This window comes from Eubalaena glacialis, chromosome 19 (genome assembly GCF_028564815.1).
Source record: "Eubalaena glacialis isolate mEubGla1 chromosome 19, mEubGla1.1.hap2.+ XY, whole genome shotgun sequence".
NCBI lineage: Eukaryota > Metazoa > Chordata > Mammalia > Artiodactyla > Balaenidae > Eubalaena > Eubalaena glacialis.
In genome coordinates this window covers 14,335,019-14,445,859 of record NC_083734.1, presented here as the reverse complement: position 1 = coordinate 14,445,859, position 110,841 = coordinate 14,335,019, and the positions used below count along the sequence as shown (strand labels likewise).

Below are 110,841 nucleotides of genomic sequence, written 5' to 3'. Positions count from 1 at the left end.
TAAGGTGTCTGCACAAGCCCCATTTGTTTGGGGGTGGGGCGGGGGAGGAAGGTCTCTTCCTGGCCCACTGCCCCTCCCGAGACAGCAATCACACCCAGAGAGATGGTGAGCCGCTGGGTACGACTGGGGCAGAAAATCTTGTCTTGCCTTTTCTTCTCAAGCTCAAAACAGGCACATGTAGTCATTAACTGATATGCTAGAAGGGGCATCCCTTACCAGGAGGAAAATGGATTTATTGCTTTATAAAAAGGAGTCTGATAAAACTTAAAAGGAAAAAAAAAAAAACAACAACCACCAAAACAATTAACCTAAAAATCAACCCACCCCTCTCAGAGCTCCCAGGAAGCCTCAGACACATTTCTGAGGGCAGTCAAGGTGGGTGGGTTGGTAAGCCAGGCCCGCCTGGCAGAGGAAAGGGGGCCTCGCCCACATAAACAGCTCCAGGGCCCTTGGAAAGTCTGCCAGCAGGGGGCGCTGTGGCCCTGCAGCCTGGGACAAGCTCCCAACCCTGACCGGGGCTGGCTCCTGGGCGCTGGGCTTGCTGTGGGCCTGGCTGCCTCGGGGGTGGCTCTGGGAGGATAAGGGCAGACACCCAGCGCCCACATCCCACCACCATCCCACACACATCTCTCATGCACAAGACACGTACACACAACCCACACGCACACACACCCCTAGGTCTCTCACAAATCCACCTTCCCACCCGGGCCTGGACCTCCACGTCTGTCAGCCACATCTTCACTTCCACCCCCACGAAAACAGCGGTGTGTGTGTGTGTGCATGTGTGTGAGCGCACGCGTGTGTCTGTGTGTGGTGCCCCTTTAATTCCCTTCAGGTCACAGACTGGACAGAGGGTGGCAGTGGAAACGTGCCCCCGGCTCAGGCCCTCAGGGAGAAGGGAAGGGACTGCTGCTTGGCCTTGACCACAGCTACTGAGCCACATGTGACCATCCAGCCCTCCATCCCCTCCCCAGGCTTTAAGCCAGGGGGCCTTCTCCACCGGCCTCGAACAGGAGGACAGGCCACGGACAGGCCACAGGGGGCTGGAATCACAAAGGAGTTAGCACCAACAACAGGAAGCGGGTCCTTCCTTCCTCAGGCAGCTCAGACTGGCCGGGGGAGGAGGTGAGGGGCCAGGCGAGGCGGGTACAGACAGTGCAAGCCTTTGTCCTCAGCAGGCGTGGTTGGTGGACATGCAGCCGAGGGGCAGGTGGTGGGCAGTAGACGGCAGACTCCTCTGCTTTGGCAAGAGGCGGAATCTCGACACACTGGGGGGAGAGGGCCTGCCTGCCTGGGGTCCTCCTGGCTGCTCCTGCAGGCACCACGGAGCCCCGAGGCTCCAGGGCCCCTCGAGGGTGGCTGAGCGAAGTCCAGAGCGCCTCTGCTTCCAGCAGGAGAAGCGCCTGACCAGGCCCTCTCCCATCCTTCCACCGCAGAGCTCCGAGGCAGGACCAGGGCCCTGGGAGGGAGTGAGGACTCCAACATGGTGAAGGACAGGACCCTAGGGGTGCGTGGAGGTCCTCTGGGGTGGGGAGGACACCGCTGAGTCACTGAAGCAAGGGCGGGACGCCACAGTTCCAAGGTGGTGGGCACTACACAAAAGCCTCCCGGTTGGACGAGCCGTTGAGCTTGAGGAAAAGCTTGTCGTTCTCCCTCTTCTGCTGCAGCTGCCTCTCCAGCTGGCGCCGGTAGCAGATGAGGTAGAGGGGAAGGCAGAAGCCCAGCATGCTCAGGACAAGCAGCCCCACATTCACCTGCGGAGGCAGGGACGAGAGTTGCCATCAAGGGCGGGGGGTTGGGGGGGGAGGGAGGGAGCAGGCAGGGGCTGTGGTCTTTGCAGAGCCCAGTTCCAGCCCTTTCCTCGCTCTCAGGTTTGGGAATGGGGAGAAGGTCACAGGAGAGGAGAGGAAAAACAAACAACGAGTTTCAAGAGGTCGGAGGGCCCGTCGTTCCACATTCCAGCAACAGAATTCCCCAGCTGTCCACGGGCTGGCCGCACTGCCACCGTACTGATCTGAATCTCTAGGGGCGGGGCCGGGATTGGGACAAGCTCACAGCACCTGGTTAAGGATCCGGGCCTTTGGCAGGAGCAGGGACAGCAACTTGGTTCGATTTACCCCAAAATCAGGTCCAGAAAGGACACTCTTCTCCTCCTGTCCCTCCTGCCCATTCACAAGGGGTCCCTGAATTGATCCTAACCAAAGTTCCAAACTGCCTGTCCCGGGGTTCTAGAAGCCCCCGAGTGATGCCTCCCAGCTCCCAATCAGCAGAGTGGGGCGGATGCCCGTAACCCTCTGCCCCCCAATCCTTCTTACCCACAGAGGGTCTCCTTGGAGGGGACCCATCATAGCCAGAAACAGGGGCTGCTGCAGGAGAGCGAAGAGTGCACTGACCAGGGACTGCAGGCCCGTGAGGCTGCCAAACTGTGTGGAGGGGTACCTGCCAGGGCAGTAGAGAACCTGTCACCACAGGGGCCATGCTCCGGCTTCCCACATGCTCGTCCTCAGCCTGGCCCCAGGTGCTGGTGCCCCCAGGCTGCACCTCCGGTGGCAGAGAAGAGGTGGGAATAGCCTCAGAGAATGGTGGGGTGTCCATCCTTGGATTGCTTTCTGCTGAGCAGTTCTGCAAAGCGAATTTGTCTTTTGGACCAGCATAAGGCCCCGGGGCCCATGGGTGTCTGGCCAAGCCGAGTGGAAAATGTGGTGCCAGCAGGAGTCTGCAGCTTGTGAACCAGGCCCAGGGAGCAGGTTGGAGGCTGGGCCTGGCTTGGCTGCACCCTCTTCCAGAGGAGCGTTGTGTAATCACGGAAACATAGCATCACGGCCCTCGGACGACTCCCTCAGACTCTGCCAGGGCAGCCACAACTTCCTCCAGGCCTGGGGGGTAGGTGGGGGTGGAACATGCAGACCTGGAATGACCCCCATGGGATACTGTTGAGAGGGGGAGAGAGTTCTGGCAAAATCTTAGCCAGATTTTGCCAGAACTCTGGGGCCACGTCAGGCATCGTGGTCCCAGAGGTGAGAAGGGACTCCTAGCAAGGAACGGCTGGAGGAATGGGCTAATCTTTGGTCAGAGGGAGACAGTGGATGGTGTTTGGGTTCCAGTGTTTGAGCCAAGGCCCGGCCCAAGGAGAAGGAACAACTATGGATCCTTAGGCATGTGTGGCCTCTTGGAAAAGGAGACAGGTTTCATTTTAGCCAAGGCCTGAGAAGGCTGTGGACAGAACCAGCCCTTTGAGGCCCTGGGTGGGATCTGTCAGGCACATCCTGGGCTCAGTTATTCATGTCACTGCCGCCGCTGAAGCCCACTTGAAGCTCACCGTTGAGCTGTGGGCAGCTAGCACCCACCCCCCTGCCCTTCCCACGAGCAGCCAGAGGCAGCCTCAGAACCCGGCTGAGCAGCAGTCCCCGAGGCAATAACGAGCGGCGCCTTGGCTGGGGGAACTGACTCCGTGTTAAATGCCAAGGCTTGTGGGCACCCAACTGTCTGCCCACTGACCTGCTCCTGCCAGGTATGGCCTTCCCCTGACACACCCAACAGAAGCCCTGGTACCTAAGGCAAGAGGATGAACCCCAAGTGGGCAAGATGGCCCCCTTCAGGCCCTCAGTCCCACCAGGAACCTCCCTCAGGTCATTCCCTTACCCTCGGCCACCAGGCCGCCCACAGCTCCCAGGACTTACACAGCGGCATACAGGCCCCCGACGGCAGAGTGGATGAATCCTCGCACAATCGTGTGCAGGATGAAGGAGAGGATCTGAGGGAGGGAGAGCAGAGTGTGAGCAGGAGACATGGAGGGTCTCACCTCGTCCCCTTGCCCCAGAGCTCCTGGGGTCCTGAGCGGTGGGAACACTGGCGCCCTGGAGTCAGCTTGTGCCAGCTTTCCAGGGCCAACTCCTGAACTGCCAAGAATTTTGAGAGCCGATTTTAAGTTAAACACAGTCACTACTAACAGTTCAATCGTAATAAACGTACAATTCAACAAATTACAGTTGACCCTTAAACAACACGGGGGGCTAGCGGTGCCGACCCTCCACGCAGCCAACAATCCACATATAACTTATAGTCGGCCCTCTGTATCCACAGTTCTGTATCCTCGGATTCAACCACCCACGGATCACGTGGTACTTAGTATTTACCATTGAAAACCATCTGAGTATGAGTGGACCCGCGCAATTCAAACTTGTGTTGTTCAAGGGTCAACTGTACGTTGAAAACAAAGTTAATGAATACTCAAAACCCAGCACATCCTAATTATTTTATTCTGTTTTACCATTAGCCGTGCTCTTAAGGTGTTTTTTTTTTTTCCAAAAATTTTTTTATATTTTTATTTTTGGCTGCACCACGCAGCTTGTAGGATCTTAGTCCCCCAACCAGGGATTGAACTTGCGCCCTCAGCAGTGAAAGCGCAGAGTCCTAACCACTGGACCACCAGGGAACTCCCGCTCTTAACGTTTTTTAGTCTACTGTAAATATCGTATGATGGTGTGTTACTGTGTCTCTTTCCAACTCCACAGTTGGTGACACCGTATTGGTTGATATCAGCCACGACGAGAGCACTTGCACCGCGGAAACTGGCAAACACTAAAACCCAGGGCTCCGCCCATCCTGCCCCCATCTAGAGTCTGCTCTTAAGTGTACATACGGACATAGCACTAAGCAGGAGGTCACTAATCACAACTCCTGCCTTTGCGGACCTGAGGACTGTGCCCAGGTCTCCCTGCCTGGTCACCCAGGCCCTACTGGTAGATGGCTGTCCCTCTCCCCTCTAGCTCTGCTTTCCTGAGGAAAGGTCACTGCTGGCAAGCTTGGCAAGCTTAGCAAGCACTTGTTAACGATTCCTGAGAGCCACGAGCTGTCTACTTTGCTCCCAGGACCCTTTGTTTGCTCTTTGCACACAGCCCTGCCATCGGGCTCAGCAGCCAAGACCCGTTTCCGGGAATGTGGGCAGTGGAGGCGGCGAGGGCTGCTCTCTGCAGTGCTGCGAGAGGTCTGTGCCTGAATGTGCACCCATCCTTCTGCAGGCTCCGCTTTCCACTCCAAATGCCTTGCTGCCTTTTCACAACTTGTCTTTCAATAAGAACTGGATAAAACACAAAGCAGATGACTGTCCTCACTGAGCATTGCCCCGCGACTGGACAAGGGTGGTCAGGGCAAGGGTCTGCCGGTCTTGCGGAGAGGGCCACCACCAGGAGGCCGGGAGGGCACCAGGGATGCAGCAATACTCCCATCCGGAACTGGTAGAGCCTCCGGTGGTTTACTCTGGCTGCACGCGGTGTCGGCACAAACACATGGTAGCACCTGTGGGTGGTGCACACCTGGATGTCCAATGAACTTCTACGTGCGGCCACTTGTAGAAAGGGACTCTTGCTTTCCTCCTGGACCTGGTCCAAGATACCATCTGGATTTGGGTCACACCCATCTGGAAGCAATACCACCACCTGTGTTCCTTCCAAGTTCATAAACTTGGGGATCAGAACTAGAACACTTCTGGGGACCTAAGGGTGGAGCCAGGCAGGTAACAAAATCTACCTTTCTCAAACCCTCTGCCGAAAGTCAGGTTCCAAAGGTACTGGAAATCTTGTGAGAAGGAATTAAACTTTTGAACCCAGATGCCAAGGGATCGTCGGTCTTTTTCCTGCGGCTCCCCTGTACTGGAGGAGCAGACGTTCCCACCAACGCCACAGACAAGCCAGAATTCTTTGGACATCAGACTTCAGCTGTTTGAGCACATGCAAAACAAGCAGCCACACAACTACACCACATGGTTCCAGAAATGGTAAGATGATGGTATTCATGGTATGCAAGATGCCTAAAGACCAAGAAGAATGGTATACTTTCATAGAGAAGAGTCTTCTGTGAAAGGCAATCTGAGTTTCATTTACAGCTTGCTCCCAGCATCATGCACGTACAGAGCCTGGCAGGTAGGAGGCCCTTGGTAAATCACAGCGGGCTGGTTGATAGGTTGGTTGGTTGAATTAAACACATGAAAAGTCACTGTTCTCTTTGCTGATGGCTCCCCCATGAGACATCACGCACCTTTCAGTCTCATCACCCCATACCCCACCTGGCTTCTCCCTCTCCCCATACCCACCTGTAGAGGCAGGTTGGGAATGAGGCAAGTCACCCCAAAGCCCATGAGCAGCAGGTTTGTGAAGGCGAAGGCCCGCATGGCATTGGTGATCTTCTGGATCTGCCGGTCCCGCTTCTTCTTCTTCTCACCTCTGTGGAAACGCAGAGCACACACTGGAGCTGGGGGCTCCCTGGAGGACAGGCTCTCCCAGGAAGTCAGGTCCCGGGAGTCACAGCTTGTGGACAGTGCAAGACTCAGAGACCACCCGCAAGCATGTGCTAGGGACTGTGGGGGCTAGACCAGCACGAGGGACACTCCCCACTGCACCCACTGGACTGAGCGCGGAGTGTGAACCTCAGTGGAGAGGTTGGACGCGAGAAGACACGAGGAGACGGGCGTCAACGCCCTGCGTTGCTTCAGTGAAGACTGAGGTCCGATGATGGGGAGGGAGGACGAGAGTGCGCCCAGGTCAGGATGTGGCAAAGCCTCCTTCACTACTGGCTCCAACTTCACCTGAATCCTGCAGGGAGCTGACACTAAGCCACATAATAAGCCAAAAAAGGGAGTGAGTGGATTTCTCCTTGGGCGGCAGGAAGGGGTGAAGGAGCAACGGGTATGCGGCAGATGGAACTGGAATGGGCACCAACAGCCTTCTGGCTGTAGGACCTGACCTACATAACAGAGCATTCTCTGTAATTATTTCCCTGTGAATTCACTGTTACTGATTCCAGCCTCAACACCCACAAAGATACCCCACGGACAACTGTATGACATCCAAGGGTTCAGAGATGTGCAGGGAGGCCCAGACCCACCACTTTCTCCCTATGTGACCTCAGGCAAGCCACTCAGATGCCTAGCTTCAGTCCCCTCATCTGTAAAATGGGTCTAACTCATCGAGGTGTTGGGAGGCTTACCTGAGATGTTGTGCATTAAGGGCTTGGCACAGGGCCTGATACAGTAAAGAGGAGCTTATTGTACTACGGGGGAGTCAGAGAAGACAGCATTTAACTCATCCTGTGATCTTAGAACCCAACCCTTCTGTAAGGTAGGGCTCCGTTCCCTTGCTTAATTCTCACAATCATGAACAGATCTATTGACAGATCTATTAAGGTTATAGCCGTTTACTACTCACACCCAGTGAAGCAGACCTTGCAGGCAAACAGGACCACTCTAAGGATGTCTGCTGGTGCACTACTTGTGTTAAGGATCGGAGGGCAGCCCTAAAAGCAGGACGTTTGATAGCTGTCCGCACAGACCTTCCTCTGGTTTCTCTCCTTCTCTCTTCAAGAGCTCCGTGCCTCCCAAACTTTTGCGTACAAAAGACTTTCCTTACAGAAGCAACAGACCAAAATGTGTGCTGAGCTGAGCGAGGGCAAAACCAGCTTTGAGCACAGCCCTCTCTCGCCTCTCCTGCTGACTTTAAAACCTAACCCACCCACGCTGATGCTGCCTAACACCTGACCGGTGGGCTTCTCCCTCTGGGGGTGGGGCCCGGGGCCCGAGCTCCGCCTACGCACTGGTTGGCGTCTTTCTCCTCGGGCTCCTCGGGGGCGTCTTCACACTCCTTCAGCCGCCAGTCCATGATGTAGCCAATGACGGGGGCCGTGAGCAGGCAGAGCAGCTGAAGCACGCCGAAGATGGAGGTGTAGAGGCCCACTGAGGACAAAGACGGGCTGGGTCACGGGGGCTGCCGGCAGAGGCCTGCGGCGGGCGCTGGGCAGAGTCTGGGACCCCACAAGCCCTTCTGGGATCTTCTCCAGAACCGCCCCCTTGTCACTGTGGGTCATGAGGGGAGCCCGGAGACCTTAACCTCTGAAATCAAAGCCAGAGCGAGGGGCAGGCCACCCTTTTCTTTTCTCCGAAGTCCTCGCCTATTTCCAAGAAACAGCTGAATGAAATCCAGTATGTCACAATGACTTCCCCCAGAAGGTCCAGGAAGTCTCTATGACTTTGGGAACCACAAAATTACCAATGCCTGGGACTGAGGCTTTGTGTGTGACTGGTCATCAGTTTTCTGCCTCTAGAAATATACCAGGAAGGCACCACTCACAGGGGCTCTGACGTAAGGGCTTCAATCTTCAAAGGGCCTTAACATTACGATGGGATTTCTCAGACAAACAGAAGCTGAATGTTGACTGCCCCACCCCCAAACACAGTGCTGGCCGAGAGGGATGTCTGGAGTTCAAGGAGAGGTGTTTCTCCGTTGAACAGAGACCGGCTAGGAGAGGATGTCATGTGTTCCCTGACAATCCCCCGTCCCCGGCCCCCACTGGCTTACCGGTAGCCATCACTGCATCAAGAAAGCAAAAGTGAAAAAGCAGAGAGGAGTGAGGTCAGCAGCAGAAATGTCAAAGGTTGTTACAGGGGGATGGGGCACGGAGGCAGGCTAGCTCTGGGCCCGGCTCACACGCCATTTCCCACCAAGCCCCGACTCTCAGAGTGTCCAGCACGGGTGTCTGCGGACGTTTTCCTGCCAGCTGGGGTCTCACTCGTGTGCAGCTGGTGCCTCGTCACAGGCGGGCTGGTGAATCAGGCCTGTGGTGTTTGCGGGGGACCGTGATGGGAAAGCGGTGTGGGTGCAGAAGACCTGGCAGAACCTGGGCCTCGCTGCCCTTGTTCCCTCCGAGGGCAAAGAATCCACCCCACACCCAGCCCCAGTATCTCACTAGCCAGCGCTGGTCTCCCGTCCACCTACTGGCCCCCTGGCCCTCATAGCCAGACGTGTGTGTTTGTGTGTGTGTGTGTGTGTGTGTGCGTGTGTGATGTCAGGCACAACTGCCCACAGGAGGAGGATGGGGAAAACCAATGCCCTGTCAGCTGCAGACCGAATTTCCTGGCCCAACTTCCTCTACTTCTTGAAATTGACCTTTTGAATGCGGGAAACAGATGGAAAAAATGCCTCTTGGGCAGCAAAAGAGTTCTCAGAGAGTAAAAGGCCATGACTCAGCAGCGGGGAGATTTGCCTTCCAAGGGCCAGTGAGGGCCCTTCTCTGTACCCGTCAGAGTCTCCACCTGTCTGGGCCTCAAGGTTTACAATAGAGGGCAAATAGACACGATAGGTCATCTCTCCCCAAAGCATGGCACACAGATTTTCATGAATGTTACATAATAAAAGGGTTCCTGTGGTAGAAATATAGAAATATAGATCATTGGACGAAACAAAGCTACAGGTTATTTTTCTTCCTATCTTTGCGTTTGCTACGAATTTTTGTGAGGGCGCGTGATAGGGTTTTTCCACATTGCTTCACGTCCGAACACCCATTTTTGGAGTAGAACCTGCATTATCTGTGCCTCTTTGTCACCTTCCCCTTTTGTTAAGGCCGGGTTTCTCATCCTCTTTAAAAACTTACAATGCCTAGCAGATCTTCCCGGGGCGGGGGGGAAAACCAACCCAAAAGTTGCACACCAATGAGACAGCCAATAAAAAGGATTTACCAGATGTGTTTGTCCCGCTTAGGGATAACTAAAGCTGACTCAGCTCAGGCCCTGAGGAAGTACTGACTTTCTTTGTAGAATCAAACCTCTAATCAGCTTGTGTGTTCTTTTGGAAAAGTGGCAGGTGGGTTATCAGCTCCGTTTAGCAGAAGTAACAAGCCTGGACTGGATTACCCACGAGGAAGGCGCCACCTGGCTCTGCTTCCCAGTTCAGGGCACAGACCCGGTGCAGGCCCAGGAGCCCCAGTCTCCAGCCGCAGTAGCCCAGCCCCCATCTCGGCCCCCAGCCTCTCCACGCGGCACCCCTGCGGTTTCCCGGAGAATTCTTGGCGTTGGGTTTGACTGATAGTCTTTCAACAAGCTCTCAGGTGGAGTACCGCATTCTGTGCAGTGTTTTCATTTACAAACACACACGTCAACCGTCCCCCTCAGGCAACAAAAAACACATCCCCATACCCCAAACACACGTAGTTATTTTAGTCCTCTCCTCCCTCCTAAACCGGGAAACTCTGACGGGGACATGAAAGGACAGTTGGGCCCGGCTGTGATGAAATGGCTCTGACACACAATCAGGCCCTTGGATTCTGCCATCTCATGGCCCTGCTGGTCCAGCCCAGCCCAACACCCTCCAGCCAGCCGGGCAGTGGGCTTAACCTCAGGCGGGCAGGAGTAACCACCACTCATGGGCTGCGCCCTGGGGCCTGGAGGCCACCTACCTACGTCCTGGTCGCCGCTGACCAGGAACTGGAGGATGTTGTTCATGGCGCCCATGTAGAAGATGAGGCGCAGCTGAGTGACGCACATGGTGACCAGGCTGAGCAGCAGGATGGGGCTGAACACGCTCTGCATGAACGAGGGGGCCGCTGCGGGGAGAAGGGGCTGCTCAGGGAGAACCGGGCGGCGCCGCCGTGGCCACGGCCCACCCGCCACGCAGGGGCTGGGCGCGTGGGGCTGAGAGCCCTGCTCTGCCGACCAAATCACGCTGGATGAGGTGGACGGCTGGGCGCAGGGGTTAGGCCACCCAGCCGTACGAAACAAGCTGCGTGAGTCCCTCACCCTCGCTGACCCTTCATCTGTAAGGCAGGCTGGATGGTGCCACCGGCCCTTTGGGGATGAAATGGGGATTAAGGGAGATGGTACCCACAAAGCCCTCAGCGGGCGCTGGTCCCCCCGAGGGGGCTGCAGCTTCCACATCTGGACCGGCCGCCCCCTCCTTGTCGCTGGGGTGCGGGTGTGGGTTCAGAAGCCCCTGCTGACAGCTCAGGCAGGCTTGGGAGGCGGGGCCCGCACGCAGGTACCTGCGGCATCGGGCTGGCACTTGACCTCCAGGTCGACGGTGGACAGGCACAGCTTGTGGCCCTCCTGCAGTGCCGCCTGCTCCTTGGCGCTCCGCATGGAGCTGCCCACGCTGAGGCGGCGCCCGACCGTGGTCACCTGCTTGTAGAACTGCTTCCCAGTGATCTTGTGGTCAAAGCCCAGCCAGCTGAACTTGATCTTCACCCTGGAGGCCACAGGAGAGTGTCTGTCGCGCTGCCAGGGCCCCTAGCCGGCGTAGGGGTGGGGGCAGACCGCACGCCCACTTACGTGTAGTCCATGTCCTCTGGGCCCGGGAAGGGCTCCAGGGGCCAGTTAAAGAAGCAGTTGAGGAAAACCAGCCCGGAGCAGCCGGCCCAGACCACGAGGATGACGATGAAGGAGGCACCGAAGTCGTAGATGACCTGAGAGGCACAACAGAGTAGCAGTTGGAGTCAGGGCAGGGCGGAGGGCAGAGTTAGCAGAGGGAAGCCAGAGCGGGCAGCGGGTAGGGGCACCCAGCAGTCCTGTTCTCCCTGCACTCAGCTGCGAGGGGAGGCATGGCCCCAGCAGCCTGGGTGTTTGGTCGTCAGGCACCTGCATTCCAACAATCTTAGCTCGCCCTGGACCAAATGGCTCCAGCTTGGACCAAATGTCATCTCCTTGGAGAGGCCCTCCCAGACCACCCATCACTGTCACGTCACTGGCTCACAGTGACCAGCCCTGGCTGAGAGTTTTGACTTCTTGATTCATTTCCTCATCTGTTATTAGGCCAGCTCCCTGAGAGGAACCTCCAGCCTTGTCCACTGATGTTTCTCTAGGACCTTGAAGCATACACACGGTAGGTGCCAAAAAAATACTCAAGGAATGAACAGTTGGAAATCTCGCTTTGCTCCTCTGTGAAATGGGTGTGACACTGGCATGTACCCTCACGGTGTCGAGGTGGGGGTCAAGCGGGTAGAGGGCTCAGGACAGGGCCTGACAGGTGAGAAGCCTGCAAGCCTGTTAATGTCATTATTGTCATTGATTTCGAGCACAAGAGTCCCCAGAGTAGTGGCAGACAGTGGCCCAGCTACCCAGGGAGGGGACCAGCAGTTAGACATGGAGAAGAGGAGGAGGGGGAACCTGTAGGCTCCTCTGCACTCCAGAAACTCGAGGATCCCTAAAATCCACAGACGTCTGGCCCCAGCCCCTCCAAGCACCTCGATGCCCAGGTGGCCGGCCCATGTCTTTTTGTTTTGTTTTGTTTTGTTTTTTGGCCGCGCTGTGTGGCATGCAGGATCTTAGTTCCCCGACCAGGGATCGAACCCGTGCCCCCTGCAGTGGAAGCGTGGAGTCTTCACCACTGGACCCCCAGGGAAGTCCCTGGCCCACGTCTCCTGTGACTCCTCCTCCTCCTGCCCTATGGCCTCTGCCCCTTGGACCTCTCAGGAAAGGGGATTTATTTGGTGCTGGTGCCACAGAAAGGAGAAGCCCCTTCTGAAGCCCTTTCAGGAGCAACAGGATTTGGAGCAGGAACTGGGACTGATGAACAGTGAGGTGTTTGCTCCATCCTGACCCTGTGTGACTTCCATGGGCTCAGAATCCTGCCTGGGAGGGAAACAGCTGAACCAACTTGGCTGAGAGCAGCGCTCTGGCAGTGGGGAGCAATACAGCCCAACAACAACAGACCTGGGGGTGGGGGGTCTAGAGTTAGACTCAAGACTGGGGACAAACACTCAGCCCCTTTCTGTCCCCAGCCCTGAAACGCAAAGGCAGCCTTCAGTCACACCTTGCAGTGATATGCTTGGATTTCCCAACCCCCCACCCCCCCTCCCCCAACCCCGGCCCAGCAGGTTTCTTTTCTTACCCCCATGGTGCCCAGGTGCTTCCTTCCCCCAGGTGGGGCTTGGGGGAAGGGGGGGCCCCAGCGCCCACAATGACTTCCCTCTTCTGGGAGTGCTGAAGGAGTCTTAAAAGAGGCCTCTGCTCAGACACTAGTACACACCCTCACCTTGACTCCTGGGAAGGTGACTGCCGAGGAGGCATAGGATCCAATCATCAAGGCAATAAACGTGGACCGAAGGTCACCAAACATGTTGGGCAGCTGAAAGATAAGAAGCAAGGGAGACTTCTGCTGAGAGAACAGGCAAGGGAAGGATGAAAGAGGAGGGGAAGAAAGAATCACGGCATCCTCAGGCACCATTTCTTATCTGCTCTCCTCCCTGTGTAATTCACGGGGGCATCAGTCCAGGGGTAATCGCGGCTAACTGAAAGTTTTTTCTTCCCAGACTGAGGTTGATAAAGGAAGGGGAGGAGAGTAATACAGAACTCAGACTCTGCACATGAAGACAGAGCTGGTAGACTTCCTGGCTGGCAAGCATCCCTCCTCTCTTCTCCGGCACAAGCCAGGTCCTTCCGCCTTTGCAGGGTTACAAGGAGATGCCAGCAAGCACAGCTGGGAGCCTGAGGCAACCTTCAAAGGGAGCAAGGCTGTTAGAAGTAAGAATCTATGTGAGGATGAGATCATCATTTTATAAATAAAAATATCAGTGTCCCAAAAGGACCAGATGTCAGCAAAGGCTGCTTTTGGTTCTGAGAAGAGTAGGTCACCAGAAGGTGCCAATCAGAATTCTACAGCCCCCAGGGCGGACGAGGGGGCTGGCCTGGAAGTCCTGCGTCTGAATTTCTAGGTCCAAGGAGGGCTTTCCCCTTTTCCATCTGGAAAGAGCAACGGCAAGAGAGGCTCAGGCTCTCTTCCCTGTGAGGCCACTCTTCCCATCTCACAGCAGCTTGTTCTGGGTCCACTCAACACGACTGCGAAGCTAAAACCCCCAGTGATTCCATACAAATCCAGACATGGTATAATATGGCAACTCGGTCATGGATCCAAACAGACATGGGGCAAAGTGCATCCTCCTCAAACGGCAGTCTTGGCTGCTCTCGCTAACCTCAGGGGAGCTCGTACCGCGTGGTGAGGGTTTCCCAGCCACACCCACAAGGTCCCTGGCATTGAGAATCGCTCCCTGGATCTGCCAGCCTGTTTCACTGAACTCAGGTGTTTATATGGACCTAATATATGTTCCCCTCTCCCTCTGTCTGGAATCATTTTGGGGTTTTATCAAACATGGACCACGTGATGGCTGCCCGCAAGCTAATCTGCTGTTGCTGAATGGAGGCGGTTTGAATGTGTTTATCTACCTGCCCCTCATCATTTCTGCCTGTTTTGACCACAATTAAAAATGAAGAAGGGGCATCATCAAAATTTAAAATGTGCTTCAAAGACACCATCAAGAAAACGAACAGACGCACAGAAGAGAGAAAATTTGTACAAATCATCTATCTGATAGGGCACCTGTATCTGCAGTATATAAAGAACTCCTACAACTCAGTAAAAAAGAACATATATAACCATTTTTAAAATGGGCAAATAGGGCTTCCCTAGTGGCACAGTGGTTAAGAATCCGCCTGCCAATGCAGGGGACACGGGTTCGAGCCCTGGTCCAGGAAGATCCCACATGCCGCGGAGCAACTAAGCCCGTGCGCCACAACTACTGAGCCTGCGCTCTAGAGCCCGCGAGCCACAACTACTGAAGCCCACACGCCACAACTACTGAAACCTGCATGCTACAGCTACTGAAGCCCGCGCGCCTAGAGCCCGTGCTCCACAAGAGAAGCCACCGCAATGAGAAGCCCGCGCACCATAACGAAGAGTACCCCCCACTCGCCGCAACTAGAGAAAGCCTGCGCGCAGCAAAGACCCAACGCAGCCAAAAAAATAATAATGATAATAATAAAATAAATAAATTTATTTTAAAAAATGGGCAAATAGACATTTCTGAATAGACATTTCTCCAAAGAAGACATACAAATGGCCAATAACCGTATGAAAAGATACTCAATATCATTAATCATAGGGAAATGCAAATTAAAACTACAATGAGATACCGCTTCATACCCCCTAGGGTGGTTATAATAATAATAATAAAAAAAAAAAACACATAATAACAAATGTTGGTGCTGATACAGAGGAATCAGAACCCTCCTACACTACTGGTAGGAATGTAAAATGGTACACAGCCACTTTGGAAAACACTCTGGCAGTTCCTCAATTAAACACAGAGCTACCATATGACCCAGAAATTTCACTCCTAGGTATATATATACCCAAGAGGGATGAAAATATATGCCCATGTGTACATGAATGTTTATAGCAGTGTTTTTTGTTTTTCTGGCTGCACCTTGTGGCATGCAGGATCTCAGTTCCCCGACCAGGAATTGAACCCACACCCCCTGCAGTGGAAGCGCAGAGTCTTAACCACTGGCCTGCCAGGGAAGTCCCCATTCTTTATAATATACAAAAAGTGGAAACAACCTCCATGCCCATCAATGACTGGATAAGCAAAATGTAGTATATTCACACAATGGAATATTATTCAGCCACAAAAACAAATGAAGTACCGATACATGCTATCAATACAACATGGATAAACCCTGAAAACATTATGCTACGTGAAAGAAACCAGTCATGAAAGAGCACAAAATTGTATGATTCCATTCATATGAAATGTCCAGAATAGGCAAATCCATAGAGACAGAGAATAGATTAGGGGTTGCCTAGGGTTGGGGTAGAAGAAGCTGGGAGGAATAGGAAGAAATGCTGATGGGTACAGAGATGTGATTTGGGGTGATATGATTGATTCTGGTGATGACTGTGTAGCTCTATAAATAAACTAAAAACCATTGAATTGTATACTTTAGGTAAATTGTATGGTATGTGAATTATGTCTCAATATCACTGTTAAGAAAAAAAAAACATGAATAAGAGACTTGAGATGTTTTGGGATCCCAGGATTTAAAAGGAACATGAATAAATCTATAGTGTATGGCCAACAAATCCATCCTATGGCATGAAGCCAGGGTGGCTCTCCAGCCTACCCGAAGAATCCCCAGCACACAAAGAGCTCTTCTTCCAGCCCCCTGTGTCAACTCAGTCTTCTCAGACAGGGTCAGAGGGAGATAAGGAGCATATGGAAACTCCCCCAGCCAAAGACAGAGGAAATGTGATGTGCTCATGGGTGCCCAGGCACATCCAAGTGAGCACTAAAGGTGCACAATCTTACTCTTTGCACACCTGCCTCCCAGGTATGCTGTGGTTCAGAGGACATGCCTCGGTTTCTGAGCTCACATATTTGGGCTGTGCCACGCTGGCTACTCCAGCAAGGCAGCCTCAGGCATTTCTGGGGCCACATCTGCCCCAGGGAGAATCCAAAGATTAGTTCTGCTTGTATGGAAAGAGGAAACTGTTCCAGCCTGGGATGCCACTCCAGCCAGGGCATGTGGAGGAAGAAAGGGGTCATAGAGCGCTCAGAACCCAACCAGAAGAGCAGATGGAGGACAAGAGCCACTCGGTGCAGTCAAGCCAGGAAACACTTTTGTTGCAGTAGTCACCTTTGGGCAAAAAGAGTGTCCCCAACTTTTTGACAGGGCGAGGGGATACTTCTGAAGAGCAGACTGCTTGCTAGGTAGCCCTTTTCCTTCTACCCTAACCCAAGCTAGAACAGAACAACAGAGGCTTGGGGCTAGTGGGCAACTCTGACCTCATCTTCTGGAGTCTTCTCCCCAGAACTGGATCCAGAACAGGCAAGAACAGGAAGCTGGGGGAGGAGACTGACTTGACATCTGGTCCTGGATGAGACACTTGCCCTCATGCCTGGAAAAGGGCAGTAACCTTCCAGCTGCCCTCCTTGCTTCCCTGCCTCTCCCTGCCTGGAACATTCTTTGCAACACCCTGAAAATTCTCCTCCCTAACATGTTATTTTAGTCAGCAGGGCCATTCCTAGGGTGTACAGAGCCTCAGGGCAAACCACACTATGCAGCCTTCTTACCAACATGTACATCTTGTATTTAAATTATGATTATTTTTCCTGATTAGAAGAGCAATGCGTGTCCATTGTAAAACATCTGGAACAAAGTACACATAAAGAATGAAATAGGGGGCTTCCCTGGTGGCGCAGTGGTTGAGAATCTGCCTGCCAATGCAGGGGACACGGGTTCGAGCCCTGGTCTGGGAAGATCCCACATGCCGCGGAGCGACTGGGCCCGTGAGCCACAACTACTGAGCCTACGCGTCTGGAGCTTGTGCTCCGCAACAGGAGAGGCCACGATAGTGAGAGGCCCGCGCACCGCGATGAAGAGTGGCCCCCGCTTGCCTCAACTAGAGAAAGCCCTCGCACAGAAACGAAGACCTAACACAGCCAAAAATAAATAAATAAATAAATTTTAAAAAAAGAATGAAATAAAAATTCCCCTGATAGAGCCATGTTACCATTTTGATATATTTCCTTTCAATCTTTTTCCCATAAATACCTATAGCTTTGTAACCAAACTGGGATCATATGCTACATATTATTTTATAAACTTTTTCCTTTTTACTTGATATATTACAAATATTTTGTAATTTAGTATTCATCTTCAACATAATTTGTAACAACTATCCGGTATTTCCTTTTCTGGATGGTCTATAATTTATGCAACCATTTCTCTGATGTTCTCAGAGCCTTTTTAATTTTTATCATAAATAACATTTTAATGAACATTCTTGAAGATAAACATACATGCATATAGCTATGATTTCCTTAAGGTAAATTCCCCAAGGTAGAATCATTTGGCAAAAGGGAATACACATTTTTAAGTTTTTGTGATACTCTGTGCCAAACTGCCTTTCAGAAAACTTACACCAATTGAAATTGAAAAAACTTATTTATTGATTGTTAATGACTTTGAACATTTTTTCTACGGTTTTTAAAATCAGTCATTTATATTCCTCATTTATATTCCTATTGTCCTTTCTTCCTATGAGGATGTTAATTTGTTCATATTGATTTGGCATAGGCTCTTTATATATTAAAGACCCTCACAGTTTGTCCATATACTGTAGGTACGTTTTCCTAGTTTGTCCTTTACCTTCTTAGTTCGTGGTGGGTTTTTTTTTTTTTTTACCAATATACGTGCTTAAATAGGTAGTCAAAGTCTCTTTCAGCTTTTAGGGACTACCTAACATTTGTGTCAGATGAAATCTCTCTGAAAACAGTATCAAGGATGACCTTGACCAGCGAAACCCAAAGCATAAACATCCTGGCAGTAGTCAATGTGTGGTCACAAAATATCAAGCACAGGAGATGAGAAGGTTTCCCTGGGGGCGTTGTTAATTATTTTTCATATGTTAATACTAATTGTGTTTTATCCTTTAAGTTACTTCCTTCCCTTCCTCCCAAAGCTGTCATGCCTGCCAGAGGAAATTTCCCCCATTTGCTGTGCCCAGGAGCAGCTCGTTCAGAGGATTTTTCCTTATTATTAAGTTATATAATAATGTAACATAGTTATGTTAATATACTAAATCATATAATAGCATTATTATTATAATAGCAACTATTATTATCCTAAAAGCCCTCAAAACATCCTTACCAGATAGGTGTCACTTTTAAAAAAAAATAAACTTATTTATTTATTTATTTTTGGCTGTGTTGGGTCTTTGTTGCTGCGTGCAGGCTTTCTCTGGTTGCAGCGAGCGGGGGCTACTCTTCATTGCGGTGTGCGGGCTTCTCATTGCGATGGCTTCTCTTGTTGCAGAGCACGGGCTCTAGGTGTGCGGGCTTCAGTAGCTGTGGCACGCAGGCTCAGTAGTTGTGGCTCGCGGGCTCTAGAGCGCAGGCTCAGTAGTTGCGGCACGTGGGCTTAGCTGCTCCACAGCCTGTGGGATCTTTCCAGACCAGGGCTCGAACCCGTGTCCCCCGCATTGGCAGGCAGATTCTTAACCACTGCACCACCAGGGAAGCCCCAGGTGTCACTTATTACCCTCATTTAATGGTACAAAACTTTAGGATTAGAAAAGTCAAGGGACTCCCCCAAGCTGGTAAGGGTCAAATTTGGAATTCAAAGCAGGTCAAGCTTATGTTTATAGCCACTGGGTTACTCTGTGTCTTGGAAAACTCACATGGCCCTTGAAGGGTACACACTTGATTTGGGGGACCAAGGCAATTACCCTTATCTCTCACACCTCTCTGCGTCCCTTATTAAGCATTCTGTTTGCTCTCCCCACTAGAGATTTCTTTCATCCTTTCCGATGCTCCTTTTAGACCTACCTGCCTCCTTCTCTCCCCTTGACCTTCCTTGGCCGACCTCCCCACAGTCCAGGGCCACACTGTCAGGTGGACTTGCATTTGGCTGTAGACTCTCTTGTTTCATCTTCTTGTCTGAGTCTCCTCCCCCATTGGTCTCCACATGACCCTCCCTCCCTCCCTCCTCTCTCCTTCTGCCTCTGCCTGACCTCAGCTGTACACAATGGCCACTCAGAAGCCCTGGTGATAGAGTGAGTGGTGGCTGAGTACTGAGCAGAGTGCCCTAGTACCGGCTTGAGGGTCGGGCGGAGGGGGAAGGACCATGTCTTCTGCCAAGTAGGAAGCTGTAGCTGAGCTGCAATGACAGATGCGGGGAAAACACTCAGCAGGGGTGGCTTCCTGACCCTGGGCTCACAACTGCACTTGCAGGTGGGGGGCGCAGGCCCCCTCCTGGGCTCTGGGTGCTTCCCACCACCACCCCTGCTGCCTCGGGGAGGACTAGGGCTGGAGGGGGTTCGGCCAGGCAGAACCGGCCCTCCGTGCTGGCCTGGCTCACATGGGGAGGCCATCCCTGCGTGAGCCGGTGGTGACTCATTCTCTCAGCTCCTGGGCTGCACTGTAAACAGGCTGTGTGACCTTCCCAGAGGGGAAAACAGCAGCTGCAGATGGCCCCTCCCCTGGAGTGCTGGCCACAGAGCGCTGCTACTGGATGAGAATCACCAGAATCCTAGGCTCCAGCACGGTGAGGGTGGGCTGTCCTCCTTGGAGGACCCTCTTTAAGATGCCTCTCTTCCCAAGGGCCCCCAACTCAGGCCTGGGGCTTGCTGGCAGGCGGGACAGAAGAGCCGCTGTGTAGCCACCTGGCACCGACTTTCCAAATCAGTGATCTCCCCAGCACACCAGCTGGGGGCTCCCCCTGGTCCTCAGGGAGCAGCCGCATGCCACCCCGGGTGGGCGAGGGGCTGGCATTCTGGGCCTCAGGCCCCTTCCAGAGGTGAGCCTTGTCCTCAGGTGGCGGCGGTACACACGCAGAGCTCTGTGCAACCTGAACAGGCCAGGATCCAGGTGCCAGTCGGGACAAGCGGACTCAGCAAAGCCAGGCTCTTTTCTAACCCTTCACAACTAGCAGCTCCAAGCACACACTGCCCGGAGAAGGTCCTTGTGGTCACCTTTCCGCTCCACTGCTGAAGGGGTGGGGAGGAGGGGCTCCACACCCCCAGTCACCTCATCTGCTTTCCCAGCCAGGTCCATCCCCGATGTCCCCACTACACGTTCTGTCCACCCCTGAACGAGTCACGTGCTGGGGCAACTTCGGAATGTGGAGCACTCTGATGGGGGAATTTTTCCCAGGCCAATGGTGATCAGCTGAGTGCTCTGGGTTCTCAAGGCTCAGAACAGAAACCCAGAGGCAGAGCTGGCTCTGGGCACTGGGAGAGTCCTGCTCACCTGGCACCTGGGGCATGTAGGATGCCTTGGGGACCCTCTCCTGGCCTGAGCAGGAATGCTAAACTCCCACACACACCCCCAGGGGGCATTTGCTTCACTGCTGTACCCCGAATCTTTTCCCTCCCCTTCTCTCAGGTGTTTGAAGAGGGATATTTATTTCTCTTCAAACCCAGATCCCAACTCCCGTGGGGTCACTTCTTCCTCAGGTTCAGAGTAAGACTTCAATGAATCAAATAGGGAAAGCCCACAGAAATTTTTCATTAAGGAGCCTGGCAACATTTTGTAATCACTTTTCTGGGAGGGTTTCAGCTCAGAACCCCCCGTCTCACCCACACTGACAGGGGTCAGAGTAATGAAGTGGAAATGACATGTTCACAACATTGGCGGCATCTGTTCCCATCTCTAAGCAACCCCGGCCCCGGATCGTCGGATGGCGGCCCACCGGCTGGTGTTTTCCTCAAGCCAATGAAGCGAGTTAAAGACTTGTGCAAATGCGAGGCCTTGAGCAAACAGACCAGAGTGTGCTGTCCAGATGTCCGGGGGGAGGCTGAGGCTCGGCACCTCAGGGTGTGCCCTGTACCACCAATGACCCGCACCCTCCTCCTCTGAGGGTGTCGCATTGCCCGGGGCCCTCTGCGGCAGGGACCTGGGAAAGCCAGTTCTAGCCATTAAGCAGCCCACCTGGCATGGGATCCAGTGTCTACTCTAGGGGTCAGGATCACCTATGAGTACACACCTCTCCGGCTCTGTAGGGAGGTCTACAGGCCTGTGGGGAAAAGGCATTCTGCCAACTTGGAGCCCCCTTTCCACCAATGGGGGTAGCAGCTCACTGTCTCTGGTCATCTTTATTTATACCACAGCCCATGCAACACAAAACTCCTTGGGACTCAGAAAGTCCCCCAATTAAGGTTTCCCTGGCAACATTCCCCCCAGATTCCCAGGTTATAACGGAGTGATTACCCATGGCCCCAGAGCTGTTGTAGATTTGATTTAGGAAGCTCCTAAAGGCGACCCTGAAGACTCCTTTGTCCCCACAATTAGAACATGGGTGGGAGACCCAAACAGAAAGTACCGTTGTGCTGCAAGCTCGGCGTCTCCGGGAGCCGATCCTTATAGTTCTGCTTTCTTAAAGGCCTGGGCGGTGTCAGAACGAGATTCAGCTCTGCTCAGCAGAAGCCTCGGCCAGCCCAGGAACATTGCCCAAGAGCTCCAGCCCTGCCCTCACTGACCTGCTTCTCGTTCCCCTTTTGGGGTCTGTTCTGGAGAGGCTCCTTATCTGAGGCCTCACGGGACAGAGGAATGCCCAAGGAGGTCCCTCAGGCCAGGGGCAGCGTGGGGAGGAGGAAACAGATGACATAAAAAGTGCTTAGGGGGTTTCCCTGGTGGCACAGTGGTTAAGAATCTGCCTGCCAATGCAGGGAACACGGGTTCGAGCCCTGGTCCAGGAAGATCCCACATGCCGCGGAGCAACTAAGTCCGTGCGCCACAACTACTGAGCCTGCGCTCCAGAGCCCGCGAGCCATAACTCCTGAAGCCTGGGCGCCTAGAGCCCGTGCTCTGCAACAAGAGAAGCCACCGCAATGAGAAGCCCGCGCACCGCAAAGAAGAGTAGCTCCCGCTTACCACAATTAGAGAAAGCCCGCGCAGAGCAACAAAGACCCAACGCAGCCAAAAACAAATAAATTAAAAAAAAAAAACCTTAAAAAAAAAATAGTGCTTAGGGAGTTGGGCCATGAAACTAGAAGGGGAGTGAGCAGGGGCTGGGGGTGGGTGTCAACCCCTGCTTTCCAACAGGGAGTTGTGATTGAGCAGCTTCTTGGTGCCTCTAGACCAAAGGTTGTTGGACCTTTTCTGTAAAGGGACAGAGAGTAACTATTTTAGCTTTTGCAGGCCATGTGGTCTCTGTACAACGACTTCACTCTGCTGCCACAGCACAAAAGAAACAAGTGGGAGTGGCTCTGTGCCAGTAAAACTTTGTTTACAGAAACCTGCAGTGGTCTGGATGTGGCCTGGGGGCAGCAGTTTGCTGACCTCTGCTCTAGGTCCAAGAATGGGGACCTTAGAGGACAAGCCACCAGCCTCCCTTAAACAGATGCCTGCTAACCAAATGCTTCAGGTGATGATCAGATGGTTTTCTTGCCTGGTCACTATCTGGCCTGTGCAGCCTTTACCTCCCTCTGGGAGAGCCAAGAGCTAACAGGAACACTCCTGCTGCAGTGCGTTTGGCTTCACACAGACCTACTAGAGGCTGATGAAAGCAACAGACCCTCCTCTAGAAAAACGCACCTGCACGGCACGTGTGCGCGCGTGCGCATGTGCAGACACACACACACACACACAATTTGCTTGCTTGCTGAGAATCTCAACGGAGTGCCCAGCCCTCCTGAAGCTTATTCATGGACCACCTAGAAGCCTAAAAAACCTAGGGTAAGACCCCTTGCTCACTCAGAAAGAGAACTAATTTTTTTGTATGTGAAAGAGTGCTCAAAAACACACACAAAAAGAGAGAGAAACAACCCTGTAGAAAAAGACAAATGACACAAAGAAGCAATCACAGAAGAAATACAAATGATCACAAAAAAGAGGTGAAAAGATGCTCCATCTCACTAACAAAGAAAAAAATTTTAAATCCTAGTATATCAGTTTTCACCAGATTAGACTGGCTAATGTTTGCAAGATTAATGACAGGGTATCGGAAGGGGTGTGGAGGAAAACCTCTCAGACATTCTGGAAGGCTAGCATCTGTGTATAACCTTTTGGGAAGACCATTTGACAATCTATATTAAAATTTAAAACATGCTGATCCTGGGGCCCAGCAATCCCACTTCCAGGAATTTAGTTTACAGAAATACATGTACAGGGATGTTCACTTCGGCAGCATCATAAATCAGAAAAATTGGAAACCAACCCAAAAGTCCATTAGCAGGAAGCTGGTTATGTAAATTATGGCACATCTATATTATAGAATAACATGGAACTGTTTAATAATGAGGCCCATCTCCATAGTTTAAAATAATAAGGTAGATTTCTAAGGACTGGCAGGAAAAGACATAAAAGATACATTGTTTAAAGCAGAAACTAACACACCACTGTAAAGCAATTATACTCCAAAAAAGATGTTAAAAAAAAGATACATTGTTAAGTGAAAAAGGCAAGTTGTAACAGTATTTCTTTTAAAAAGAGCAACAGTATATCTAGATTTTCTTATTTTTTTCATAATGAAGAGCTACATTCTAAACTGATGAAGTTAGGCTTATAGGATTTTATAGTCCACATTTTATATTTCCAAAATAGTGACTTTTTACTTTTTGTTTTATAATCATAAAAAGAAAAGAAAAAGAATCCTTATGAGCCTACTAGCCTCCCCTAAAGGTTTCTTGGACAAGAACTATGAACTCATTTTAAAGACTTTCTTTTTTTTTTTTTTTTTTTAAACGTCTTTATTGGAGCATAATTGCTTTACAATGGTGTATTAGTTTCTGCTTTATAACAAAGTGAATCAGTTATACATATACATATATCCCCATATCTCCTCCCTCTTGCATCTCCCTCCCTCCTGCATCTCCCTCCATCCCACCCTCCCTATCCCACCCCTCTAGGTGGTCACAAAGCACCGAGCTGATCTCCCTGTGCTATGCGGCTGCTTCCCACTAGCTATCTATTTTACGTTTGGTAGTGTATGTATGTCCATGCCACTCTGTCTCACTTTGTCCCAGCTTACCCTTCCCCCTCCCCGTATCCTCAAGTCCATTCTCTAGTAGGTCTGAGTCTTTATTCCCGTTAAAGACTTTCTTAAAGGGGATTCATGGTGTGGTGGTTCTTATCTATTTGTCTTAGGCTTTATTACAATAAAGCATCTTTCTGTATTTCAGAGCGTAAACTCCTCAAGGACCATCTCTTTCTTTTATCCCGAAATTCAGAACTGCCATCACATAGGCATAGTGTGGCTCAAATAATGGGGGTGATGCCAGATTTTTATTTTTCATTTTGATGAAAGAGGTGGTTGTGTTCACACTGTCAAAAAACAAACAGAACCACGGCTCCTGCTTCACAATTTATACAACTTAGTGGAATCTGTGTACCTTTGACAGTTCTAACATATTTCTTACAGTTTCAACATTTGTTTTCCCCTGGGAATTTGAGAGGGAGGGAGATATATCCATTTTTTATAAATCTACCTGGTTAAAAAAATAAAAATAGGGACTTCCCTGGTGGCGCAGTGGTTAAGAATCCGCCTGCCAACGCAGGGGACACGGGTTTGACCCCTGGTCCAGGAAGATCCCACATGCCACAGAGCAACTAAGCCCATGCACCACAACTACTGAGCCCACATGCCACAACTACTGAAGCCCGCGCGCCTAGAGCCCATGCTCCACAACAAGAGAAGCCACCTCGATGAGAAGCCCGTGCACTGCAACGAAGTGTAGCCCCTGCTCGCCTCAACTAGAGAAAGCCCACGCGCAGCAATGAAGACCCAACTCAGCCAATAAATAAATAAATAAATAAATAAATAAATAAATGTTTCTTTAAAAAAATTAAAAAGAAAAGAAATAGTAGCTTTAAAAAAAATAAATAAATAAAAATGTACAAAAAAGTACAAAGTCAATCTCCTTCACACCACCAGGGGCAAGGCAACCAGAGTTCCCAGATACGTGTGTGTCCCCCACTCCCCAAGCACAGTACATATGTGGTCCTGGGCCGAGCCTCTCTCACCTAACACAGACCCCATCGAGTGTTCCCTTTCCATGGACCCAGACCCAGGCACTTCATCCTTCCCACCGGGACAAAGTTAACAAAGCAAAACGTAGGAAGGGTGAACAGAAGAGGCACTGGGCCAGGCCTGGCCTCTGGCTCACAGCCTGCAGGCAAGGGGTCACAGAGATGTCAGTAGCTCTTCAAGCTCCTTACAAGAAGACCAGCAAGTCCCCAGGGCTCCCTCAAAGCTAAATGAGGGCCCTTCAACAGCATGACTCCTGACTCATTAGTGGAAAGAGAAAGCAGAAGTGAATGCACTGCAAATAAATAGTGATGCGAGGTATTGTTTCATAAATACTTCCTCAAGGGGAAACTGAGACAGTCCAGACCTTCCTGTTGGACAGAGAAATCTCTCTGAAAGCCTAGCATTCTCACTTCTTTCCCAATGGCCAGCTCTGAAAGGCACACCTGCCTGACCAGGTGAGCCTGCAGCCAGCTCCCTTCTTCCTCCTTCTTTGACTTTCTTTTAACCCGGACCTTCCTGCAGCCTCTCCCATTTCCAAAAGAAGCACATTCTGTGGCGTTCTGGTGCTACCATAGAGGGTGCTCAGCATCCTGAGAAAGGATCTCCCTCCCCAGAAGGGCTCCCTGTGCCCTAGCATTTAGAAAACCCAGCAGAGAGGCAGCCTATGTGTTCCCCAGAGTTTTTCATTCAGTTCTGAACAAAGCAACAGTTAGGGGCAGGGTGATTCCAAGAGAGGTTTGTTTTTAGGTTGCACTGTTAGCAAGAGCTGCCACCGAAAATATGAGAAAAGAAAGCAGATGGCAGGTTTTTTCTCCCCGGTCCTGCCTTCTCTAGGCACATGGCGAGTTAGTTGGCTCCCTCGGCACCTCAGTCACGGTCAGGAGGCAGGGGACGGGTCACTCTGCGAGTCCCGCTCTGCTGCCGTCCATTCTGCCTGCAGTACCTCCCCAGCTTGGGAGGCCGAAGCTGGCTTTGCCGCCACAGCTTCACCACCAACGACCCTCTACTGCTTGGGATACCCAGGCAGATGCAGGCAAATGGAAAGCAAGGAAATCAAAGCCAATAAAAGCTGCCTCAGATTCACAAGAAGATGACTGAACTAGAGATCTCCCTAAAAAAATTGGTACTTACTGTTAATGAGGTGAATGTCATGCACATCCCACCAAAGCCATTCAGAGCCAGAGCGACGAAGATGAGCACAGAGAGGGCTGGAATGAAGCAGAAAGCTCATAAGCGGGGAACCACGGCTGAGCTTCAGGAAGGCCGGGGCTTGACCCAGTGCCGGGTAAGGAGCTGGCTCCGAACAAACGCAGCTGAGTGACTGACAAGCCATCAGGCGTTAGTCCGGACACCTGGGGAGCTGGCCCAGCCTCTGCCTCATCCTCCTCTTGCCTATTTTATGGAGCTTGGGCTCTTGCAAAAGGTGCATCCCCGTCCTCCTTTCTCCACTAACCTTAGCAGCAAGGGAGAGGCCTACAGAAGCTGCTTCACTGAAACCAAAAATACAGGTACCCAAAAACCAGGAGATGAGCCTGGATACGATTTTGGTGAAACTCAAATCCTATTTTGGTGTTTGTTCTAAAAGTCCCTGCAGCATCAGCTCCACCTGAACAGGGTTAGGGACCAGGCAGCTTCTAAGTCATTTTTAAAGTGCTGGCCTGGGCTGCCCCAAGGGGCTCAGCTCATGACCTCCACACACACCCCTGCAGCTGGCCTAGTTCTCCAGTTGGCATCAATGAGGCCATCGGGGACTGGCCTGGCTTGGCAATGCGATGGGTGTTTCTCACTCCCTGGGAGCTTCTCTCAGACCTCTGTCTGGGGCCATTATTTGGTTATCCAGCCACCCATCAGAGATAAGTCACTGGGTAAAGGCCTAACAGGTGTCCCTCTAATTTGAGCAGTGAGCACCAGGCCTGGCCCAGCTTTCTAGAGCAGGTGGGCCTACAAGCACCTCTGGGCACTCTCTCCCCAGTCCCTGACAAAAGGGTAGAGGAAAAGCTTACTCACAGTTTGGGTTACTTGCTCCATATGCAATCAGCAAGCAGGAGACAGCAAAGCAGGCACTGAAAAGAAACAGAAATAGTACATTGTTATTATTGTTATTGTTAATATTGCTTATTTGGAGGTATTTGTTATGTGTCAGATGCTTTCAGAAAATTTACATACATTCTTTCATTTAATTTAACAATACATTCTTTCATTTAATTTAACAATTCTACGGAGTATAATTGGCTCCATTTTACTGATGAGAAAAATAAAACTCAAAAAACAAAAACAAAACAACAAGGTCCTACTGTATAGCACAGGGAACTATATTCAATATCCTGTGATAAACCATAATGGAAAAGAATATGAAAAAGAATGTATATATATGTGTAACTGAATCAGTTTGCTGTACAGTAGAAATTAGCACAACATTGTAAATGAACTATACTTCAATAAAATAAATTTTTTAAAAAACAGGTATTCAAATACTTAGAAAAAAACAAACACAAAAACTAAATTCTCCAAGGTCTCCTAGCTAGCAGGTGGCTAAGCTGGAATTCAAGCCCCAAAGCCAGATCTGGTAAACACCCCGCTGCACTGCCCCCTCCATTCCCCAGACTGGAGCAGGCCAAGGCTGTGAAGCGAGAGAGGACACAATCCATTCCCCAGGCTCCCATGCCCGCTCAGCAAAAGGGGATGGACAGAACCCCACCGGGCAAGGGGCGATGAATGGCAGCTTCCAAATCCCCTCTGCTTGGCTCTAACCTGGGGACCAAGTCTACTTAAGCTCCAAAGAATGAATGAAACTGGTCCCCCACTCATTCCCTTCAGGGCTACAGGCCTCGCTCATTGCAAACCACTGCCCTGCACGATGCTCATTTCCAATGGGACTGGCTTGGGGAGTACCTTGGCCAGAGAGGGCCAGCTGCTTGGTGGACTGACCCTGAGGCTGGCAATCTGGAGCTTTATAGCCCAGGAACACATCCCAGGAGGTACATAAGATGACCCACTAAGGTACCAGAGGTAGGGAAATACTATTTTACAATTTTATAATTTTAGAAATTTTATAATTTTCTATTTTATAATTTTAAATCTCAGCCACTTTAATTTTTATTTTTTTGTATATGTATCATAAGGCACATAAAACACCATATGAGATGATGGATGTTCCCTAAACTTACTGTGGTCATCATTTCATGATGCATGTAAGTCTGATCATTATGCTGTACCTCAGTCTTATACAGGGCTGTACATCAATTATTACCTCAATAGAATTGGAAGAAAAAAATAAAGCACATAGAACATTAAGAATGATATATGTGTATACTATTGACAACTCCATGTGCTTATATTAGAGGTATGTATTCAAACTCTTTCTTCTCATGGAGGTTTAAGATCAGAAAGACTGGAAACCAGTGTTCTTAATGACAAGCGATTCCAGGCCCTCCCAGGCAGGCCTGAGCCCTGTGACTTTTTATGCAGATCGGCACAATGCAAGTATCACAGTAGCTGTTGATTTGGTTGCACATGGGGTAGGAAGCCCATCCTGGGCAGGCATTTAGGGAGCTCCACAGTGCACCTGAGAGCAGGTACCAGGATTACCCACAGTGGGGAATCTCAGCCCAGGGGTCCCACCTGCCCACCCCCACCCCTATAACTGACCTGCCCAGCAGCCTGAGCTTCCTTGGGCCGTACTTGTCCATGACGATGCCCAGAGGCAGGGTGATGGCACTGAGCAGGAAGGAGCCCACGGTGAAGGCCAAGTTTAGCATCTCATCCTGGGCCTTGCAGCTGAGCCAGCCATTCATTTGGCTCACCTCCTCGTGCTCCGGCTCTGTTGTGCCTCCCACTGTGCCATTGGTGACATCCTCTGCGTGTAGAGGGAGGGAAACCTGACCACAGGGTCGTGGCAGCGATCTCCAAAGATCAGAGGGGCAGGTGCCCACCCAGAGTCAGCCCACTGGGAATGCCAGGGCTGAATCTGGCTACCCCCCCAGCAGGCTGGGATGTCTATCTGGCCCAAGCTCCCTGGAGCGATAATGCAGAGATTCTTAACTTCTGTGTGGGGGGGTCACAGATGCTTTCGAGAATCCAATAAAGAAAGCTTCGCTCCTGCTCCTTAGAAAATGCACAAAGTCTTGCCCACAGTTTCAGGGCCTTCAGGCATCCCCTGCAGCACCCACGAGCCCCAGGTTGGGACTCCCATTCTAGAGTAACCGACACCTAGAAGAGTAGGCCTCGGGACCCAGCCTGGGCTGTGAGTGGGACCCCAGGCTGGATAGAACCTTCTCTGCAGCTCTGTCCATGGAAACAGTCTGCACCCAGTATACAGGAGGCCGACCCTAGACCACCTGGGAAGGACAAGCTGCTGGTCTCACTGCGCTGCCCTTGGTCAACCGAGGGGAAGGGTGAGTGGGCCTCCTTTACTGCCCAGGACGGCAGATTTCTCAAACACACAGTCCCTGTGCTAAATCCTCCCCGATGTTCTCACAGCACCAACCACCACATACACTGTGTCATGGAACCCCTTGGGAAGGGTTTTTGTTTTGTTAAAAAAAAGAAAAGTCCCAAGTAATTTGCTTTCACTTGTTGAAGTGCACCTTTCTTCTTTTTCTCGCTGGGGTCATGATGTCACTGTCCCCTGTGGCCACGCCTGTGCTGTAATCCCAGTCCTTCATGATACCCTCCAAAGTCCACCTGGCACCAAGACAACGAAAAGATGGAGGAAAAAGTGCTGCAGCAGCAGAGGGTGGGAGGGTAGAGGATAGGCCGCCACGTGGTGGAGGAACCCTCTCGTCTCGGGGACTGCTAGTTAAGAGATGCTGACTAATCCTGCAGAGAGAGGAGCAGCCTCTGATTAGAGGTGAGGTCGTGCTGGGAGACTCAAGGAAATACCTCTCTTCAGATAACTGCATGCCTCCTGAATGCGGCCCTCTGGCGCCGGGGTTATAAATCTGAGGTGTGCAAGGCCTGCCCGGGTCTCTCTCGGGGGTGACCCAAGGTTACGGGAAAAGATGCACCTTGGGTGAATCATGCTATATGCCAGCCTCTGACCAACAGGCCCTGCAGGGGGCACGTTGAGGGGGGCATGCCGGGACCTGGCCTCTGGGTTCCAATTTTGGTTCCTCCACTTCCTATTTGTATAACCTTGGAGAAGTGATTTCATCTCTACCTCAGTTTCTTTATCCGTAAAATGGGCATAATATAAAAAAATCATCTACCTTTCTAGAGTTTTGAGGAAGATAAAAGAGAAATCCAGATAACATTCTAGAGCTCACATAGGCATAGAAAGTGCTCAATAAACAATAGCTAAAAGTTGTTATTACTACTATTACTACTCCTCTCATTGGAGGCTCGGAATGGGGGTAATGGCTGGCAGCAGAGCTGGACACACTAACTGGGAGCAGAGTTCCGCAACTGACCATTCATCCACAGCATGAATTCATGTCTAGTCTCCCACTGGGCTGGGGGCCCTGAAGGACAGGGACTGTGTTCTAGTCACCTGTGTCCCCAGCACCTCCCCTTGGTCCTGGTACACAGCAGTTGTTTACTGAATGAATGAAAACAGTGGCATCAGATCACATTGGCCAAAAGGATCAAGAGAGAAGAAATGAACCAGGACACATGGAACCAACTTGAAGACAGAGGGGATCGAAGGAGATTATAGCCCCAACGTTAACCTCCGGAAGCCAAAGAAACAAAACCTAACAAGCCAGATTCTCGGCGCCCCCCCACCACTTTCTCTCAGCTTTCCAAAAGATGCCCCACCATGCTGGCAGCCAAAACACATGACAAACAGGGTCATCTGAGCCCATTAGGATCCAGCTCAGAACTGTCACACACACTGCCTTAGCCAGCAGGCCTGAGCTGCTTGTCCACAGTGAGGCCGCTTCTGGAAAAGCAGAGCCGCTTCACATGTTGGCACTGGTTTCGGGTGTCAGCTCTGCCAGCAGCAACAGGAACTGGAATGTAAAGCGGGAGGACAGGGTGTCCGCAAAGCAACGGCCACCTCCAGGTTGGTGTGCAGGTGCAAGCAAACCAACAGAGGTGCGACAGAGTGGATGGGGGTGGAGGGGGCACCCCCAGGTCTGGGATCGCTGGCTTGTGAGAGCGCTAGAGGACACGAAATCACTCCGGGCTGGGAGTGCGGTGGGATCTGCTGCTACAAGCAGGGAGCCATGACTGGACGGGGAGCAGAGGGGGCGAGGCAGCACGGGCTCTGAGTAAAGGCACGAGGGTGCTCTGCTCCTAGCTTCCCCAGAGAGGAGCCACAGCTGGACCTAAATCAATGACTGTACTCCCCGAGAGACAGACAGAGAAGATGAAATCCCAAGGCAACATACATATGCAAGGCAGACTCCCTGATTTGCTCTAAGTGAAGATGGGGATGAAAACATCTTGAATTGTTTAGAGATCTGGTCACCCTGTAACTAGACAGGGGGAGAGAAGTCAGAGTGGAGGGAAGGGAATCTGTCCCTCCCATCTTTCATCCTAGAGCCGCTACAACAGGAGCAGGGACTTTACACTTTTGGCCACCAGCCTTCTCTTAAATCCCTGCCAACGGGGCCACCTGGCCCTCTGCCCTCCTAGCTCCAGGCAGTGATGTCCAGCAACAAATGAGCTGGGGGTAGGGGCGACCGGGTGGCCTCTCATCGGCCCAGGGAGCAGTGCGAGAGTGCCCCTCGCCCCCGAGGGAACTAAACCTTCTGTGAGCCCGAAGCTTTGTTGGCAGTAAACAGCCCACACGAATTATCACAGATCCAGCAGATGCCCAAACACAGTCACACCCAGGCTGCTTCTGTCGCTCTGCTACCACCTGGGCCACTGTGGGCCAGAGAGACCCAAACAGATAAGCACCCAGGAAGTGCCAAGCCCCTGGGGTACCCCTCTGCTCCCAGCCTAGACCTCAGCCCTCACCCCGGTCCAGGCTGCTCTGTGCCTCACCTGCACCGGCTTATTACAGATGTGGCCAGAGTGGCCCGTCCCGGCCCAGCCCAGCCAGGGAAGGTGAACCAAGAAGACAGGCAAGGAACTGGCGTGTCCAGAGTGTGCAGAGAACAGGCGTAAGGCTGCTTAGGAGGAGACCCGGGGCAGGGAAGAGAGAACAATGCCTGCCCTGTTCGGCCCCACTCACCGCACTCACACACGGAATCCTTACAGAGAAAGCAGGGGAGAAAAGAGGGTGCTGTGGTCCCCCTGAGGCTCCCCTAACCTCCCTGGATCAAGGAGGGGGCTCCCCTGACCCCAGGATAACAAACCAGAACAGCTGACCATATGATGCTCAAGGGAGCAAGGGGCACCGGGTTGGAGGCCTCTGCAAACCCAAGCTGTGCCCCCAACCCCCAGAGTGCAGGCCTCTGGACCCCCTGCTATGTTCTCTGCCCCAGGATCTCCTGTCTCTCTCAAATCCTTAGTCTATCCGGCAACAGGAAGCAGCATCTCAGTCTGGCAGGGGGTATGTAGGTGAGAGGTCAGCCTCAGACACAGCAAACCGAGGCAGGACACAGTCAGAGGACCATGCCTGGTAGGCCAGGGCCCAGCCCCCGCGTTGTGATCGCAGAGTGCCGGCGTGCGCTGGCCACTGTGCTCCGTGCTAGTGGTTCCTGTGTCACCGAGCGCCATCCCACCCTCACCCCATATTCCACATCCAGATACCAGGAGTGTCAGAGCAGATAAGTCACTTCCCTGAGGTCTCATAGACAGTATATGGGGAAGTTGGACTTGAATCCAGGTGGTCGGACCTCAAAGCTACTGCTTTTAACCTTCAGGCTGTGCTGACGCTGTACCACCTGGGTTAGAGGCATTTCAGAGAGAAAATGCTGAGAGAATAAAGACGCACAAGGCTATCAGTGTCAGGGCAATGCCAGGTGGCCCTTAATGTCACTTAGTGAGAATGGGACTGCCCCCAAGATGCTCCCACAAGGTCCCTGAAAGCCAACCAAGCTGGACAGGACCTTAATGGGACACCAAGAAGCCAGGTAGGGCCAGCCGATGTGGAGGAGGGAAGTTAGGTCATGGGAAGGAGGCAGGCAGGGTGGGTGGGGAGGGCCAAGGGCACCAGCTCCTCTGTGACACGTCCCGAGGCTGGAGGCCCCAACCTTGATCCCCAAGTACCGAGTTAAAAAAAAAAAAAAATCCAAAATAAACTGGGGGGAGAGAGTGAAAACAGTCCTATTCGCAGCAAAAAAGTGAAAGGATTTCCCTGGTGGTCCAGTGGTTAAGACTCCCCGAGCTTCCACTGCAGGGGACATGGGTTTGATCCCCGGTCAGGGAACTAAGATCCTGCATATGCCATGCGGTGTGGCCACACACACACACACACACAAAATGTGAAATGATGGGTTTTCAAAAGCTACCACCAGTGGCCTTTGAGGGTGGGAGGAGACCATAAAAAGGGAGGGCCGTCAAGTGGCACGGACCATCTCCTGTCCACATCTGCAGCCTCGGTCCGGCCTGGTGGGGACCAGGCCTGGCCCTGCTCTCTCAGGGTCCCGGGGGCCAGCTTCCTGCTTTGTTTCAGTGAGAGGTGCCACCCCCCGGCCACCACAAGCAGAGTAACTGTGGTGGTCAAAAGCACAGAACTGGGGTCTGCCTTGGGGTCTATGGCTGGGCTGGACCGTGGCTTCCTTGGGCAGAGGCCATGTCTCCCACCTTCAGGACCCCCACCCCACCCAGCACCCGGCGTGTGGCAAGCCCTCAACAATTCATGAGAGGCTAACAGGTGAATCTGACCATCTCTTCTGCCTCAGGAGCTTCTTCCTGCCTTGAGAATAAAATCCAGTCTCCCCAGGGGCCTGCAGGCCCTGGCCCCTTCCCAGATCTCCAGTAATCTCCTGCCCGCCTGTCCTTTCTCTCCTCTCTTTCAACACACAGCTTACCCCGGAGGCTCACTGCCCCCTCCTCTCCTGACTCACCCCTGTGGCCCTCCACGCTTCTGCTTAAATATCACAGAGCCCCCCCCCCCAACCCAAGTTGAACCAGATCCCCGCGGTGGCTCTCACCCCTGGCACCCTGCTCTCTGTTGGGGTCGGACCACCACTTGGAATCATGTAGGCCTATGTGTGATGACTCTCAGATGCTGGCAGACTACAGACTCCCTGAGGGCCCGGATTGCTCTGCGCACAGCAGAGCCCCTCAGAAAATGTTTACTGAATGTATAGGTCAGATGAAAGAGGAGATTAAACATCCACAGGTAGCACCAGCCCCTGAGCTGACCCTGTCAAAGTGGCCACCGGTTGACAGAGGAAATGAAGAAAGAGTTTGGGTGTGGGTGGTGACAGCGGCCATCCGGCGGCCAAGAGAACACAGTTCTGGAAAAGCCGGGGCTGGGAACCCAGTCGGTCTCCTGTCCATTCCAGGGGGGAGTGGGGAGGCAAAGCCAAGTGCCAGCCCCAGGTCCCCAGCCCCTGTCATCCATCCTGACTGTCCGGGAGACAGGGATAAAGAGCTGAGGGGAAATGGAAAACCCAGCTCTTTCTTTCTTTCTCCCACCTCAACATGCTGGAACCCGACACCGTGTCTGTGGCCGGATTCTGGCTGGAGTCCCGAGAAAGAGTTCTGAGAACCTTTCAACAGGTTCAGGCAAATTTTCTTTCGAGAACAAACCAAAGCATCAGTCCTAAAAGCAACAAAAAGCTGACAAATTTGCATTTCAATCAGCTGTAGACTGGTCAGCTTTTCACAAGCTTAATTCAATAAAGGTAATAAATGGCCTAACTGCTTCTCTGCAATTCAGCTGTCCCCCAAGCATGAAAATATTAGGCCTAAGCAGAAATCTTGATCCTAAATCCTCCGGGCACTCCCAGCCAGGCAAGACACAGGGACTCCTGGCCCCCAAAGGCAACAGGTTACTCAGACTCCAAGAAACAAGGAGCAAGGAGGCCAGAGAGATAAGCTGTGTGGAATCAGCAGGCCTGCCTGCCACGGATGCTGGGTCAGCGGGTTTGCCAGATAGTCAGAAAAACCAAAATCAGAGGCAGGAACAAAGGCACGGGATAAGAAGTTGATGTTCAACCCACAATCCTGACCCTTCACCTTCACTTTGGTTTACAGGAGGGACCAGGCAAGCCTCGCAAGGGTTTAAACACCAACTCAGCACTGCGTCGGCACAATCTCTGGGACTCCTCCCACTTCAACGAAGGAAGAAGCCAAGGCTGAGGCAGGAATGAAGTGACCAGCCCCAGCGCTGCCAAGACCATAAGATAAATTAAATCAGTGGACAATGTGAGGGAAAAAACCCTAGAATCTGACCTTCTGACACCACAGTAGGTCAAAAAAAAAAAAAAAAAATTGACTACAACAGTCCTCCAGTCTGGATGAGAAGCTAAAAGCTTCATCTGGGGATGATGCTTCTTTCTGTTTTTTAACCCCTCTGTGCAGCCTGAAAGAATCCATCAGAGGCAAGCAGGAAGGGTCATGATCTACAAGGAGAGGAGAGAACGAGGGAGAGGAGGCGCCTAACACTCCAACCTGTTCCCTTCCAGAGTCATTAATCTCCTAACATCTCTCGGGCAAAGCAGAAAGCTTGTTCAAGGAACAAGGTCTGAGTGACTCTCCCATCTCCCAAGATTTCTTGCTGATGTGGGGAAAGGTCTGCCAAGAACCCTATGGTTATTAGGAAATATTTCTGAGTGGCTAAAGGCTAAAGGTTATAAATGATATACTCTCCGCCCTCAGGCAGCCTCAGCATCCCCTCCCTTTCTCCTGTCCTTAACCTCTCCCAGCTGAAGCTTCCCTAGTGACTTGGAATGCTCAGGGATCTCCTAGGAAGATCAGAGTAGGAATCTAGGGAGGGTTCTAACACGGGCTGACAGGCAGCATGAGCTGGTCCAAAGCTTTCTCTTCCCTCAAAGTTAGAACTATAGGGAAAAAAAAAATGGCATGCTGGGCTTCCCTAGCGGCGCAGTGGTAAAGAATCCGCCTGCCAATGCAGGGGACACGGGTTCGAGCCCTGGTCCGGGAAGATCCCGCATGCCGCGGAGCAACTAAGCCCTTGCGCCACAACTACTGAGCCTGCGCTCTAGAGCCTGTGAGCCACAACTACTGAGCCCGCGTGCCACAACTACTGAAGCCCACGTGCCTAGAGCCCGTGCTCCACAACAAGAGAAGCCACCGCAGTGAGAAGCCCGCACCGCAAGGAAGAGTAGCCCCCGCTCGCCGCAACTAGAAAAAGCCGCATGCAGCAATGAAGACCCAATGCAGCCAAAAATAAATAATAAATAAATTAAAAAAAAAAAAAAAGGCATGCCAGTGGTGTGATTCAGGGAGTCAGACTTGGGCTATCTCCATCCAAAGGAACTTGGGCAGGGGCTGCTGACAAAAGTACTGGGGAGAGACATTACTGAGTTCAACCATTACGTAGTCACTGCTGGGGACAGAGAGCAGAGGAAAACATTTCCTATCAAGGTTGCCTAGAAAGGCGGGTAGCAGGGTAGTGGGTGAGAGGCACTTGGGTCCCACTGATTGGCTGAACCCCACTGACCTTCAGCAATCAGGATCCTTTCACAAGGTCATCGGGTGTGAACATAGGGGTGGGGGTTAGATTTCTTGTAGACAAGCATCCTCGGCCTTCATTCAGCAACACCAATGTGTGGCAAAGGGAGAGGACAGACCTAGTGTCCTTTCCATAAATATCTTCCTTGCCTCTCTCCTCCCCCCCACCCATGGGGGTAGAAGGCCACTGAGATGTTCTCACAGCCTGTGGGAGGAAATGTCCTTTGGAAAATCATAAAGCAGCAAAAATAGACAAGAAATTGTATCCGAAAAGCCCTTTAGAGACTCCATGATGGCCTGACAGAAAAACATCTAGATTCTAGATGAACCTTCCACCGGCTGGAGGCCAAGCCACTTCCTCTCTCTTGCTGTACCCCAGCCACTGAGTCAGGAGTTCCTCTTTCTTACAGTCAGAGAGCAACATGTTTACTGCAAAGCAAGTGATGTGCCAGGCACTGGGAGGAGAGGAGTCCAGTCATGTTCCCAGGTGCTGGAAAGAACACCCTGGACTTAGGGGTTCTGGATCTATTACAGTCTACAGCTGTGCGGCCTCAGACAAGTCAGAAGATCTGAGACTCAGTTTCTTCAGCCACAAAACAGGGACAGTGATGTGTACCCAGCACACACTGTGGGTGTGTGTGAGCTGGGTGAGGATCAAATGGGCCTTTTGCTAACTAGGCGGTGCTGCGCAGTGAGGTGGTCTTGCTGGCTGGGTCTACACCGCCATCCCCCCTCTCCCAAAGCCCCCACTCCAGGAACCACCCCGAGTCCGAACACCCGGCTCACCTGGCTCAGTACACAGGTAGGAGTAAAAACCCTCCGACTTGAGCATGATGAGCAGCGAGCCCCAGCCCAGGAGGACTGCCGAGAAGAGGAGGTTTTCCAACACGGCCGTGCAGGCCATCCACCAGCGGCGCCGATGGGCAGTGGCCAGGGTGGGCGCCATGGCGAGGCGAGGCGCGGCGCGGCGGCCCGGCTCCGGCTCGGGCTGCGGCTCTGCAGCCACCTGCGCACAGACCTCGGCGTCAGCGCCCGGCACTATGCAGCCGGGTCGGCCAACCCGGGCCGCTGCCGCAGCGCGCGGAGCTTCTCACCCCTCTGCGGCCCGGGAGGCAAGTGCGCGCAGCAAGGAAGCCCCAGCCCTGCCCGTGCCCTGGGCCACCCTCTCCGCCGCTGGCTCGTCCGCCTGCCCGCAGCTTCGGGAGAGCCCCCCCGGCCAGACAGGGAGACTTCTCCCTCGGCTCACTCGGAGGGAAACTGAGGCATGCAAACAAGAAGGGACTAACGCCTGCTCAGGGACGTGGACTTAGTCCTGGTTCCCAGAAGGATTGACACAGCCTGGGGGTTGGCAGGGGAGGCAGCCTGAGGTCCGGATACCTAGGCAGGTGCATACCTGAGGGCTGCCACTCCCTGGGGCCCTCACTGGCGCCCGCCCGCCGGCACTGGAGACCCTCTTCCAGACCGGGCTCCCTGAACCACAAGATCAGCGCACGGAGTTCCACAACGGCCCGCCCACGGCCCGCTCATTGGCCTGACGGCACAGGAACTGCCGCGCCATTGGCCGCTGTCTAGGTCGCTAGGCGCTGCGGCCACGCGAGCTCCGCATGGGCGAGGAGAAGCCGGTTCAAACCGGCGGCGCGAGTCTCTCGCACGACCCCCACCCGGGGCCGTTTCCTCGGTAATTAGCTCGTTTCCATGGAAGTGGACCCCCGTCCCTCCATCCCCCAGCTCCCTCCTCGATTCGTCAACTCTTTCCTGGCGGCTCTTCATCCATTCAATCTCTCTTCTTTCCTATGCACACATCTTCAACCTACGCCCTTACTCGTGCGCTTTCTGTCCCCCAGCACCCAAGCCTGGGGCCCAGGTCCCCCAGATCCAGCTCACCCCGTTCTTACTGGTGTGTATCGGGCCCGGCCGGCGCCTTTTCTGCCCCCCTTTTATTCCAGCCCTTTTATTCCGACCCCTAGATGAAAACACTGCCACACGTTGATTGGCTGAGTGGGGGCTGGAAACAGGCTTTATCCAATCAGCAGCCACCCGCCCGCCCCGCGGCGAGCAGAAGCCGGTTCCGGCCGGACTAGGAGACAAACAAGGGAGCTGGGGGGGGTGCCGGGGGCTGCGTTGGGCGGTGTTTTTGGTCTGGTGCTTTAAACTGGAGTCACAGCCGGGCCGGGAACCCCCAGAGGCATTGCCCCATCGCCTCTTCAGAGCCTCGCCCCGAAGCCCTGTCTCTGGATTGGGTCCCCTGCTCGGCGTTCCGGCTCCCTCGGACTTCCCCGAGCTGCACGCCGGTCCGCCTCGCGCACCTAGCTTAGCTCCCGCACTCCGTTCTCCTCCAGCCCGCTTCGTCGTCCCCAGCTTCTCCTGTGCCTTGGGCACCACGCCCGATGCTCTGGCGCCGCATGGGTCGTCCCGCTCCCGCCACTTCCATTGCCTCCCCACGCAACGCTGACATCCTGTCTTGGGCTTTGTGCCCTGAATCCTCGCTCTCCTGCCCCTAGTAACCCTCATCCAGGCGCTGTCTGCGCATTCTGGATCCCCGGACCTCTCTCTATCCAGGCATGGTGTGCCTCTTCCCTGCTCTCCTGATTCATCGACCCCATTTCTGGGTGCCATCTGCCCGGTCCCTGGAAGGTGTCCCTCGGGGATCCCCAAGTGGGAGTTTGGGGCTTGTCTGCCTCCTAGAACGTTGTTTCCTCGGGTGCCGCATCCAGACTCTGACCCCCCCCGACCGCACCCCGTTCCCTCTCTCCTTGGTCCCCTCGGGGACCTTCACCCAGACCGGTCATCTTGGTGCTCCCTGCTGGAGTTGACCACCCCATTCCCACTGCCCGGCACCACCTCCACCCCCTTACTCCCCATTCCCTGACATCTCCTTCAGGTTAGGGCTCTCTCTGCAGGTTGACGCGGTGGGCAGCGCCAAACTGCAAAGCACAAGTCAGGTCTCCGGGAAAGTGCGCGGGGTCGGGAGGGCTCCAGGCTCCTGCTCTGATCAGCGACCTGGACATGCCCCGAGGAACTGCCAGGGCAGGGGTATGGAACCTAGGCTCTGGAGGTTCAGCTCCATTTGGAGGATCTCCCCCATCGAAGGCACTAGGCCAACAACCTCGGAGGGCCCTCGGTCTCCCGCAGATTCAGCTTGGTCTCTCTGGCACTGCTCTGGGAGCTGGCTTGTCATCCCAGGGCTGTGGGAGACCCAGCAGCCTCCTGCTCCACGTCCCTGAGTCCGAGTGCGCCCCCTGCCGCCGTGAACCCACCGTTGGCAACCTTGCTCAGACCACGCTTGACATTGTGGGCTTGGGGGATCCTGGCTGGTTACCTATCCCGTTAATCTCACGCGCTCACAGGGTTGTAACTGTCTCTTGAGTAACTTCAATCTTTCCCTCCCACCCTCCTAGAGCCACCTGCCTGAGGGCTGTCTCCAGGCAGTTGTTCCATACACATTTCTAAACTGTTTCAAACACATCTCTGAAATAGTTCACTTTCTCCACCCCCACCCCCCAAAACTGTTCCTCCCATACTTTTTCAGATAGTAGCATCACTACCTACTGAAGTCAGATACCGTGAACCATCTTTTCAACAAATATTTGTTGGGTACCTGCCGTTATTCTCCCTCTCCTTCCCACCCCCACCCCACCCAGACAATCCGTATCTCCTAAGTGCTTATCTAATTTGCCCATGTATGTCTATGACTGCAACTGCTGTTCATCCAGGTTCCAATCTCTGCCACTCAAATCCATCTCTCCACCCCACTCCATCCCAGTGAGCTACATAAATCTGACCTCTGCTAAAATGCTTCAGAAACTCTTTACCATTTGTCCTGCAGGATAAAGTTCAAGTTCTCCAACCTGACCTACACAGGCTCCTCCCCCACCCTGGCTGACTTAGATGTTCCAGTCACATGGAATTGCTTGTAGTTCCTGCAGGTGCTGTTCTTTCACCTCTGACCCTTAAACGTAGTCCCTTCTGGAACAGCACCTCCTCCAGGAAGCCTTCCCTAACTACTCGTCACGATATTCTCCATTATCTTTGTCCACTGATTGCTTTGTTTTACAATTATCTGTTCATCTGTTTGTCTCTCCCTTTTCCCATTGACTATGAACTCTTTGGAGGCACGAACTGTGTCTTATTCAGCTTTGTATTGTATAACCAGCCCTTAATACAGAAGAAAGCACAAAGCTGACGCACAATATGAGTTTGTTGAATGAAAACATGAATAAATGAAGAGGAGAAAGGTGTCAGCTTCTAGGGACAAAGGATTCAAAGCTGGGAGAATGACGTAATGCCAATAATAATGAACCTTTATTGAGAGTCAAAAATTCACTAGGTGCTTTACATACTTTTTCATTTAATCCCTACCATAACCTGGGAGATAGCCACATCCGCATTTTTCAGCTGAAAAAACAAGCTTTAAGTAACATTTCCAAAGTCACAAAACAAGTATGTCAGAACTGAGATTTGAATCTAAGTCTAATTTGAACGAAGTTCTGGGTGTTTGTTTGTTTGTTTGTTTGTTCTGGCCGAGCCTTGTGGCTTGTGGGATCTTTCCCCAACCAGGGATTGAACCCGGGCCAGGACAGTGAAAGTGCCAAGTCCTAACTACTGGACCACCAGGGAATTCCCTGGGTTTGGGGTTTTTTTCAGTCTTTTTGTCAGCAGTGTTAAAGGCACCACACCAGCACTGCTGGCAAATCATAAAGAAATAAATTATTATGTATAAAATAACTACAAGGATATGTTGCTCAACACAGGGAATATAGCCAATATTTTATAATAACTATAAATGGAGCATAACCTTTAAAAATTGTGAATCACTATATTGTACATGTGTAACATATAATATTGTACATCAACTATACTTCAATTAAAAATTCATAAAGAAATAAAACCACTAAAGTACTAAAAGAAAATGTAGAAGATTATTTCACTGATTTTAAGGTAGAGAAAGCCTTTCCATCTTTCCATTACACGTGACATTAAACCCAGAAGTCAAAAAGAAAAATACTTGTCTAAATTTAAACTTTTAATTTCCATGGAGAAAAAGAAGAAAGAAACTATAAACAGCATTAAAAGACCAATCACAAACCAGGCGAAGAATTAATATCCTTGAGCAGAAATAGAGACGCAGATGTAGAGAACAAACGTATAGACACCAAGTGGGGAAGTGGGGGTGGGATGAATTGGGAGACTGGGATTGACATATATACACTAATATATATAAAACAGATAACTAATGAGAACCTGCTGTATAGCACAGGGAACTCCACTTCACTGTACAGTAGAAACTAACACAACATTGTAAAACAACTGTATCCCAATAAAAAAATTTTTTAAATAAAAATAAAAAAGAATATCCTTGATATAAAGGCACTTATAAATCAATGAGAAAAAAATGAACACCTCAATTGAAAATTGGGGAAAGGGCTTCCCTGGTGGTGCAGTGGTTAAGAATCCACCTGCAATGCAGGGGACATGGGTTCAAGCCCTGGTCCGGGAAGATCCCACATGCCGTGGAGCAACTAAGCCCGTGCGCCACAACTACTGAGTCTGCGCTCTAGAACCCGCGAGCCACAACTACTGAGCCCGCGTGCCACAACTACTGAAGCCTGCGCGCCTAGAGCCTGTGCTCTGCAACAAGAGAAGCCACCGCAATGAGAAGCCCGCACACCACAACGAAGAGTAGCCCCCGCTCACCGGAACTAGAGAAAGCCCGTGCACAGCAACGAAGACCCAATGCAGCCAAAAATAAATAAATAAATAAATAAATTTAGAAAAAAAAAAGAAAAAGAAAATTGGGGAAAGAATATAACCAAATCATCTATAAGAAAAATACAAATAACTTTAAAGATATGAAAAGAAGCTCAGTCTTAGAATAATCATAGAATTCACATTTTAATGATCTTATTTTTTTCATTTTTTTTAGTGATTCAATTTTATATATATATATATATATATATATATATATATATATTTTTTTTTTTTTTTTTTTTTTTTGGCCGTGCAGCACGGCATGTGGGATCTTAGTTCCCTGACTAGGGATCGAACCTGTGTCCCCGGCAGTAGAAGCGTGGAGCCCTAACCAGTGGACCGTCAGAAAATTCCCAATATATATATGTATTCTTTTTCAGATTCTTTTTCACTACAGTTTATTACAAGATATTGAATATAGTTCCCTGTGTTATTCAGTAGGACCTTGTTGTTTATATTTTATATATAGTAGTGTATATATGTTAATCCCATACTCCTAATTTATCCCTCCCTCCCTCCCCTTTGGTAACCTTAATCTTGTTTTTATGTCTGTGAGTCTATTTCTCTTTTGTAGATAAGTTCCTTTGTATCATTTTTTTAGATTCCACATATAAGTGATCTCATTTGATATTTTTCTTTGTCTGACTTACTTCAATTACTATGATAATCTCTAGGTCCATCCATTTTGCTGCAAATGGAAATATTCATTCTTTCTTATGGCTGAGTAATATTCCATTGTATATAGACCACGTCTTCTTTTTTTTAATTAATTAATTAATTAATTAATTAATTTATGGCTGTGTTGGGTCTTCCTTGCTGTGCGCAAACTTTCTCTAGTTGCTGTGAGAGGGGGCAACTCTTTGTTGCGGTGCGCAGGCTTCTCATTGCGGTGGCTTCTCTTGTTGCAGAGCACGGGCGCTAGGTTCGCGGGCTTCAGTAGTTGTGGCATGCGGGCTCAGTAGTTGTGGCTCACGGGCTCTAGAGCGCTGGCTCAGTAGTTGTGGCACATGGGCTTAGTTGCTCCATGGCATTTGGGATCTTCCCGGACCAGGGCTCGAACCTGAAGTCCTAGACCACACCTTCTTTACCCATTCATCTATTGATGGATACTGATGTTGCTTCCATGTCCTGGCTATTGTAAATAGTGCTGCTGTGAACATTGGGTGCATGAATGATACCATTTTTGATAGTTAAAAAACACAAACAGGACTTCCCTGGTGGCGCAGTGGTTGAGAATCCGCCTGCCAATGCAGGGGACGCACGTTCGATCCCCGGGTTGGGAAGATGCCACATGTCACGGAGCAACTAAGCCCGTGTGCCACAACTACTGAGCCCACGTGTCGCAACTACTGAGCCCACATGCTGCAACTACTGAAGCCCGCGTGCCTAGAGCCCGTGCTCTGCAACAAGAGAAGCCACCGCAATGAGAAGCCTGCACACCGCAAGGAAGAGTAGCCCCAGCTCGCCGCAACTAGAGAAAGCCCGCACACAGCAATGAAGACCCAACACAGCCAAAAATAATTTAAAAAAAAAGAAAAAGGAAAAAAATTAACATTATAAAAAAAAAAAAGAAGATACTTAACAACAACAGAAACCCCACAAACAAAAAACTTTTATCTGGGGAATTCCCTGGCTGTCCAGTGGTTAGGACTCTGTGCTCTCACTGCTGAGGGCCCAGGTTCAACCCCTGGTCGGGGAACTAAGATCCCATAAGCTGCTTGGCACGGCGAAAAAAAAAAAAAAAAAACCCCAAAACTTTTGTCTGTCTGTACAAAGAGTTTAACTTTTTAAGAATTTAAAATGTTATTACTTTAGTTATATTTTGTGCGTGCTAAAATAATGAGATATCTCTTTTAACCTATCAGATTGGGTGTGGGGAAATAGATGCCAACATAATTTATGAGAACACAAAGCCATTCAACTTTTTTTGGAGGGCCAATTGGAGTAAATACTCAAATGTTTAATTTTCTTACCCCATAACCCAGCAATTCCACCTCCAGGAAGCTCTGCTCCAGAAAACCTCGCACTGATGCAAAAGGAAATGTAGACCGAGTTGTCCACTGCATCATTTATTGTATCAAAACGATTAGAAACAACCCACATCCCCATAGGCAGGGGATGGTTTAAATAACCTGTATTATTTCCACATGATGGAATCCCATGCAGCCATTTTTTATAAAAAGAGGTAGCTTTATATTTACTGACATCAAAAGATAGCCAGGTTATATTGTTAAGTAAAAAAGCAAATTGCAGAACAGTATGTTCTTTTGTTTTCATGCGCACAGAAAAACATTTGAAAGGAAGCATCTAAACTGTTCATGAGATTCTCTGCACACTGGGACAGAGGGACTTGCTCTTTATTTCCTGACTGGCTAATACAAGTATGTGAGGAAATTATTCAGAACTAGACCAACAGGCATTCCGTGAAAATTAAGTCTGGCCCCTCCCTCATCCCCCAGAATCCTCTGGGGAGAAGAGAAATCTCATTTTTACTCTAGACATGTCTATAATGTTAGTACTTTTTATTTTTAATGAAGAATATTGCCTATTATAATTTTAAATATTCAACCTAGTGAGAAAAGTAAAAAGAACGTTCACTGTAGAAAATTTGCAAATTATTCAAAAATTTAAGAAGAAAATAAATATCTGCCACAATCTCATCTCCCAGAGAAAAATGCCATTTGATGCCTTTCCCTCAAATCTTTTTTACGCACATACATCTTTTTTTAAAAAGTCTGTAAAACAGTCACAAAAAAAACACAAAATGGAAGAACTCTAAACATGTATTCTGAGGCCAAAAGGAATGAAATTTGTAAAAAGAAAACTTACTTTTTACACGTAGCAGGATAGTGTGAACATGCTCCCATATTAAATATTCTTACACAACCTGATTTATTATGGTTGTTTAGGAACCTTTCATAAGGAATAGCTCTTTAATTAATCTTTTAGCATCAAACATTTAGGTTGTTTCCCATTTCAGAAAAATGTTTTGCAAATGAAGGAAAGAATAGCCTTTGGCGGCAAACAGAGTACAGGACAACAGAGAAAAAGCCCCTGCAGCCATCTCTTTCCTCTTCCTGACCCCATCCTGTGGGGTCTCTGCCCAGGCCTTCCAGACTGACTCCCAGAGCACGGCCAGGGCCAGAGCCAACTGGCCTCCAGCTCTGACACGTCCCGGTGGAAGTGCAGGGGCTCCAGTGTGTCTTTCCTGGCCCTGGGATCTTTTCCCAGCACAAAACACAATCTAATTCGGGGCAGTTCGGATGCCTAAGCACCATCCACAGTCTTCCCACTCAAGAAATTCAAGGTCCTCAGGGCTCTGGTGGCCCAGAGATGAGTACAACATTCTCATACTGGGGCTCCTCCAGCCCTTCCTCATCAGCCAGCTTCTGGGGATCCTGTTCTAGGGGACCACCCTCAGGGACCAGCTCCTGGCCCCTCCCTGAGCTCTTGATGCCATCCCCTAGCCCCCTGGCCACTTTCTCTGGCCCAGTCCCTGCAGACTCCAAGGCCCCAGTCAGCTCCTCACTTGGGGCTGAGCTGGAGCTCTGATTGGCAGAGCCAGAGGCCAGCCCGGGGCTGCCCTTGTTCCGACTCAGGGCCCGGCGTGGTGGCTTGGGGATGGCACTCTTGACCTTGGGCTCTGCCTGGCCTTTCTGGAAGCTACCAAAACGGCGGAGGACAGACCGGACGGGGCCCTCAGATCCCCGGGGTGTCCCTGCCAGCATGTAGATTGTGGTCACAGAGCCTGCACTCTCCTGGACACTGCCCTCGATGGCTTCCACACGTTCAGCCACTGTCCGGCCACTAAGCGGGAGCCGGCGGCGGCCAATGGCTGAATCCCTGGGGCTGGCGGCACCAGGAGGGGCCCCGTTCATTTCTGCTTGCTCTGGGCCTGTGGACTCCTCGGCCTCCTGGCTTTCAGGACCTGGCTGGCCCCCCCGGGAGAGCCTCTTGGGCTTACGGAGAGGGCTGGAGAGCTCCCCCGAGCCTCGGCAACTCTGTGGTGCAAACTTGGTGCCTTCAGCAAAGGAGACCGATGGCCGCTTGGCCCGAGCGAGGCTGGAAGTGCGCGGGATGGCAAACGGCGTGGAGGCATCCTCAGGGGGAGGGAAGGGACCTCCGGCCAGGCTGGCCTCTGGTGACTCTGCTTGGGCAACAGGGACCATCCCTGGCAAAGGAGACAGAAGAGCTTGGCCAAAGCTGGGCTGGCTACCCCAATCTATCCTGCTTACCCAGCTCAGCATCTTCTGGGAGGCCCCCCAAATGGGGCAAGGGAGAGGGTGAGGATGCAGAGAGGCAGGGGAAGGGCCTATTCAGGCAGATGCTGCTGCTTCTACCCTCTTTTCTCACCACCCCCCCCCCTACTTTGCACTAATGTCACACTCTAACCATGCTAAAACTCCTTCAGTGCCACATGGCCATGTCCCTCTTACCTCTGGGCCTTTGGGTATACTGTTCGCTCTTCCTGAAACATCATTCCCAACTCTCCCTAACTTTCCCTGGGCTAATGCCTACTGATTCTGTCAGGCTCAACTCCAATACCACTAACACCGAGACATCTTCCCTGACTCCAGTCATCCCTCACGTGGCTGGATTCCGAGCCCCGACTTGCATGTCCCCCACGAAAGCATGTGTCACTCTGTCCCACATGTGTCTGATTACTGCCCACCAGACTACAGGCTTGGGGAGGACAGGAATCTATCTTGTTCTTTACTGTATCCCACTGCCAGGAACTGTGAAGGGCATGGAACGGGCGCTTGATACACGTTTGCTGAAGGAATAAAGGAGAGGCTGTGATGAGCAGGGTTGCTCAGGGGATGAGTGGGCTGTTTGGGGGCTACCTTCTTGGGGTGGCACGCAGTAGGCAGGACCCTCGTCCTCTTCTCCAGACTCGGGATCAGTAGAGAAGGAGTCGTCTGAGGCCCAGCCAGCCGAGGGCGGCTCGATGAAGCTATGGTTGAAGGGGATCTCCGGATCATGGTGCGAGACTGAGGCGGGAGGGGGAGGCTCTAGGTCAGGCACAGAGCCCCAGGGGAAGCCCTGTCCCCTTGCAGCCCCTGACCCTCAGCACCCACTTACCTGTCACCCAGGGAAGCTTGTGGCTGCTGAGGGAACCGCAGGGCAGCGCAGAGCCCAGGCTGGAGGTCAGTGCCCCCCAGACCTGCAGCTTCATCCTGGACATAGCGGTTCCATCTCTTGCTGGCCTGAGGGCACAGGAGAGTCATCAGTGAGGGAGACCCCAGTTGGGGTGGGGCGGAGGCAGCAGAAAAGGGCCAGGACCATTCTGGCCCCAGGATTCGTGTGACAGAGTGACTGTGTCTACTTCAGTGACTCTCTATGACTACAGAGTAAAGTCCAAACTACTGACCCTGAGATCTGGGCCTGTCGTAGAGGGCAGCGTGGCTCCAGAGTCACGAGGTAGCAACTGTGGCTCAGACTTTGCCTCTCTGGGCCTCAGCTTCCTCATCCGTAAAATGGGGACAACTGCTATCTATCAGAACTTTTTTCAGGACCCAGCACAGCACCAGCTACCTGGTGGGGCTGCCCCAAAATGCAGCAGTGTGTTATTATCATCCCAGCTGAGCCCAGCTCACCTATCTTTCTGGAAGTGGCACCACCTCCAGGAAGCCCACTCTTGTCCCCGCCCCGAAGCTGGAAGTGACAGCTTCACTCATTACCATTCCTCAGACAGTCTGTGCACATGTCCTGGTCTTCCTGTGAGGGGCTTCTCCCCACCTCCAGGCTCTATGCCCCGGGGTTGCGGGGAGGCTACTGGGTCTGCTGGTCTGAGGATGCCCCACAGCACAGAGGGGGACATGATCAAGGGGTAGTGCGTGAACTAATAAGAGCACACAGGACAAAACAAAGAGTCCAGAGAACCGGCCACGGGCTCTGCGCGTGCCAGTGACTAGCTGGGTCACCTTGGGCCTGTGTCCTCCTGGGAACTGAGAACGCTAATCCTCCTGCCCCCACGTGCCCTGCTCCAAACCTCCATGCTGCTGTGAACCTCCAAGGAGCTGAGAGTACGAAGAGACTTTCTAAAGGAACAAAGCTCTGTGCAAGGAATATTCCCCACTTCCCCACAGCAGCCCGCAAGCGCAAATCCCTCCTCGCCTCTCCTTTTCTCAAAAAGCCACATTCTCTGCTAAACCACTGCTCGGGCTTTTATGGCACTCTCCCTTCTGAGGCCTGGTCTCTTCCCCTCCCTGCCCAGAGCTGACCCGTTGCTTCTGCCTTCTGCCATCCTGGTGCCCGGGGCCCCCTGCTCACGCGTGACTCAGAACCTCCCCCACTGAAGGCTTCTGAGGAGGGCAGATGGCTGACCTGGTGTCTCCAGGCCACAGCCACTGCCAGCTACCTCATTACCTCTGACCTACATGTGTGACAAGGCCAGCCCATCCCCACCCCTGAAAGGAAACCAGATGCCACCTTGTTTCCACCCATGTCCTGAGCTGTGGAATCGGGAAGGAAGGGGCCAGGGTTCACCTGTCCTTGGGGTCCAACCGGGCAGCCCAGCAGCAGCAGGCACAGCAGGCGATGGCCAGGAGGAGAAGCAGCAGAGGCACAAGAATGCCCGCAATGAGGGCGGCATCCTGACTATGAGATCCTAGGGAGAGCCAGGGACGGGCAACTATTCAGGGCCATCTTGTCTCCCGTACATCACATCTCATCTCTAGCTCTGAATTGCCTACTCTGGGGAGATTCTGGGAACCTTCCACCTGTGGGTCCCTCCCGCTCTTCTAAGAGATGTAGACTCTGCTCAGCCCGGAGGCCCCCTCCTCCAGGCAGCCTCCCCACTGGTCTGTCCTCTCCCGATGGTCCACGGCCTGTTCCGCAAACTCTTGCCCTCAGTTCTCGGGCCTGATGAGACATCCCAGTGTCCAGCCCTGTCCGTTCATTTCCTGGGTGCTAGCCTGGTTTCCCAGGGGACAGAGGCTCTGTCACATCTTCAGGGGGCCCCAAAGCTCCCATACAGATTTCAAGTAAAGAGAACATCTCTGAAGAGGGCCCAGCCTCTCTGGCAAGAGATGAGGCCCCGGAGCCCATGTAAAGGGCCACTCTTTCCCCAGTTACTTCTCCCTGTATCCTTTTTTCCACCTTACCCAGCTGGCAGGCCCCAGAGACAGGGTGGCAGTTTCCCTCTGGACATTCGCAGGGAACAGAGCAGTTGTTTCCATGGAAGCCAGATGGGCACGAAGTGTTGCAGCTTTGGGGTGACAGGAGAGACAGGCTGAAGGCTGGGTGAGAAGGCATGGAGGTGGGCAGGGGACAGGGGAGGGTAGATTTCCAGGCACTGCTTCCCACCCCCTGCCACACAGACTTCCCTGGATGATGCCCACGCGGATTCCTCTGACCTCTCAGCCACATTCTCAGCACGCCTGGCAGTGTTTGGAAGAATCCCTTAGCCCCTAAGCCCATCTTCCAGAGAGACGACCCACAAACTGCCCCCTGGCTCCCAGGCCCCCCAGGGTGTAAGCCACAGTCAGGGCCCACCTCTCATGATCCTCATCCCTTGCCCACCTGGCACTAATGTGAAATAAGCAAGATGCCAATGGAATCCAGAGACACTTCCTCAGGGTTTGGAGGTCTGAGCCATCCCCAGTCCTGCCCCTAACTCTCTGGGCCTCGGTCCTCTCCTCTATAAAATGAGGTCTCTTCCAGTTGATACTACATTCTATCCTACAGGTGGGAAAAACCTGACATTGGAGATAGTGACACTGATTATGTTTTTACCACCTGAAGACCTTAGGGAAACAACAGTGGGGTTTGGCGCCCTCCTCCTAAGTGACTTCTAGTTCAGGAGCCAGGTCTTTTAGATTAAGCATCACTCTGACCCTCCTTTGGAAGATGCAGACCCCACAACAAGAGGAATAACTTCTTAGTTATGAGGATGCTGGGTGGGAATCTGGGAGATGGAGAAGCCCAGGAAGGGAAGTTTGGGAAGCAGATTGCACAGAGGCCTGACCTAGGCCCCTGCCTCCTTCCACGGCCCCAGTCCTCACCTGGGCCCCCAGTAGCCGGCGTTGCAGACACACTCCCCAGTCACAGCATCGCAGGCCCCCTGGACACAGGTGGGGCAGGTAGAGCCACAACCCTCCCCAAAGGTGCCGATCGGGCAGGGGTCTTCACACCTGAGGTGAGGCAAGACTCAGAATGGGGAGCAGGGCAGGCCTGGCCCCCACAGAGCGGCCTCACCCATCTGCCCACACTTGTAGATTCAGAGACCCAGTTGTCTACTTTTCAGCAGTGAAGCTCAGGTGCAAACAAGGCCTTGAATTTGAGGCCAGACCCAGTAGGTGACAGACTACAGATCCCTGGACGAGAAGAGGGCGGGAAGCCTGAGGGGGGAGGGAGCTGGAGGAAAACTGTACCCAGGGCCCCATTAGCACCCATCTCTCCCACCTCAGTCTTCCCCAGGAGGCGGGCCCCCAGGGCTGTGTGAATGTATGCCTTGCGGGAGGGGCAGCTCTCCCTGAGGGAGCCGCTGGGGTGAGGATCTAGAAGGAAGGTATACCCTCACCCGGAGCAGGCTGGCCCCCTCACCTGGGCCCCAGCCAGCCAGGGTCACAATGTCGACAGTGCCCGGTGTCTGGCTGGCAGGCCTCCCCAAGCCGGCAGTGGGGGCACTGCTGCCTGCAGCTCTCGCCAAAGGTGCCAGGAGGGCAGGGCTCGTGGCACTGAGTCCCATTCCAGCCCGGCTCGCAGGACTCGCAGCTGCCTGTGTCTGCAGAGCATGGCTCATGCTGCTTGCAGTGGCCACAGCTGGGAAGAGAAAGAGTACACGCAGCACTAGGAGGCGGATGGATGAGGCACCCACCCAGGCCGCCAGGGGCCGGAGGGCCTCCCGGTGCCAGCTGGGTCACTCAGGCGGGTTTGAGCCTCAGGTGCCCCATGTTGTACAACAAAGAGGCCGGGCAGACTATCTCTGTGGGCCCTAGTACGATTCCAGCCCTTTCCTAACCCCTGGTTCTGAGCCCCATCCTCCCCTGGGTCCCCAGGGTCACCAGGAGCTCCCAGCCCAGCCAGGGAAGCCAAGTTACGACCTCAACCTCTGCTTCCCTTCTGCCCAGTGTTCCCCTCCTCCCCTTTTCCCCTTCCTCCATTCCACCCATGCCATCTCGGAGGTCTGGCGTGAGCAGTCCTCAGTAGTGTATACTCTATGTCATTTTATGCATTATGAAAACGCATAAAGTGTCTGTTTTCACCACTAGAATTTTATCTTACATTTTTCCCGGTTTTATTGAGTTATAATTGACATACAGCACTGTATAAGTCTCGAGTGTGCAGCATAATGACCTCCTCACATATATACTGTGACACGATCACCACGAAAAGTTTACTTAACACCCATCATCTCATACGGATACCAAAAAATGAAAAAAAAAGTTTTTTTCCTTGTGATGAGAACTCTTAGGATCTACTCTTTTAGCAACTTTTCCAATAAGGTTTATCTTATCTTAATATCTCATTGATCCTTACTTGAAGTTTTTCCCTCCAGAGACTTAATTATGTGGGATCACATGCTTGGATCAGACTCATTAGTAGGGTGAGGAAGGGAGTTCATAAAATCAATTTAGCAGATCCTGACCAGTATTAAAAAAGTGAGAGAGAGAGAATAGAAAAAAACATTTCGGTGTACATATGTGTGTTGTCTGGTTAAGTTTTTACTTCAGTTAATATATATCGCATCATATATTATATATGATGGGAGGTAAAATATTTCTTACTGTGGGTGGAACTAGTCAAAGTTTGAAAGCCATTGAGTTTCAGGGGGACCTTGCAATCCTTTTGCCACAATGTTGATTCTTTATCTGTTTCTACGGCTTGCTAGTAGTAGTATTTTGTTTAACAGTAAGCGGATGAAAGTGGTGGGCGAGGCTGGACTTTAGGGCGTCGAGGGTCTCTTTTCCCCCTTTCACCCCATCCTTGTCTGTTTCTGCGCAACATTCTCCCTGCGCCCCCGGCTCATCCCCTTTCCCTCCCGTTCGTTCTCTCCCCTTCCTTCTCACGCCCTCCTCCCTCCCTTCTCTCCCGCATTCCCCGTTGCCCCGGCTCACCTGTCGCGGCACTGCAGCCCGAAGCGGCCTGCGGGGCAGGGCAGCTCGCAGCGCGCGCCGCGGAAGCCGGGCGGGCATGTGCACAGGCCGGAGGCGGCGCTGCAGCGGCCGCGCACGCACTCGCAAGGCTGCCGGCACTCGGAGCCCCACCAGCCCGGCCGGCAGGCGCAGCGGCCCGACTCCTGCGCGCACGGCGAGCCGTGGCAGGCGCAGCGGAAGCTGCAGCGGCGGCCCCACCAGCCCGGCTCGCACAGGCAGGAGCCGGTGGCCTGATCGCAGCGCGCCGCCGCCGGGTTGCACTGGCACGGGCGACGGCACGTGGGCGACCACCAGCCGGGCTCGCAGCGGCACGCGCCGGTCTCGGGGTTGCAACGCCCGTGGGGGCCGCAGGCGCACGGGAACTCGCAGCGGTCGCCCCAGCGATCGGATTGGCAGTGGCACACGCCCGTGGCCGGCTCGCACTGGCCGTGCGGGTGGCAGGCGCAGTTCTCCCGGCAGTCGGGGCCCCAGTACTGGCCCGGGCAGCCTGCGGGGTGGGGGGAAGGGAAGGGGGTCAACAGGCTCAGGGTCAGGCACCACGGATCCTCGCCCTGCTCCCCCTTCCACGAGGAAGGGGGTGGGGGCCGGGCTCGCCCTCCAAGAGCCGGGTACAGCCTGTCCTCCTGGGGCACAGCTTACTTCCTGCCCCAGACTCTGAACTACACAAATCCTTACCACTGGCCCAGCCTCCCACTTCCACATTCCAGAACACACTTAAAGATCACGAGTGGCAAAGGGCCTTGCCCAGAGTCACACAGAAGTGGGTGTGCCTTCATTCATGCCCCTCCTCCCTCTCATTGGGTTCCCCCACTGTGTCTTCCCCCGCCTGGATGCTGCCCATCCGGGTCGAAGAAGAAACCACATTCCCCCCAGTGTCTCCTCTCAACCCTGACTCCTAGCCAGGCTGCCCTCTGGCTAAACTGCCCACCAACCCCTCTCCCATGCCCCACTTTCTGCCAGAGAGGGAGGACATTCCAGTCACCCTCCACACGTGCACACGGTGTATGCGGGGGACACCGAGAATGCATCCATTCTGCAGTTAACAGGGATCCACAGCATCTTTCCGGAAGTTGAAAGGGAAGATGAATGGCCCAGAACTGAACCTGTGGGAGGGCTCTGTGGATGGGATAAAAACCAGATGACTCAGGACATCCCCTTAGAGTGCGTCACTTCCTGTCTCGACCTCAGTTTCCTCAGCGAAGCTTGGAGGGATTCTGGCCCTGCTGTTCTAAGATTACATTCCTACATGCTTTGCCTCCCCTCTCCCCCAGTCCTGCCCGGCAAACTCATCCTTCAGGAGAGACTCAGGACTCACGGGAGTTGCACCGGGCCCCGAAGAATCCAGGTTTGCATCGACAGAGGCCTGGTTTCACACATACCTCGTCTTCCCGGCAGACGTCCAGCCCCTCGCAGATGGCTGAAAAACACCCCACCCAGGTTGGAAGGCCTGGGGGTGCGGCCAGGGGACACTCTGCCCCTCTCACTGACTCCCGGTGGCCTGCCCCCCTCAAGAGCTGATTCCCCAGGGCTGGGTGGCTGGGTCACAGCACGGACCCTAGCTCTAGGGCTCAGGAGGGCAAACAGACCCCAGGAGGGTAGGAAGGAAGGGTCACTGGGCTCTGTCCTCCCTTCTCCTCCGGTGGGGGGTGCATCCTGGCTACTCACGGGTGGTGCATTCTCGATCTTTCTGCCTCCAGCCTGGGCAGCACTGGAGCTCAGCAGAGGGGCTGTGGGGCAGAGAGGGGTCAGCGGGGGGCAGTCTGGCTCTGCAGGTGGATCACTGTCCCTCTGAGACATGGGGTGCTGCCTCAGCCCCATCGGGCAGGCCTGGCCAAGAGTCACAGCCCCAGTGTCCCCGACCCCTTCCCGCTCTGTCCCTGGCCATCCCACCATCTGCCCCCACTACCCACCACCCTCCAGGCTGTCCCCGAGCCCCTCTCGCTTTAGCCCCTCTTTCCTCGTGTCCTCCTCCCCCCCATCAGACCCCCAGAAGACCCACCTGCTGGCCATGCAGACGTGCCGCCCATTGGGGTCCAGCTCAGACCCCTGGGTCCCCCGAGTCCAGAGCAGCAGCAGAGGGCAGAGGAGCCCCAGCCCCATGGCGGCCAGTGCAGTGGGAGGGCTTGGGTTAGTCTGGCCCCCACAGCTCCCAACCCCCTCCCTGCTTCCTCCCAAGGCTTTTCCTGAGGAAACCAGGCCGGAGGGGCGGGCTGCCATGAGGCACCTCCCTGAGAGGGTGGGCAGGCGCAGAGAGGACCAGACACCAGAGTACTGAAAGGAAAAGGAAGGCCAATGGCAAGGGCTGAGCGGGGACTTCAGGGGCTGGTCTCAGTCTGGAGGGGGCAGGAAGATGAGGCTATAAGTTCCGGGTACTGGGATAGGCGAGGGGGTGAGCCACGGATATCCACTAGGTCACGCTCCCCACTGGAGGTCCACGCTGGGAGAAGCCTCCCCAGCCAGTGACAACCAAGGGGAACTTCCTGGCAGAGCTGGGCAGGGGCAGACCACTGACAGACAGACATGGAGCAGTTTCTGGGTATCACGGGCAGTTGCTTTATTACGTTAGCTTAGGCCATCCGTACAAACACCTGGGAGGGAGGTAGTCAACTCTCCATTTCATGGATGGGGAAACTGAAACTCACAGAAGCAGCACTTTTATCTGGCCCTGGAGGCTTGGCACAGAGATACAGGAAGGAAGGTAGGTTGAGCTCCCCGTCACACCCCGGCTCAGGCCAGGGTTAGAAAAGAGCCCGGGGAGGGCGGGGAAGGAGGGAGCCCTGTCCTCATTTGAGGTCACACATCCACCCCCAGACAGACTCCGAAGTCAGGCCTCTGGGGCAGCTGGGACCCCAGATGAAGATATTCATCGAGAGCAGAGCAGGGCCGGTCAAGAGTTGGGGGCTGTCAGGCTGCCCACAGGCTCCAAGTGCGGTGGCTGTGGAGCCTCCTCTCCTCCCCGTACCTCGCTGGTAGCCGCAATGCTGGCCTCCGCTTCAGGGGCCTCGGTTTCACCCCGATACCACAGGCCCAAGCTGCGGGGAGAGCCAAGAGGTGCTCTGAGCCTGGATGCCAGGGAGGTCAAGGATAGGGGCCGAAGGCAGGGGGTGCTGTAAAAAGGGGCCTCAAGAGGACGAAAGGGCAGCATGAGGCAGGGGGAGGTCAAGGGGCCACCAGAGGAGCGGGAGGGGACGGGCATGCTCAGAGCTCAGGGCGGCTGGGTGAGCAGCAGTGGAGCGGGAAAGGTGGGGTCCCTCCACTCCCACCACATTTGTCCTTCCTCTTCCCCCAACATACAAACTCTGTATTCTGGACTCAGGGGGTGGGGGCTGGAGGTGGTCTCCCTTATCCCTGGAGAGCAGGAGCCATGAGCAATCCTCATCGTCACTGAGGCAGAGGAGAGAGGAGTTGTGAGGGTTATTTGTCAAGGCCCTGAGGGACAGCAGGACTCCAGCTATGTTCAGCCTTCTGTGCAGCCCCCAGGAGCAGGCAGGGGAGGACAAAGTGACTTCAGGGCCCCCAGAGCTGGAGAGAAGGAAAAGCAGGGGAGACGGAGGACAACTAGAGGATTTTTTTTCTTTTTGGCCGTGCCCCACGGCATGCGGGATCTTAGTTCCCCGACCAGGGATCGAACCCGTGCCCCCTGCAGTGGAAGCACGGAGTCTTAACCACTGGACCGCCAGGGAAGTCCCCTCTTGAGGCTTTTATTGTCTAGCCTGACACACAGCAGGCCCCTGACAAGACTGCAGATACAGCCTTACCCATCTGAGAACAAACAGATGCAGCCAAGACAAGAAACCGAAAACTGACTGTGGAGAAGCAGAATTAGCAGGTTTCTTCAGCAGGATGTACGGAGAGCATGGCAGGTGGGAGCAGCGCGATCCAGAGAGAAGGGTGGTGGGCTCAGGACGGCAGGCTCAGGGGGTGACCAGGCCAGGTTAGGTTCTAGAAGTGACTAAGCTAGTGACAGGCTCAAGGTGTGACTAGATTGGGGTGACAGGTACAGTCTGAGGCAACAGGCTCAGAAGGCGACCAGGCTCAGTGGGAATGGAGGCAGGGACTTACCTGCTCTCTGCTTCCTCTGGGGTCCCTAACATCTTGGCCTTGATCTTCTTTCGTTGCTTCCTGATAGCCACCTTCATGGCTTCGAGCAGAAGCCCGGGGACCCGGTGGTCTGTGAGCAGCTCCCTACAGAGGAGGGGGAGGGGCAGAGAAAAAGCAGTGGGGATGCCAAGAGTAGGTCTCGTCCCAAGTACCTGTGCATGTTGTTCCCCCTTTTGGAAACACTCTGCCTTGCTAACCCCCCGACCTTAGTTTAGATGTCACCCCTCCTAGGAATACTTCCTTGATGGCTGCTGTGACCCCTTGCAATGGCCCACCCCATGTGGAAGAAGTTCCAGGAGGGCAGGGGCTTTGTGATTCTCATCCTCCAGTGCCCAGCACAGTGCCCAGCACACGACAGCGTGGATACATCGATGACCCAAAGAATGAGGAGGGTGAACCGAGGACTGGGAACAGGTGCAAGTGGTGCCCCCGAGCCTCCCGACCCCTGTCCTGCGCCCTCACCGCTGGAAGTAGGCCAACTCCTCCTTCAGCAGGAACACGTTGGCTTTGAGCTCATTCCTCTCCTGAAGGATCTGTTCAACCTCCTCTCGACTGAAGCCGCACTGCCCTACCTTGTGGGGGCGTCCTGGCGGCGGCACGGCATCCGCCTGCGAAAGGACAGGCTTGGTCAGGGGGGCGCCTCGGCTGGAGAGGGACGCTAGAGGGTGACTGGCAGGGAGACTTGGGAGGCCAGGGCACTACAACAGATGCCAGACCGGTGCTCTGGCTGAGACTGGGGGCGGGGGCCGGCTGGGGGCGGAGGCCGGCTGGGGGCGCACACTCGTGCCACCTTCCAACTTCCCGGTGGCCCTAACTACGCAGCACAGCAAACCTTTCCTGAGTGCCGGACCGGTCCCTGACCTCATCCGGCACTCACCCGGTCCTCAGGGGTCCCCGGGGCTCCTGTGCCCGCGGCTGCCGTCTCGGGCTCCTGCCTCTGCTCGCACCCGGGCGCCGCGGCCTGGCCCTGCGCCTGCTCTGGCGCGGGCTCCAAGGTCGCTTCGCGCCGCCGCTCTGATTCGCTCTCGCGGTCCCGCGCGGCGCGCAGCTGGGTTTGTACTGCGGCCAGCTTGTGCCGCAACTCCGCATTCACCAGCAGGAGGCGCTGCAGCTGCTCCTGCAACTGTGGCGGAGCAAAGGGGGCTGGTGGGCGGGGCGCCGGAGGGCCGGGAGAGCCCCGCCCCCGCACGTCGCCCCGCCCGGCCCTCACCGCCTCCGTCTCTTGGCTGCGCTGCCGCAGGTCGCGGTTGTGCGCCCGGAGTTCATCCCGCTGGCGGTCGGTCACCTCCTTGAGCTGCCGTAGCAGAACGCGCTCCTCTGAGGAAGGGGCGTTCTCAGCGGCGGCCCGCGGGGAGAGGCCCTGAGCCTCCCGGCCCCCGGGCCCCGGCAGGCCCGCACTCACCCTGTGGCCCAGAGCGCAACTCTTTGCAGAGGCGCTCGTTCTCCTCCCGCAGCCGCCGCAGCTCGAGTTCGGCCTGCTGCGCGGATACCTGCAGCTGGAGAGGCCGCGCCGTCAGGGCCGGGGCCCGCCAGCCCGCGGGCGGCTAAGGGAGGGCGCCGTGACTCACCGAGTCCGGGGCGGGCCCCACGGCCGCCTTTTCCAGGAGCTCCAGCGCCTGCACCACCAGCGGCACGAGCCCGGCCGCCGCCTCCGGCCCGAAGCGGCGCGCCAGCTCCTTCAGCTCAGTGCCCAAGGCCCCCGCTAGGTAGTACACGAGCTCCGCAGCCGTCCCCGACCCCGCGGCCACCCGAGGCCCCCAGCAGTGCGCTCCAGGCCCCACCCTCCTGGGCTCCATGTCCCCCGAAGGCGACTAGGGCTGCGACACCCTCCTCCCCACAACTGGGGAAGGAAAAGGCCAACCAGTCCTGGCCCAGGAAGCAGTTTAGGACGGTAGAGGGCGGGGTAGAAGCGACAAGGGAGGAGCGATTAAGGGAAAAAGGCTGGGGAAGGAGAGTCTCAGTGCCCTGCTCCCTGTCCTGTTCAAGCCCCCAAGGTCACAGGAAGCAGGACAGCCAACTTCCAGCCAGGTGTCCAGGAGCTGAGGCTCAGGGCTGTAAGTGGTCACTTTCGTCAAGCCCTCCCCACAGTGTCCACACCAGGCTCCACCCCTGTGTCTGGAGTCACGGGGCCTGACTTGGCTGCCAACTCTCCAGGCAAGAGGTGAGAGGTAGGAGAGCTGTCACTGGCCTCAACCAGAGGCAGCCGACTGTCCAGCCATGTGCCTGTTTCCAAGACAGATTGAGAGTGACACAAAGCTTAAAGGGCTAGGCTGGCCACCACAGCTGCAGACTGCTCCAAGAGATGCTGAAAAGCGGTGAGTGTTTCCAAATATTTTGGAGGGAAATTGGCAAATGTCATCACGGCAGCAGGAGTATGAAGGCCCAAGTTCCCTTCAGTTCTCTGAGTTTAGAGGATATTTACCCCCATAGCTCCTGAATATCAGGGGGGCGTCAAGGATCAGTCCAGCAGCTTGCTGTGAACAAGTCTGGCCTCTGCCATCCTTACACCCAGAATTCGAGCTGAGGGGAAAAAAAAAAACCTCAAAAACTCCTATTTATACAAAATTTATTATACTTTGTTCAGAATTACAACTCACCACGAGGTCAACAACATAAGCACAAAATAAGAGGAAAAAGGGGCCAAGCTGCTGAATGTCACCAGCTTGTCTGTGAGGGTAAAAGGCTCTAGCCTCTGGGGAGTCTGAAGCAGGAGGTGAGGAGACAACTAGGCATAGAGGTCCTCTCGGTCCGCAGAGTAGACCTCGCCCTCCTGCAGGAGAGCGAAGTTGAGGAAGTGGGAAGGTCTGTGCACCTCGTGGTAGAACTCTTTGGGGTTTGCCAGCTGCAGCTCATACTTCATGTTGGGATCATGCCGAACACCTTGGAGTAGAAGGAAAGGGCCAGTGTTGACAAGGTCCACCTGCCTCACCCTGCTGGGTCCTGGGCCATCTCCAAACCAGAGTCCGGCCCCAAGTGCTAAGGGTGATGGCCGAACCCCAACCCCACCTTCCTGTGTGCCCCGCCACCACCCCACACCCTGCCTCACATACCCATAAAGTTGTAGTTCCACGAGGACTGGGCAGGGACCATAAAGAAGCCAAGGAAGCGGTCTGACAGTAGCATCTGGACCCTCTCGTAGTGCGAGGGTAGGTAGCCCTTGGGGTTGTTGCCCTTGTCTGTGTTCTGGCGGCCCCATTCATAGCCACTGGGGGTCAGCTTGTAGGCTGTCAGGGTGCAGGAGCCTGGTGTGAAGCTGGAAGAGGAATGAGGACAGAGTCAGCGCTCAGGCCACCATTCCTGGGCCCTGGCCTGCAATGCCTGCCCCATCGTACTTCCTCCCAAGGCGGCCCAACCCCACCTGCAGGTGATGATAATGGTCTTCTCGCCATCCCAAGATGGGTTGTCAGCCATGATCTTGGCATGGGTGGTGACATCCTGGGGTGACAGCTGGGGGGATTCGTTGGGCTGAGTGTGGATCCAACCTAAGGGTTCCATCTCCTGTGGGTAGAGCAGTGAAAAGCTATTTAGAGCCCCGTCTGCAGACAGGAATCCCACCCGTGAGAGTAACACCCCTGCCTTCCCTCCACCACCTTGAGAGCAGCAAACCCCGGTTCTCCGACACCCCCACTAACCTTGAGGTACTCATGCTGGGGCAGCTGGCCAGGCAGGTGCACAGTCTGGTGAGTGCCCCACTGTGGTACCATCACGATGCAGCGGATCTCCTTCACCTGGGGGTTATCTGGTGGGCTCACCCCATAGAGGTACCCTGCAATCTGGAGACAAGGGGGTCAAGAACCAAACAGATTCTTAGTACCAGCCCAGATTTGGGGCTGTCAGCCCTGTGGTTAATTCCCTTCTCCAACAACAAGGACAGAGTTTCTCAAAATGTGGTCAGAATCTCCTGCATCAAAAACGCCTGGGGGTGCTTATTCAAAATGCTAAACACGGACCTCATCTCAGACTTATCACATCAGAATCTCTTGGGGTGGGGTCCAGGAATCGGCACTGCTCACACATTCCCTAGTTGATTATTTAAGTATTTAAGTACAGTGTCCATAAACAAATGAGCACACAGGCACAGAGCTCATGCATTTCCACAAACTGAACACATCTATAAAATCAGCACTCGGCAGTACTTTAAATTTTACATTGTCATGAACAAAGTAAGAAAACTTGTGTTCCTATAAACTCGCCCAACACAGGATACTAACAATCTTCAAATTCACCAAACTAAGGCCACAGATTGGTATTTTATAAAATATGGTTCTCCCTGATTACTAGTAAAGTTGACCATCTTTTCATATATTTTCCAACTTCAGTTCCTTTTCTGAACTACCTTCATACTCCTTTGCCCATTCTTCTACAGTTATCTTTTATAAAAATCAACTTCTGAGAATTCCCTATTCTAGATCCAAACCCACTATATCTTCGAGTTATGCAAATATTTTCTTCCTGTTTTTAGTTTGTCTTTTGTGGTACCCTTTGTCACGCAAAAGTTATTAATTTTGATGATGGCTTTGTGTCTTGTTTAAGAAGGTTATCCTAACTTTAAGACGATAAATATTTTCTTCTAATACTCTACTACAGTTTAGTATTTTACGTTCAGATTTGTACTCCACCTGGATTTGACTTCTGTAAGTGCTATGAGGCAGGGATCAAGCCTCCTTTTGCTGACTGTTTCAGTATCATAAGGCACGCTTAATCCCACAGATGAAGTGGGATCCTCAAGTGATACAACACATTTATTATATACACATGAATCTGTTCCTGACTATATATCCTTTTCCAATAACTTCTAGACCAATAATACATCATTTCTCAATTGCCATAGCTTTATAATGTTCTGGTATCTGGTGGGGGCCGAAACCCTCCTCCCTGTTTTGGCTATCCTTGTATATTTACTCATCTATCAATTTCAAAACCAGCACCTCCAGTTCCAGGAAATCTCAGGTGAGTTTTAGGCACATAAAATGCCTGGCACACACTGTGGCCTAGCTGAACAAACATACTCACTTGGGCCCGAAGGTCAGATATGCAGATAAACTTCTTAAGCACATTCTTGGGAAGAATATAGGTATAACCAGTCTCCTTGATGTCATCAGATGAAACATAGATGTGATTAGTCCTTAGGTGCAGGTTGGCGGCAGAAATGGCCCTAAAAACAAGTAGGGAATGTTGGCATTTCTCAACTCAAGCACCTCAGGTAGCACCAGTAGGCCTTTCCATCCCTACCCCTCTTGCCCCTTATACTACCTGACCCTCCATTCAGTCTTAGATGAGAAAGTCTGGGTCTCATAGTTGCTGGTGGTAGACGTGATGATTTCGTCACCATGCTTGTTGACAGTACGAGTCTGGGTTGCAGTCAGCTGTGACTGTTCCTTGGTCTGCTTCTCAATCTCAGCTATCTGCTGCCGCTGCTGTGATGGTGCCGAGATCTCCATACCCAGGATGATGTCTCGAATTTCTGACTGTGTCAGTGATGCCACATTCACACTGTGGGGACAGTGTGGGTCACACCACAAGGATCCCTTCCCCTTGGTCACTTACGGCCCAATGGCAAGGTGTAACTTGGTGGGACAGGAGAGCCCATACTCTGACCCCAGATAATCTTCAAGTGACACTTGAAGTGTGAAGTGGAAATACACTAATACAGATAAGATTTGTCACATCCCAGGCTGGCCCGGTGCCTGTACACCTTTCAGCCATGCTCAAACCTGCTCAGCATCCATACCTCCCACTTTTCCTCAACAAAAAGTCCCCTGGAACTGGAAAAACTCTCAAAAACAGAAATCCTAGAACAAGTTCTCAATCACAGTTGGTGTGTCCACACTCTTACTGGGTGAACATTTTTGGTTGCCACAATGACAGGGAAGGAGAGAGAAGGAAGGTGTGTGTGTGTGTGTTATTAGCTGTGGTCCCTGGGGGTCTGGGATGTTAGAACTTCCTGTAATGTATGGACAGTAAGGAAACGCCCCGTTCAAAATGGCAACAGTGCCTCTGCTGAGGAATAGCGCCCAAGTGTCAGCCCAAGCCCTGAGACATGGACACTTCCTTCACCATCTAAAGACACTGCCTACCTACCTCTCCTCTATAGGCATCTCCAGGACAATTTCTTGAGAAACTTCTGAGCTTAAAATGTTGCAAAAAACCCAGAAGGCATATACTGAGCCACCCATTTTACCCTTTTTGGATCTCTCATCTGTATCCCCACCACTGCTCACTTGTTTTTCTTGCCATAGTCAGCCAAGATAAGGTCCTTGAGCTGCACCTCCACCTTGATCCACTCCTCGTCAGTCAGAGTGGGCCAGATGTGGTGTGGTTCTGTGATCGTAGTCTTGTCTGGCTTCAGGATCACCTTCGCCCGGTCGTTGTTTACATGCAGGGCACGCAGAATCAGGATGAGGCGGGAGAAAGCCTGGGGAGAAATGTGGCAGCACGGGAGGAGGTCAGCTACTTGATGTTCTTCCCCTCTCCTCCATCCTATCCTTTCAGGAGACCCAAGAACCCATTTCAAACCCTACGGTGCTCCCCTCACCACGAGTCAACTTGATATGCAGAATCACTGGCCCATGCACAGGCTGAAGATGTGAAAATGGCCCCATAAGAGGCCTGTGGGAAAAGCTAAGGCACAGGACCTTCTTGTGACCCCAAACCCACTCCTCTTAGAGTGACCCTCCCTCCTCGTGAGGTGGCTTCATACCGTGTAAGATGAGATAGTCTTGAGCCAGTCATCATAGAGGTTAAAGAGAACCATCTGCGGCTCAGTGGCTTTAAGGATGAGATCCCCAAACTTTTCCACCTTGAGACAAGCCTGGAAGGGGAGCTGGAGCTCTGATCCTTTGATCACAATATTGGGGAAGTCCAGCAAGTGCACCTGAGACAAGATCAAGTCCAAGTTTAGAAACAGAACCAGCAGGTCTCAGCCCTCTTTCCTTCTACCTCATTCACCACCTCTCACCTCCAATGGATCGAGCATGCCTTTCCTGGTGACAATGATCTGCTTGGGCTGCTCCTCCACTGGCAGAGATCGGATCAGGGCAGCCACCTCCTCAGCTGTCTTCCACTTAGCCAACTAAAAAGCAAGAGAGAAGAACATGGAAACTGAGTCTCCACCCTCCCAGGTCAACTAGAACAAAAAATCCTAGTCTTAAAACAATTAAATTCAATTAAAACAATTAGATAGTGTTTCTATCGCACACTGCTATTGAATGTTAGGTACTTCAGAGGTATAGAAAAAACGTCCAATGGCCTTGCCCCAAAGGGTGTTTCAACCTAGCTGGCCAGACAAAGCTCACACAATGCCACAAGCTAGTATTTGATTATATACACGCTATGTCAGAGACAAAAGAAGTTAAGGCTAAAGGTCATAAAAAGCTGCACAAAGAAAGAAGTCTTAAGGGATGAGTAAGACAGTGATTAACAGAAGAGAAGAGTTCATTCTAGAAGCAAAGACCTATAAAGCAAAGCCACAGAGGTGGAGATGCTCATCAGGGTTTGGGATACCAGGATCCTGGACTGACTGCCAGAGGAAGCGTGCTACAGAGGAAGAGGAACTGTGGCTGGACAGGTTACAGGCCAACCAGAAATTAAATATCTAGGAAACCAAAAAGTTAATTCAGCAAAAAGAAAGGGGCTACCAAAGGCTTTGAGGAGGAGAAGAGATTTGGTGAAAATGACATTTTAAGAGTGCTTGTTCCCTTTAGAAAGATGATTTTTCATAGCCCTCTTCAAGATAGGTTAGAGACGGGAGATTCAGGAAGCAGAGACGCCAGCTCGTAGGTAATGAAGGACCTCAAATATTCTTGGACCTCTCATAGAAGAACACTTCCCAAGTTAAGTAATTCAGGAAAAAAGTTTAAATGAGATGTCCTCAATCTTATAGAGAGAAACAGGAGATTCTCTCTGTCACATACACACCCCCCACATACCAAAGAGTAAGAGGCAGCAAGGTTCTACAGCCTCTCCACCCTTTAACATGCTCACCTGCCCCAAACGCTTCTGTCCAGCCCACACAGATGTGTGAATTATCTTGAGAAACAGCTGCCCTGTGCGTGGGTTGAAGATGAAGATGGCCCCATTGATGGGCTTGGTGGTCAGGTTGCCTTCAAAGGTCTAAGGAATGATGACATCAGTTAGCACAGTCTAGACACAACCAGCCTGCCTTCCTCCCAATATGCACACACTTGCCCGGCCGCCCTCCCACAGGCATATACAGAGCCCCACACCCGCATGCTGCATCTAACTCTCACCTTATGGATAGTCACTCTGTAGACATTCGTGTCATCCACAAACCAGATAATCTGGTTGGAAAAGAGCTCACCATAGTTCTGAGAGGACAGATAGGGCTCAGTGGGCTCAGATGAATAAAGCTGCAGCCCTTTACGGATCCGTTCACGTAACACATACAAGGCAGGGTTTGCCTTCATGATCTTGGCCATGGCCTGCTGTATGAGGGGCTTGCTGCCAGGGAACCAGTTTCCATAGGCACTGTGAGGGTGGAAGAGGCAAGAAAGGTTAAGACCAGGCTGGCAGTCCCAGGAACAAGGCAAACTGCGACTCTACAGAGGAAGAAAAGGCTGTTGGCCAGGCTGAGAATGAGTGCCTGCTCACGTACGTAGAGGCAGGGAAGAAAGAGTCAGTGACCCCAGTGGAGGAAACAGCCAACCTCACCTCACCTGGGCAAACTAAAAAAATACGTGTATATTAAAGTATGGGGCAGGGGGGAGGGATAAATTAGGAGATTGAGATTAACATATACATACTACTATATATAAAACAGATAATCAACAAGGACCTACTGTATATATAGCACAGGGAACTCTACTCAATACTCTGTAATAACCTATATGGGAAAAATATCCTAAAAACAATATATATATGTATACATATAACTAAATCACTTTGCTGTACACATGAAACTAACACAACATTGTAAATCAACTATACTCTAATGTAAAATAAAAATTAAGGGACTTCCTGGTGGTCCAGTGGTAACGAATCCGCCTTACAATGCAGGGGATGCGGGTTCGATCCCTGGTCCGGGAACTAAGATTCCACATGCCACGGGGCGTCTAAGCCCGTGTGCCACAACTACTGAGCTCTCACTCATTCCTTAGACCTTCGAAGGGAACTTGACCACCAAGCCTCTCAATGGGGCCATCTTCATCATCGAACCTCAACTAGAGAGCCTGCATGCCGCAAACTACAGAGCCCACACGCCACAACTACAGAGCCCACGCACTCTAGATCCTGTGCGCTACAACTAGAGAAAACCCGCACACCACAACTAGAGAGAAGCCCGCGTGCTACAACGAAGAGCCCGTGTGCCGCAACAAAAGATCCTGCATGCCTCAACAAAGATCCCGCGTGCCGTGACTAAGACCCGACGCGCCCAAAAATAAATAAATATAAATAATAAATAAATCTTTAAAAAATAAATAAAAATTAAAATAAATAAATAAATACAATAAAGTGTGGGGCTGATGAAAAATATCAATACATGCTTCTGAGCCTCAACTTACCTATGCAGGTTATAGGCCAGGTCGATGGCAATGAGCACACCTGTGGGTGAAGGGTAGATACTCATGTTGTCTGTGGTGTAGTCCAAGAACTTGGCCCGGGCGTAGCGCTCAATGTCATGGGAATCATAGTCCCCCCAGCGCAACTGGATGTCAATCCAATACTTCTGAGTGGTGGTGCTGTCCATCACATCCCTGAGGGTGGAAAGGGGTCAGGAGTCTAGGCTTCCAGGAAGACACTGGCACAACCAATATCCCCAGAACCACAAGAACTCTCAATCACTATGTCTAAATCTCAAAACCAACCACTCTGCCTGTTCCAGATCAGCAAGACCCACCAGAGAATTAGGAGACCTGGCTGAGGGTGTTGACAGAATCAGGGGTAGAACTTGTTTCAAATTAGAAAGAAAGGCAGCCAGGGACAATTTCTAAAGTAGTGCTGCTAGAATAGTAAAACTAAGCTTCTTAGATGCCTAGGGCTGGGTCGTAAGGCACTTACTTAGAGTCTGCCAGCAATGAGGGCCGGGAGACATTCCACTTATAGGAGGCAAAGAGCAGGATATCTGCACAGGAAGAGTTCATCTTATAGGACTTTCGGGGGTGGATTGTCTCCTTTTGTACTGTCTCAATTTCCAGTGCATCCAGTTCCTGATCAAACACCTGGAGGCAAAGATGGAAAGGTTATGACTGGTTATGGAAGCCCACTTAGAATGAGGGCTTATAGAACTTAAGATAATGTGGCACCTGGGACCACAACAGAAGTCTCATCCTTGGAGCTCTGAGGGTGGCTTTCCCATACCCAAAAGAGAGAGCTGACTTGACTTTTTGTGGCATCCTCTCCCCTCAATTCTAGCCCACCTGACACAAGTCCATAACGATGCTCTCGTGGATCTTCTGCCATAAGTGAGCTCGGAAGATCTGGATGAGAGAGATCTTCAGTGTGGGGATCTTGCCGTGCATGAAGATACCTGTCAGGTCCAGCTGCACCTGAAAGCCTACGTATACCTGACAGGAAAAAGAGAGTGACACTAGAGACCGAGAGGTTCTCAGGACATAATTAAGGAAGTAGAAACCCTTGTTTTTAGCTTCCCATCTCCCATGTCTATCAATCACACTCACATTGGCTCGGTTGATGGTTGGGGACCACCAGAGGGTGAATCTACGATTGGGAATCTGGTTCAATCCTGATCGCTGAGCATTGGTTAGTTTCTTCCACTTCATAGACTCCTCAAAACCACTGGCCTTCTCCCTGGGAAGCAGAAGAGACCAGGTAAAGTGACATCCTGCCATCCCCCAGAGCACTGCTGACCACCTGGGGTGGCTGTGTGGGCAACACCGCAGTAGAACACAAAAGCACATGAGGGATGAGCTCAGAGAGCTGTGACATGTGAGAGGTCACTGTAAGGGGAGAACAGAATCCTCACCAGAAAAGCCCCTCCCAGGTAGGGAAGTAAGTGCCCTTGAAGAGAGTGTGTTCCAGAATGCCTTCCACACCACCCAGGGCCTGGATCATGTCTGTACGGTAGTTGTTCAGGTTCCAGAGCTTTCCATCATGCCGCTGGTGTGTCCACCAAAAAGGGTTCTGCTTCAAAACCTAGATGGCAAGGCAGGTACAGTGAAGCTTCTGGGTGCCCACTGCTCCAGGTTCCCAGCATGGCCACAGACTCTCCTAATTCAGGGAAAATCTCTCCACTATCCCCTCCACGTACCTGGTACTGCTTAAAGTCAGTTCGGACACGCCAACCCTTATCATAAGCCAGTGTGTGCCGGTCCTTCTGGAAGAGGGTGTTGATTCGAGGAATGCCACGATCCCATGAATCCTCTAGATCTTCTAGGGTCAGTCGTCTGCCAAGGAAAAAAGATCAAAGTTAAACAAATACTCATATGAAGAGTTCAGCATTCCTCCCTGGCCAAGGATAAATAGGGTCAGACATACAACTTACTTCCTTGACTCCATAAAAATACAGCATGCTCTACTCCTGATCTCCAGGCAGGACTCAAAGGTCACCCCCCTCAACAGGACTGCTATGCCCTCCCGGATGCCCACCTGTTCTGCGCAATGGCCTCTTGTCTCTTGAGTGCATACTCAGCCCAGACCCGCTGAGAATCAATGAACTCACTCTCCCAGGGCTGTATGTAGCGATACAAGTTGGGAATCAGCTGGTCTTCTTCATGGCTCATTCCTGAACGAAAGTGTGTGATACCTACATCTGTCTGCTTGGACCACCTGTTTGGGGACACAACCGAGATTAGAGAAAAAATAAAAACTGAAAATAAAGAAACATCCCGGAAGAGATTTGGGAACATATGTATATGTATAACTGATTCACTTTGTTATAAAGCAGAAACTAACACACCATTGTAAAGCAATTATACTCCAATAAAGATGTTTAAAAAAAAAAAAAGAAAAAAAAGAAACATCCCCTTCCCTCAGGTTCCCTAGCAAGATTTTCAGCCAAGTCCTACCTGAGGTCAGATTGGGGGATGAGCACATGGCCCATTGAGAGCATGCCAAGTCCACCCAACTCCTTAGGGGTGTAGAACACGACAGGCGGGAAGCGACTCGGCATCTTGGAGTTGAGGCCAATCTTGATTCGTGTCTGGATCTTGTTCTCACACTTCACCAGCAAGTCCAGGAGCTCCTGGGTGTTCACCACAGCCTCCCGAAAGTATGTCATAAGGCCAATAAGAGCTGTGTTCCACTTATTCACAATCTGAAGATAGTGAAAAAGAAGTAAATTATAGATAAGTCATTGCAAGGACAGGGTGTGTGGCTAGGAACCACCAGATACAATTAGTTATATTCTCCCTAGTTCTCAAGAAAGATTTGAGCTCAATGTCATTAGGGAAGTGTGTATAAATCAAAATCACTATGAGATACTACTTAACACCCACTGCAATGGCTATAATATAGTTACAAGGATGTGGAGAAAATGGAACTCTCATATACTGCTGCTAGGAATATGAAATAGTGCAGCCACATTGAAACAGCCTGGCAGTTCCTCAAAAGGTTAAAGAGAGTTACCATATGACCCAACAGTTCTACTCCTAGGTATATACCCAAGAGAAATAAAAACATATGTCCACACAAAAATGCATACACAAATGTTCACAAAAGCATTATTCGTAAGAGCCAAAAAGTAGAAAAAAACCAAATGTCCATCAACTGACAAATAAATAAACAAAATGGTGTACAGCCATATTATGAAATATTATTTATCCATGATAAGGACTGAAATATTGATGTATGCTACAACATGGATAAACCTTGAAAACATTATACTAAGTCAAAGAAACCAGACGAAAAAGGTCACATACATGATCCATTTATATGAAATATCCAGAAGAAACAAATCCATACAGACAGGAGGTAGATTAGGGGTTGTCAGAGGACTGGGGCAGGGAGGGACATGGGGAGTGAGTGACCGCTAATGCGTATAGGGTTTCTTTGTGGGGTGATGAAAATGTTCTGGAATTAGTGGTGATGGCTGCACAATTTTATGCATATAATGAAAACCACTGAATTGTATACTTTAAAAGTGTGAATTTCATTTCAATAAAAACATAAATTTGGGCTTCCCTGGTGGCGCAGGGAAGATCCCACATGCCATGCGGAACAGCCAAAAAATTAAAAAAAAAAAAAAAGCTGAAAGAATTTCCTTTAAGATCAGAAACAAGACAAGGATGCCCACTCTCACCACTTTTATTCAACATATTATTGAAAGTCCTAGCCACAGCAACCAGACAAGAAAAAGACATTAAAGAAATCCAGGGACTTCCCTGGTGGCGCAGTGGTTAAGAATCTGCCTGCCAATGCAGGGGACACGGGTTCGAGCCCTGGTCTGGGAAGATCCCACATGCCGTGGAGCAACTGGGCCCGTGAGCCACAACTACTGGGCCTGTGCGTCTGGAGCCTGTGCTCCACAACAAGAGAGGCCGCGATAGTGATAGGCCCGCGCACCGCTATGAAGAGTGGCCCCCACTTGCCGCAACTAGAGAAAGCCCTCGCACAGAAACGAAGACCCAACACAGCCATAAATAAATAAATAAATAAATAAAAATTAAAAAAAAAAAAAAAAGAATCTGCCTGCCAATGCAGGGGACACAGGTTTGAGCCGTGGTCTGGGAAGATCCCACATGCTGCGGAGCAACTAAGCCCGTGCGCCACAACTACTGGGCCTGTGCTCTACAGCCCACGAGCCACAACTACTGAAGCCCACACGCCTAGAGCCCGTGCTCCTAAACAAAAGAAGCCACTGCAGTGAGAAGCCTGCGCACCTCAACGAAGAGTAGCCCCCGCTGGACGCAACTAGAGAAAGCCCTCGCGCAGCAATGAAGACCCAACACAGCCAAAAATAAATAAATAAATAAAAGCTTTTGCACAGCAAAAGAAATTATCAACAAAATGGAAAGAAAGCCCACTGAACCGGAGGTGATATTTACAAACGATATATCTGATAAGGGGTTAATACGCAAAATACTGGGTCGGCCAAAAAGTTCGTTCAGGTTTTCCCATAACATCTTATGGGAAAACCTGAACGAACTTTTTTGGCCAACCCAATACAAAGAACTCATACAACTCAACATAAAACAAAACAAAAACAAAAACCTGATTTAAAATGTCTATTCAGCAGAGGAGCTGAAGAGACATTTTTCCAAAGAAGATATAAAGATGTCCAATAGACACATGAAAAGATGCTCAACATCACTAATCATAAAGGAAATGCAAATCAAAACCACAATGAGATGTCTCCTCACACTTGTCAGAATGGCTATTATCAAAAAGGCAAGTAACAAGCGTTGACAAGGATGTGGAGAAAAGGGAACCCTCGTGTACTATCGACGGTAATGTAAAGTAGTGTGGACACTACAAAAAACAGTATGGAAGTTCCTCAAAAAATTAAAAATAGAACAACCATACAATCTAGCAATTCTACTCCTGGGTATTTATCTGAAAAAACAAAAACACTAAAGATATGTGCATCCCCATGTTCACTGCAGCATTATTTGCAATAGCCAATATATGGAAGCAACTTAAATGTCTATTGATAGATAAATGGATAAAGGAGATGTGGTATGTATATACACACACACACACACACAGAGAAATATTACTCAGCCATAAAAAAGAATGAAATCTTGCCATTTGCAACAACACGGATACTTGGAAGGGTGGGGGAATGAGTGAAATAGGTGAGGGAGACTAAGAGGTACAAACTTCCAGTTATAAAATAAGGAAGTCATGGGGATGTAATGTACAGTATAGGGAATATTATAATAACTTTGTGTGGTGACAGATAGTAACTAGACTTATCCTGGTGATCATTTTGTAATGTGTAAAAGGAGCAAATCACTATATTGTTTACCTGAAACTAACATAATATTGTAAGTCAGTTATACTTCAAAAAAAAAAGAGATCTGCAAGTTCCCTGGTGGCCCAGTGGTTAGGATTCTGGGCTTTCACTGCTGTGGCGCCAGTTAATCCCTGGTAAGGGAACTGAGATACTGCAAAAGCTGCACAGCGCAACAAAAAAAAAAAAAGAGAGAGAGAGAGATCTTTGAAGACCCATGAAGGGATCCATTTGCAGGCTATAAAACTCCGAGGTCGTGCTTGCTTCGGCAGCACATACACTAAAACTGGAACGATACAGATAAAATTAGCATGGCCCCCGTGCAAGGATGACACGCAAATTCGTGAAGCATTTCATATTTTTTTGTTATACAGCAGCACCTAACACAACAATGTAAAGCAATTATACTCCAATAAAGATGTTAAAAAAAAAAACAAAAAAACTCTGAGGTCAAAGAAAGAACCACCACCAGATCAGTAAGCTGAACAAGTCCCACAACTCACATAAGGTTGACAACAGTTTGTGTGCTCACCAGCCATACAGAGACTTTGTAATAAATGGGAATTAGGTATAGGCCATAGAAAGTTATCAACTTAGTAGTGGAGATAAATTAGCCCCAGAAGAAAGGGTGCTCTGGATTCACTATAACCAAGAAGCTTAAAATTAAAAGCAAGCCTCAAAAGGATCAGACTAAACCACAAGTTACTGAACTGTACACCAGAACACAACCCAACACTCTTTAAAGGAATATAACAAAATCCATAAATCAATATAAATTACACAATTTCTAGCATCCAATCAAAAACTGGATGCATACAAAGAAGTAGGACTAAATTACCCATAAACAGAAGAAAAATCAATCAGTACAAACAGACCTGGAAACAAGAGACGATGGAATTAGTAGACAAAGACCTTAAAACAGCTATTAAACGTTTTATAATTATGCTTGAGTATATAAAGAAAAACATGAACATAATGAGGAAAGAAACAGAAGATGTTAAAGACCCAAATGAAACTTTTAGAGATAAAAATTACAATATCTGAAATTTTAAAATGTACAGATGGGATTAACAACATTGTAAAGCTGCAGAAAAAATAATGAAGGCAAAATAAACACTTTTTCTGACAAACAAAAGCAGAGTGTATTCATTGCCAGTACACCTTTACTACAAGAAATGTTAATGGAAATTCTCTAAGCAGAAAGAAAACAATACCAGATGGAAATCTGGATCTACATAAAGTAATGGAGAACACCAGAAACAGTAAGTATGTGGGTAAAATGTAAAAGACATTTTTTTCTCATTTTGTAATTTCTGTAAAAGATAAAAAGGCTGTTTAAAGCCAAAACAGTAACAAAGTATCACTGTGTTTATAATACAGGTACAGTTAAAACATACGACAAAAACACTACAGGGACTTCCCTGGCCATCCAGTGGTTAAGACTTCTCACTTCCACTGCAGGGGGCACGGGTTTGATCCCTGGTCAGGGAACTAAGATCCTGCATGCCGTGGGGCATGGCCAAAAAAACAAAAAAACAAAACAAACAAAAAAATACAAAGAATGAGGAGAAAAATGAAAGTATATTATTGAAAGATTCTCGTACAATATGTAACGTGATAGTGGACTAGTGGTCACAGTAAGTCAGAGATATATACTGTAAACCCTACAGCAACCAATAAAAAACAAAGAAGTGTAGTTAATAAGCGAAGTGTGGAGATAAATTAAAATCATACCAAAACCCCACTCAATCCAAAAGAGGCACGAAAATGAGTTACTCAGTTTTCCTGGGTCTCTCCCACATATATATGTTATGAAACTTTCGTTTGATTTTCTCCTGTTTAAAAAATAAATAAAAAAGGCAGGAAAAGAGGAAAAAAGCAGAATAAAGAACAGAGAACGAGACGGCAGATTTAAACTCAACAACACTGACAGTCATATTAAACTTAATTGGAGTGTTTAGACCATTTGTAAGGCAAAGATTGTTAAACTGAATTTAAAAAGCAAGAACCAATTAAATGCTATCTATAAGAAGTTAACTTTAATTATAATGACACAGATTAAAAGTATAAGAATGGAAAAAGACATCCATGCACACACAAAACAAAGCTAGAGGGGCACTACTGATATCAGACAAAGTAGACTTCAGAACAGAGAATATTACAAGGAATAAAGAGGAATATTTCATGATGATAAAGGAGTCAATTCATTAAGAAAATATAATAATTCTATATATACTACATACTTAGGGACTTCCCTGGTGGCGCAGTGGATAAGAATCCACCTGCCAATGCAGTGGACACGGGTTCGATCCCTGGTCCGGGAAGATCCCACATGCCATGGAGCAACTAAGCCCGTGCGCCACAACTACTGAGTCCGCACGCCACAACTAAAGCCTGCAGGCCTAGAGCCCGTGCTCCACGACAAGAGAAGCCACTGCGAGGAGAAGCCCATGCACGGCAACGAAGAGCAACCCCACTCACCGCAACCAGAGAAAGCCCGTGCACAGCAACGAAGACCCAACGCAGCAAAAGATAAATAAAATTAAATCTTTAAAAAAATAATAAATATATTACATACCTAATAACAGAGCTTCAAAATATATGAAGCAAAAAATCATGGACCTGTTGAAGCATAAGATTCAAAAAAAAAAATTATATAATTATGCCCAACAGTATGAACAATACATATTCCTTGCTGGAGTGTCAACAGAGTTGCTTCTACCTATTGAAATGCCTATGTGTGCACCAGCTGTAAAGTTCATTTCTAATTCTAGCTGTATCTTCAGGTACATGATACAGCATTCCACCTGGCACACTCCTTGGTCATCACCCATACGCAGGTTCTTGGACAAAAAGTTTGTCAGTTTGCATTTTGGTCTCAATGAGATGGCTCCCTACTCCCCTAAGCCTGTTAATCTCCTGATGACTCCCTTCTTGGTTTTCTACCTGTAAGCCAAGCCAATTATGCTTTGCCCAACTTTGACTAAATATTTAAAAGATACCAGAGCAGTCTGAACTTCAGACATTCTTCTGTGCTCAAAAAAGATATAAATTTCTGGAAAAATGTCATATGTCTTTATGTTATAAGCTTGGATGTCTTAAACAAAGTGAATGGTGTCTCTAAAGCCAAAAATAAAAAGAGGAACCTGAAAAGGGAAATAAATCCACGACTTATGACAATCTTCTCTCAATAATTGATAGAAATAGACAAAAGAAAAAAAAAAGACATAGGACTTGAACAACACAATCACTTGACTAAACCTAAATGACATTTGTAAAACCCAACAAAGCAGAATACAGATTCTTTCTCAAGTGCACACGAAGACAGTCACCATATATGCTAAACCATAAAACAAGTCTAAATACATTTGAGAAAACTAAGATCATAAAGAGTGTTTTCTGACCATAATGGAATTAAACTAGATACTAATAAAAGAAAAATACCTGGAAAACCCCTCAAATAATATTTGAAAATTAAACAACATACTTCTAAGTAACCTATGGGTAAAACAAGAACTCACAAGGGAGGGACTTCCCTGGTGGTCCAGTGGCTAGGACTCCACGCTCCCAGTGCAGGGGGCCCAGGTTTGATTCCTGGTCAGGGAACTAGATCTCACATGCATGCCGCAACTAAGAGTTCACATGCCGCAACTGAAAGATCCTGCATGCCATGACTGAAGACCCTGTGTGCCGCAACTAAGACCCGACGCAGCCAAATAAATAAATAAAATAAATTTTAAAAATACATATGAGTAAAAAAAAAAAAAAGACAAAAGAAGAACTCACAAGGGAAATTAGAAAACATTTTTAACTGAATGAAAATGAAAACCTATCAAAATTTGAGGGATACAGGGCTTCCCTGGTGGTGCAGCGGTTAAGAATCGACCTGCCAATGCAGGGGACATGGGTTCAAGCCCTGGTCCGGGAAGATCCCACATGCCACGGAACAACTAAGCCCATGCGTCGCAACTACTGAGGCCCACGCACCTAGAGCCCGTGGTCCACAACAAGAGAAGCCACTGCAATGAGAAGCCCGAGCACCGCAATGAAGAGTAGCCCCCGATAACTGCAACTGGAGAAAGCCCACGCGCAGCAACAAAGACCCAATGCAGCCAAAAATAAATAAATTAAATTAAAAAAAAAATCAATGAAACCAAAAGATCAATCTTTGAAAAAGAGAGCAACCACAAAATACCAAACGATATAATCAACACTTTAACGTAAGGAATACGTTTGCTAGGCAATTGTTGAAGTGAAAGATCACATTGGCTGGAGTTATCACAGGAATTAGCCTTGAGCAAATAGTATTCAGACAGGCAGGATGAAGTGACTCCTGGATGAGGTAACAGCTTGACCTGAATCAAATCACAAAAGCAAAACTGAGCATCTAGCTTGTGCTCAGGATGAGACAACCAAGGCAACAGACCTATAGCAATGAGAGCGGAGAGCTGGGGACCAGAATGGGCTAGATCTGGGAATAAAGCAAACAGACTTCAGTAAGACAACTCCGAGTCTTAGTAAGTTCTCTGACTGTATTTGGTCCTTAGAATCACAAGATGCATGGTTTGTATCACAGAACACTCCAGTTCTGCTGCAGTTACCAGTGCTTTATTCCCAGAAGGGAGTAAGTATGAATTCCCAAGGAGTATCACATTCCTTTAAGAATAGCAGAAGTTCCTGGGGATGAGGGGAGGCAAGAAAGAGAATAACACTGAGTGATTCCATGTACTAGGTACCATGGTAAGAACTTGACACATATTAAGTCTTCAGAAAAAAAACAAATTCAATTCACATAACCTGCCCATCATGGCACATGACCAACTTGGACGGGAATGTGGAAAATAAAACTGATGTTAGGATGATGGGATTCTGGGTGTTTTCTGGGTTCTGTTAGTATTTAATTTCTTTTTACTGTAAGTGAAAACATAACTGGTAGAAAAATTAATGGGAACTTTTACTGTGTCCTTTTGAACCATGGTACATTAGACAACAAATTTTTTCCATCTAAAACTAAACACATAGCTGGGGCAGGGGCAGGGGAGATGAACAGGCAGAGAACAGAGGATTTTTAGGGCAGTAAAAATACTCTCTATGATATTTTAATGATGGATATGTATTCTTATACATTTGCCCAAACCCACAGAATATATACCACCAAGAGTGAACCCTAAGGTAAACTAAGGACTTTGGGTGGTTATGATGTGTCGCTGTAGGCTCATCCTTGGTAAAAAAAAATGTACCACTCTGGTGAGTAATGTTGATAATGGAGGAGGCTCTGCACATGTGGGGGCAGGGGTTAACGGGAAATCTCTGTGCCTGCTTCTCAATTTTATTATAAATCTAAAGGTGCTCTAAAAAAACAAAGTTTTCAAAAAACAAATAATGTAAAATAAAAGTCAAAACAAAACAAGAACAGAGAAATACATCTACTGCCAGGCAAAGATGTTCTTTTCCTCTTGGCTTTAGACTAAGTCATCTACACATGCTTAAAGGGATTCCCTGGTGAAGGACAGAGAGAATGCTGTTTGTGGGAAGACAGGGAACTCAGCAGGAAGGTGGCCTTACGGTCCTTCATAAGCTAAAGCTGAGTAGGCTGCACCTTGTAAGTCAGATGATCTAATGTGGTGCATTTCTATTTTCCTTCTGTTATTCCTGGCCCATATCAAAGTCTTGTTTAAATGTTCCAGTCTTATTTCATAGCTACTACTAGGACTGAAGGAGTCCTGGCTCCAAGCCTGGGCTATTGCACTGCAGGTACATAAAGCAAGAATGGGGGTAGCACCTAAAGTGCCCCCATCAGTAATAATGACAAGTGAGTCTGGCGGGAAGGACAAGAATAGCGCCATAAGGTCCAGCCACCTATAGCCCTACTGGAGATTTCCCTTCTATTATCAACCTTGGAGGACCAAGAAATTTTATTACAAGAACTGCTTTACCTTAACACACCTCAGGAAACAAATTCCAATACTGTACTATCTGATCATAATCTCTGAGATCCCTCTAATCAATGACAGCAAACATTTATTACAAAATCTGTTGAGTAATATAGCTTATTATAAGCATCATTTGTCACAAAAGCCCTCTGAGCTAGCTAGCATATCAGTACCCCCATTTTATGGATGAGGTAACTAAGGCCCAGAGTGGGTGGGTGACTTAACCCAGATCCCAAGAGTAATGTGGTAGAGCTATGACTAAACCCAGTTTGACTCCAAAACCCATTATTCTAAGGACGATATTAAACTGCCTCCCTGACCTCTGACATTCCTCCTTTACTCAGGCTCTTACCTCTCACACATATATTCCTTTGATCCCTGTACTTTTTCCCAAGGCCACTGGCCTCTTCTGGTCTCTTCCTTCTCTCCCTCCCAATACCCAGGATTCCAATAGGGGCCAGCACCCTTGATTCCCCTGCATCCAACCCCTTACCACTCCACAACAGCCCTCTGGCAAAACCCTAATCCTAAATCAGCACTACAATCTATCCACCTTCTCCAGCCCGTTGCTGAGAGCTTGAGAAGCTGAGTAGTTCTGGGAAGAGCCCACACTCACTCACAGTTGTCGTCACTCTCTTAAAACCCTCAGTGCAGTTTCTTCAACAATCGAATCACACCCTCACCACTGTGCTCAAGTCCAGCACCCCCTGCCCCTCACTCCAGCCCAGGTGAAGCTGAAAAATGCAAGGTTTGTTATAACTTCCCACTAAACTTATCTACGTTCACAACTATGCAGACCTCTTTCTACTAGGTTCAGAGGATGCTTCCCTCTGTTCTCCCTTTACTCTATGCCTGCTGTGCAGACACCGTTCCGTCACCTACCACACTTCTCTGCTGCACTCTGAACAGCTACTGGCTCCTTGCTGTACACATACTCCCATCACTCCCATTTAAAAATACCTGCTTTGACTTCTATCTCCCTCTAGGTGGCGTCTAATGTCCCTCCTCCTCCTCCTCCTGCTCTGGCAAACTGACAGTCCTTGCCGTCTCCACTCCCTCACTTCCCATAAAGCCTCACCCACTGCAATCTGGCATTTATCCCCATGTTTCTGAAACAGCTCTTGCTAAGGTCATGCATGACGTCCTGACTGCCAAATCCAATGGATACTTGTCAGGCCTTATCTGACTGAAACACTCTTAGGCAACTGACACTGTTAAGTGCCCATCCCAATTCCTGACGGGCTTGGCATCCATGGCCCGGCACTCTCCCAGTCTGGCCATGCTGCTCAGTGTTCCCTACAGTTCCAAACTCAACCCTCTGCTCTTCTCGCTCCTTACACTTTCCCCAGATAATCTTGCTCACTCTTGAGTTTTCAACCATCTCCTTTATATTGACAGACTCCTAAATCTATATTTGCAACCCAGACATCTTCCCCAAGCTTCAGATTCCAAAGTTATCTCCACTTGGACATCCTATAGGAACCTCTAAGTTCCCCCTAGTCGCTCTTACTTTCTCACCTCATTTCTCTCCCTGGAGCTTCAAACTCATAATGCTTTTCATCAAATCTAAGAGGTACCACTAAATACACACACACATATATTTATTTTGGAATTGAAGAAATACGATATAAATAAGTGCCTGCTGGAACCTCTATCTGGATGTTCTCAGGATCGTCAAACTTTTAATATCCCAAACTAAATCCATTTATCTTCTCTCCTAAACCTGCTCTTCTTCCTGTAGTCCTCCAGTTGATGGCACCAACATTCACCTAGTCACCCATGCCAAAAACTGAATGTTATTTTGACTACCTTTCCCTCTGGCATGTCACCAAAATGAAGCTCTGCTGACTGTACCTACTATTTATCAAATCTGTTCCCCTCTGCGTACGTTCACAGTTCTCATCATTTCTATCTGGACTTCAGCAGTAGTCCCCAGACCTCATCTTTCCTCCTCCTCTTCTGAATCCATCTTCCCCACAGCTGCACGAGTGAACCACCTAACACAGAACGGAAACCTGAAAAAGTCACTCCCACGCTCAAGACCCTTATGGGATTTTTTTTTTTTTGGCCACGCCATATGGCACGCGGGATCTTAGTTCCCCAACCAGGGATCGAACCTGTGTCCCCTGAATTGGGAGCGCAGAGTCTTAACCACTGGACTGCCAGGGAAGTCCCCCCTTATGGGATTCTTAACAAGGCACGTGATGCCCTCCATGATCTAGCTCTTGCTTACCTATCCAGCCTCCATCTCCTCCACAGTTTTACTGCCGTAAACCCAAACTTTTTATGGCCTCACATGTACCACGCTGGCTACCTCTTCATACCTCTGGCTGAAAGAATGCTCTCCCTCACCTGCCTCTCACATGTTATTTCTTTCAGGAAGTCTTTCTCTCTTCCTCTCCCAGACTGGGCTACAGTCATGAACTTGAGGATTCTCACAGATTCCCAAGTAACACAAGACCTCTATAAACACATTGTACTGTAGTTCTCGACTATGCATTTGTCTCTCCAACTAGGTAGTGAGCTCTTGGAAGGCAGAGACTGTATGTCACAGGTAGTGTGTGTGTAATGCCTTGAACACAGTGGCTATCAACAAACACAAATGGAATGAATGAGTTACACAATTCCTATTATCTGACTCTTGGACGATATAAACCAACCTAAAAAGACAAACACTTTTTCCCTGCACTAAGAAAATGTATCATGAGAGACTTTAGGTAAGGAATATTAAGATAAAAAAAATGTATCCTTAACAGAACTATTACTAAAAAATTGGAAACCTTCTTTATATGCTGCATATTTAAAGGGATATGAAGGTCAGAAGGAAAGAAAATGCTACAGCTAAGAGTTATTCTAAGAGAAACCAGGATGATGTGATTTTTTTTTAATCCACTGAGGCATTTTATTTCTATGTATGCATTACATTCCTAGAAAAAGAATTCCCCATGTGTTTTTTTTGTGTGTGTGTGTTTTTTTTTCCCATGTGTTTTTATGTCTTGCTTCTTTGTGGACCACAATGCCAGCTGAGCTGTCAGTACAATGAAACCAAACTGATGGGGCAAGAGCAGAATATTCTGCCATTTTTCTAGATCTTTGAGTTGCACAGCAAATCTGGGGCTGATCACATCACTACACTTGTTTAACTTGCCTGTGAAATTCAAAGTTTTGCCCGTTCTGTGATCATCAATGATTTCAAATTCACCAGTGTAACCCTGCCTCATTATCAGAGTTAGAAACCGGACAGTGACTTTGGAACACAACCTAGTAACAACCTAGCACTTCCCTCTCTTTTTGGCATTACTGATGCTCTTGAGAGTACCAGCCAGGACATTCACGTGCACCATTAGTGGAATGGGAAGACAGCAGAAAAGAGCAAGGCGACTTTTTAAACCTTGCAGAAACTTAAGAACACACAGTTAACAAATCCTCAGATTACTCTTTTTCAATTCCAGCTGCCTTCGGCTGGGCCTTTGGAAACAACTGAAGGGGAAATAAACACTGAGATATATATAGCTCATTATACTTGCTTTTTAACATGCACATTATGTTACTGGTCAAAAGATAAACTGTATGACCTGGATAACAAGCCTGGGGACAATGCAAAAATGGTGATTTTTGTTCACATTTAAAAATCCAATTTCTACCCTTACCTTAACTTAGAATCATCACAACTACACAAAAGTAGACTGTAGATTTCCTACAGGGAATTCTCAGGAAACAACTGTGAGGTGATTTGACACTCTAAGCTGCTGTACCATGAAGCATGGAGACTAGTACACTGGACACAGTTGGGAAGAAAGGAGAGCAAAGGAGAAAAGAGCTGAAAGGGATGTGAGACGGACAAAGGACACTACTGCTGTATGTACCTTGGTGAAGGTGGTGGAGCCAGAGGCCATCAGAATCTGACGCACACGGTTGTGGAAGCGCTGCATTGACTCATCATCCACACGCAGGAAACACTGAGCTGTTCGCTCCTTAGTAACCTAAACCATAAGGTCAAGGTTAACTATCTCTGGAACTGCCACAGGAACAAGAACCACCACTTAGCCCTACCCTCCCAACAGAGCTCAACTGACTGACAATGAAAAGGTGTGCAGTATACCTCACCCCCACCTACGCAGGATGTACAGGCATGGTAATGCTACTCCTACTACCCCCTGGTCCCGCTCCAGGCTGTACCTCATTCTGTAGGTTCCAGACCCCATCCTTGTGGGTGAACTCCTCATAGCTGGTGCGGCACTTAGGCAGGATGCGGCACTCAAAACCACACATGTTGAACAGCAGGTTGGGGTTGTCCTTACTGTACACGGACACGAAGCTGTTCTCCCACTGAACTGTAGTCACTGAGCGTGGCAGACGGTTCTTGATGTCCCAGAACACTGCCCGACCCCTGCCCACAGAGAACATAGGGTCACATCAGTCTCCTAGAAGGAACTTCCCTTCAAAGGCCAGACTGATGATATCCTGACAGAGTACACCCTCCCACCCAGGACACCACCTTATAAATTCCCTCTAATTGTCCTCTGGGTCCCTCAGGTTGACATCCTTCCAGCTCCCACGGCCCCAACTTAGACTCACAAGTTGACATCATGCTTCATGAGGCGCATGCGGGCGTCTCGGGGCCAGCATTTCTTGTTATTATAGCCAACGATGTTTTCATTGTTGGGGTCAGGGTGCTCTGTCAGGTAACGCTGGATCAGGTCCCGAGCCTCATCTGCTGTGAACCTACACCAGACAAGGTGCGTTGCTGAGGGCCAAGTACACTGGGATCTCATGAGGTCTACAGCTCCAGAGACGGGGGCCACCCCCAACCTGCACCCTACTCACAGGACTTCATCCCATTTTAGAGCCCCAACCCAGCAGCAAGTACAAGAGCTGCTTCCAGAAGCTGGGCATATACCTCAACACCCTGCAAGGATAAGAATCCAGGCAAGCCCTCACCTGAAAAAAATATGGATGCGATCGATATATCTGCAGAAGAGACGGATGGGGTGGGCAGCCTCGGTGGCTATGTCTTGGAAACTGAGAAAATCGTTTGGCATCTGAGGGGGCCCAGCCATCTCACTGGCCCGGTGCAATCCCAACACAAGCAAATCCATAACCAAGCCATAGTACTGTACGATGAATGAGGCAAACTGCAGGCCTCTAATGATCCCATATGAATTCGTATGGTTCATGTCCTAGAAAGAAAGACAACTCTTAACCATGGCCAAGTCCCAGGCTTCTCGGGGCCCATCCTCTTTTGCCCTCCCCCCAGCAAATCCCAACTCAGTGGGCCAGACAACCACCCCTCCCCCAATTCCTTGCCACCCTGCCCCCAAGACACACCTTGTAGTTGATGACAACGTTGTTCTTGGCTGTCATGTAGTCAGCTATGTTGTGGTCTACGATGAGGCGCAGCAGCCGATTAAGCAGGGTCAGATCTATCTTCTCATACATCTTCTCAAATCGTGACTCCAGCATGACGTTGCACTCGCCCTCACTTGTCTCCCACACGTCCTGCAGGTTATTGATGCCTGAGGAGTAGGAAACACAGGTCTCCAGCAGGTTAGAAATTCCCTTTCAGAACTAGTGCCTACAGGAGCTATCACATTCATAACCCGATCACACAACCACTCCATTCATTCATCTGTATTGCTAGGAGAGTCAGCTGTGCTCAATGTAACATCAACACCGTTTCCTTGGTACCATGCATCAACAGAGTAAACTAATTATGCTGACTGGATGAGAATTTTCACACAGAACTTAATTCATCTCCCTTCCTCAAGGGCAATCCCAGAAAAGTTTTACCTTGGCACCACTTGTAAACAAGCAGAGGAGGTGGTTCTGTGTCAGCAGGCTTGATCCAGGGTGGGAAAAGGCGGCGCTTGTCAGCTTCATACCACAGGTACTGGTCCAGGTAGGCATCAGTTATCTTCTCCAGTGGCTCCACATCATACACTGGCACCAGGTGGCTATAGAGGTCCATGAACTCAATGCCCACCTGTGGGACAAGGAAGCTGGCTCACACCAACCCACCAATCATCTGAGGCAACCTGCCACCCTGGGTGCCATGAATGAATCACAAAGCCAAAGGAAAACGTGGCGGGTATCTGACTCACTTCTTTAAAGGCTCTCTGTGTGAGAAGGTGACGCTTGATGCGGGACAATGCCTCGTGGGGGTTGTCATAGGCTTGCTCGATCAGACCTAGCTCCTCCCTCTGCGACTGGTTTAACCGAGACTTCACACTGACAAGGCAAGAGTAAAGGTGAAAGGGAAAACCAAGAGGAAGCCATCCTCAGAAAGGCCTTCTTTCTTTGGACTCTGACGATGATGCCATTCTCCCCCTGTCACCTCCCCACAGGAGCCTGTCTACTCTACTTCTCACCTGTAAGCTTCCTTGAGCCGCTCCAAGGCCAAGATGAGCAACTTGGTGTCATGCTTGTAGGAGAGTGGGGGGAATGGGATGGGTGAGAATCTACGGCTTTCCAGCCAATGCACAGTGGTGGTATACACTGCCACCGCTTCTTCTGCTGTGATGTAAGGCCCGTCCTGCAAGGTGGACATGATAATTAGCTTCCCACCACAGCCCAATCCCACCAGGGCAAGGGACGGTCCCAACTTTGCAGTCCACCCTCCTGCCCGCCCCCGCACACCAAGCCCAGCCGACTCTGCCCAACCTTTAGGTAGTTGTGCTGCCGCTCTTGTTCTGCCTTCAGGTAGAGCCGAGTGAGGCGTCCCAGATTCTTTTTGCAAACAGTCTTGTCTACAGTGGCCCCACGGCGGATACGTTCTCGGTTGTAGTGCGCAGTGTTGGTCCACCAGTCAGCCTTGGCCTTCACGTATCGAAGGATCATATTCTCTATAGGTGTTGGCAAACCAGGGACCTAAAAGTGCAAAAGGCACAATGAGAAGTGATGGGAGCCACGTGGTCCCCTAAGACATTCCAGAAGTGGTCATCCTGAGCCCAGGAAGATGATGTCTATGCCTCCTCGGAGTTGGGGAGACACCCACCTTCCAGGGAATATTGGCCTTCCAGCAGCGCCAGGCTTCACTGAGGTGCTGCAGGATTGTCCGGGCCTTGTTCTGTTTGATCCCCTCAGGCATCATGTCCAGAATGTCATGCATCACAGCTGCCCGAAGCTCAAGGTCAAAATGTGACTCCACTCGCTGCTTTGTTACGGTCTTTGCCACCCCCTTTGAGTGTCGGCCTAGAAGTGAAAGTGAGTAAAAGCAAGATTTGTTGCTCCTGATAAGCGTCTCTACCTTCATGCTGCTGCTTACCATGGTTATAATGAAATCAGTAGTATAAACAAAGCCCAGCACATGCAAGACAAGATACGTCAGATATTCAGAACTACACTTCTGAGGAATTTCCATCCTGTAAATGCTCGATAGCCTCAAGGCCCCAAAGCGAAGCCCAAGACCCAGAATACGAGGTCAGACTCGTTGGAGACTGGGTCTTAGAGGCAATCCAACAGGAAGGGATTCTCAGTCTCGAACAAGGACAAGGGACAGAACAGGAACACACATGATCTACCCTTGAAGTGATAATGTGAGAAGCTGGATACGGAGAAAACCACTTACCTTCAAACTGCCGGGCCAGGAGGTTACCCAGCCATCGCTCCAGCAAAGGGGTGATGCCACGCATGAAAAACAGCCAGACCCGCCAGCCAGCAGCCCAGAAACCGCAGCCAGGGCCCTTCCCTACCGGGCCCTAGGATTCCAAGCAGAAGTCAAGAATACAAGTTAGCAATTCATTCAGACAACAACAGAAAATTGGGCAGAGGTGGGGCAAAGAGCACATATATGGCAATTAAGGGAAAAAATGGGAAAACTCTGAGACCTCCATATCTAAAATGGAGTAAATGAAGAAAGCAGTCACTGAGATTCTCTATTTAGACCTAAAAGTGGGCTTTGAACGGAAGTGTTGAGATTCACAAGATGAGGGCAGTAATGAAACACTCAGAGCCTCTCTCCGAACAGGTGCCTGGAAAGAGTCCTGACTAGATGTAAAAATTAAGATGGATCTGAGAACATGAATATACGAGGGCAGGGTCCTACCGTGTTGAAGCGGTAATAGATGAGATGCTTCAGGTCCTTGCACATGCGAATCTGCCGCATCAGCTTATATTTGTACCGGTACATGCCCGTCAGCTGCCCCACGTGGGCAAAGATATACTGCAACCCATCTGCCAGCTGCAACACAATTGCCCCATCAGGCTTTAAGCTAGAGCCAGATCCACGATCAGCCCAGGCTTCACCCAGCTTCCCCACCTGGAGCCGGGACTGGGAATTCCTAGCCTCACCTGGAAGGCATCCACATTGCCCAACCGATACTGCACATGACTGTCCACCACCAGCTTAGTTAAGCGCAGAACCTCTCGACACAGATGGAAAGCATTCCCAAAACGAGATTTCTTTCGTTCCTGGAAAAGAGGCCAAGGACAGAAACAACGTTAGTCAGCAGTAGTCTGGACTGGATGTATGCCCTCCTTAGAGGCCAGGGCAAAGCCAGTCTATCCCTCAGCCCAGGAGACCCCTAAGGTCCAACGCAGGTACCTTGGTGGTGAGCGTCTTGACGGGCTTGAGGTTGAAGTTGTAGTCCAGGTGCAGATAGTTGAGGTTTTTACGGTGAATGAGAAGGTTGAGCATGTTGTAGCCCTGGCGGCAAACCTGTAGCCCCACCTCCACCCAGTCCAGCTTTGTAGACTGAAAGAATTTGGTGGCTTTGAAGGAACGGAACAGATACCTGGGGTGGGAATAAGGAGTGAGAGTTAGACTCCTGATTATCTCTGGAATGGAAAAAGTCTGAGTAGGGGCCCTAGGGCACCTCACCTCTTCTTTTGCGCTTTAGGGGGCCGGTGCTTCAGGGCATTCAGCACATAGTACTTAAGCAGCTTCTGGTAGGAGACCCTCACTTTCACAGGCTGCCCAGCAGGACAATGCTCCCGATACCTGAAAAAACAAGCCCACCAGAGCTTGGCCCATCTCTCCTTCCAGCTGCTCTGCTAAAGGCTGTACGCCCACCCAGCTGGAGTCTTTCCTCCTGTACATCCACTACCATCCCCCCCCCCGCCCCCCAGGTAGAAGCCTTACCAGTTCTTGACAAGGGGAATGTCTAGGGCCCGGCGGGTGCGACCAGAGCGTAGGTTGAAGGGCCGTGGGGCCCAAAGCAGGGCAATGCCATTGGCTGTATTGTCTGTGTAGAGGGGTGTGTCTTTCAAGAAGGGCTCCACAAACTCTGGGAGCTCAAACTCCTCGTCGTCATCTGGCAATGGTTCCTGACTCTGAAAGAAGAACCCCCGAGGGTTTATTTAGCTCCCACTGAACTGGGCAGACACTTGGGATCAGAGGGAAACTCTCTGGGGCCAAGTACAGTGGCTACATCTGCCATGGAAACTGAGCTGCCTGACAAGAGAAGCCCTGAAGGGCCAGGGCAAAGGGGGCCAAGGGAGCAGAGAACAAGGCAGGGCCAACCAGGAAAGCAAGCAGCACTCCTCACACCCCAACTGGCTCACCAGCAAAAGGTCTCCCAGAGGACCCCCCAGTACCAGGAAGAGGTGAACACTGCAATCACCTCCTGTCCAAGCTCCAAAAACTGGGCTTGGGGAAGGAGATCTGTTCATGTTACGAACATAATGGAACGTGGATCAACATCAAAAACATTATGCTAAGTGTTAAGACACAGCCGCAAAAAACCACATACTGTATGATTCCATTTATATGAAATGTCCAAAATAGGCAAATCCACAGTGACAGAAAGTAGATTAGCAGTTACCTAGGCAAGGAAGATTCAAGGGAAATACAGTGACTACTAATGGGTGCAGGGTTTCTCTTTGAGGAAATGAAAATGTTCTAAAATTAACTGTGGTGATGGTTGCACGAGTCTGTGAATAAACGAAAAACCACCGAATTATCCACTTTAAATGGGTGAATTGTGTGGTAGTGAATTACACCTCAACAGAGGATTAAAAAAAAAACAAAAAACACTGGAAATAGACCAGAATAAGACCACGTAGAGTCCCAGAGGAGAAATGATAAAACCCAAATGGATAATCACAGAAACAAGATAATACCAATAACTTGGTCTGAGCCAAGTGCCAAACTCTCACGTTAGCTTACAGCTAGAGGGGAACACTTAAGGATGGAAAACATGTCTCCCTCTAGCTGAATTTTTATCTAGTAATGCTTCTGCCCGGACAGGAAGTCTCTGTTGAAGAGCTGAGGTCAAACGTCCCTTCCTCTCACCTTGACAGAGTGCCTATGGGAAATTGGGTTGATCAAAGGATCAAAGTAGAAAGCTGGCAAATCAGGATCCTCAGTTTTGATGAACACAACATTAGGAGTGTGGTACCTAAAATGAAAGAAGAGTCAGCCAAGGTACTCCTGCCCTGGCCCAACCTAAATGCCCACCTCTCCTTTCCCCCAGCTAGGTTCTAGCTCTCTCACCAGGTGAGGTGGACATGGTGTGGAAGGTTGTTGTACAAGTAAGGAAAAGCAATCTTGTACTCAGTGCGGATGGGCTGCCGGATGATGATCTTGTTAATATCATTGAATTCATTCCAGTCTTCATCCCTAGGGTGCAACATCAAAGATGAGCAGACTAGTTGGGCAGTTTGGAAACTACAATGGGATCTTAAGGATCAAGATGAGATTTCATGGGACTTCCCTGGTGGCGCAGTGGTTAAGAATCTGCCTGCCAATGCAGGGGGCACGGGTTCGAGCCCTGGTCCGGGAAAATCCCACATGCCGCGGAGCAACTAAGCCAGTGCGCCACAACTACTGAGCCTGTGCTCTAGAGCCCACGAGCCACAACTACTGAGCCTGCGGGCTGCAACTACTGAAGCCCGTGAGCCTAGAGCCCGCACTCTGCAACAAGAGAAGCCACCGCAGTGAGAAGCCCTTGCACTGCAACAAAGAGTAGCCCTTGCTCACCGCAACTAGAAAAAGCCCGGTGCAGCAACAAAGACCCAACGCAGCCAATCAATGAATGAATGAACGAATGAATAAGTAAATTTTTTTAAAAAAGATTAGATTTTATTTAACCCAAGGTACCTAAAATCTCTACTTTCTCTAACTTACTGTAGGTTGATGTCTCGGACAAGAGGCTCAAATTTGGGGCCTCCAGGAATGGCCATATTGAGTGCCTTAGAGGTAAAAAAGGCCTTCAGATCAAACAGATAGAAGTAATTGTCATCTACCAAGTCTGTCAGGAGCTGATTGGCCAGGCGGTAGAGAGTGGACATCATAGGCAGTGTGAACTGCCAGCGTTGGTAAGTGGAACCATTCACATACCTAGGGAAAAAACAGAGGCCCAGGTCAGGTAGATATACTAGCTAGCCAAGCCATACTACCCATTGCTCTCCCAGGACCCCTTCTGGAGTTCCAAAACCCTCAGAGTTCCAAAACCCTCACAGGAGTGGTAACTCCGACCATCACTCACTTCCGGCTGTCCCTCAATGGCTGGTGGTCATAGAACCAGTCCAACACAGGGGCATCTTCCTCAGGGTCCAGCTCTAGCTGAATGGCCTCCAGTGGCTCAACATCTAGGATGTTGTCAGCATAGTCCAAAGGCGGCTCCTCATCATCAAAAGGGGGGAAACGCATCCTCTTGAAATGTCTCCTGTCTCTTTTTTCTCGACGCATCATAATCCACATTGACCTGGAAATCGACAATGTCACATAACGGTTTCTACCCACTGCCTCCGCAACCACCACCACCACACACCATGTTCCAGCCCTTCTCACCCCCACTGGGAGATGTAGACAGGTTCAATGACCCAGGGAATCTCATTGACAAAGGAAATGGCTCCAGTGATGTGGTACAGCACAGGCACATCCCGAATCTGCTCCCAAGGCATTGGCATGTTCTCCAGGAGTTTGAGGACTGCATGGGGCATGTACTTTAGGGCACTGCAACAACAGGAAGACAGATGATTAGAAGTGACAAAGTGTTCTGCTACCTGTGCCATGCAGAGAAGCCACAAAGTAGCACAGTATCACATGCCACAGAAAACCGGTCTTACAGTCCAAACCCCCAAAGTTAGTACACAGGCCCTCCGTGACCAGGATCTCTGCCTCCCCACCTCCAGCTGTGCCACTTTTCTTCTTAAACATCACTGTCCCACAATACTGGGTTTCAGTCCCTCTAAATCAACAGCTGTTCCCTTAACAGACAGCTTTTAGGCTACCTCACAGTCTATTCTCTCTGTAGCTTTCCATAAAAAATAATAAAATATTCACCACACTTTAACCATTGTCTATTATGTCACTAGGCTATAAGCTCCAGAAAGGCCATTACTTCCCGTTCACTGCTATATCCCTGGCATACAGCACAGATCTCAAAAATATTTTTGAAATAAACAAAACTTCCACAGCTGTCTTAAACCAGTTCATTAAGTGGCTAACATTTTTTTAAAAATAAATTTATTTATTTATTTATTTTATTTATTTTATTATTTTATTTTTGGCTGCGTTGGGTCTTCGCTGCCGCATGGGGGCTTTCTCTAGTTGCGGCGAGCGGGGGCTACTCTTCGTTGAGCTGCGCGGGCTTCTCATTGTGGTGGCTTCTCTTGTTGCAGAGCACAGGTTCTAGGCACGCAGGCTTCAGCAGTTGCGGCTCGCAGGCTCTAGAGCACAGGCTCAGTAGTTGTGGTGCACGGGTTTAGCTGCTCCGCGGCATGTGGGATCTTCCCGGACGACGGATCGAACCCTTGTCCCCTGAACTGGCAGGCGGACTCTTAACCACTGCACCACCAGGGAAGCCCAAGTGGCTAACATTTTTGTGTAAAAATGGAAAAGGGATATGCTAAGGTATTTGTAGCTGTACTCACCCACCTTGGGGACACAGAAAAACAAGAGTACAGAGACCTCAAGAGTTAACTACCCCCGAACCTGAAGATTCTGGTCACTTAGGAATTACAGGAAACAGGAATGTACAGGTGTCCTGCTCTGGGCTTTAACCCACTCAAAGATAGAGACATCTTATCAAAGCTTCAACAGGACAAATTAAAAGCTCCAGTCCCAGATCAAGAAAAAAAAATCAGGGCAATAAAGAACACAACTGAGAACTCTCCTACACTGTTTGGTAATGTAAATTGGTACAGCCACTATAGAAAACAGTATGGAGGTTCCTTAAAAAACTAAAAATAGGGCTTCCCTGATGGCGCAGTGGTTAAGAATCCACCTGCCAATGCAGGGGACACGGGTTCGAGCCCTGGTCCGGGACGATCCCACATGCCGCGGAGCAACTAAGCCCGTGCGCCACAACTACTGAGCCTGTGCTCTAGAGCCCACGAGCCATAACTACTGAGCCCGAGCACCAAAACTACTGAAGCCTGCACGCCTAGAGCGCATGCTCCGCAACAAAATAAGCCACCGCAATGAGAAGCCTGCGCACCACAACAAAGAGTAGCCCCCGCTCGCCGCAACTAGAGAAAGCCTGCGCGCAGCAAGGAAGACCCGACGCAGCCAATACATACATACATATATACATAAATAAATAACATTTAAAAAAAAAAAAAAACTAAAAATAGAGCTACCATATAATCCAGCAATCCCACTCCTGGGCATATATCCAGAGAAAAACATCGAAGATACATGCACCCTGATCCTCACTGCTACACTATTTACAATAGCCAGGACATGGAAACAACCTAAATGTCCATCGGCAGATGAATGGATAAAGAAGATGTGATACATCTATACAATGGAATATCACTCAGCCATAAAAAAGAATGAAATAATGCCATTTGCAGCAACATGGATGGACCTAGAAATTGTCATACTGAGTGAAGTAAGTCAGACAAAGACAAATAGCATATGATATCGCTTATATGTAGAATCTTAAAAAATAGTGGTACAAATGAACTCATTTACAAAACAGAAACAGAGTCACAGATGTAGAAAACAAACTTATGCTTACCAAAGAGGAAGTGGGGGAGGGATAAATTGGGAGACTGGGATTGACATACACACACTACTATATATAAAACAGATAACTAATAAGAACCTACTGTTGGGACTTCCCTGGTGGTCCAGTGTGTAAGACACCATGCTCCCAACGCAGGGGCTCAGGTTCGATCCCTGGTCAGGGAAATAGATCCCACAGGCATGCCGCAACTAAGAGTTCGCATGCCGCAACTAAGAAGAAGTCCACATGCTGCAACTAAAGATCCCGCGTGCCGCAACTAAGACCCGGTGCAACCAAAATAAATTTTAAAAAATTAAAAAAAAAAAAAAAAAAAAGAACCTACTGTACAGCACAGGGAACTCTACTTAATACTCTGTAATGACCTATAAGGGAAAAGAATCTAAAAAAGAGTGTATATATATATATATATATGTATAACTGATACACTTTGCTGTACAGGAAGAACTAACACAATGTTGTAAATCAACTACACTCCAATAAAGATTGATTCACAGAAAAGAAAAAAAAAAAAAAGCAAAACTGGAAGATCTGTAAGAAATTATGACAAAATTCTAGTGATTTTCTCCCGTCTTTGATAACCACTCAGATGAGCTGTCACAGAACATTAAAGTCGCAAAATGACAGAGCAGCTATCTAGGACTGAAACGTAAGAGACAGGGAGAAGGGAAAGGGGCCAAACCCCAAATGAAATACTTCCAGCATGTTCCTTACCCCAAGTACACCCTTTTGTCATGGCGAAACTTCCTGTTGGTCATGTCTCCATGGTCTCGAATGATCTTCCTGACATGTTCTGGAGGCATGTCTTCCTTTTGAGCATCCACAAATCCAAACTTCCGCTTTTCCGCATAGCGCTTGGCCTGCAATTGCTGCCATTTTCGGGCTACAAGGACACCTCAGTTTAAAGAACTGCACACCCTTAGCCTAACCACCCCCGCCTCTTGCCCTAGGGTAATCTCCTGTCAGGATGTATGACAGAGGGCAGGCACCCGGCAGAAGCACTCCCTGACAATTCTCTCGTCTACTCGCTCTGCTTTATTTTTTTTCTTCATCATATTTATCATTGCCTAGCATTTCTGTCATAACATAATTAAAGTTTTTTTTTTACTGTCCGTCTCCCTCATTGCAACTTAAACCCTGTAAGGGAAGGGGTTTTGTCTGTATCGCTATTGTATCCTCATCGTCTGAATCAGTGCCTGCAAATAATAGACGCTTTTACTTTTTTTAAATAGGTGGTTTTAGAGACTTGATTAGATGTAAAAAATAAATGGGGGCCAATAAGCGCACTAACACCTAATGTTTTGACACTTGCCAAAACGGGGAAAGGGGCCAAACCCGCTGCGCGCACGCGCACACCCGCCCCCAGGCGCCGCTCCCGCACGCTTTCTTCACCTTTCTCCTGAAGCTTCTCCTCCGACATGTAGTCTGGCAGCGGGGCTAGAGGACCAGGCACCGGGTTACCCGGCCCTCGGTAAGGAAATACTCCGGCCATACCCGGAGAATCTGGGGAGCAGCGGAAGAAAAAAATTAACGACAGGGCCCGGGCCCGCAAGAGGGGCAGCAGGAACACGTCGAAACCCACGTCCTGCAGTCCCGCCTCGCTCAGAGTGCGTCCAGCCCGGCCCGATCCCTCCGGCCGTTCAGCCCGACCCCAACCGCGCCTCCCGCAGCCCGGCCCTTAAAGCCCGCCACGTACCCCTACAGCCCCTCACACAGACAGCCGCTTCCCTGCAGGGCAATGGCGGCAAGCCGACGTCCGCTCCGCGTTGCCAAAGTCAGGAAGTGCGCAACCCGGTTTCAGCAGTTGACCCAATAGGCGCCGGTGTGCTCAGACGGATTAGAGAGCTCACCAATTAGAATTGCAATTCGTGCCGGAGGGGGCGGATCCACGGGCGGAAATATTTGGACGCGAGGGGGTGTGGTCGGAATAGGCGCAAGCCCCGCCTTCCGCGTTTCTGGAGCTGTCTCTGGGGCCTCAGCAGCGACTCGCGTCTGCCCGACGGAAGCCCAAGCTTCCAGAGTTTTACTAAATTTGTCGAAGTTTGCACATTATTCTGTGTCTAGTCTCATATATGTAGACTTGAGGTGCAGTACTACGAGTCAATCAGTCTTTTGTTCATACATTCATTCATTCATTCAACAATCATTTACTGAATGCCTACTATTGTATCAAGCGTTGGGTGGGGTGGTGAAGAGGGGAAGGGGGTGGGGGCGCCGGGAGCGGGGGTGGTGGGAGGGGGAAACCAACCTCAAGGAGCTCCCCAGGAAACTGGGTGGTAGACGAGAACCCAGGCTCTCACAATGCCCTGTGATGGGAATTCGGGGCCAGGGTATATAACCCTGCCTATCATGTCAAGGAGGAGTTAGTCAATGAACCTACAAAAGTAAAAGAGGCCTTGGGGAACAACATTGCTGGGTGTTTTTCCCCCTCCATCTTCATTCCTATTTTCTCTCTCTGGCAACGACTACCCTATGAAGCGCATAATGAATACCCTATAAATGCTTCTTGACTCCCTCAGGCTCTATGTCTTGCTGCTTGAATTGCCCTCCATCTCCTGCCTTCCTTGTTTTAATTTTTATGCCTCTTGCTCTATTTTCTGATAACAACTTTGAATCTGACTTAACAGATAAGTTTCTTTGAACTCACACCAAGTTTATGGTGGAGGATGCAGAGGACTTGTAACCCATACAGGTTCTTCATCTAGTTGGGAATTTGGGACTCAAAAGAGAAAATGAGAAATATGCAAAGGAGAGTCCAGGCAAATACCAGCTGGTGTGGAGGTTCATATAGTTCAAAGAAGAGAGAGGAGCATTATTAAAGATGTGATGGAGGTGGGGGATATGAAGGATTTGAGGAGGTAGAGAAAGAGGAAGGAAAGAGGAATCCCAGGTGGTGGTAACTACTAGGGTTAGAGTTTAGAAAGAGAAACAAGCATGGCATGTTAGGAAAACAGCCAGCCAATCAACCTGGCTGCAATAGAAAGTGCAGCATCATCTTTATGATGTTCATCATTGTCATTGTAGTGAAGTCCTTACCACTTGTATAAGGTCCACTATGTGCCAGGCATTATTCTAAAACCTGGTAAAATTCTAATATTGTCTGTTTTCATTAATAGTATTGTACTAATGTCAATTTCCTAGTTTTGATTGTCCTATTGTTATGTAAGAAGTTCTCAAGTGTGTGAAGAGTACACAGGAACTCTGTACTATTTTCTAAACAGCATTATTGAGAAATAATTTGCATTCCATAAAGTTCACCTGTTTAAAGTATACAATCCAATGTTTTTTAGTATATTTACAGAATTGTGCAATTATCTCTACCTAGTTCCAGAACATTCTCATCATTCCCAAAAGAAACCTTGTACTCCTTAGCACTCACTCCCCACTTCCTCCCTCCTCCTACTCCTCAGCCCTAGGCAACTACTAATCTACTTTGTGTCTCTACAGATTTCCTTGATCTGGATATTTCATATAAAGGGTATCATAGAATAGTGACTCTTGTCACTTTGTGACTGGCTTCTTTTACTTAGCATGTTTTTGAGGTTCATCCCTGTTGTAACACATATATATTTTCTTTGTAGAAATGTCTTTTCAGATCCTTTGCCCATTTAAAAATTGAGTTGTCTTTACATATTTTAGATACAAGTTCCCTGTCATATATATGATATGCAAAATTTTTCTCCTGTTTTTTGAATTATCTTTTCACTTTCTGGATGGTATTCTTTGAAGCAAAAAAGTTTTTAATTTGCATAAAGTCTAACTCATCAAATCTTCTTTTCTATTGCTTATGATTTCAGTGTCAAATCTTAGAAATCATTGCCTAACCCAAGTCACAAAGATGTAATCCTATGTTTTCTTCTAAGAGTTTTATAGTTTTAGTTCTTACCTGTAGGTCTATGATTCCCTTTGAGTTCATTTTTGTGTGTGGTGTGAGATAGGGGTCCAAATTCATTCTTTTGCATGTGGATATTCACTTGTCCCAGCACCATTTGTTAAAAAGGTACTCTTTCCTCTCTGTCAAAAATCAACTGACCATTTGTTTGTTTCTGGACTCTCAATTCTATCCCATCGATCTATGTTTATCTTTATGCGCTCTGTGCTATTTTTGCAACTTCCATGTGAGCCTAAAAGGTATTTCAAAATAAAAAGTTAATAAATAAATCAGCTAATTTAACCCTCAAAACAACCTTACAAAATAGGTATTACTATCCTCATTTTACTTATGAGAAACCCAGACTCAGAAAGTTTGAGTAGGGACTTCCCTGGTGGTCCAGTGGTTAAGAATCCGCCTTCTAATGCAGGGGAAGTGGGTTCGATCCTTGGTTGGGGAACTAAGATCCCGCAAGCGGCGTGGCGAGACAAAAAAAAAAAAAAAAAAAGTGGAAGTCCAACTCTCCCCTTGGCCTCTCATACACATGTACACCCTTCCACTACCCCACCCTCTCAATATGATTACAATATTATTTTGGTGAGACTAATACTCAATATTTACATAATTGCGCATGCAGTAATAATAGCTAGCCCTTATATAGCATTTACTCTGTATTAGGCACTATTTTTTTAAACGCTTTTTATGGGGTTGTTTTGTTTTTGTTTTTTTAATTTTATTTATTTATTTATTTATTTATGGCTGTGTTAGGTCTTCGTTTCTGTGCGAGGGCTTTCTCTAGTTGCGGCAAGTGGGGGCCACTCTTCATCGCGGTGCGCGGGCCTCTCACTATCGCGGCCTCTCTTGTTGCGGAGCACAGGCTCCAGACGCGCAGGCTCAGCAATTGTGGCTCACGGGCCTAGTCGCTCCGCGGCATGTGGGATCTTCCCAGACCAGGGCTCGAACCCGTGTCCCCTGCATTAGCAGGCAGATTCTCAACCACTGCGCCACCAGGGAAGCCCCTATGTTTATTTTTATTTTTATTTTTTTACTGAATTATAGTTGATTTACAGTGTTGTGTTTTTTAAATTAATTAATTAATTAATATATTTATTTTTGGCTGCCTTGGGTCTTCGTTGCTTCACGTGGGCTTTCTCTAGTTGCCGCAAACAGGGGCTACACTTCCTTGCGGAGGTATGCGGGCTGCTCATTGCGGTAGCTTCTCTTGTTGTGGAACACAGGCTCTAGGCATGCGGGCTTTGGTAGTTGTGGCACGCTGGCTCAGTAGTTGTGGTGCATGGACTTAGTTGCTCCACAGCATGTGGGATCTTCCCGGACCAGGGAATGAACATGTGTCCCCTGCACTGGCAGGTGGATTCTTCTTTTTTTTTTTTGGCTGTGTTGGGTCTTCGTTGCTGCGCGCGGGCTTTCTCTAGTTGTGGCGAGTGGGAGCTACTCTTCATTGCGGTGCACATGCTTCTCACTGTGTTGGCTTCTGTTGTTGCAGAGCACGGGCTCTAGGTGCGCAGGCTTCAGTAGTTGTGGCACGCGGGCTCAGTAGTTGTGGCTTACGGGCTCTAGAGCGCAGGCTCAGTAGTTGTGGTGCACGGGCTTAGTTGCTCCGCGGCATGTGGGATCTTCCCAGACCAGGGCTCGAACCCGTGTGCCCTGCATTGGCAGGCAGATTCTTAACCACTGCGCCACCAGGGAAGACCCCCAGGCACTTTTCTAAGCACATTAACATTAATTCATTTACTTCTCATGATAATCCTATTACTATCATTCCATTATACAGGTGAGGGTACTGGGGCACAGAGAAGTCAAGTAACTTGTCTAAGACCACATAGCTAATAAGTGGAAAATCTGCGATTTAAATCCAAGTAGTCTGGCTCTAAAAACCATGACCTAGTGTACCCTCCCCAGCTTTCTGTGAAAGACACAGTATTGGAGTGCATGCCCAGCCCCTGAGATGATCATTTATTTCCCAGGTCTTCAGATACAGCCCTACCCCTTGCTAAGGATCCAGGCTACAGGGAGGAAACCTGCACCTCCCCTCACCCTTCCCCCTAAGTTTTTTTTTTAAATTTTTATTTATTTATTTATATATTTGGCTGCTCCGGGTCTTGGTTGTGGCTTGCAGGATCTTAGTTCCCTGAGCAGGGTTCGAACCTGGGCCCCCTGCACCAGGAGCGCGGAGTCTTAACCACTGGACCCACCAGGGAAGTCCCCACCCCCCCTTAAATTATTATCTCTCCCACCCCTCTGTCGAGCGCACTCACCCCCACTGCCTTCTATCTGTCCTCAGTAATTTACATGAAGTTAAAATGTAAAAAAAAAAAAAATCAATCATGCAAAAAACTTTATTATGCCTGTCTATACAGATGGTACCCACAGATTTGCAGCTTATTCAAGTAGTAAGCTATGATTACATTTATTTTCCTATGCAACTGATTGTTTTGCCCATAGTTAATAGCTGCATTTGCTTAGTTTTCTACGGACTCTGCCAACTTCTCCTCTGGCTCTTCATTAGTTTTTAAATCTCTTTTAAAATGTTCAGACATATAAGGTAGTCTATCAATTTCACCTTCCCCCTCAAAAAAAATCTTTCCCAGAGCTTTGTGACCTGCTGTAGTATATATCAGTTTCCCTCTCTGCTGGTTGTACAGCTCTCTTCCTAGGATCCCCCTTCACCAATCGAACTGTGAAGTTCTTCTCTTCTGTGTTGGATCTCCTGTTTTCTACATCTGGGTCTTCCTTTTTCTTTTTTTTACATCTTTATTGGAGTATAATTGCTTTACAATGTTGTGTTAGTTTCTGCTGTACAACAAAGTGATTCAGCTATATGTATACATATATCCCCATATCCCCTCCCTCTCACCCTCCTTATCCCACCCCTCTAGGTTGTCATAAAACATCAAGCTGATCTCCCTGTGCTATGCAGCTGCTTCCCACTAGATATCTATTTTACATTTGGTAGCGTATATATATCAATACTACTCTCTCACTTCGTCCCAGCTTACCCTTCCCTGTCCCCCCGTGTCCTCAAGTCCATTCTCTACGTCTGCGTCTTTATTCCTGTCCTGCCCCTAGGTTCTTCGGAACCATTTTTTTTTAGATTCCATATATATGTGTTAGCATATGGTATTTGTTTTCCTCTTTCTGACTTACTTCATTCTGTATGACAGACTCTAGGTCCATTCACCTCACTACAAATAACTCATTTTCGTTTCTTTTTATGGCTGAGTAATATTCCATTGTATATATGTGCCACGTCTTCATTATCCATTCGTCTGTCGATGGACACTTAGGTTGCTTCCATGTTCTGGCTATTGTAAATAGTGCTGCAATGAACGTTGTGGTACATGTCTCTTTTTGAATTATGGTTTTCTCAGGGTATATGCCCAGTAGTGGGATTACTGGCTCATATGGTAGTTCTATTTTTAGTTTTTTAAGGAACCTCCATACTGTTCTCCATAGTGACTGTATCAATTTACTTCCCACCAACAGTACAAGAGGGTTCCCTCTTTCTTTTTCTTGATTGTCTCTCTCATTTTGATGGAGTGTATTTTCTAGCAGTTTTCTGAGAAGGGTACATGGAAGATAAAGATATTGGACTTTGCATGTCTGAAAATACCTTTATTCTGCCCTCATACTTGATTGATGGTTTGGCTGGGTACCAAACTCTAGTTTTAAATAATTTTCTTTCCAATTTTTGGTGAAATTGCTCCATTGCCTTTTAGCTTCTGGTGTGATGTTTAGAAGTTTGATGTCATTTTGATTCCTGGTGTTTATATATAACTTTTCCCTCCCCTCTGAAGCATTAATCTCAATGTTCTGAAACTTAATTCTGTTGTTGCTTGATGTGAATCTACTTTCTTTCACTATTCTGGGAATTCCATGGATCCATCAATATGGCAACTCGTGTTCTTTGGTTTTGAACTTTTTCTTTCATGATTTCACTGATGATTTCCTTTTTATCTTTATTTTATTTTATTTTTAAGACGGAATTTCCATCTTCAGGAAACAACTTTATTTATTTATTTATAAATTTATTTATTTATTCATTTATTTTTGGCTGTGTGGGGTCTTCGTTGCTGCGCGCCGGCTTTCTCTAGTTGTGGTGAGCGGCGGCTACTCTTCGTTGCGGTGCGCGGGCTTCTCATTGTGGTGGCTTCTCTTGTTGTGAAGCACGGGCTCTAGGCGCGTGGGCTTCAGCAGCTGTGGCACGTGGGCTCAGTAGTTGTGGCTCGCAGGCTCTAGAGCGCAGGCTCAGTAGTTGTGGTGCACGGGCTTAGTTGCTCCAAGGCATGTGGGATCTTCCCAGACCAGGACTTGAACCCGTGTCCCCTGCATTGGCAGGCAGATTCTTAACCACTGCGCCACCAGGGAAGTCCTCTTTTTTCTTTTTTTATTCTCCAGTTTTCTCTTTCTGGGACTCCCATTATTTTGATGTTGGGTTTCTTGGACTGGTACAATGATTGTCTCATTTTTGTCCCTAATATCTTCTTTCTGGGAGATTTTCTCAACTTTATCTTCCAACTCTTCCATGAATTTTTCATTTCCAATATCACACTTTTAAATTGCATATACTCTGTTTAGTTCTGTCTGAATTCTTTTTTTAATTTTGGTAGTATATTATTTCATGCTTACGATATATTCCCTTATCTCTCTGAGGAAAATAATGAGTTTTTCTGAAGTTTAGTCTTTGCTTTCTCTGTGTTTTCCCATTTTTCATATTCTACATATTTCATGTTAGAGGCTCTCCTCAAGTGCTCATAATTGGTCCTTCAATTAAACTTGTAATAAATACTTCCAATGAAAAGACAGAAAGATTTGACCTAATTGTAGGGGGAGGGTCATGGAAATGTCTTTAGGAAAAGAAATGTTGGAAATGAGCACTGAGAAGTGAGAATGTATAAGATAAAGGGGGTGGAATAGGAGGAGGGGAGCCAGGAAGATGGAAACAGTGGAGAATGGATAGCCTACCAGGCATTGGGCATTGTCTGTGCAAGGTCCTGAGAAAGGAAGGAGCATGGCAAAGTTTAACCCAAAGCCCCCATGGCATATTTTATAAACTGAATAAAGTCACACAAAGAGTGAAACAGGGAATTCCCTGGCAGTCCTGTGGTTAGGACTCAGCGCTTTCACTGCCATGGCAGGGGTTCAAACCCTGGTCGGGGAACTAAGATCCTGCAAGCCACGTGGCGTAGCACAAAAAAAAGAAAAAAAGAAAAGAGTGAAACAGAAAGTACCATGAAATGAATCTGGAGAGTAGACAAGGGGAGACCATGAAGAAGCCTACAGGTCATATCGTGAATTATGCCCCTACCTAATAAAGGAGGAGCCACTGGATGGTATTAAGCAGGGGAATGACATGATCCAATTTGTATTTTAACAATCACAGGGGCTTCCCTGGTGGTGCAGTGGTTAAGAATCCACCTGCCAGTGCAGGGGACATGGGTTTGAGCCCTGGTCTGGGAAGATGCCACGTGTCGTGGAGCAACTAAGCCCGTGCGCCACAACAACTGAGCCTGCGCTCTAGAACCCACGAGCCACAACTACTGAGCCCGCGTGCCACAGCTACTGAAGCCCACGCGTCTAGAGCCAGTGCTCTGCAACAAGAGAAGCCACTGCAATGAGGAGCCTGCGCACCACAACGAAGAGTAGCCCCCGCTCGCCGCAACTAGAGAAAGCCCACACGCAGCAACGAAGACCCAATGAAGCCAAAAATAAATAAATAAATTTATTTTTAAAAAAAATCACAGACTGACCACTAAGTGGAAAATAGTCATGAGGCTATCATCATGTCACCCAGGGCAGAGATGATGGTGACTCTAACCAGGGTGGGATAAAAGAAATGGAAAGGAATGAATGAATGAATGTGAAAGCCATTCTGAACTCGGTGATTAATTGGACTTGTTGGGGGGTGGGGGAGGTGGAGTGGCATGGCTTGAGGATGATTCTTAAGTTCCTGTTTTATACAGTGAGTTTAGGGCAGTGCTGTGCACAGACTAGGAGCATACAGGAAAGGGTGCAGGTCTGGGAGGAAATATGCTGGACATCCCTTGGATGTCAGGATGCAACAATCCCCTCCTCTCCCGGTTGTCAGTTCATTCTTAGTCTGTGGGTCATTGGCTGACCCATTTCTACATCCCTTACCTCTGGTTTCCCTCCTTTGGATAACTCCAATTTTTTTTTTTAATTTATTTAATTTATGTATTTTTGGCTGCGTTGGGTCTTCGTTGCTGTGCACGTGCTTTCTCTAGTTGCGGCGAGCGGGGGCTACTCTTTGTTGAGGTGCACAGGCTTCTCGTTGTGGTGGCTTCTCTTGTTGCGGAGCACAGGCTCTAGGCGCACGGGCTTCAGTAGCTGTGGCACGCGGGCTTCAGTAGTTGTGGCTCCTGGGCTCTAGAGCACAGGCTCAGTTGTTGTGGCGCACGGGCTTAGTTGCTCCGTGGCATATGGGATCTTCCTGGACCAGGGCTTGAACCCGTGTCCTCTGCATTGGCAGGCGGATTCCCAACCACTGTGCCACCAGGGAAGCCCTGGATAACTCCAATTTTTCCAGTTTTCCACTTTAACAAAATCCTCATTGCGGGCTCCCTGTAGCCTGGTCTCTGACTTGTTTACTCACTATTATATCTCCTATGTTCGAGCACATAGTAGGATGTTCATAAATACTTGTTGAAAAGAGAAATAAAGTGGAGTGTGCCAGTAATAGTTAGAGCCACAAAATAGAATGGCACATCTTCCTGGATCGTAAAACTGACAGTTTCACTTGACATTTTGTAAAATTTAAAAAAAAATTCAAGTATTATACTTTTAAGTTATTTCAAATGTTATTTTATATTAAAAGAGATAGCTAGGAAAAGATTTTGAAGCAGAATGCAAAGTTCACATGAATTTTTAAAATTCAATATATGTCAAGGAAATGCTGCTGCAGCTGCCCTAGGCTAGGCTCCCCCCTCCATTTCCTCCATCCCCCCAGCCCCCCACCCTTGCTTGCTGCCAGGGTGGAAATATTTGGATTCTAGGAAGAGCCGGGGTTAGGGAAGGAAGGGCAGGAGCTTGAGGAAAATGATGGTTGGACAAGCTGCCGAGGAGAGGGAGAGAAGGGCTGACTGGCAGTGCTGCTCTGGGCCAGTGCAGCAGCAGTAATTTGTGGCATCCCTGTTCCTGGGCTTCTCTGTCCTCTAGCAGTGCCCTGACCTGGGATCCGGGACAGAGAGAGCCTCTGTGCCAGTCTCTCAGCCTCTGGGATTAGCAGTGCCAACCAGTGAGGTTCAAGGAGGTAAAGGAATCCTTCCAAAGGCACAGGCAGGCAGGCCAGAGTGAGGGGGCAAAGTTTAACCCAAAGGAATCATTTACCATCCCTGGAATGTCAGTTACTACCCCAGAGCCTGTTTTGGGGGGGTTTGGGTGGTGGTAGGTGGGGAAGAACCCCTGCAGGGCCCATCATTTCCACTACAAGAATGAACTCCCTTTCTTCTACTTCTAAATGCAGCCCACGTGGCCTGCATTCTTATCTCAGTTGAAAGAGCTCACTCAGTCTGAGAATCACTTCCTTGTCTACTTCCTGTGGAAGGTGTGGCCAGGGAAGTTTTGTCCCCCACCTGGTTAGAGGCAGGGAACGAATGTGCTCTCAACACTGAGTTAACACTGTTCACGTCTACAGGGGAATGCCGAAACGGACCTCTGCCCTGCACAGTTACCGCGTTCCTGAAAAGTGCAGAAACCGATACGATACTTGGTGAATAGAAGTCTGGCTTTCCAACCGAAGAAGCATCCTGACTTATAAATACCACCTCAGACGCAATTTATCTGATTTGATTGATCTTCAGTTGTCAACTTTCTACCTTGAAGTTTCTCCATTCCTCAGCCTTCCTATAAAGAAAGGGGCAAAATAGTGTATAAGAAGGATCCCTGGATTCTACTTCTGGCTGTGCCACAAACTAGCTGGGTGTACTTGGATAAGTCACTTAACTTTTCTAGGCTTTAATTTTCTGTAAGGGAATTCCGTGGCAGTCCAGTGGTTAGGACTCGGTGCTTTCACTGCTGGGGCCTGGGTTCCATTCCTGGTCAGGGAACTAAGATACCGCAAGCCGAGCAGCACACCCCCCACCAAAAAAAAAAATTAAAAAAAATGAAATGGTAAGATAATCTTGAAGGTGATGTATTAATAAAGACTCACTGTTACAAGCGAAAAAAATTAACTCATACTCAAGCAAATCTGGGAGTTATTTATTTATTTATTTATTTATTTTTGGCTGCATCGGGTCTTCGTTGCTGCGTGCGGGTTTTTCTCTAGTTGCGGGGAGTGGGAGCTACTCTTCGTTGTGGTGCGTGGGCTTCTCATTGCAGTGGCTTCTCTTGTTGTGGAGCACGGGCTCTAGGCGCACGGGCTTCAGTAGTTGTGGCTCTTGGGCTCCAGAGCGCAGGCTAGAGCTTAGTCATGGCACACGGGCTTAGTTGCTCCGCGGCATGTGGGATCTTCCCGGACCAGGGCTGGAACCCGTGTCCTCTGCATTGGCAGGCGGATTCTTAACCACTGTGCCACCAGGGAAGTCCAAATCTTGGAGTTTTTTGAATTGTGTAACTGAATGGTCCAGGGGAAGTTCTTGCTTCAGGCAGAGTTTGATCCAGATATTTAAATGATGCTAGAAATCTCTCTCCATATTTGAATCCTCTTTTTCTGTCTTGGCTTCATGCTCAGGGAAGCTGTCTTACATCAACCTACTGGCTTAGCGATGTTAGCACACAGTGCATCTCAGCCAAAAGTTGTAGCAGACGGCAAGGTGCTGAAACTCGTAGCTTTGCTTAAGTCATGAGCTCATCTCAGGGAAAGAGGATATGGTGTTCTGATTGGCTACGCCTGAGTCACATGCCCTTTGAAGGGGGAGTGATAGAGGAGCTAGGCAGGTAAAAATAGCAGATGTTGGACACAGGTGCTATCATACAAAATAAACACACATATGGGCTCAAGTCCAGGCCCTGTCACTAACTAGCTAGGTAATCCTGAGGAAATTACCTTGGTTTCCTCATCTGAAAAACAGGATGCGTCTCTATTGTGTGGGATTAAATGAGAGAAGGTATCCAAAGGTACCTCATGAGGTAGGAGCACAACACATGTTCAGCCTAGGATGCTATGACTTTAAGTTAAAGATGCTAAACAAATACTTTACTTCAATAAAGGAACAGTTCCTTAAAGAATAATTTTCCTTGTGTAATCTCCTGTAGAGTGAGGACTCCTAATCTTCAGCCGAACAAACACAGATTTGATATACAACAATGCTTTGACAATTCAGTTATGGAGATTTCTGTTTAGAAAAGAAAAAAGATTTTCTTATTCTTCTGGCCACACCGTGTGGCTTGCGGGAATCTTAGTTCCCTGACCAGGGATCCAGCCCTCGCCCTCTGCATTGAAAGCGTGGAGTCCTAACCACTGGACCGCCAGGGAATTCCCTAATTTTCTTGTTAACTCAAGATAAATTTAGCTAAGAGCTTCTTTTGGGTTCAACTCTTGGCATTTGAGAATCACTCTAAATTGTCTGAATCCATTCTCTTGCTCTAAATCCATGCTACTGAATACATTTGTTTTTTCATAGTAGAGGATCTTAGAACACTTTAGGGCTTTCTTTTTTTTAATACATTTATTTATTTATTTATTTATTGCTGCATTGGCTCTTCGTTGCTGCGTGCGGCCTTTCTCTCTCGTTGCGGCGAGCGGGGGCCACTCTTTGTTGTGGTGCGCGGGCTTCTCATTGAGGTGGCTTCTCTTTGTTGCAGAGCATGGACTCTAGGCGCACGGGCTTCAGTAGCTGTGGTGCGTGGGCTCAGTAGTTGTGGCTCATGGGCTCTAGAGCGCAGGCTCAGTAGTTGTGGTACACAGGCTTAGTTGCTCTGCGGCATGTGTGATCTTCCCGCGGACCAGGGCTCGAACCCCTGTCTCCTGCATTGGCAGGCAGATTCTTAACCACTGTGCCACGAGGGAAGTCCCCACTTTAGGGCTTTGTAGGTCAAAGAGTTAGTGCCAAGAGATCTTCTCACAGCAAATGCTGGATCTTCCATGATCCAGCATGCATTATAAACTAGGATACCACTGGAGCCAAGAAAAGTGACTCAAAGTAACCGTACTCACAAAAGACTGATGCTATTATTTGTATAGCAATTTATTAATTTTTGATCAGGATAGTGTTCTGAGACCATAAAATACCAATGTTTCCCATCCAGGAAAGCCCCTCCCCTATACCAGAAGACAGAATTCATTAGCCAGTAGCTCAGTAGGCATGGATGGAATCAGTCTTGAGGACCACTTCACTGGGCCATGGTGAGGTCTGACAGAGCACCACCATGGTGACCCAACTCATTGTACCAAATACAGCATCTGCCAACCTCTGCAGTTTTGAGCTTCTCTTTTCCAGGCTCCCAGTTGACTATTGCTCTTTGATTCCCATCATCTCATCTCTATCTGGTCCACCATCTATAACTGGTCCAGTTGACGAGATGTCCACTTAATTATAATCACGATCCCAGTTCTGCCTTCCTGAAGTTTCACTGGGTCTCCATGATGGAAATTTGTGTGTGATCCCAAATTCTTCAAGTGTCCACTTATGTCCTACCTGCACAGGTAGCTAATCCCTTCTTGTATGGGTTTTACTAGTTAACCCATAGAAATAGCCATATTTCCCTAATGGTCAAGTTCTTGGGCACCCTTCATAGATACTACCAAGTTTTCCCAAGAAGGGAACTCACTTGGACCATGAATTCATGGCAGTGGCAAAAGAAAGGGTGTAGGGCTGGGAATGAATCAATATTGACACGAACACATAGGGAACAGATTCCTCCGGCGGGTCTGTCACATTTCTTTTTCTTTGAAAGCTGAAAACAATGTTTTCGTTAATCAAGGCATTTGGTTAAAATAGCAAATTGAGGTTTGAAGATACTACTTCTGTTAAGGACAAACTCTGACAGAATTCTGCTTTGTTTCTCTGCCTCAACTTCCACACCTTTGCATCTCTGGTTTCAGTCTGATTACATTCAAACCCTCTGCTCTTGTTTTCTGCCTGCGTTTACTTCCAACTGTTGCAGTTTCTCTTCAGTCTCTGTTCATCATTTTCCCCCTTTGTGCTTTGGTTTTAATGACTCTCTGATGGGGATATCTCACAATCCCTCTCTCTTTTATCCCGTCTCTACGATGGTTTTTCCTCTCTCCATCTCTGTGCTCCCTCCTTTTCCTTGTTCCTTCCTCTGGATGTTTATTTCATCACCCTGCCCTCCCCCACCCCCGTTTTCTGTGCTTCTCTTCAGTCCCTTTGCTTATTCTTCTGTCATTTCACATCCCCGATTCTTACTTCTCATCGTCCTACCAGTCTCTGCCTCTCAGTTCCTGTCAACCCCTGTCTCTGTGTTGTGCGCCGTAGCTGTTTGTCCTTTGTCTTTCTGCCCGTCTCCAACTCAACATATTGTCTGCTTTTTCTGTCAATGAATCTTTCCATTGACTGCCTCCTCCACCTTCTGTTCTTCTGCTTCTCAGCTCCCCTGAATCATCCCCCTCATCTCTATTTCCACCTCTCTCTCGTCTCCCTCTGCTAATCTACCAGCCACTATTACCTCTGTCTCCCGGGAGTCTGGTGGTTCCTCCTTGTCACTCACTCTCCCTGTTTCACTGTCTAGACTATCTGTACCTTCCACCTTTGGGATCCCTTCCTGTCAGCCTTTATTTCCATTTTGCTTGTCCTCTTTGTTTATGACCATTTAACCAATTCTATGATTTTCGTTCTTCTCCACATCTATAACAGACTTTCTCTATTTCTGCCAAGGATTCTGTCTTGCCCTCCATCTCTCTTCGTCTCTGTGTCTTCTCTGCAGCAAATCTTTTTCTTTCTATCTGTCCTTCAATCTGTATATGTCTGTTTCTTTCATTCCCTTTGTCTCTCTCGAGCTCCGCTTTATGCGTTCATCTTCCTGTCTCTTGCTTTTGCTCATATATCTTTTCCGTGGATAATTAAGGGTTATCTATTTCTGTCCATTGTTTAGTAGAATAGCAACTTTAATCTGCTTACACTTCCCATAACCTGGATGTTCTGCCTGAAGAAGGGAGGGGTCTTGTGCAACAGAAAAAAATGCAGTAGAAGCAGCAGGGGAGAAAGGGGAGCTTGCAAATGAATCCCAGAAGAGAGTCAGATATTCCTTAATTCCTCTGCAGCCGAGTGGAAGCCATACCTCATCTGCTTCTGCCTCTGCCCTCGTTCTTCCATGAAAGCCTGGCCCTGGGAAGACCCTACACTGGGCACCCAGAATGGGTGGTTGAGTTCCTCCTATGGCTCTGGACTTCAGTACAGTCCTGAGAAGACAGACCTAGCCCCGTGCTCATTCCTCTAAGAATCTGCATTTTCTCTGAAAAGGTCAGAAGACACTAAAAAAAAGCAAAAGGAACATGCTGGACACAGTAGGACTAGGGTGAAGTACAAACAGAATAGTGTGACTTTGAGAACCAGAAATACCACCAGCAATTGTTGTGGTCCAATTTCTTCTGTCTCTTGGCAACCGTTATGTCCATCCCTACTGGCTACGCATAGCACCTGTTCACCTGTTGTGCCCTCCTCCCTCTGCCATAATTTGGTCATAGGTGAGGTCTCTCTTCTCTCCGATCCCACGCCTTTGGTACTAGATCTCTCTCTGATCCTAGTAGGACTTCATCTTTCCTCATCCGTTCCTGTGCTAAAGCGAAGGGTCTCTGTTCCCATTGGCAGTTTCATCCAGCTTCATGCCTCCTGCCACCCTTTATTGGTAACACAGGCTATACCTCTGGAGTTAGTTTGCTGGAAAGGGCGGTCATCTGATGATGGGATTCAGTGAACAATAGCCCAGGTTCCCACCCACCCATGAATATTAGCATTTCTTCTCAGATCCTAGGAATGCAGGAGTTAGCTGGAAGAGGAACTGAGATACTGAAGACCCCGTCCAGGCCTTACGCCTGGGGGACAGTGCGTTGAAGACCACCATCTCCTTGTCCTGGTCCTACCTCCCCCAGGACTGGCAGAGGAGGAGCCCGAGGCTTCTCTTCAGTCTTTCAGGCTGAGAGTAGAATCATCCCTGGTGACAGGCTCACCATCGCAACATGTCCTGGTGCCCCTGGATTCCTTGTGCTCAGGGATGGGTGGGCGGGGCCGAGACCGCAGGACATCACTGACCAAAATGCGGACACCCAGTGTGATGCTCGTAGCACCCACAGTGACCAGTCCAGTTCCACCAAGGATGACCAGAGCAATAGGTATCTGGTGGTGTTGCCGGATCAGCCACAGACTCATCCATCCCAGCGGAACCAGGCGGAAGAGGGCCAGGGTAGCCAGGGTGGCCCAGCTGGTCACACTGAAGGCCAGGGATGGGGCCTGGCGAGAAAGCAGCAGCAGCTTTCGTAGGTGCAGGCAGGTGGAGTTCAGCTCCAGGAGCAGAGACACCACAGAGAAGCCCACATAGTGGCCAGAGAGAATGGCGGTGCTGAGGCAGCTCACTACCTGGGGAGCCAAGATCAGAGGTCAGAGGACCTTCCATGACCTACCACCCATCATGTTCCAATATCCCAGTCCTTGAGAGGGGCTCCCAAGCATTTTGTGGCACCCTTCCTCCAAACCCAACCTTATGCTTACCCTTATGGTAGCGGCCTGAATGGGCTTGAAACAACCCTTCCATAGAATTGAAGCAGCTTTGGCACCTAGGCTGTCTGCCCTGAATCTGCAGCATCTGCACGGAGCCCCACCCCCCTTCATTTGCATTCCTGTGCTTTCACAACTTATCCCCACGCCCTATACTGGGGCTCCCTCTTCTCAGAAAAGCTCCATAGTCAACGTTTCCCACACCTGTGGGAATACAATCTCCATAGACAGTGCTCAGACTCCCAGCAGTGGCCAGCAGTCAATCCCCTCCCCCACAATTCAGCCTAAGGTTGGGAGGATCAAGCACCAGCAAGGCTCAGACTCTGGGAAGTCATAGGACAGAAAATTGGTGAGAGATTGGGGACCCCAGGCTAGGCATCCCTCCTTTCCTGTCTTGCCTCTCCCCTAGTCTCACCACCAAATGGTGACAAAGAAGTTCCCAGGCCTGGCCCAAGGTCTGGTTCCACAGCATGTCAGCTCCATCGGCCAGGAAATAACCTGGGGGCAAGGAGGGGAGGGTGGTGTTAGGCTTCCCACAAGCCAGTGTACAGTCTGGAGAGGAATCTCCACTCCCTCCTTTTCCCAGCTCTTGAGTTTCTCTCAGTAAAGCCGCCAGAAACATTTAACCCCATCGCGGGCCGGCCGGGGAAGGAGACCCGGAATTACCTTTGGAAGGTTGTCCCTGACCCCAAACTGGTCCAGCCTTCCCTGCAGACTCACCCACAGATATAGCCACCAGCACCAGGGCCCAGGGCGGGTGGCCATGAATCGGGTCGGCGGCCATCTGAGGGTACAGCGACAGCCTGGAGGAGATGGGGGAGCCATGGTCAGCGTCTGTGCAGACCCAGATCTTATTCTCCCGCCGTGGACGTATCCACACCGCCCACCCATCCACATCCCCACCCCAGTCTCAGACTCTCGAGGTCTCACATTGATTCTAAAGGTGCCGCCGGGTCTTCTAATCTCAGTCTTCCACCCCTCTCTCTCACCCTCACCACGGTGCCTCCCAAACCTCTAAGCCCCGCACCCGAGCAGCGCCCCGGTCCCCGTAAGCAGGCTGTGAACCAGGGAGACACAGATGTTCCGCCACTTCCAACGGTCCTGGGCAGCAGATCCCGGCGTGGGCAGAAGCTGCAGCCCCCAGTGCAGCCCCCGGAAGGCGGCGAAGGAGGCGCCGGTCACGAGGAGCCCAGAGGGCGCCATGGCCTGGCGGGCCGGCTAGGTCCGGATCCGTCCCTTGGGCTCCTGAGCTCTCAGCCCCGACACATCCAACGCCCCCTGCGGGGACGGCGAACCAGCTTCCCGGCAAGGCTGCGCCCCTGGACTCCCCCGCCCGCCCCGCCTACGGAATCCGCCTTAACTTTTCCAGGGCTCGTCCACGCCCCCAACCCCCGGCTGGGTGTTGATTGGAGCAGCCGTGGGGCCACCGCCCCTGGAGCCACAGCAACCGATCGTGTCCCTCCCTAGCGGGGGATGTCTGGTAGGGGGCTTCCTGGGACCAAACCCTGAAACGGAGCTCAGGGAGGCTTTCCGGGATGTCGGTAGGGGTCTTCCCAAGCCCCATGTGTCCCGAAGTCCTCGCAAATCCAGAAATGGGTGACTAATCTCACCTGACACTCCCAGAGGCCCAGCCCCATTAACTTTCACCTCCTTTCCCCTCTCTAACCTCTCACCTGCTGCTCCTCCTGCCCACCCCACCCACGCAGCCCTGAAGTTAGAGGCCAGAGCAAACCCACTACCACGTGCTTAAACCTCGCCACCAATCTGCCCCGCGCTCCACCCCGGTCTTGGTTGTGGGGAAGGGGGCAGCTCACTTCCTTAGAGCCACCACTTCCCGAGGTTTCCAGACCTTTAACACATCCCAGCAACCCCGTAACTCCAGGAGTCCTGCCCCCTTACATAGTACCTCTCATAGGGAACAACAGCTCCCATTTTGGAGAAGCGACCCACCGGGGCTCCTCCCCTAAGCTCTTTTGGGGGCCCTCCAGAGGAGCCTTATTATTAGGAAGGGGAGGCAAAAGGGAACCACTCTGCCCTATAGCCTTGAAAAGCACCCCTCCCCCAGGGCTTGGTACCTGTTAGGGGGAAAGTGAGTATCTCTTCCAATCTGAGG

General features: G+C 49.8%; 5 protein-coding genes, 1 non-coding gene and 1 pseudogene across 14 annotated transcripts; 1 reads left to right on the top strand and 6 right to left on the bottom strand.

Annotated features, from left to right (window-relative positions):
* Positions 1-212: 212 nt before the first annotated feature.
* On the bottom strand, positions 213-38,498 carry SLC43A2 (solute carrier family 43 member 2). Of its 6 annotated transcripts, none has more exons than XM_061176590.1 (14): positions 38,426-38,498; positions 37,328-37,547; positions 28,712-28,919; positions 27,071-27,126; positions 26,195-26,271; positions 12,792-12,884; positions 11,090-11,223; positions 10,804-11,006; positions 10,222-10,368; positions 7,588-7,726; positions 6,092-6,221; positions 3,681-3,754; positions 2,316-2,439; positions 213-1,754 (listed from the first exon to the last, which is right to left on the bottom strand). In XM_061176590.1, the coding sequence occupies exons 2-14, from the start codon at positions 37,485-37,487 to the stop codon at positions 1,593-1,595; spliced, it is 1,707 nt and encodes a 568-aa protein (XP_061032573.1). In that variant the 5' UTR covers positions 37,488-37,547; positions 38,426-38,498; the 3' UTR covers positions 213-1,592. The 6 variants fall into 6 exon arrangements, with proteins under 6 accessions (XP_061032573.1, XP_061032574.1, XP_061032576.1 ...); XM_061176591.1 differs by having other exon boundaries at positions 38,437-38,464; XM_061176593.1 differs by lacking the exon at positions 38,426-38,498 and adding an exon at positions 37,935-38,061 and having other exon boundaries at positions 213-1,742; positions 2,373-2,439.
* Positions 38,499-44,168: 5,670 nt separating this feature from the next.
* On the bottom strand, positions 44,169-54,874 carry SCARF1 (scavenger receptor class F member 1). Of its 2 annotated transcripts, XM_061174931.1 has the most exons (11): positions 54,389-54,874; positions 54,055-54,116; positions 53,705-53,806; positions 52,351-52,876; positions 50,837-51,055; positions 50,296-50,424; positions 49,396-49,499; positions 48,779-48,899; positions 47,372-47,496; positions 47,134-47,280; positions 44,169-46,460 (listed from the first exon to the last, which is right to left on the bottom strand). In XM_061174931.1, the coding sequence occupies exons 1-11, from the start codon at positions 54,604-54,606 to the stop codon at positions 45,601-45,603; spliced, it is 2,613 nt and encodes an 870-aa protein (XP_061030914.1). In that variant the 5' UTR covers positions 54,607-54,874; the 3' UTR covers positions 44,169-45,600. The 2 variants fall into 2 exon arrangements, with proteins under 2 accessions (XP_061030914.1, XP_061030915.1); XM_061174932.1 differs by lacking the exons at positions 53,705-53,806; positions 54,055-54,116; positions 54,389-54,874 and adding an exon at positions 53,372-53,685.
* A 44-nt stretch (positions 54,875-54,918) lies between these two features.
* RILP (Rab interacting lysosomal protein) lies at positions 54,919-58,507 on the bottom strand. Of its 2 annotated transcripts, XM_061174934.1 has the most exons (8): positions 58,059-58,507; positions 57,893-57,986; positions 57,701-57,807; positions 57,368-57,613; positions 56,953-57,098; positions 56,452-56,574; positions 55,684-55,773; positions 54,919-55,421 (listed from the first exon to the last, which is right to left on the bottom strand). In XM_061174934.1, the coding sequence occupies exons 1-8, from the start codon at positions 58,284-58,286 to the stop codon at positions 55,277-55,279; spliced, it is 1,179 nt and encodes a 392-aa protein (XP_061030917.1). In that variant the 5' UTR covers positions 58,287-58,507; the 3' UTR covers positions 54,919-55,276. The 2 variants fall into 2 exon arrangements, with proteins under 2 accessions (XP_061030917.1, XP_061030916.1); XM_061174933.1 differs by lacking the exon at positions 54,919-55,421 and having other exon boundaries at positions 55,432-55,773.
* Positions 58,508-59,039: 532 nt separating this feature from the next.
* PRPF8 (pre-mRNA processing factor 8) lies at positions 59,040-92,965 on the bottom strand. The gene is made up of 43 exons (XM_061176748.1): positions 92,902-92,965; positions 92,598-92,708; positions 91,920-92,088; positions 89,024-89,188; positions 88,719-88,937; positions 88,358-88,570; positions 87,725-87,850; positions 87,524-87,629; positions 86,372-86,562; positions 86,111-86,230; positions 85,835-86,024; positions 85,582-85,701; positions 85,337-85,471; positions 84,860-84,989; positions 84,287-84,483; positions 83,953-84,159; positions 83,661-83,824; positions 83,394-83,520; positions 83,083-83,275; positions 82,621-82,808; positions 82,234-82,472; positions 81,871-82,017; positions 81,472-81,682; positions 81,159-81,275; positions 68,475-68,722; positions 68,056-68,235; positions 67,718-67,853; positions 67,433-67,602; positions 67,128-67,257; positions 66,867-67,013; positions 66,508-66,668; positions 66,012-66,203; positions 64,740-64,977; positions 64,474-64,602; positions 63,449-63,562; positions 63,191-63,364; positions 62,712-62,905; positions 61,744-61,983; positions 61,504-61,645; positions 60,123-60,263; positions 59,849-59,988; positions 59,541-59,743; positions 59,040-59,370 (listed from the first exon to the last, which is right to left on the bottom strand). The coding sequence occupies exons 2-43, from the start codon at positions 92,695-92,697 to the stop codon at positions 59,216-59,218; spliced, it is 7,008 nt and encodes a 2,335-aa protein (XP_061032731.1). The 5' UTR covers positions 92,698-92,708; positions 92,902-92,965; the 3' UTR covers positions 59,040-59,215.
* Positions 71,616-71,722, top strand: LOC133081033 (U6 spliceosomal RNA). The gene has a single exon (XR_009698704.1). It is a non-coding gene; the product is annotated as a U6 spliceosomal RNA (small nuclear RNA).
* On the bottom strand, positions 80,212-80,636 carry LOC133080371 (small ribosomal subunit protein uS8-like; annotated as a pseudogene).
* Positions 92,966-105,246: 12,281 nt separating the features above from the next.
* On the bottom strand, positions 105,247-110,007 carry TLCD2 (TLC domain containing 2). Of its 2 annotated transcripts, XR_009698281.1 has the most exons (5): positions 109,756-110,007; positions 109,449-109,531; positions 109,144-109,226; positions 107,577-108,590; positions 107,471-107,488 (listed from the first exon to the last, which is right to left on the bottom strand). XR_009698281.1 is itself a non-coding variant. In XM_061175350.1 (4 exons), exons 1-4 carry the CDS (start codon positions 109,929-109,931, stop codon positions 108,138-108,140), a joined length of 795 nt encoding a protein of 264 aa, XP_061031333.1. In that variant the 5' UTR covers positions 109,932-110,007; the 3' UTR covers positions 105,247-108,137. The 2 variants fall into 2 exon arrangements, 1 of the variants encoding a protein (XP_061031333.1); XM_061175350.1 differs by having other exon boundaries at positions 105,247-108,590.
* Between the last annotated feature and the right edge of the window lie 834 nt (positions 110,008-110,841).

What these genes read in the sequence shown, in the direction of transcription:
- SLC43A2 (XM_061176590.1), bottom strand. Translation starts at nt 37,487, where the DNA reads ATGGCGCCCACCCTGGCCACTGCCCATCGGCGCCGCTGGTGGATGGCC. An exon ending in GTGCCAGCCCGATGCCGCAG is followed by an intron (nt 10,369 to 10,803) that starts GTACCTGCGTGC and finishes TTCTCCCCGCAG; the next exon opens with CGGCCCCCTCGTTCATGCAG. An exon ending in TCCAAGGAGACCCTCTGTGG is followed by an intron (nt 1,755 to 2,315) that starts GTAAGAAGGATT and finishes CTGCCTCCGCAG; the next exon opens with GTGAATGTGGGGCTGCTTGT.
- SCARF1 (XM_061174931.1), bottom strand. Translation starts at nt 54,606, where the DNA reads ATGGCAGCCCGCCCCTCCGGCCTGGTTTCCTCAGGAAAAGCCTTGGGA. An exon ending in CCTGGCTGGCTGGGGCCCAG is followed by an intron (nt 50,425 to 50,836) that starts GTGAGGGGGCCA and finishes GCCTCACCTCAG; the next exon opens with GTGTGAAGACCCCTGCCCGA. An exon ending in CTCTGGGGCCTGCCAGCTGG is followed by an intron (nt 48,900 to 49,395) that starts GTAAGGTGGAAA and finishes GGCTCTCCCTAG; the next exon opens with GATCTCATAGTCAGGATGCC.
- PRPF8 (XM_061176748.1), bottom strand. Translation starts at nt 92,697, where the DNA reads ATGGCCGGAGTATTTCCTTACCGAGGGCCGGGTAACCCGGTGCCTGGT. An exon ending in CACCATGTCCACCTCACCTG is followed by an intron (nt 87,630 to 87,724) that starts GTGAGAGAGCTA and finishes CTTTCATTTTAG; the next exon opens with GTACCACACTCCTAATGTTG. An exon ending in ACAGAGTGACTATCCATAAG is followed by an intron (nt 64,603 to 64,739) that starts GTGAGAGTTAGA and finishes ATCATTCCTTAG; the next exon opens with ACCTTTGAAGGCAACCTGAC.
- TLCD2 (XM_061175350.1), bottom strand. Translation starts at nt 109,931, where the DNA reads ATGGCGCCCTCTGGGCTCCTCGTGACCGGCGCCTCCTTCGCCGCCTTC. An exon ending in GGGACCGGGGCGCTGCTCGG is followed by an intron (nt 109,532 to 109,755) that starts GTGCGGGGCTTA and finishes CATCTCCTCCAG; the next exon opens with GCTGTCGCTGTACCCTCAGA. An exon ending in GCTGGTGGCTATATCTGTGG is followed by an intron (nt 109,227 to 109,448) that starts GTGAGTCTGCAG and finishes CCTTGCCCCCAG; the next exon opens with GTTATTTCCTGGCCGATGGA.
- RILP (XM_061174933.1), bottom strand. Translation starts at nt 58,286, where the DNA reads ATGGAGCCCAGGAGGGTGGGGCCTGGAGCGCACTGCTGGGGGCCTCGG. An exon ending in TGGGGCCCGCCCCGGACTCG is followed by an intron (nt 57,987 to 58,058) that starts GTGAGTCACGGC and finishes CGGCCTCTCCAG; the next exon opens with CTGCAGGTATCCGCGCAGCA. An exon ending in GTTGCGCTCTGGGCCACAGG is followed by an intron (nt 57,808 to 57,892) that starts GTGAGTGCGGGC and finishes CCCCTTCCTCAG; the next exon opens with AGGAGCGCGTTCTGCTACGG.